A 139,263-nucleotide genomic window follows, 5' to 3' on the forward strand; every position below is an offset into this window, starting at 1 on the left:
CTCCCTTTTCTCCTCCACCAAGCACACCGAATGGGATCTCTTCCCGAGATGCAGATGAGCTGTGGGCTGCAGGCTGCTTCTGTCAGACAAGGAAACCCTGACACAGAGCCCAAAAGGGCCAAACTACCGGCTGAGCATGAAGAGGAAGAAGAGAATTGAGGAAGCTCAAAACCAGATTAATGTTCCAATAAATCATCCTGCCTCACAAATTGCTCCGATGCCGTCCACGCCCCCACTTCCTGCCTGAGCCTGAGCCACTGTCATCTGCAGGAAGTTTCTGATCACTGAGGCTGGAACCTTCCGTGGAAGGGGAAGGGTGGGGGGGGGGGTGGTAAGGATCTGAGGAAAGAGAGGGATTTGAAGAGGGACTGGGAAGGTACTCAAGAGACCGAGAGGCAGGAGGTGGGGGCATCTGGTGGCACATTTCCCAAAGCCCACATTGGGAGAGTGCCCCCCCCAAGACCATCACGACCCCGCCTCTCCCCCTTCCACTGCTTTAAGGCACTCTTCTGAGACCTTTGTGACAGAATTGCTTTCACCTCCGTGCAAGTTTGACTGGGTTTACTCCAGGGAAGGCAAGAACAGGACTCTTTCAAAGGATGAGTGGTGGGTGGTGGGTGGGCCTAGCCCTCCCAGTATTGGATAGCAAGGTGGAACGGACCCCAGGCCAGCTCCTTCACAAGCATTCGACCAGAAGGATCTTCTCACCCCATGGAATAGCACAGAAGGCCCCTGCCCACCTGCAGTGCTCTCAGTGGGGAGAGTCTTCCCAAAAAGCTATGGCCTCTGAGCAATTAGAAGACGAGCCAAGGGGTGGACTGTAAGACCGTGCCCTGAAAATGAAAGGATTAGTCACATGCCCAGAAGCCTGGGCGTCTGCATCCAGAAAGCTCTCACCTAAGCTCAGCTGTTCTCTCTGGCAGCTCCCAGCCCTCCTCGGAAGATCCGCCCAGCTCCCAGTCTGGCACCAGCTCTTGGACAAACCGCAGGAGGCTAGGATGACTTATGTCCTTAGCTGATCTGTGGCAGCCACTCAGTTGGCCCATGCCTCCAAGTCAGAAATTCCTCCCCTAGTTCATTGGCACCGGCGTCTGCCAAGGGGCTGGGAAGGGGCATGCTCTGGCCTCCCTCAGGCCCCTGCCTGGCACAGGAGCCCAGACTCAGGCTGTGGTCCACGGAGCTACTGATTTCACAGGACACCCAGCTCAGTGCCAGATTGCATCTGAAGTAGAGTATCTCCTTACTATTGGCCTTACTATGGGCCGGAAATCTCCACCAGGATCCTGAGCCTGATAAGTGAGGTGTCTGTAAGAGCCTCACCTCACCTAGTCCTAGACAGAGATAAAAACGTAGAAGACTGAACACCAGTGCCTGTGTCAGGCCTCAGTGAATGCCCGGAGAGGGAGTGAATAACTCAGGAGAGCACATGGCTTCATATCAATAAATGGTAACCATCTACCCTGTTCCAGAACTATTTTTTGGTGCTTTGGGGTGTAGGATACAAAAGGAGTTATGGATCCTCTCCTTATATGATTACTGCCTAGGCGAGGAAACCAAACTCAGGCCATGAACGATGTTCATTCAACAAACATCTCCTGGGCACTGACTCTGGTCACTGGGCTGGGACAACAGCTGTCACCAAGAAGATGTGACCCCTGCCTCCACGGGGCTCACACGCTCATGAAAATACACGAGTAATTCACAATAAAGTGTAATGCATTTTTCTGCATTTTCTGTGAAATGCAAAATGGCATTTGCTGTGAAAGGCAAAAAGAAGGGAACTTCACTGGAACAGTTTTCAGGAAAAGTCTGCCTGGGAAAGGCAGGAGGAAGGACAGGAAGCCAATGGCTATGCCACAGAGGCTTGGAGAGCAGGCTGTTGACGTCCAGGCTGGTTCAGAAGCTAGTGCTCAAACCGGTGCGACCAACTCCTCACACCCACATCTCGGCTCCGTTACCTGCTACCATTGGCTCTCGGGTTCTCACTCGGAGCCTGAGTTACATCGTCTGTGATAAGGTGGTGATAATAACAGTACCATCTCATAGGGTGGCTGGGAGAATAAGATGAGTTGTATAACACAAGGAAAGATCTTAGCACAGAAAGTCTCAATGTGCTCAACTAATATTGTCATTATTATCGCAAGAGCTTGGCTGAGGCTGGAACCCAGGAAATCGTACGAAGAGGCTGAATCCCAGTCATCCTGATGGAACAAAGTCAGGGGCCCGGGTGACAGGCTGCGTCTGGGTAATCGAGAAGGAGGAAGAACCATCAACAGTTCTCTCCTCATTGATGAACAGGGTGTTAAGCGCAACGAGCCCCAAAGTACGACATCAGAGCAGCTGGGCTTGGCTCCTGGCTCTGACATTCAGTAGCAGGAGAACTCCGGAAAGTCACCTGAGGCTCTAAGCCTCAGTTTTCACATCTGTAAAATGGAGATAATATTATTAGCTGCTCCGTGTGCCTCACAGGCACTGCAGAGCAAGCAAACAGTGGGTGAAATTTTGTCAGATGGCAAAGGGCTGCCAACACATGCATTATTATTACCCTGAAGGTTCTAGCTTAGGGAACCAAACGTGCACACTTTGGACTGCATCTCCAGCAAACAGAAGAAGATTTTAGGGTTTTTTTTCCTTCTTTTATTTACTTTTAAAGTTGCTAAAACTGTGTTTCTCAAACTTGACTGCATCCACGACTGGCCTGGGGGTCTGGGTAAGTGCAGAGACTGATTCGGTCTAGGTTAAGGCCTGAATTTCTGTATCGTGGGTGATGCTGCTGCTGGTCGACGGACCACACTTTGAGTCACCAGGTTCTCTAGACGACCATGCACACAACGTGGTCCCTTCCCTTGAGCTGACAACTTTACTAAGGAAGAGATGGGACCTGGTAAGTGTCCAGAACCCACAGCTATCAGGGTCCTGCCAGCCACCACCATTCCTCTACTGACAGCCACTCCACGCTGCTGGCTGTGTGTCAAGGACTATTCCAAATGCCTGGCAAATATTTACTCATTTAATCCCCACAACATCTCTATGTGATAGGTACTATATTTGCCCCTATTTTACAAATAAGGAAACTAAGGCCCAGAGAGGTTAAATGCTTGTTCCAAGGTCACACAGTCCATAGACTTTGTACCTCCACAGTTGAGCCCAGAGCAGAGAGTAATAGAACACAGCACATTCTGTAACCAGCTGCTCTTCCGAATCACGGAGCAGAAATAAGCCGCTGTGGTACCGTGCACTCCTGAAGGCTGGCTGGAGTTGAGTCATGCAATGGCAGTGGCCTAAAGAAACAGTCCTCCATCTGCCCTGGTTCCTGTCCTGCCCGACGTTCCTCTCCCTTCCATTCTGTGAGCTGCCCAGCATCTGTCCAATAACCCCCTTCCTTTTGCATATCACAGGGCTTAAAAGCTTTGGCTCTCACGCCAGACTGCCTGGCTTCAAATCCCGGCTTCCCCACCTACTAGTGACTTCACTGCTCCAGGCTCTGTTTTCTCATCTGTAGCATGGGGCTAATAATAGTAGACCCCAGAGAGTTACTGAGAGGGTTAGAGGTGATCCTGCATGTCGAGCTTTAGCTCAATGCCTCATCGGCAGCATGGGTTCCATACCCGTTCCTGGAATGATTATTAAGGCACGAGTAAGAACCAGCCCGCAGCCCCTGTCCTGTGAAATCAGCCCATTACGCCACTGCCACCTGACTGACCCCCTTCCTCAGATGCTGCAACAGCCACCCAGGGTGTGAGGGCTCAGCCAGTGCGAGTGAGCCGGACTTCTGGCAGGAAGTTCCAGGCCATTCCACCTGCCAGCCGCACTCAACATCTCTTAGACGATGGAGAATGTGTCACATTTATGGGGGCCCTTTATCGCACATCAGGGAAGTGCTTTGCACAAATGTTTGAATCAGCTCTTCGTGACTCTGGCCCCGGGCCTGCTATGAGTCAGCCTTGCAGTCCCGACTCAGCGCCACTGTTGCTTCAGAGATGATCCTGAGGAAACGGTCTCTATCCTTGCCTGCCTCCCATGCCCTCCGTCCACTCCCACCCGCTGTCCCCAGCCACTGCCCTGCATCACCCAGGAACCCAGAATGAAAGAGAGAGCTGTTGAGTGATGGGAATGACAATCGCCGGGGAGCCACTCTGGCCCTCCAGGGTTTGTTAACTGCTATTAAAAGATACTCCAAGTCATTATTGCAACATTATGGGGACTTCGCTGATTACAGCTAATCTCAGACTCCCTTTGTGCTCCTAATGGAGGGGGGCTGCCTCTTGTGAAAAATCCCATTTTGTGCCTTTCTTCTAAAATTTAGTTTAAGAAAAATAACTAGAGGCAAAATGTGATATTCCACCATTGAACATGAGCAAGATAAGGGTTCGGGTACAGAGCAAGCAAATCACAGAATGGGACTTTCTCGGTCAGGGAGACAGACGTTCGAAATGACAGGCGTACAGGACGAGTGAAGGAGTAGAAGATACTGAATCGCTTGGTGAGCAAACTGTCCCCTTCTGGTTCTCTTTTACACCCTCCGATCACATCCGTGAGACACTCTCCTTCGGAGCTCCAACACCCTCTGACGCGAGCAGCTCTCCCTCTCCTGATGGAGAGCCGGTCCACACCGGCAGGCAGCACGCACAGCCTGCCTGGGTTACAATCCCCGCTCAGGCACACGCCGACTCCGGAGCCACAGGCCCGGGAACCGGCCTCTCTGTGGCTCAGTGTCTTCATCTGTGCCATGGGGACAATAACAGTGCCTGTTTCACAGAGTCACCGTGAGCACTGACTGCGTATCTTCAGAGGAAGCAGGCTTGGCCCAGAGCGCTCGGCCCGTGAGAGCTCCCAGGATTTGGCAGCTTGCGGTGTGTGACTGAAACCATATAAAATGTGTTTGTAAAAGGGATGTACTGATATTAGCGATAAAACAGACGGTGTCGTGAGAAAATCACAGAAAGCGCTGCCGGAACGATGGCAACCTGGGAAGCCTGATCCAGTCCAATCCATTCATTGTACCAGTGAAGACTGGAAGCCCAGAGGAAAATTGATTCGCCTGAGGTCACACAGCAAACTAGCGGCGGTGGTTCTAGAATCCAGAACCCTAGCTCCTAGCCACGCGTTTCACTCAACACACGACATTCAGGTCACTAAGTTGAGAGTATCTTAGGAAAGAACAAATTAGAAGGCAGCTTGGAAGCCCTACCACTGGGGCTGCTTTTATGGAAAGCCTCCGCTGTGATGAGCCACTTTGCATAAATAAATAAATAAACAAACAAACAAACAAACAAACACATGGAAATAATATAATTTTCAGAGTTTTCAAAGAATTCACGCAGGATGCAAAACAACTCAGAACCCCACATACTGTTGCCACTGGATCACGGGTACAATATGGCTTTGGGTTCCTAATTTTTTTTTCTCGTAAGAGCATATTTAGTCTAAGGTAGAAAATACTGTAATGATTTTTTTTCTATAAAAGCAAAAAGAGCCGGCAAAGGAGTGTTTGTCTCGTTGGAGAACAAAGGCTGACTTTACACTGTCTAGTGTAACCGCAGCATAACAAGATTACATCACAAGAGGAAAGTCAGTCCAGTGGCAATTGGAGAGCAAAAAACAAATTGCTTCCCAGCCCTGGTCTGAGTGGTTACTGGCTCTAAAACTGAACAGTGAACTCCCAACCCTCCTTACCCTTTCCCTTTGGTAGTCAGGATTGGTGGGGGCGGGGGGAGCTTTTAATTTCCAACTTTGTTTGGCATTGATTACTTGCCAACGCTCCGGAGACCAGGGACTAGGCTTCATTCCATCAGTGGGAGGGAGTGACCAGCTCCCCGTGCACCCACGGCAATGAGAACCATACTGAACTTCTCTGCCTCTGAAGAGTCCCTCCTTCACTTTAGGAAGATCGGACTCACATCTTATGAATAGAATCTGGACAAAGATGAGGAGTTTGAGGTAAAACCAGAAAAAGAAATCTCCCTAGGAGTACATTATCCAATGAATGTGAGTGTCCTCCGGGCATACTGCCTACCCATTACCCTGACAGGATCACAAACTCCGCAGTCTTCAGGGGCCAGGCAGGTCACAGAAGGGAGAGAATGTCCCTATTGTCTGGGGACAATGAGACCTGAAAAGGATGTGCCTCTCTAAAGGGGCACAGCAACTCAACTCTCATTGCTTGCTGCTCTCTGATGCCGGCCCAGTACTGGCAGATCTTTTCAACATTAAAGAGAGGCCAGGAATCTAGATTTTTATGAAATGTTTTCTGATTTTTAAGTGTTGGTGACTAATTCGCTTTTTTTCTAAAATTCATTGTAGGCTCAACACAAGCATCTGAGCAGCTGATCCAGCCAGCAGGCCCCTCTGCTCTGTGTCCTCTCCTATCCCGAGCTTCAAGTGCAAAGTGTGAGCAATGACTACATAGGCCACATGCCAGCCTGGCCCTCACCAGAGGGCTAGATCTGCATTTCTCAGCTCAGGCCCTCCTCCTGGGTTTTTGTTGGTTTGTTTTGGACCAACATGTGAGGCATGGATGAAGGAGAAGGAAGCAATGAAGTAAAGAGAAAAAAGAACCTAGCCAGTGGCATTCAATATGGCAGGGGTCAGGATGGTCTCTTGTGCTTCCTTATAGTCCCCCCTGAACACAGTGCCTGGCATACAGTAGGTGCCTTAATAAACGTTCATGGATGGATGACAAAATGAAGGAATGAACTGGAAGACAAATGGAGTCACCGTGTAGTCCTTAAGGAATAATGACCAGGGTCCGAAGCAGAATTTACCAACCCATGTAATGTAATCAGGGATAGAAAGAGTGGGGCTTATGAAGTCAGAGGTCAGACTAGGGAATAAAGAAAGAGAGAGAATTTTAAATCTCATAGCCTGAGTCAAAACTGAGATACATCATTTAGCTACAGAAAGTCTGGATTTGAGTCACTCCTATGCTAATTAGTAACCATGCAATTTGGGGCAAGTTATGGAATGCCACTGGGTCTTGGTTCCACATCTAGACATGGGAGCCAAGATTATCCAGCTCCTAGAGGCGACTTGGGGACCAAATGAAATAATGGATTTTAAAGTGTTTTGTAAACTGACAAACACCCCAGAAGTGGGAGAGGGGGACAGAAGAGTCAAGTCACGTAGAGGATGATGAGTCAGAAGGACAGTGCAGAGCCAACATGTTTCCTGGGCTGTCTGCATCACTTAACGTGTCAAGACGGCTGTTGGCTTAGCTCTTGGCTTGAGTCATCCTGATTAACAGGTGCCTGGCCAGCCAGGAGTTTGACTCCAAGCTGATTGGATGACTGACTGGGGAGGAGCTCCTGAACTTGGCTAAGAACTGGAAAAAGCTAAGGCAGCAGCCAAAAGAGAGAGCAACCTTCCCTGTCCAGCCCAAGGACGACTGGGTCATCTATGAAACTCATCTTGCAGTCTATCTTCCAGGGTACATGTGTAACAATTCTTCCCAGGATCTCATTGTTGATGAAGAGGGCACTCCAACAAGCAAGCTCATTCATGGTGTGAATTATTTATGTTCGTAACATGCAAGTTTACATAGATCCATTACCAAAAATTACATTGGCAACCACTTCCAAGCAATTACAGTAACTGTGGTTTCAAGAAGTGAGCAAGATAATAAAAGAGAGCAGCCATCCTCAAGCCTGCTGAGAATCTCTCCTTGACCCCAATGGCTAGAAGCTGGATAAATGGTTAAGAACGTGGGCTCTGGAGATAGACAGATCTGGTTCAGATCCTAGCTTTGTCACATTGGGCCACTTCCTTATCTCTGACTCTCAGTTTTCCCAGGAGTAAAATGGGAATCACAGCAGTAGCTACTTCGGAGAGAATTTGTTAGGGTGAAAGGAGGCAACCTTTGCAAGGGGCTGAGTACAGTGGTTCTGTCAGAGAGAGCAGCCCAACAATGTCAGGCAGCACGTTTACGTGGACAGCCACTTTGCAATTCCATCTTAGCTCTAATTCCTTTCGCGCTGGGATCTGAGGGATTTGAGGCTGTTAGAGGTGGAAGCACCATTTAACGCAGACTTGAGCACAGAGGGGTTCTTTCCTTGCAGCAGAGGGTATCCTGAAAGTATATAAGAAGCTCTTTTGGGAGACAAAGAGGACCCCCAGTCATTAAAGCTCTAGACCACCCAAGAGCTCTTCAACAGGGATAGCTCCACTTTGCTCTCGTTTTTTATATTAGCCTTGTAGGATTTTGCTGGATGAAAAGTTTTCACTAGGAAAAGTAATTCGACCTCTTCATGATACCAAGGGAAAAGCTGAGACCCAGAGAAAAGTGACTTGCCCAAGGAAACTTTGGGACTGTGTAACAGACACGGGACTGGCTTTTATGTCTCCAAATGTTTGTTAAGCATAAATAAAAATTAGTCTGAATTATTAGTTTTTAGATAATAATATCCGCAAGGCAACTATCCTGTCCTTAATCAGATCAAAGTCACATTCAGTCAAATATGCTCCTTTTCCTTTGAGACATGGGCTAAAAAATGTTATCTCACATCCAGAGAGAAGGGGAATCTCACTTAGGCATATATGCCTTGTGACTGTGATCATCACCCTCTGTTGCTTTGCTTTGGCTTTTATTTTCAAACTGGTGAAAACCAAGCCAAATTAAAAGAGATAGCAAAGAAATAAGGAGGAAGGGAGGAAAGGGAAAGCATGGAATCCCAAATTAGAAGAGTTGTGGACATGCACAGCGTCTAGCCCCCAGGAACACCACTAAATCATCATCATTCCATCGTCATGCGCATCCTCAGAGCCACTGAGCGTCTGAGCCAGACCTTACGCCAAACGTTTTGCACATTTTCTCATTTGAACCTCTCAAGAACCTATGAGGTGTTATTATTCCCATTATATAGCTAAGGGAAGAAGTACAGAGAGAATTAAGTAAATAGCACAAGACCACAAGACAGGGGCAGAGCCAAAATTAGAATTCACATCAGTGCAACTCCAAAGCTCTCGCTCTTAACTACGATATAAAGTGGATTCACCCAAAAGCTGCATGAAACTTACACAAATTCAGCTAGAGATCTTCAAACAAACAAGGAAGCAAAACAACCAGAGAGAGAGAAATAATCTAATAGTATAAGTGGTTGCACCCGTCTTTCTAACCACTGACCGCGGACCCCAGGATGAGTGTCAGATAGAAGACGTGCTCCAGGGGCGCCTGGGTGGCACAGCGGTTAAGCGTCTGCCTTTGGCTCAGGGCGTGATCCCGGCGTTATGGGATCGAGCCCCACATCAGGCTCCTCTGCTATGAGCCTGCTTCTTCCTCTCCCACTCCCCCTGATTGTGTTCCCTCTCTCGCTGGCTGTCTCTGTCTCTGTCAAATAAATAAATAAAATCTTAAAAAAAAAAAAAAAAGAAGAAGAAGACGTGCTCCAACAGTCAGTCCACTGCCTCCTCCTGTAGCATCATCACCACTGCATACAGAGTGACTCTAGACCCGCTCTTTCATTTCATCTCAAAGTAAGCCAGCTATGACATCAGAGGCACCAAGAAGCAGCAGCGGTCCAGTCCAATACTGGGACGAAAATGGTAGTGTTTTGATTCCTTCAAACTCCAACAAGGGCAAGTCCTTCCAAGAGATGGGGAAATTTCCACCACACCCAATTTTTCTCCTTGTGTGTTCACTTTGGAACCCAGTTCCCTTAGAAGTTATGCTTCCTGTCGCTGGACCAACAGAGAGCCTGATGGAAGGCGGGGGCTTCAGGTTCTCACCAACCTGGAGGGAGACGCCTCCTCACCATTTGCCAAGGTTTGGACTAAGCTGATCACGGAAGGAGCCAAACGATGAGGAAAGCTGGACCTGGTATTTGGGGCTGATCTCTGAAGACTGCAGAAATTGGGTGAAACCAAGTGGAGCTGTACAAGGGAATTGTCTGGACCCTCAGGAGATTCCAGGTCTCCATGGTGGATGCCCACCAACCCCACCCCCGAAGAATGCCATACTGCTAGCAGCTGGGCCAGGCCTCTTCTTGGCTCTGTGGGGAAAGGAAAAGGCACAGCTTGTTGGCCTGGGGGCACCGTTGCAGTTGGGCTGGGGCTCAGACTTTGGCCTGGGGAAAGGAATACAGGCTACAGAGCCCCTCTCCATCCATAACAGCCCCCCCCGCCCCCACCGCCCCACAATTGGCCGCTTGGTAATTCATAATCTCGATGACAGAAGATGTGGGAGAGCCAAGAGAAGGAACGAGATCCTTTCCAGCCAACTGGGATCTGAGCTGTTGAATTCAGAAGTTTATTTTATTAAAAATAAAAAGGGAAAGGGAAAAAAATTTGACCAAGGGTGATTACAGAGAGTCTGCGCTGCCTGGTGAAAGATGAGGACTCCCTCTTTCAGACAGTGGTTTTGTCTTCACCATGCCAAACAACTGGCACGTTGGCTTTGTTTTCTTGAAATGAATTGACCCGTTTTATTCAAACAAATAGATTAATTGTTTGAGTGCCAGGCACCATAGCCTTCACAGTCTCCTGCAACTTAGCAAAGTCTCTCACATAACAGTGTCGCACCCCTGCCCAGGCTGATGAGACATACAACTTGATCGTCTAGCACAGTGAGCCAAGGGGATTGCCGGAGGAGAGAGTCAAACATAACAGCCCGTGTATAATGAAGGTCCAAGCCCCCTTGGAGCTCAGGGGGAAACAAGGCCATTTGGAGCTGGCTACATCCTCTCCCCGGGGAGTTTCACTTGCAGATATGGTGAAGACCTAGGCGCAGACAGTTCTAGACCATTCTGCTGCTGACACTGCACTTTGTAACACAACACTCCCTGACTTCTGTGGTCTGCCCACTGGAGAGGGTCCCCTGCCCCTAACCAGATGAACTCTGCACACCAGCCTTCTTAAGGAGCCAAGCCCCTCTCTGCCTCCAAAGGCCACGGCAGGTACGCATTTGCTACCGGTACACTTACTTTTTAGTTTTAGGAAGTAGTGTGTGTATGTGGCTGTGTGTGTGTGTGTACACACATACATATGTGATTAATATTAATAATAATTCTTTATCTAGCTTGTACCTGTGAGATGTCCTACAACCCAACGTTTATCTCCTGTTGCCTGCCTTTCATCCTCAAACTAGTTCATGGGTTAGTCTTTTCTTCCTCTTACCAAGCGAGGAATAGCTCTTGTTTCTCTAAATCTAGAGAATTCCAGTGGATCTTAAAGGAGAGGTCTTAAAGTTTTCTTTTCCCACCCAATGCTTAGCTCCCTGTCCCAAAGCCCAGTATGGGACTGGTTCACAGTTGGCAACTTAATCAGGAGGTTGGTTAAAGGCCGATGGGGGCTTACCCTGATGAAAGGCAGCTTCAGGTCCTTGGCTCTGCTTCCTTGACTAAACTAGACCTACAGGAACTTTCATTATCATCTAACAACACACGCAGACACATCACTGAAAGCCTCACAAGGGCAGGTTGGAATATCCCCCTTTTCCCAGGGCAGACCCTGAGTCAAGGACTCAAGGGCAATGGTTCATTTGGGAAGTGATCCCAGGAAGCACCCACAGGGGATTGGGAAAGTAAGATGGAAGGGAAGGCAGCCAAAACAAGATGTGTTAACAAGCGACTGAGTCATATTCCCAATGGGGACCTCTGGGAAAAGATGGAGAGCGTGCCTCAGAGTTGCCCCCACCAAGCAGTATTTTTCACCAACCCCCAACTGTGAATTGAAGACTAGTCCAGCAGTATCAGTCCCCACGCTGCCCTGCTCACGAGCTGAGCGTGCTGCTGCAGCCCAAGACAGCCCTGAAGCGGTCACAGGTACCTACGGTAGGAAGCTGGGGAGACGGAGAAGGATGAGCCCTGGGGGTAGGAGCAGGGCGCTGACAGCGGCCGGTACGGTTGGACACCCCCTCCCCCCAGTGCCCATAGCAGGGCCCGGCACACAACTGGTCCTCAAAAACAAAGTTGCACAAATGAATGCATTTAGTCTCTTGATTTTATGAAAACTTCTTTTTTTTTTTTCAAAGAGAACGCTTTCTTCAGAGGAAATCTTATGGGCAAAGTTCAGGACGTAAAAGATTAAAGAGAAGTTGCTTGATTTAAGGACCAAATCCCCATCACCTCCCCCCACCACACACAGACAGCTGTGAGGAACACTGGGGGTGCCTCCTGGCCCCAGGGGGAAACCCTGATTTAATTTATCCTCCTCGTTTTACAGATGGGACAACCGACGTGCTGTGTCTCTGGTGACACCACGAGTTAGTGCTGGGAGCCAAAGGCAGCCCAGGAGAGCTGGTCAGTGGAAGTGGGCACTACCGGGAGCACTGGCTCGGTCTCAGCAGGAACCTCCTCCGGAAGTACTGGGAAGCCCTTGCTGAGGCTGGGACACTCTTCCAAGACCGAGGGTGGAAGGAGAGAGAATGGTCTGTCACAAAGTCGTGACACCTCGACCACCTCCAAGAGCACAGCGATTCAGCCCATCATTGTTCACATCCCCTCACTCCAGACCAATGTTGGCAGCCTGGGGGATGTCACCACCTTGCATTGTCGCCATTGTCGAATCCACTTTCCACCACCCCCAGAACCACTGTCACCTTGGACAGGCAGACTCTACACTCCTGTGCAAAATTTGGTCCCCTTTTCCCTGGGAAGGCGTGCCAACTAAACACATCTTAAGGGGGTAGCCAGCAGCAGAAATCCTGAAGAACTGAACAACACAAGTTTTGTGCTAGAAAGCCAAGTCTGGGGCCATTAAACTGGAATGAACCCACAGTTTGGACAGAGAGAAAGAAATTAAGATGTGGAGAGAAAGATTTTAGCTTTGGTCTCCAGGAGCTTTTGGGATTTCCTGCGGCAAAGTTTGGGTCCATGCATGGAGCCCACCCCTCTGAGTCTCGGTCTCTTGTTGTCAATACTGAGAACTCCCAGCTCAGCCACCTGCCTTGCAGTCTTGACAGCAGTCCTAAAACCAGGTGGGCGGCCAAGGCCTCATACTGGATCTATGAATGCAAGTGGGAAATCGTGCTTTCTTAGTCTCTCTGGAACACCCAGGCCTTCCTTCTGCTGACGAGAAAAGAAATAAGAAGGTATGGTTCAATGTGAACCCATATCAGTCTAATCGCCAAAAAGGAAAACTCAGTGGATCATTCCGGCCAGGGCAACTTGCCCAAACTCCTCATTTTCACAGAGGAAAATCTGAGACCCAAAGAAGGAGAAATGACATGCCTAAGATCTCAGAGCTACTTAATAGAACGTCTGCAACTAAAATACCAGTTTTTCCTAACTCCTGGTCTGAAGCTTTTTTTCCTATCCTAATTTGAAAGACAATCTACATTTTTCCTTTAGCCATGCTTTTTCTTTTCTTTTCTATTGATTGAAAGATAGATATAGCTCTGTACCTGGCCCATAAACTCTTATCAAATATCTGTTGAATAAAGGCTCGCATGAATATATGAATGAATCTCCCCTCTGATAGAAAGCTTGAGGTTTTATTTAAATGCCCATTTTTAGACCTTCAGAGATTTTCCAAATGATGCAAACATAGCACACTGGGCAAACCGCATTCCTGATAGAGGTTGAGGCTGCTAGATGGAGGACGATATGGTTCAGTTCCAAATTAGGAGTGATGGAGAGTAGGCAGCAGTTGGCAGCCACAGTGAACACCACTGCAGCTGCCCCTCTGGGAGGTTTTTTTTTTCTAGTGACGTCTTGTTGTTGTTGCTGTTTTATTTAAATGCAGTTAGCCAACATACAGTACATCATTGGTTTTTGTTGTAGTGTTCAATGATTCATTAGTTGCGTATAACACCCAGGGCTCATCACATCACGTGCCCTCCTTAATGCCCATCACCCAGTGACCCCATCCCCCCACCCCATCCCCTCCAGCAACCCTCAGTTTGTTTCCCCGGAATCAAGAGTCTCTCATGGCTTGTCTCTCTCTCTGATCCCTCCCCGTGGCCTGAGGCAGGGAGAGGTCCATCAAGAGCTTGCCTCGTGGCAAGGCTGAAATTACGTCCAGTTCTAAAAGTCTGTAACGCAGTACACCAATTGACTAAAAATTAGGATACCTCTGCTACCAGCTATGATCACGTCGACACCCTAAAAACACTTAGCCTGATAAGGGGATTTAGAAAAAAGAGGTTATTTTGATCTAAAATAGGCATAGCGATTCCCCCTGGGAGAAGTGTCCAGGCATCAGTCTGGCTCCATTGTAGGCTGACTTGGCCTTTCTTTGGCTTCACCTGCTTATCACTAGCACGAGAGCACTGCAAAGCAAGCGGTAGGCTTTATCTTTGTTTATTTAAATTTTGTTATTTACTAGCCATTCTCTCCTTTCAGTAAGCAGGCTCACTGTAAACACACTTTTTCTTTCTCCAAACAACACGGGCGCTGAGCGGGAAGAAAATAAGAATCACCGCCAACATTTTTATAAGCGTCTCTCCCGTTCACGTCTCTGGCTCCATCGTCCAATATTTTCACCTCCTCCTGGTGTTTCCAGTCCCCCAGTGCTGCCTTCCTTTGAGTATTTGGGGCTGAGCCCTTTATAGTACCTCAGTTAATTCCTACAACATCCCCACAGTGTGGCAAGTATTATTCCCATTTTACAGATTGGCCACTGAGGCTCAGAGAGTTTGTGACCTGCCCAAGGGCACACAGCTAATAAGTGACAGAGCTGGGTTTCAAATCCAAGTTTACCTTATTCCAAAAATCAAGAGTAAAACTATATATGTAGTGACCATTTTTTATACTTTTGCTACATACGGGACGCTGTGCTGAGAGCCTTATGTGTCCATTATCTCAGACCTTCCTAACAAATTGAGAAAGTGGGTTTTATTCTGTTTTGGGGCATAGAGGGGTTAAATGACTTGCACAGAATCACACAGCTGGTAAAAGCAAATTCAGGACTTCTGACTCCTAAGTCTGTGCTCTTAACTAGGAAAGTGCCTGGTACTCTCCATTCCACCGGTTGAGACACATTGACGCGTATACAGTCACACTCCACACACTGTTCTGTAACTTGTTTTTCTCCTAGGTAAAGGTAGTGGATTTTCAATCCTTGCCTTTCAACTTGAAATGGCACGGCCCAGTCCTGCTCCCTGAAGCCAACAGCTGGCCCTGCCCCACCCAGTGGCTCTCCTGTTCAACCCCAGCCCTCCCCCTGGCCACTCATCCTTGCCCTCAAGCTCTCCCTGACTCCTCACACTGGTCTTGTCTTCAGGCTGTCATCTTCCACTTACCCCTTAAACCGGGAACTGCATATAGGCCCACTGAGCCAGACCTCCAGTTTCAAACAAACCCTCATCCCGTGATGTGGTTACTTCTGACTACTCCAGGAAACCACCTTGCTCCCTCCGGCCTGCTATCCCGTTCTCAAACCCTGACCACCAGTCCTGGCCTTGCTCACTCTTGCCACCTTTTCTAGATTGGCTCTGGCTCAATAAACACAGTCAGCCACAGACATTCCATCAGATAACCTCCAAATTCCCTGTAGTTAAAAAATAATATCCAATATTAACACATGCATTTAAATAAGGAGATGAGAGTTTCTTGGTACATACACACAAACTACTCTACCCTGAAGTAGATTTCTGTCCCTCTCTCTGCTTGAAGTGATCTCGCCGTGTGGCTTTGGGCATGTCACTTCAGCTCTCTGTCATAAGTTTCTGTATCTGTCAAACAACAGCGGGAAGTAGATGGTCCCAGGCCTCTGTCAATGCTGCAACTCTGTTACCTTACAATTTTAAAAATGACAAGTCTGGTAGATATTACTCCCATCAGTGTTTTTGTCCAATCATTAACCAAACTAATGAGACCATTTGTGCAATCCAACTGCAAAGTTCACTTTGGGGGAGAAAGGAGGAATCCGGGCCATTGGACATTCCAGGACATCACTGGGGCCAAAGGGAGTTGATGGTTGTGTGCGGGCAACGGTGAAATGAGATGAGACGGGTCCTCACATAGATGGGGTGCACTTTGGACCAAGGGAGCACTTTTGGTGAGTAGAAAACTGTTATCTGACTGAAGCCAGGATAAAATCTACTTTTTGCAAATGTTTGATATTTTTTTTCAGTTTGGCTCAATCACTTGTTTTTCTCTGTTTCTTATGTAATCTTGTGGGATGCGACGTCAGAAAGTCATAAATCATTCATGGTGCTCTGGGAAAAAAGAAAATCACTTGTGCAAAGCAGATGCAACTTGAAGTGAGAGAAGTTCTTACATGAAACCCAAAGAAAAACGTAACTCGTACGGTCCCCCATAGCCCATGGTGCTCACTAATTCCCACAACCGCTCTGTGGCTTGGTCGCTTGTTTCTGGCCTCTTGTTTCTCTTCATTTTAAATAGAGACCAACTTAAAGATATAGCTTGCCGCAACTGCACTGCATTTTTCCAGGAGTCTTAGAAAAGATGCTATAGTTGTGGCATTTGTGGGGACGATTGAAGCTGGCAGATTTTATTTCCTGCTTAAAGAAGTCAAGCAAGCCCTTTATCGAAAAATCTCTTTTTCAGTATGCCCGTCACTGCTGTCCATAATGCCTACGGGTTAATGAAATTTCCTTTGTGAAATATAACACTCTTTCTCAAAACCCACATACAAAAAACCAAGTAGTCCCCAGCAGAGGTAACCCATATGGCTAACTCGCAAATGTTAATGCCTTAAATTGGGTGAGCTTTATAATTTCTAATGTGGCAGCTAGATGTGATGAGCTTCCTAATAAGCAGATTTGGGTTTTTTTAAAAAAAAACTTCTTTCATACTCATTAACTCATTCAAGCTTCACAGAAGTAGCAAGGACAGGTATGTGTTCAATCATTAATTCATTCCTGTAACAAATTTTATCAACGGCCAAGCACTCTGCTTGGTGCTAAAGATACAGACAAGGTAAGCTGCTCGTCGTCAAGCAGCTGACAGACGTGTCAAAGCCATTATAGGGAGAAGAGCCAAATGAATATGACCCCTAAAAGTGAAATGCTTTGCCCTAAGTCAAACAGCTGGAAAGTTCCAGAGTGGAAATGTCCTCCTAGATCTCCTAAGGTTAAGTTCAGTTCACTCTCAAAGATATCCTACAGCTTCTTATAAAAAGACAACTTTGATGGGACAAAGTGAGGAAAAGAAAGCTTCCAGACTGAGGTCCTGCCTCTTAGAAGAATAATATGAGTTAATTACCTTAGGAATGAGCAAAACTGAGAAAGAATTCTCAGCAGGACAGAGGAGGGAGGCATTCCCATTGGTCAAGGTCACAATTTCTCTTAGTCAGCCCTGAGATGATGTCTAACCGAACATACTGTCTGGCATTGGGTTAGTCCTCAAAATATGTCTATTTACTCTCTATTCAGTTGATTTCAAACTAGCCATATGACCACTTGTGGTTCCCTCCCAAACTCTTGAGATCTTCGTAATATTGCCTTAAACCCCCAGTTCCACAGCATGGGAAAGTCTTAAACCTTCCTCAAGATCTTTGCATTTTCCTGGTATTGAGAATCTTACTGTTTGGTTCACTGTCGCCATTCTACCACCATGTCTCAAGGTACAGTCTTTTTCCCATTTTCAAAGAGAAATCTATTTGCGCCAACCATTTGCTAAGCTTTTCAAGAATTTACTGAAGATCCGACAATTCTGGAGAGCGCTTATATCATGCACAACCCAGCACAGCTGACTCACCATCTTGCTGGTTCCACCACTCTCTCCCTCTCCATCTCTCGGATTTCCCTCTTCCTTTCCCTCTTCGCTCAGACACAGCTATATATACCAGAGTGTCAGCTTCCACTGTAAGTGGGCCTAATAAGGGTTTTTTTTTCCCCACCAAGATGAATCTCTCCTCAGAAAGAATTCTCAGACCAACTGTTAAGACAACAAAAATGTTCTATCTCTCATTTCACCCAAAACTAAAATCAAAGATGTAGACCATTGCTCACTGTTTTCGATAATTCCTATGACCACATGATGAAAAGTGGCAGAGTTCCTATCATAATATAGCTCCTCAGTGCTCTCCTGGCTCAGCCTGAGGACTGCTTCTACCTCAGTCCAATGCCCAGGATACCCACCTGCCTTTGATGCTCTGGCACCACGTGTTTTTCATATTCTGAGTATGGCATAATATTTTCTGAGTCTGTAGCAATAAGCAACAGAAAAAAAATATGAAACACCTAGTATATACAAAACACTATGCTAGGGACTGGGGAGAATAAAGAATCATGGACTCTGCCCTCAAAGAGCTGAGCTCTGGCACAAACTTGCCGTGTATTCTTAGGAAAATGACAACTCAGATTCAGTTTCCTCATTCATAAAATGGTGATGTTATAACACCTACTTTGCAGGGTCACTGCAAAGAGTAAATACGGCAACACACACACATGCATACACACAGGACAAAACATGTAAAGTGCTTGGTTTGGCACATGGCTAACAATAATAATAAATGGAGGGCAAATCCATAAATCAATACTGATCACTAAATGAAACAAGAAAGCATACATAATATAAGGCAGACTTTGATAAGTTTTATAGGAAAGATACCAAGTGCTAGGGTGGTATGTGGGAGGGGAAGTCTCATTTTAGTTGACAGGATTGAGAAAGACTACTCAGAGTAGACAGAAGTCAAGCTGGGAGTGAAGAATGAGCAGGATTTGGACAAAAGGTCTTGGGGAGTTTCCACAAGGAGTCGATGATCAGTGTTGAAGAGTTGTACGTTTCTGGTGGTGTTTTAGTCTTGAAGGATGATCTTGGCTTCTACCAGTTTCGGTGAGAAGCTCTGTGGCTATACTCAGAAATGATTTGGTTGATAGAACTCTTCAAAGCTTTATGGCTAAAACTCTACCTGACCCCTAGGCAGTCTGTGGGTGGGATAGAACTATGAGACTGAAAGATTATATAAACCCACATTTATTAGATGTCTCAACGATTGCAAGTATAATATCCTTGCCCAAAAGTCATCTAATTATCAGTTTGCACTCCTCCAATGACAGGAAGTTCACTGCCAATACAATTTTGACCACAGTTAACATATTGAAAAGAACCAGAGGTGGGGAAACCCAGCAGGTATATAAGAGATCATGGTAAGGACATAGTTTTCAGGAAGTAGTAATTTTAGAAGGAATCTTAATTTTATGACTAGCTTGACCCTAAGCAAGCCACTCAATCTTTCTGGGCCTCCGAGTACCTCTCACACTGCTTATAGCTCTAATGTCCTAAAACATCTGATCAAAAAGTAATCCAGGTCAAATGTCATACTGTAGAGAAAGCCAGCTGAAATCAAACATGCAGAACTCTTTTGTGACTTCTCAACTATAAAATAGAGGAGTTTTTATTACCACTATGAAATCACTCAATTTCAGTTCAACAAGCAGCACATTGGTCCCCAAGGATACCGAAATGAATAATCCTACCCTACTCCACCCTGCACTATCCATGCCTGAGAAACCTTGTATCCGGATACGGACACCACAGTTTAATTGGGATTCCAATATGCTACGGTTTAGCAAGGAGCTGGAGCTGTCGCTGGGATGGAAGCTGTCATCTAATTGGAAACTCTTCTCAGTGCTATGTGGGGAGGACTAAAATTCTTTTAAACTGCTGAGGGTAGAACAAGTACCCACAGGTAGAAGTACCATGGAAGTGGATTTCAGTGTCATGTAAGGAAGAGCATCCAATGGTTAGTCGTCCCATCAGAAGAGTCAGTGAGTCTCCGTTGCCAGAAGTATTGGAGAAGGATCTGAAGAGCTACCAGAAGAGCTAACGCAGACATTACTGCAGGGGCTAGGAGGTGAGCCCAGAAAACATATACATGTCCTCCCAGTTCTGAGTCCCAGAGTTCCACTACACAGTAATATTTATCATGATTCACTTATTTATCTGACAAATAGTTACTGACTTGTCCTGACTTTGGGACCAGCGTGGCTGGGTCTAAATCTCAACTCCACCACATTCTCACTCACTGTTTCCTCACCTATAATATGGGAATAATGAAAGATCCTGCTTATAGAATTGGTCTGAAGATGGAAGGAAATGATTTATGTAAAGCACTTTTGAACGTGTTTGGCACATGACACACAGTTGATTCATGTTAGACGCTAGTATCAGTGGTAGTATATGTCGGGCACTGAACTAGACATTAGGTCACCAGGGTTAAGAAACATGTGAATCCGGGGCGCCTGGGTGGCACAGCGGTTAAGTGTCTGCCTTCGGCTCAGGGTGTGATCCCGGTGTTCTGGGATCGAGCCCCACATCAGGCTCTTCCACTATGAGCCTGCTTCTTCCTCTCCCACTCCCCCTGCTTGTGCTCCCTCTCTCGCTGGCTGTCTCTATCTCTGTCAAATAAATAAATAAAATCTTTAAAAAAAAAAAGAAAGAAACATGTGAATCCGACCTTTCTGGAGTTTGAAGTTAGCCAGGAGGTGGGAGAATATAAAAGATATTAAACTAAAAGTCACAAAAGTATATAAATATAGCTTTAAACGCCAACATTTGCTGTGAAGGGAAAAAGAGGGTGCCATGACAGCATGTGACAGAGGAAAGAAGGATTCATTTAGATTAGAAGGTGCAGGGAAGAGTTCTTTGAGGAACTGATATTTCAGCTGAGTTGCAATACAGATGTATCCCAACACCAGTGGTTTAAAGGGGGGCCCTGATGCCCGGCTTTATTTTGAGCCAACAGAGAAATGAAACCAGCTATCTGCAAGGGCATGGAGTCACCTGTCAATCTGAGTCTCAATTTGTGCATCAAGCCTCACATTAGGCAGTGTAAGTATAGACAAGTTTGCTTCACTTAGCTACTAGTTTCCATTTGATTTGTCTCTGAACTCCATAAACTCATCCACCCACCCACCCACCCATCCATCTATTTATCTATGGGGCATTCAATGATCTGTAGTCCCCAACCTCAAGGGACTTGTGTCAGGGAGTCTGGTATGTGCACAAGTTCCGATAAGCAAAGATATGCCAACAGGTGGAGGAAATGTTATCAAAGTTGAAGGATCTGGAAATTCAACACAGATGAGGGAATGAAGGAAAATTTTGGAAAAGGTGACATGTTGAAGCATGCTAGGGGATCCTAAGCAAAGCAAATTTGAAGGAATCCAATCCCACTCAGCATTTGGGTTCTAAAATCATGCATAAAGCAAGAAAAAAACAATCATGACTAGATGATGGTCAGCAGGGACCATGTTGGAGAATGGCATACTATGTCAAGAAATCCAGTACAGTCAGTGTTTTCTCTAGTCCTGAAATAAATTTCTATTGCTTCAGCTGAGCATCGAATGAATTTATGAGTTTTCTTTGGGGTACCATGATGTATGAAAAATGGGAATTCTGAAATACTGAACTCACGCATAGTGTGAGGTCCATGGGAGAGAAGAGAAGGAGCAGTCGTTGCCATGCCTCATGCATCTTCCAGGGAGGGCGCTCACCACTTACTATGTGGAAAGGGGGCAGAACTGGCAATAGCTTGACTATTAGCATACTCTTTCTCTGCCTGTGTCAATCTATCAGTTAACCTATCTCTTGTTATTTTTGCCAAATAGTTAAATTTGCATGCATGAAATAGAAATACGATGCATGTCCAATGTAACATAACCTGCAGTCAGCAAAGAGCTGGGCTCCCAAGAAATAGCTCAATGAAACAATACTGCCAAAAGTTAGGTCTGTATTAGTTTCCTAGGGCTCCTGTAACAAACCACCACAAATCAAGTGACTTAAAACATCAGAAATTTATTCTCACAGTTCTGGAAGCCAGAAGTCCAAATCAAGGTGTCAGTAGGACCTCACTCCCCCTGGGGGCTGTAGGGGAGATTTCATTCTTTGCCTTTCCAGCTTCTTGTGGTTCCCACATTGCGGTGAGACAGCTCCAATCTCTGCCTATGTCTTTGGCCATCTTCCCTGTATCTTTGTGTCTCAAACCTCCCTCTCCCTTCTCTTAAAAGGACACGAGTCATTGGATTTAGGGCTCACTCGAAATCCAACATGATCTCATCTTGAGACCCTTAAGTAACATCTTCGAAGAACTCATTTCCCAGTAAGGTCACTTGCCTAGGTACGTGGGGTTAAAACTTGGGCACTACCAAGAGTTGATGATTGTGGGGGGCCACCATTCAACCCACTACAAGGTTCAAGAAAGAGTAATAAAAGTGGGTTGAAGCTCTATTTTGACAGGCTTTAAATGTTAATTTCAAACATCTTTGAGGGTCTAGTTTTTTGCAGGGTGTGATGCTGACACTCTTTACTTCCACAGCAATTTAAACACCTTTTACTGTAGGGTCCCCTTCTCTGCCTCACTACCACTATCTGACACCCCGAAGCCCTCCTCACCCTATTTTAGTTACTCATCATGTCCCTGCAGTACAAGCCTCAACATACTTCCATCATATGCCTTTCCATGTCCTAATCAAAACTTCCGTCCTATATCCCACCCTCTATATGAGTGATCAACTAAAATAATATTTATTAAGGCACTGGCTCATCAACATTATTAAAACCTGTACACATAGCCCTTAAAGTGTGATCATGTCAATACTAGCTCCCCTCAGGTCACATGGGTGGCTCAGTCGGCTGGGTGCCTGCCTTCGGCTCAGGTCATGATCCCAGCATCCTGGGATCGAGTCCCACACTGGGCTCCCTGCTCAGTGGGGAGCCTGCTTCTCCCTCTCCTCCCTGCTCACTATCAATGTTTCTGTCTCTGTCTCTCAAATAAATAAATAAAATCTTAAAAAAAAAAAATACTAGCTCCCCTCTGTGGAGACACAGCTGTTGCTGGAGATACCACTTGAAGCTGACGGGGAAGGGAGAAATGTTCTGGCTTGCACCTTCTTCTTGCCCCGAGTTCTCCCACCATTGGCCAAACCCAAGTAGAAGCCAGCAATACAGGAGCCTGGGAACAGCTGCTTGCAGACATTTCCTCCTTTGACCCAGAACTGAGGAAGTAGGGGAAGGTATGGATCTGAGGACAAGGAGGTCCAGGACCAGTTCATATTATTATCCCCACTTTACAGACTAGGACATGGGGTTCAGTGAAGGTTATTAATTTCCCAGAGTCACACATCCAGTAAGTTTTAATATGGACTTTGAACCTGAGTCTATCTGAATCCAGAGCCTGAGTTCTTGCTATGCTTGTTCTCACGACCATCACAGACATTTCAGTTGCTTTGTCCACCTGCCTTGGTCAGGAGGTAGTGTGGGGATCTAAGGGGCTGTTTCATGGCTATCACATCAGTAAGTGGACCTTCTCTGGGTTCGAGGTTGGGATTTTGTGAAGGACACAGATCTCCGTTCAAGGAAGACCTCACCACGCCCCCTGCTCTAGGCGCCATCAGCTGAGCTGCCAGGAGCCACGGTGCTCAGGACCTTCTCCTTCCCCAGCAGCACATATCCAGCGACAGATAAAGGCTCGGCGCTTTTGGCCCACTACAGGACAACAGGAACAAGTATCACAGTTCACCCTCCCCAGCTGCCCAGGTCTCTCCTCTCCAGGCGCTGATCCCTCACACCGAACCCTGTCTCCGCATCTGCTTCTAGAGAACCCATCCTACGACAGGTTTCGCTGTTATTAGCATTCTCATGTTGGCCCGCACCCCTCAATCTGAGCACACTAGCTGGTGATGCAGCAATGTCTGTCATAGTGGAAGCAGTGGGGGTGGTGTCACCTTCTCTCCTCTTAGACAGTCTACAGGCCCTCACTGAGAAGTTTCCGGCTACTTTAAACTGACAGGCAAGTGGAGCTCCTATCAGATGGTGAGGTATTTGGTCATTTTCTTGGTGACCATCCTTTGCTGGTGCCCCAGGATGAAACACCAGGAAAGCACTGGATCAGAAGGTCTGTGGAAACACAATCATCAACTCTTTAACCTCACTTCCTGTTCCTTGTGCAGAGGACAGGTAATGTCTTCTGAACCACTTACTATCTTGGTGGCAGAGACTGAAATGCATCCTAACATTCCTTAGCACTTCTGGGATGTTGCGGTCTACCTAGAAATAGCCAAGGCTGGGCTCTGCCCTTCTGCAGAATTTCCTTCTGAAGAGCCCGGAATGTTTGGAGAAGGGCTCGAATTCACTGATTTCTGACTGCCAGCCCCCTCGGTTATGAAAAATGCCTGGAGCCTGAAGGGGCTTCCAGAAGCCATCAAGTCCACTTCCCTGACCTTGAAAAAGGACCCCTCTCTCTAACACGTCCACATTTTTTTCCTTTAAAATGAAAGAAACCCCCTATTTTGTTAGGTGTCCAGTCAAAGGGTAATGAGCTACAGGGGCTCTGCGGGACTGGGGCTGGCCTCCCCCGCATACTGCTTTCTTCGCTGCCAACTAATTCTTGCCCTTAACCTTCTTAAGTGTCAGTACAGCACCTATTATTCATGGCTTCATTGACATTTCTTCTCAATCCCTGAAGCCGGTGGTGACTCATCCTCCCTTGTCATCGAGAGGGCGTCGCTGGGCTCTACACAGTTCAGTGCATGAAGTTCATGTTAGCTCTTCTCTGATGCCTTTCAACAAAGGCGCTCCAAAAACTTTTTAATTTGATGACCTAAAAGCAAACATGAAGATTTCCAATTTTACAGCCTGTGGACTTAAATTAAACAGCCTACTTGGGTCACGCAGGGACCAGGACTCAACTTGCCCTTGAGGAGCAGAGTCACCAGGCCCATGGAAAGTGAGTTTAGCAAAGACCTAACACGTCCACAGCCACCCAGGCCTCCCCGAGGGGGCTGTGTTTGTACTTACCCACCGACCAAAATGCTCTTGGCATGGAAGGGGAATGATCTTTCGGTGCAAGCCTCTTTTCTGCAGACAGTATCCTTGGTTTTTCCACGGTTTATTTTTATTTTGCTGAAAAGAACAATGCACTTATTGGACGAAATGGGCCTGAGAAGGCTTGCTCCCAGACAGAACGTGTGTCTCCACAGCACTCACCAGGTCCTATGGGATGGCAGTCTTCTAGGAGGTGGCATCCAACTTCCTGGCCCTCTGGCTGCTTGGTGGCATAGATTCTCCTCAACTCCATTTTTAGAACCTGAACAACAGAGATGCTCAGATAAGAAAAGGGAGCCTCTGGTAATGGGCTTGGTGGATAAAGTGACAGTAACCCTCTCTGTAAAAACCACACCCAGGACCTATGTGAAGAAAAGGTTTGACCCACAGCTTAAAGGTTTGTTGTCTTATAGATGTCCCACCTGACTGGCAGGCCACCGCTGTCGCCTTCGTCCTCCCTCCCCCCACCCTTCATTTCCCACCCTATACCACTCGAGCCCACAGCCACAGCCCCACCCAACACAAAGTCTGAAAGAAGTCATTGACAGTCCACACTCGCAAGCAAGCTAGGAAGAGATGGCACTTTGGGGTTAACTGTCATGGCACAAATGTGTGACTTCTGGACTATACCTAGTATTCAGATGTGTTGGTTTGCTCCATACAGTATCTTTCTTTAAAAGTTAAATGCACATATAAAATTGAGAGATTCCACATAAAAATGCAGTTTTCCAGTTTCTCTTGAACAATAAAAACATCTAGCCACACCATGCTAGCATTCCGGTATGGCCAGCACCAACCCCTTTATAAGAAGCACTCACTCAGGGGCGCCTGGGTGGCACAGCGGTTAAGCGTCTGCCTTCCGCTCAGGGCGTGATCCTGGCGTTATGGGATCGAGCCCCACGTCAGGCTCTTCCGCTATAAGCCTGCTTGTGTTCCCTCTCTCGCTGGCTGTCTCTATCTCTATCGAATGAATAAATAAATAAAATCTTTAAAAAAAAAAAAAAAAAGAAGCACTCACTCACCAATTTGTTTCTCTTCTACCAGGCCAGGTTCACCTCTCCATTCCTGCTCTGGTTCCTTCGGCAGCCTTAGATTAAGGCAGGGAAGGGAGAGGAAAGAGAAAGTCAAATGAAGAAAGGTTCCCCTGATGTACTAGTTTGAATGCTTTCTGATACACGTAACAACATCTGACTAAATTTGCTTAAACAACACGGACTTGTAATACTTTAACAGAAAATCTACCAGTTGGCAGTTAGATACAGGGCTAGATGAGTGGCTCAACAATTTCAATGCTCTGTGCTCTTGGCTTTTTCCTCATGGTGGCAAAATAGTTGCCACAGCTTCAAGTACCACATCTTCACCCAGTGACATGCAAAAGAGAGAGACCACAGTTTCTCCTCACATGTCTCTCTCTTATCAAAAAGCAAAATCTTTTTAGATGATTCCAGGAGACTTTGCCTCAGTCCCATTGGCTAGAGCTAAACCACACAACCACACCTAAACCAATCATTAGCAAATGGGACTAGAAATGTCATGTTTGAGTGAGAGCAAACATGGCTTATGCTTGGATCTAGTAGAGGGGTCCACCTCAGCACACTGTTGCCCACACAGTTATGCTGTGGGGAGATGGGGAGAATGGTCAGTATTTGTAATACCTACCACTGGTGACAGGTGTGGCCACACAGGGTATCCCAAAATTCTACTACAATGGTCCCACATCAACTGGGATGCCAGGGAAGAAGTGAAATGTGGCGGAGCGCCATTAGCCTCTGTGGTGTCTGTAGAGGTTGTAAGATAAGAACGGAACACGAGGTAAAAGACTATTTGTCCCTTCTTCTGGACTCCGTGTATGCCCAGCATACGTTATAAACTCGACCACCCCTATCTCCCACTGCATTTGTCTGGCCAGAAGGAGGGCAGGCTCCCCTACTGACCCAGTCCCAGAATTTGCTCTCCAGGTTTTCTTTTCCCTAAGGGGTACATAAAAAGGAGAAACCCTTGGGAGCAGGTCTGGGACTCGATCTTGCAGCTGGAAAGGCAGTTTATCTGGTTAAACTCTTTACCAAAGGGACTAATGATGTGGCTTCTAGAATGGGAATCTTGGGTCATAAATCAGGGCTTGTTGCCTGGTCCTTTGTCACCTCCTTGGCTCTCTCAGTCCCAGGCAGCCTCAGAGCCACAGGCTTGGAGAAACTGTCGGCAAATAACGCTTTAGCACTTGATCCCCCGCACTTATAACCACTCTGCGAAGCTTGAACGCCCGAGGAACGTTGATGGCCCAGAAGGCCCTGGGACAATAGGAAGATGCTGTTGAACCCCGTCCATCTCACTACCACCAGATCAAACTGTCATACAGGAGCCGGTCTGGGGGGGTCCTTCACACCCTCTGGCTGTGAGGCACCCAATCTATGCCTAGCAGCACATCAATCAGCAAATTTCAAAAACCAAGAAAGAAGATAATTATTTTCATACTCTCTGAGGACATGGAGCCCTCCAGTCTTCTTCTAAACATGCTCAAATTCTTTATCTTATGGGGTCCTCCTGACGACCCTGACAGCCCCTAGAGCAGCGGTCACAAGAACAAATCTGAGTCACCATAACCGCCATTTTATTGCCCGCCTGCTGTGCCCCAGGCCCTGAGCTAAGCACTTTACATCCATCATCTCATGTAATGCTCTCAACAAGCCTATGAAGCAGGGACCGTTTCGGACACCATTTTACAAGTGAGGAACCCAAAGCTCAGAAAGAGGGTGCAACTCCCCCAGGCTAGCAAGCAATAGGGTCAGGTTTCAAGCTCAGATCTGTCTGCTTCAAAAGACTGGGCTTTTAATAATCACTACATTATTCTGTCAGTCTAGGAAATGATGTTTTAATGGTGGTTGCAGTAACCATTCTTTATCTCAAGAGTAAGGATGGACATTATACCATTAAGGTGATTGTCCTCCACTTCCTGACTTTTCCGGCTCTCCCCAGACTCACGTCCTGCTCTCCCTTGCCCTCTGACCTCCCCTGGGATTACTTCAAAGCTCAAGTGCTGGATTTGGTGCTCCCTACCTTTGAAGAGCAGGTTCAGGGTTCTTCAACTTGGTCCCTTCTGGACTCTAGGGCTGAACTAACCTGAAGGATTCAGAAGTAGAAACTGACAGGACCAAATGCCAGGCCAGTCTCCGGCAACCCTGACATGTTAGAAATGTCGGGACCAGTAGTGGAGCTCAGAGAAAAGCAGGGGCTTATACCTAAACCATTCAGGGCCAGGGCCAAGTGAGGGTCAAAGGCCAAGCGGCAAAGCACATGAGGCAGAGCACAGGGTCTGCACTGGGCAGCTGGTGTCCAGGCCAAGGGATCTCCTGCCTCAGCTAGGAGCAAAGGTCCAGGTGCACGTGTGAGCCAACAGAGAGCAGTGGGAGCTGAGGAAAACTCACACTCAGAGCCGGGCTTGAAGTAAGGGGCCAACAGAACAGGCTGTCCCAGGGGCACCTAGGTGACTCAGTTGGTTGAGCATCTGACTCGTGGTTTCCGATCTCAGGGTACTAAGATCAAGCCCTGCTCCTCAGCTCCACATTCAGCGTAGGATCTGCTTGAGAGATTCTCTCCCTTTCTCTCTGCCCCTACCCTGCTGGTGCTCACAGGTGCAATCTCTCAGATAGATAAATAAATAAATAAATAAATAAATAAATAAATAAATAAATAACACAAAATCTTTAAAAAAAAAAAAAAAAGGACAGACCATTCCAGGCAGTCTTGGCCGGTAGGGGGCGCTCTTTCCTACCTGGTACAATCTGACCAATTAATTCAACTCAAGTGTTATTGGCTGATAAGAACTAGATATCCATTCCTTCCTGGTAGCATATACCGTAGTGAAGTCACATACTTGCACTCTCTCTAATACTTAGCACAGCCTCCAAAACATAATAGATATCCACAAGACCCCATTTTACAGATGAGCAAACTGAGGCTTGGAGAGATGAGGTGACTTGCCCAAGGTCTTTTAGAAGAAGAGGCAGGATTAGAGCCCTGGTCTTCCTGGCTTCCCTCTTTCCTCTCAAGCATGCATCTTACCCACTAATTATAACTGGGGCCCTCATACACTGGGAAATTAAAGAGGTCATGCATGTATCCAGTTGTCAACTAAGATCTAGGTCTGTCTCTATGTCAGGCAGTGCGCTGGATGCTGGGACTGCAACAGTAGATGAGACAGGGAGTCTACACTCAAAAAAAACTCACTGCCCCACCCCCAGCCCCCACCAGACTGTCCCTCCAAGTCCAGCAAAGAGCCAGCTACCTCTTTCCACCCCCTCCCTCGGGAAGGCAGGTTGGGTCCAATGTTGCATTTTCCCCATGCCTCTTGCTCTGCTCATTACAGAAACCATACTGTTGACAGAGGCAGGACCGTGGGGCCAGCGGATTAGACTGTATCATCATGAATCTAAACAGCATCCTCCGTGATCAGTGGCCTCTGCAAGCCCAGAGAGGTTTCTGTTTGTTTGGAGCTGGGAGGATTTGTTCGGATTAGCATAGAGATTGCCTGTGCACTGGGGAAAGGGGCCCAGCAGCAGCTGACAGACCAGCAGCTCGAATGCAGTCAGTTCAACTCCTCCCCGTGGACAGCAGCCCTGGAGTGACACAGCGCTTCTCAGCTCAGCCCCAACAGGCTCCTGCCTCTAACAGAGCTCGGTGGTGGGAACGACATCTTTTGGTTATCTTATCACTCTCCATCGCCGAAGCTCCTTAGGAATGATTACGGTCCCCTCTCCAGCAGTTCAGGCTATAAATAAAGATTCCCCCGGGATGCTGAATTCTGCCCTTCATCCCAACCGCCTCTGTGACTCATCCCACAGGCAGATTCCTCTTCTATCTTCTTGATTAGGGGGAGGGGAAGTGGAAGTGGAAGTCGGTGCCCCTGTGTGTAGGTGTGCACGGTCATGTCTGTCTGTAGGCCCCCTGCATTTGCTTAGGTGCAGTCTGTGGGCACGCACGCATGCAACTCTTTGTGGACCAGTGTCTACTTGTGACTCGGTTTGATTTTAAAGGGTAGAGAAGAAACGCCTCCTCGTAGAAGTTTTGGCATGGGGACTGTTAGCTAAGATTCCGTATCGAATCCCATCTACTAGTATGTACGAAGGCCCGCCTTCGTGCACAGCCCTGTGCTAGCAAGAATAAGACATAAGCGATATCGTCATCATGAACTATACCGCTGCTTAAAGCAAATCAAATCCCTGAAGTGGAAGCAGCAGTGGAGAAAGCAGCATTTCATGAAAAGAAAAGCCTCACCTGTCACAGAGAAGAATCAAGAAAACACTCACTTACGGAGTCCCTTCTCTGTGCCAGGCGCTTACTAAGTGCTGTACAATGTATTCCTCACAACCACAGAGCAAGAGTTTCCTATCCTAATTTTCACAGATGAGAAACAGCCCCAGAGAAGTTAAATAGTTTGCTTGAAATCATGCAAACCTAAAGGTCCAAGGTAAAACTATAATCTAGAGCTCTGGGGCAGAATCTTAGATGTTATACGATCTAAACCATCATCCAATGTTTGCATCTATCCTACAAATTCCCCAAACACTGGTCATTTGGCTCCATCGTAGGAGAAACTCAACTCTCAAGACAATTGTTTCATCTTTAAACAGTGCCAAACGGCTGCAAAATTCTGTCCTGTGTTGAGTCCCAATCTGCCCCTTCTCATCTCTGCCCATCAACTCCCTTAGGCCCTCTGGGGCTAACAAAACCAGTCTGATTCCTCTTCGTATCGCTACCCTTCAAATAAAGGATGACAGTCATCACGCTCTTTCTTCACCAAGCTGGACCTTTCAGCCATTTCCGCACTAGAAATCATTTTCAGTCCTTAAATATGTCTTCATCACTGTATCCTTCATGCTGTTACCCTCAGTGCTGGCGCATTGAGGTTAAGTAAATACCAGTTGCGTGAATAAAGAGATGAACAAGCTCTTTCAGGGTAGATGGTGCCATGACTTGTCTCATTAAGTCTTTTGTCTTAATTAAGGGTTGCCTGATTGCCAAGAACAGAGCCTATTCTGGCTAGTTCAAGTGACAATTCAGGTTTGATGGAAGGATCCAAGGGACTCTAAAGAAAAGCTAAATGTAGGGAAGTTAAATGGCCTTGTGGACTGAGAACAGTATCAGAAAGTTCTCTCTCTCTGTCTCTCTCCCTTCCTCCCTCCCTCTCCTCTCTCCTTCTCCCCCCTTGTGTTGTCTGCTGTCTACCTTATCTTTGTGTATCTGCCATGTCTTTTCTTGGCATCCTTGTTTCCTCTGTTGCTCATGGCCCAACATGGCAGCTGTCCCAGAGCCATATTTCCATATGGCTCCATGTCTATTAACATCTAAATGACAAGGACTCTGTGTCCCAGTAGAGGGGGACTTTTTGGTCACACCTGAGTCAAGTGGCCACTTCTAAACCAATCCAGAATGGTTGGCAGGCATCAGGGAGGAATCACCTAGTGCAAACATGGATCCTTCAGCACCTTGTTAGCAAATTTTCCAAGGAGAGAAGGGGAGGGAAGATTCTTTGGGAAAGGAGTATGGGTGAATAGAAATGCCAACATCTTTTGTACACCCTTAAGTACCAGTATTATAAATCGATCTGAGACGTTCTCAGAGGATGAGTGTCTCTGAGGATGCTCTCAGAGGAGCATATTCTCCTTAGCACATCCAAACATGGGCTCTAGGGACTAGGAGCTTTCAGAACTTCTTGTGCTTCTGTAAGTCTATTTCAGGGCCATGGAGCCCTGAAAAGCCTGACAGGTGGCTATAAGTGACCTGGAAGATTCCTTCCGGCAGGAGAAGGTTCTACCAGATTTGTTGGTGCCTCCATGGCATATTTTCAGTAATCCTGGCCATCTTCAAAAATGGAGAAGATCTAATCAGCAACCACGAAACAGATACACAGCCCATTTTTTCCCCTTCCCTGTGCACACAGAGAAAGTATAGTGTATGGAGTGATGAGGACTGTGGTTAGTGAAGGGCTGGAGGAAACAGGAATGTGACCGTTTTCTAATAATAATAATTAAAATAAGCTGAATTGTAGACTGAAATTCCCTTAGAAATCATTCAGATCGTCAATGTGTTCCTCAGACCTCTAGAGTTCCCCACAAGTACCTCAAGAACCAAAGCAGGAGGTAACAGGAAAGCCTGAGTAGGCATATTTCTGCCACCACCACCACCACCGGGCCCACCAGGATCCTTCAGGCAACCGGAGCTATTCTGCTGTTCTTAGTATTGTATGTTGGGTTGCTGTGTGTTATTTCACTCTTTCACAGGTGAGGAAACTGACTGCAGAGAGGTAGAATGACTGGTTCATGGTCACACAGCTAGCTGGAGCCTGAGCTGGGCTAGTCCCTAGTTGTGCTGACTCCCAGAGCCCTCTTTCTGTTGGCACAGGTCATACTGAGACAAGAAAGAGAGCAATGATTTTTGACAAGGATAAGTATCATGACAGCTAACCATCTGTGTCTTCCACCTGCAGTGAAGCGCCAAGCATTCACTACTGACACATTTCCATTGCCCAATAGCCTGAACATACAGCTGTGCTTGGCAGTGTTTGAGCAGCAGGACAGTGATGAGCTGACAGCTTCAGGGCTCAAGCCCCCTAAATGGCCAAACTCACTCCTCTGGTGTCTGTCTATTTTGCAATTAGCTAATTCATAAAGGGACCCTGTAATGGGGAGGGTAATTTAATTGCAATCAATAGAACCCAACTCTAACTAGCTTGCAAGAGAAACTGAGGGAAAACGTTGAAGAGTTCTCCGAACAACGTCAAGACACCGTGGCTGGAGTGAAGGAAGGTCAACCAAGCTTCCCAACATGTAAGGTCCTGGAGGAGGGAGACACATAGATGAGCTCAGTTCACATGACCACCTCTTCAGTGACCGCTAAAGTTCCCATGTGCAGCTGCTCGTGCCAGGCTCTCTGGGCCATTATATTTACTGCTCCGCTTGAGCCAAGTCCTAAATAGCATTGATCAGGCAGTCACAGGCTCTCTAGATCACCAGTGGCTGCACTCTTTCTCTGCTTTCCCAGATCTGGTTCTCATCATGCCTCCGCCACTCCAGGAATTATAAAACCAAACTCTTATCAGATTCCTAAGCGGAGTCTCCTTATGTTCTCAGCATCTTGCAGCCTGGGGTTATGATTCTTTTCTTTGATTCACACATATAATTTCTTACCATGTCTTCTCTTCTGGGAACTTGGAAGAGGTTTTTTGGGATCAGGATAGAGGGGAAGATGTAAAATGTATAGCATCCAAAATTATCCCCCTTCTTTGACAGGCCATTCAAGAACTGGACTCAAGGGGCACCTGGGTGGCTCAATCGGTTAAGCATCTGTCTTTGGCCCAGGTCCCGGGATCAAGTCCCGCATCAGGCTCCCTGCTCAGCTTCCTTCTCCCTCTCCCTCTGCCCCTCCCCTCTGCTCGTGCTCACTCGTGCTCTTGCTCTCGCTCTCTCTCTCTCTCACTCACGCTCTCTATCTCTCAAATAAATAAATAAAATCTTAAAAAAAAAAAAAGAACTAAACTCAAACTTAGAGTTAATTCAAGTGTTAAGGGGCAATCCTTGTTCCCCATCTCATTTCAAGAATTTTAGCATAGAGCAAACAGTCAGCTCCAACATATACCGTCACTGGCTCTCCTAGAAGGCCTACGGGGACTTTATGCAAACAGAGTCTCTGCATCAGAGTCCCTACAGCAGACACGAATGAGCCCCCCCCCCCCAGACTTTGCAGCAAAAACACTTAAACACATGATCTCCAAAGTCATTTCTAGCTCTGAGGATTCATGATTCTCTGATGAAGCAAGAGGAATTTATTTCTAAAAAGAGGGTGAAGAACATCTTATTCAATGAACCATAATTCACTCTGCCAGATTCTGGAGACTTCCTGGCTGACCATTGAAAGCACTCCCACGGTACTGAATTTCTGCCATTTGCCTGGGTGTATGACATCAGAGAGCAGGGTCTGAGCTGACCCTTGGAGGAAAAATGTTATCTAAACGCTGAGGCAATAGACCCATGTCCCCTCTCATAATCAAACACATCATTTTCTGGTTGACTCAGGCCAATTGACCAGCAGATGAGGGGTTGACGATGGTCGATTGAACTGACCACTCACAACACACAGAAACGGTCTATGCCATCTGCTCAACAAGCAGCCTTCTTTGTGACCAAAAGCCAAGAATAAATTAAATTAAAAATAAAAAATCAATTCAATTATGCATGTGGAACTAAACTGTGCTTTGGGGTGCAGGAGCTAAAAAAAAATTGGTTGTCCCATGGAACTGAGGAATATTTCTTATGTCATTATGTTTCGGGTTGTTTCTCCAAACGCAGTAATTTTTCACCAAGCCATCCACATGGGTCCGTCTTTAAAAAAGAAAAAAAAATCTTTTAGCCACACAATCTATGACCACAAAACACCGAGGAGCTACCTCAATGAGCTAGAAACGTTCAAATCTACCCCCTTTCAATCCAGAACACTATTTGAGGTGGGCTTGCCATCTTAAGAAGAGGAAGGATTCCCAGGCATGTTCCTAAAGTAGAAAAAGGGCTCTGGCACATAATCAACTATGTCATCGGCTCAGTCACACAACTCACTATTGTGAGTGACAGATGCTGGGATCTTGAAATCGATTTCCTTTGGCTCATTCTTAGTAGTTCTGTATACCTGGAGTGTTTGGTTTGAGGTATTTCTGGTTGGGGACTGAATGTTGGAAGCAGAAATGCTACATTTCAGTTGCCTTCTCATCAGAAGAGGCAGAGACCAAACTTAGCCCAGCACATACTGACAGTGGTGAGTAAGATCAGAGTCACGACTCTCAGAAGACAAAAGAGACTGGGATAGCTAGCAAGCAGTCGAAAGCAGAAACTGATGATAGAGACAGTAATAATAAAAATAACAGTGAAATTTATCGATTGTGGAGATTTCAGTCAGATGCCTAGCCAGTATCCACATCTCCCTTCTTCTTTCCTAACAGAACCTCAGTGTTGTTCAGCCATGCAGCCTCCCACCAGGCAGCCTCAGGGGAAGCTGACTATACCCCTTAACTGCCAGGTGATTCCATTGGTTAAATGCTTCTTACAGTGATTGGTCAGAACAGACATGTGACCCAATTCTGGCCAATGAGACATAAACAGAAGTTTGCTGATGGGATTGAAAAAAAAATTCTTGTTTCACATAGAGTCACAGGAAAGACAGACATTCTTCTTCCCTAGGACACTGACACATCTACATAGTAGCCATTCTATTACCAGCTTGATTGTGGAGCCAAAACTCAGGATAGCAAAACAGAAACATGGAAGGAACCAGGTTCTTGAGGACATCACCGAAGAACTAATTTAACCAACTTTGAAGACATCCTCTCCCTGAACTGTGGTTACATGAGCTATCACGCTTCCTTTTAGAGCCTCTTTGAGCTGGAAGTTCAGTTACTTGCAGCCAAAAACATCCCAAGCTAGAGAATGCTTACAATGTGCCAGCCACTGTGCTTAGTACTCTGCAAGAATTATTTCCCTTTATGCTTGTGGCAGCCCTGTGAGATGAATATTATCATTATCCCATTCTACAGTTGAGAAATCAAAGTCTTGGAGAGATTAAATAAAGTTGTTCAAAATCAGTTGGTAAGTGGTGGAGACTAGATTCAAAATTTAAGCAGTTCAACCCCAGGGCCTGCACTTTTAATCTCCATGCCATACAACTCAGAAAAGGGAAAAACTTGCTCTGAAAGTACCATATGTCACTATCACTCAGGGATTGAACCTGAGGTCTAGTGCTCTTTCAGTGCTCACGTGGCAGCGATGATTTCAGAGATCAGGAGCCCCTGTGGTCTCTTCCATCACCATTAAACAAAGGCATCCCTTCTCATGGGACCAACAGTCTGGCTTAAATGACTGGCCTTCTCTATAATCATTGGCCACAGTCTCTGGCTCTCTCTGCCACCTTTTTCTTCTCCTTGCCACCTTTTTCTTCATTTCTGCCTTTTTAGCTCATTAATTGACTTTTTGCAGCCATTGAAGAGAGACATGTGATTCTCCTGGAAAATCCCCCATGGCAGGGACAAGATCATTGCCAGTGAGAAGTTCTCATCAGCAAGGAAATTGGGCTGTCTGCTGGGGGTGTGGAGGATGATTTGGCAGGTTTCCTATGTTAATTGGTTTCAGTCTTGATTCAGCGGGTCCCCCAAGCCAGGTGACAGCTCCACAGTACCCAGAAGTTGCAGGCACGGAAGGAAGGCAAACACTTAAAGCCGCTTCAAGCTGAGGGTAAGTCACCAGGAGCTTTACCATAGGGGCTCCGCAGGCCTTGTTGTGTGAGGGGACAGACTAATGATGGCAATGTCATCATGCTAATAAGACAAACAGGCATGGGGAGCCCACCCTTGCATTGTGGGGTTCTGGAAGTGGGAAGGCAGTAGCATGTCATTTATGAACATGGTCTTGTAATTAAGCAGATGTGGGTTTGACTCCAAGTTCAGTTACTTGTTAGCTGATGAATGCAAAAAGAGTGAGTAAAAGAACTTTCTAAACCTCAGTTTTCTCATCTATAAATAACAAGGGTAAGATGCTTGTAGGAATTAGATATGCTGAGCATTATTCCTGACACATAGTAAATGCTCAATGCCTTTGAAGATAATGATGTTGGCTGCAAAGATAATGATGATAATGATGAAAAATGGAATAGAGAATATGTGTTAATTCTCATGGTCAAAGTTTCTCCTTCTTAAGGACTACTCCAGATAGATCCCAGCTTATTCAACATTTCTGCTTCTATTCTGCCCCATGCCCCTATGATTCTTCCCCCCATAAGGAAAGCACAAGTCAGTGCGCTTGAACTTTATCCAAACACTCAACTATCTCTGTTGTAGCTGGTTACAAAGATGATTCCCTAATGTATCAAGCTATGTTAATGGTGAATACCCACCATTGGCTCAGTAGAACCAATTCATTATGCTACATACAGGGTTGGAAAAGGCGAACCAACATGGATATGGTTAGTTTCAAGAGGCAATGTTGGTTATAGGGTAACTGAGCCTCAGCATTCAAAGCTATTGCAATGATCTTTTTTTTTTTTAAAGATTTTATTTATTCATTCGACAGAGATAGAGACAGCCAGTGAGAGAGGGAACACAAGCAGGGGAAGTGGGAGAGGAAGAAGCAGGCTCATAGCGGAAGAGCCTGATGTGGGGCTCGATCCCAGAACGCCGGGATCACGCCCTGAGCCGAAGGCAGACGCTTAACCGCTGTGCTACCCAGACGCCCCTATTGCAATGATCTTATCAGGTTCATGGTGAAAAGATTTGTACCATCCATATTCAAATATTTAGCCAGGATTCCATTTACATCTTCCATTGCACGTAATGTGGTTTTCCAGTGACCAAGATATACATCTCTTATTTGACATGGTTTCAGGAAAGATTTGTACTCAGCTTCCCTAAACCTGCTGGTTAAGTAAGGCCATCTGCAGGCTATCTTATGAACAAAGCATGGGCGTCACCTTTAACGGGCTTAAGTTCATCTACTTGCTGTGCCTGTGTGTGCAAAGCTAAAATATATAAACGAAGTGAGCCAGTGCAGAGTTATAATTTTGCTCTATGGAGCCCTGGAGGTGTGACAGAAGTACTACCAAAGGTCTGGGGATAGAGGAGCACTTGGGAATGCCTACCCCTAACTTCAGTCAGAGCATTTATTTCTGTTTTGCATATTGGGTTTCCACAACCAATGTTTTTAAGTTCTACTTAAAACTTACACACAAAAAACATTTGGAAATCAGCCTCCTAATTGAACCCACTTATATTTCAAGAAGGGAAACTGCAGCCCAGAGAAGTCAATTGACTTGCCTGAGGTTGCACAGTTAGCTACTAATGGAATCCAGATCAGAATTCCAGACTTAAAGATCAGCACTCTTGCCCAAGAAAAGCTACTGAAGCATTATCCTGCAAACGTGTACTTCTGATCTTCATGCCGGTGACTGTCAACATCAACGAACACTGCTGCCACATACCAACTTAAGAGTGAGCGCTATTGTATTTGGCCCCTTGGGGCTTAGGGAGCAGAGGGTGGGGATAATATCAGGAAAGGCTTCCTGGAGAGCTGAAGTCTGAAGAAAGTTTTGAATGGTGCACATGAGTTTACCAGATGGAAAAAGCAAGAAATGGCAGCATTCCAAACATTGAAGCTCTTTGATATTGAGAATATTATAAATGTCAGGCATATTGTTCTTACCAAATTACCATGTGCATTAGTCAGAGTCCAGTGAGGAAACAGGAAGCCTATTAGTATTCCAAATACAGGGGATTCAACCCAGGGAGCTAGTTACAAAGTCTGGGAAGTGCTAAAAGAACAAAAAGAGAAAGGGAGGTAAGGCGGAAGCTAGGAGCCTAGAGAAAGCAGCTGTCCGAGGGCTGGGACAGAGATGAGAACATGCTATTATCTGAGCCTGGGAATGCACTAGGACTGCACCACTGGGGGTGCCAGAAAGGGTGGTGGAACCCCCAAGGAGGGGCCACCAGGGCTGTACTGGGACCAACAAGGAGGGCTCTCTCAGACCAGTGCTGAGCTGTTGTGGTTGAACTATAAAGGATACAGTCACTCCCAAAGATCCCACTGGAAGTGCTGAGAGAGAGAATGTGCTTTCCCACCTCCTTCCACCTTCCAACTTCCTATTAGTGCTTCACGTTGGCTGACCCCACCTAGGATCCATGGTTTGCAGGGGTGCAGGCCCTGTGCAGAGTAGAACACTGAAGGGCTAGAATGGAGCTGAGAATAAGCAGGCAGATAACCAGCACACAACATTTTCCAAATATAATGATCTTGCCAGCAACTTCCCCATAATTCTCAAATTCAAGGTCTGCTCTCCTTCTCCCCCACAAACACACAGTGACACATTAATATATCCTCAACAGCAACAAGCCTAGAACTCGGTAGTGGACTTTTGTAATTTTTTGCCTGCCCAGTACCTGAAGCCTCTTTCTATGTGGGAGGAATTCTCCATTGTACAAAGACAAATTGATTTCCCAGCTTCCCCTGCAGCTAGGATGTGGCACATGACCCAGGATCCACCAATCAGGTACATTTGCTCTTGGACTTGGAATTGGGTGCTAGTAACCCAAAGTAGAGACAGGGGGGTTCCATCCTGATGGAGAAGTAGCTATATCTGGGTTCCAAGGGCCATAATAGTAGCTACATCTGGGGTTCAGTGACATCCAGGTTCCAATGACAGTGGCAACTGTGTCCTTACTGAACTCATTCTATCATGTGATCTAGCCCCTATTCCCTACCCTTCCCGGGGATTTTGAGAACTACCCAAACCTTTTCAATAATTTCATTTTCTGCTTAAATCATCTAGAATTATTGTCCATTGTTTGCTATCAAGAACCTCAGCTAGCAGAAACTCCTTCATTGTTTTGTGACCAGGGAATTTGTATCTTGAGTCTAAGACTTATGCTTGCCCAGGGGTTTTAGGGAATTTTATCTCCTGAACTATCCAAGAGACATTGGTAAGGCTCTCGCATAAAACCCTCTAGAAGTCCTAAGGAGCTGGGATAAGCTTCCAGCCTCCGGCATCCAGAGGTGAAAAAGCATGCTATCTCCAGCCATGACGACCTTGCAGAAGAGAACTTTGTCTCGAGGGTCAACTCAAAACTCAATGGCAGAGTTAGGGTCATCTGCCTGCCTCTCCCACAGAAACATTCCATCCGGGAAGCTCTTGTCTCTGTTGCATCTCCTGCCCTCTCCCAGGCCAGCCACGGTCAGAAATGATTGACCTCTGCTCCCTTGCAGTTTCAGAACCTCCAGTCTCCTTGCAATAGTAGCCAAGGATCTCCCAAGGGTCGGATACTTGCCCTGTTTCTCCTGTTCCAAGTCATCCTCTGTTTAATTTGTCATCTACTGCGACATCATAAATCACCTCAAAACTGCATGACTTAACACAACAACAGCCATGCATTGCCTCTTATGGTTTCTGGGACCAGGAATAAAGTCAGGGCACAGGTGGAATGGTTTATTTCTGCTTCACAATGTTTCGGGGCATCAGCTAGAAAACTCAAAGCCTGGAGGCCTCACTCACCTGAGGGCTCATTCGTTCAAATGTTTGCTGATAGAAGCTGGCTGTAGGCGGAGGGGCAGCTGGGGCCGTTGACTGCAGCTCTCCCATGCATGACCTCTCCATGGCTCAGGCTTTCCTCAATATGGTGGCTGGGTTCCAAGAGCCAGGTTGTATGGCCTTCTACGATTTAACTTGGAAGTCATGTGGCATCACTTGCACCACATTCTGTTGGGCAAGGCAGTCACAAAGATCCATCCTGTTTCGTGGAGAGAAGACAGAGACCCCACCTCTCAGGAATGTCCGTCTTGCGTTGTAAGATAAGCTTGTGGAATAGGAGGTATATTGATGTGGCCATCTTGGGAACATAGTTTCTGCCCCAGCTACCTGCAGTAATTCCCAGGTTAAGAAGGTCTCTTGGGACCCATCTTCCTGGATCATGCAACAACTCACTCTGCTCCTGCCCTTCTAAGCACACCCACCCTCAGTGAGTACAAAATGCCCTATACCCACCCACCTCCTAAGAGGGGGACTGCGTTCAGTGAGTCCCAGATAGTCTTCTGAATTCTTCTTCTGAAGAAAAACAAATAAATGCAAATGTCATTTTAACAAGGCTCCCTGTCATACACGTGAACCCAAAGATACTAATTTCAATAACCCCTCAGAGCTCCACACTGCTTTAGAGTTCACGTTGTGCTTTGCTTGCATAGACTCATTTAATTAATAAACTCCAAGATGATTTTTCTGATGAAAAAAAAGGAAGTAACCAAAACTACACAGTGTTAAGTACAAGCATGGCTCAAAAATCACTCAGGCAACACTTCTCCAGCTCAGCTTCTGCTGCCTTGAATTCTATTCATGAAGGCCCAACCCCCCCGGAGCTGACACCTTGGCATGAAATATGTCCCACATGAGCAAGCTTGTGGAGGTGGGAGAGGAAACCAGGTAAGATGGCGGCTTACACGACAGGAAGAGGGGGCCCTTGAAGACCTGAGTTAATGTTCCCAAGCTGGCAGGAGCTGGACCATTGGGAGGTGGAAATGCACCAAATAAATTGACTGTGCTTTTAGCCCCCAGGCAGAGCATCAGTGATTCATTGCTGAGAATGTTCCTCACACCCTTCTGTGGCCCTGCTTCTTCCGTTCTGCTGCTGCAGGCCAGGACTCACTCCGAGTGCGACAAGGGCGAAGTGGTGTCAGAATTGGGTACAAACGCCGGGCTGCTCAAAACATAGAGCTTCTAGGCCCCGATTTTGGTCACAGTAGGTTTCTACCCTGGGGGTAAAATAAGTCACCTGCACTCATCAAAAAGCTCGAGTTATCAATAGCGAAACTCAAAACAGGCTCCTAGTGGTAAATAAAAATAGTAGCTATCCTTTGAAGATGCTTAGTTTGTGCCAGTCACTGAACTCTGACCTTTATAGATATTATTTAATTTAATTATTTAACCAAACTGGTTAATCAAACCCACGTTCTTGAGTATGTACCATGGTGTCCTGGAGCTTTTGTTCTTTGAGGCATGTGCTGTCAGAGCTACGACTGAAGCTAGCTCCATGGAATTCTAGACCCTGACAGGTTAACCACGAAGCCGTAGAACCCCGTGCTGGCCATGTGTGTCCTCCATGAGCCAAGAGGCTACTGCCACATGTCCAGTGGTTCATCTCAGGCCGCAGGGCTCAGCAGACGGAGCGGAGAGTTTCCACCTTGGTGACCTGCAGAGACAACTCAAAGGAGGGAAGCGGAGCAGCTCTCAGAGGCCCAGGCTACGTGGAAAAGATGTCGGTCAGGCCTGGATTTCAATCCCAGCTCTGCCACTTGCTGTGTGACCTTGGATGAATTATTTCACAAATTAAGGATAAATTAAGGAGAAAGCTAGTTTTACATCAGTTCAGGTCAGATTTTGCTACAAAAACTGCAAGTTCGTATCAAAAACAAATAGAAGAGTTCCAAACCTATTCTTTTTAATGTCCCATTTTCAGGGCATTTGGATTTTCGGAATTACAGAGGAGGATTGTAAACAAGATGATTTTAAATGGTGATACAGGCAATGAAGACAATCAAAGAGGGAAAGGCAGTCTGGGGTGAGGTAGGAACAGAGCAGCTCGGGTAAGGCGGGTGCTCAGCCGAAGCCCCCTGCAGGGCCTCCCCACCCCCGCCCCCGCAGACCCTCATGTCACCTTCTGTTCCCAGAGAGGCAATGTTGTTACTTCCCTTTTACAGACCAGGAATGGGAGAACTGGTACCATCGAGAGCCTCATTCTAGGCCAGCATTCCCCAAACCCCCACAAGCAGTTACCATGCATGGTTTTACCACATTCCCATACACTCCTCTGGTCCTTAAGCTTCTCCTTTTAATCGTATCAGTTGTTCTAAACTACATACATTTATTTTTAAAGGAAACATTATAGAACCACCAAAAATGAAAAAGTACTATGTTTGTAGTGCACGTAACATACACAGCTCTTAACATTGTTCAGTATTTGCCTCGGCACCACCCACACATTATCTATGTTCATCAGGCTTTGAGAAATGCTGACCTAGGCCAACAAGTGGGCCCAGCTTAAGCCCGATTCCCTTCCTCTTGCCCAGCACAGCCCTTCTAGACCAGAATGGCAGCAAAGACCAACTGGACCCATTTCACCAGCTCACCGCATCTCAGAACTAATGGGCACCTTCACCTTCCAGGAACACGTCCAGAACGGGCTCTGGAGAAGAAAGCTTGCCACCAGGGGCTGGACTAAGTGTTTTACCCACAGAGCCTTGTTGCAGCTTCACAACCCTGGGGAAGATGCCACTGCTACCCTCATTTCACACAAGAGGACAGCAAGACAAGGGGAGGCCAAGGTCACATGGTTGCCAGAGGCAAAGCTGAAATTCGAATTCAGGTCTCAGACCTCCAAAGCTTGCACTCAGCATTGACAGTCCCAGCCTTCCCTAATGTCATCCCCATCCTCCATTCAGCATTCCAGAGCATTCTGCTACACAGCTGCAGTAAAATCCTGACCCAGCAGTTTGCAGGTGTCCTGCATGTGTCCTTCTCAGCCACCACCTATGAGCTCCTAGAAGGCACAGCACATGTTTTAATGCTCCCAGAAGACTGTGAGATCCATGAGCCAGGGATCATTGCTGCCTTGTTCAGTGCTGTGTCCCCTTCACATAGTACGGTGCCTGATACTCACAAGAGGTGCTTGGTAAACCTTTGTTTAATCAATCAGTGGAGAATGGACAAAAGGATGGCTGGGTGCCCACCTGTGATTCTGGTATCCCGCTACCCAGCACATTGCTTGGCACACACACGGATCTCCATAAAGGTTTGTGGAATCAATAAATGACACTCCTGTGACTTGAAGATTAAGCAGAACTAAGATTTTATCATTCCATTTTCTAGAATTGAATGCATTTTAAACGGGGCGTTCTTCTGCTTAAGTAAATAAATTAGTGAACAAGCACCAACAGGCAAAGGAAGAAGAGAGAACACTTTCCAATTCAGTTACTCAAGATCAACGTAGACAAACATAAAACCTTAAAAGCCTTGGATCTGAAACTAAACCTGAGCCTGAAAGGAGTCATCTTTTCAGTGACATGTTTCCGCAAGAACGCTCGCTATAATTCCCAGATCGCGCATCAGTTCCCCAGGGACTGATGGCACCGACCAATTTTAAGTGATTAAATGTGTTCCTGAAATTCTCAAGTGTTCCTTCTGACTCAGATGGAAGGTGTGTGCTCAGGGAAGAGAGGACACATCTGACGATTTATTGTTCAGTGAATGTGGGTGTGGAAGGGCAGGGAGGAAAGGAAGGGGCACCGCAAGTCCCTTATTTTGCAGGGTTTGGAAACATAATACGATGTGGAACCGAGTGCATACTGAGAGCACATTAAGTCCTCTGTCAAATCCATTCTTGTTTTATGATGTGATCATCTCAGGGTAACACACTCATCAGCCTCGCTCCACTGGGATCTTAAATGTAACCACCCCCTCGACAAAATTCTCAAGGGCAGAGAGCACTGCCCAGCCCAGGGCAGGAAAAGCACCTTATTTCTCCCAGTCACCACGACAGAAAGATACAGGACTCTTGTACATATTCAATGAAATTGTGGGTAAAACCCCTATCTCAGCGCCCGGCCCATCAGAATCCAAGAATTTCCTCCTATGATAATGACAGAGTTCCACAGAAGAATCTGTCCCGGTCTCAAATAATTATTTACACAATATGGGGCAATTTGGAAATCGCTTGCATTTCCTTCCTTCCCTTTTTTTTTTTTTCTTTTTTACTCCCCAGCAACCTTCTAAGGCCAATTGTCCATGGCGTGATTGTCCCCACACAACTGAAGTAGAAATCAAGGCTCAGCCAGTCAAGCCACTGACAGCAGGGAGTCACACGGCAGGGAGTAGGCAGAGCTGAGCTGGGCTGGGCATGCAGCTTCTGGACCTCTCGGGGCTATTTCCCTGGACTCCTCTGCCTCTCCCCCTGGCTTATTTGGCTATGTCTCGGACCAGCCCCATGCATGGATAAAGCAGGTTGTCACTGAGGCAGATTTAAAAAAATTTTTCTACCCCAAAGCATGTTTCCTGCAATGTCCTTCAAAGGCACCTATCCACCTCTCTTCAAGGTCAAGTGCCAACACATAGTCCTCCACGGAATTGTCCCATCTGAGTCTTCAAAAGAGCCCAGGACTATCTCCATCAGTGAACATTCGAGTCAAGATTTTGCTTCCAGACTCCCAGGGCCTTCAGCTTTAAAATGACGAGTCTGGACCACATGATCTTCAAAGTCCCCTCCAGCAGGGACATTCTCTGTCACTCTGATCTAAGCAGGTATCCTAGGAGTTTGGCTATCTCTTCCTGGTCCACTTATAAAAGGCCCAATATCAGGATAAGGACAAGGGACACTGGAGCCTGAAAAGAAATGTTCCTGCCAGAGCCTGGTATGCTTGAGAACTCTGGGGCTGGCACGGCTCCTGACTCCAATGCCATCAAGCTAGTAACATCCACTGACCCTTCCTGTTCCCTCCCCCTCTCCTTGCTCAGCCTGGCAAGGCTGGCAAACCACTGGCAGAGAAGCCCTGGGCAGGACTGGTCTGTGCTCTCTCTGCTGGCTGTGCCTATGATTCCCCTCAAACCAGTGGTCCTGGTCTCTGAGATCCTGCCAAAGGTGTGTGGCTGCCTCTGGATTGCCAGGGAGAACCACTGAAGGACGGCCCCTCCTGGCCTCGGCCATAACCACAACCCTGCAGGTTCACTCACTGCTTTCCTCTGAGAACAGGCAGGAGACGACAGAAACAGAGACAGAGAGAGGTAGAAGGTTTGGGGAGAGAGAGAGAAAAGAGAGACTGACCCATGAGATAGTTATAAGACCTTAAGACAGAGAATTATCCGTTGGATTTTAAAAGCCACTGGATCATGGAACCTAATTCCCAGAAAGGGTGTGCGTGTGTGTGTGTCTGTGTCTGTGTGTCTGTGTGTAACAACTAAAACTCTGATAAACATCTAATTGTCAAAAATACTCAGTAATATCTAGGGGTTAGATTAAGAATATAAACATTAGGGGCTGTTAGTACATCAGACATATGTTTATAGATTCCAACGGGGTGATTTTTAAATATTTTATTATTATTTTAAATTACTAATTATTGACTATTTGCAAGATACCCATCAGTATCTAAGAACTGTGCTTGTATTATCTCATTTAATCCTTAAAACACTCTTTGACATCGTGGCAGTATTGACTGCTAATTTTGGGAGGAAGTTTCCTCACTATCTGATGCTAATATCAATGAATAGAAACTAAGGTAGAGGCCTGGGAGGGTGATCAGTCTGAGGACAGATTTGAGCTACTCATTTTAGAACAGAAAGACAAATAGATAAGTTCAAGTGCCAGCTACAATTGAAAACTGGTGGGAACCTCAAGGGTTGGGTGGGAAAAGATTCTGTGATTAAGTCTGAGCTTAGTGGGAAAGAGTGACAGGCAATGCCTGTCATGGATACTGGAGGGAGAAGTGTCACTATATGTAACAAGTATTTGCCATCCCTGCTAAAGCACAAATTCCAGATCTATTCTTCTGTGTAAGACCCCTATGTATGCCTATCAGGTTGTGCTCTGTACAACTCTAGAAGACACCATTTATAGATTTTTATGTAAGTGGCACCCCTGGAATTGTGCAGTCCATAACCTGCACAACTGTACCTGGCAGCTCTGCCCCTATTATCCCTCACGGAAGTGAAAATTGAGGTAGGAGATGATGACCTGAGCTGTCAAGATGGGTCCTTAAAGGGTAGGTGCTTTAGTGCAAAGAGGTCCAAATAGGAAATTTAAGAACCATTTGCTCTGCTCTTAATTTATTGTGTGTCCTGGGGTAAGATCTTTTCCTTTTCTGGACTTCAGTTTTATAGCTAATGAAATGAGCTGTTTAGAGCACAGGGTCTCTGAAATCCTTGCCAAATACGTATGTTGTGAAATTTGCTGCTGATTTTCCCACCCAACATCTTCCCCTCATGTGACATCATAGCCCCATTTTGTTTGGGGGAGCTGACTTCCCCACTCTCAACTTTTAAGTTTTACTGCAGTTGTGAGCACATTACTAAACTAAACCAAGCAGTGCATTTCATCCAGCCCATAAACCCCAGCCACAGTGACTGGTTCAGAGTTGGACCCACAACCCAAATAGGGCCATGAGACTCAAGTTCAGAGAACTTTTAAAACTAGCATAGAAGTGGGCTTCATCTTTTCCACTGGATGTAAACCTGGAAGGATGTAGCCCCAAGAAGTGTTGGCAGTAATTTGTGGGAACATGAAGGGAAACTTTGTTTAAAAATAGACCTTGGAGCCCCCGGGTGGCTCAGTCGGTTGAACGTCTGATTTTTTATTTCGGTTCAGGTCATGATCTCAGGGTCGTGAAATCGATTCCTGAGTTGGGCTGCACGCTCAGCAGGGAATCTTTCCCTCTCCCCCTGCCCCTCCCCCCACTCTCTCTCTCTAAAATAAGTAAATAAATCTTTTTTAAAAAATAGACCCCTATGAAAGTGCAAATTAAAAAAAAAAAATAGAGAACTTGTATTCTGGTACTGTTTGAGCCCTGTATCAAGCTTCACCTGAAGCCAGACATTCTCTGACATGAACCAATAAATTCTTTGTGCTTAAGTAGTCTGGTACGGACTTTCCACTAAAAGAATCCTAGCTGAAAATGTCTGAATTCATGAATCCAAAGAGCGAATTTTGCACCCTCTAACTCTGGCCAAACTGGCCTTGGTATCACTGACAAGAGCCCCACAGAAACAGGACGTCTGCATGAGACCATGAGATGCTCAGTGTGCATTCCGAATTCCATCTCCGTGCTTCCCCCACGCACGTCACACACACATAGTGGGACTGGGGAAAGGAAACAAGTTATTACCATGCTTACCAAGACTTCCCCTTCCAAGTGAGTGGTCTCATCAAAGCAGTTAACCGGCGAGGGAGGCTGTGGATTTATTTCTTAATGTCAAAAACGCTTCCAGTACTCTTTTTTGAAGTTGTGCAGATATAGTTTGCAAAACCCCCGATGAGAACACTGCAGATGGAAATGGCAACAAACCTTCGTTGACCACCCAGTAGGTGTAAGGGGTTATGACAAGCGCTGGGAGATGAGAAACAACCACGAAAACTTCCAGGGCTTCAGAGCATTTATCATTTAGAGGGAAAAAATAAGACAGATGCCCAATCCATCCAAACTTTGCACTCCTGCTGGCTCCTAAGAACAGTTTTCAAGCATTAAGTGGTTTTCTATGCAAACCCTCCCGGCTTTTCTCTCCTCCATCCCATTTTGGATCCTATGTGCTCTGATGAATACCAGTGAGGCACCTCTTTTCTAAGAATAGTCCCTTCCCATGTCTATATGGTCACCATGGAAGTCATCCCAGAAGAATGTGACACCCCCCATTCCCCTGGCAAAGGTTGATGGCCTAGGGCTAGACACCTAGCCAACCTGAGCTGATCACAGAACCCATTGCCCAGCAACAGCCAGCTGGCGCAGAGGCGAGCCCCTGACCCAAGCAGACTTGTCCGAGCCCTTCAGTGGGAGTTTGAGGACAAGGAGGAAAGGAGCCAGGCTTTTTGTGGCTGCCTACATTCTAAGATGTAAAAATAAGAGGGTTTTTGTTTTTTGTTTTTTGGGTTTTTGGTAGTTGTGTTTCTCTTCCTGTGGATCAGAGGAAAAGAAGTTTCATCCTGTGAAAAGAAACGAAGATGAGATATGGTATTTGAGGATTTATCCAAAGGGTCTGGAACCCCTGCTTCCACTAGCTACTGGAGCCCACGTAGCATACCAGGTTTTGAACTGTTTACTATACTCAACTAGCTTGCAATAAATTCCTGTTTTTGTTGAAGCCAGCTGCAGCTGGTTTTCTATCAGCTAGAACAAAGGGTCCTTACAAACCATGTGGCCTGATGGGCCTGATACCTGGTTTCAGTTTAAGTCTGTCCAGCCGGCCAGATTTGGTCCCCTCTCTAATTCCTGCATGTGGACTTTCGTGGTTGTAAGTATTTGTGTCCCCTTCCAACTCGAGCCCTCCAGTCTGTCAACTAGGGCTTCCCCACCCTCATCCCAGCCCGTAAAACACCACAACTTTGATCCTCCTACGAAGGACAGGTGGAGGAGAAGGGGAATAAGACAAGGAATTCCCAAGAAACTACCACACCCAGCCGCAGGTGTGGGCGGCGCTCGAGCCGCGTCTGAGGTGTGCTGGGAGCGCCGAGCAAGGAAAAGGCAAGTCTGGCTGCAAGGCCAGGGGCAGGGCGGGCTATGGCAGAGTTCCTACAGGGACTTAGCCAACCCCCAAAGGCTGAGTGGGATTTTAATAGGTGGAGAAGATTGGGATTATTAGGGGGAAGGCAGTTTGGAAAGAGTATTTCTAGCGAATGGAACAAAATGGGCCAAAAAGTTTGTGGAAAAATGGGTGCGTACAACTTTAATGGAGCTCCAAATAAAAAACCTCCCATCTTGACTCCAGATTTGGGTCCAATTGACTCTGTCCTTCCAAAAAAAAAAAAAAAATTTTTTTTAGGAGAGGAGGACAGTTAATTACACATCTATTGTTTTAAAAAGGGGGGGAAGTTTTTAGGAAATAGAGGAAATGATGAAACCACCTGTAATCCCTCCACCTCCTCAGATATCACCCCAGCTAATATATTTGTATATATGTTTAGCACGTCTTTTTAAATCACCTACACATTTGTATATGTATTGTAAAAGCAGACTTTAATTATTTGTACAGTCTGGCATCCTGGTTTTTTTCACTTTCAATATTTTCTGGAAAGATTATTCATTAAATATATACTACATCACGACTTTCCATCACTGTCCTTTCAATGGCTGCATTGCCTTCTCTGAATGCTTTCAGCACTTCCCTATTAGCAGACACTCAGGATGCTTCCAACTAGGTGTGAGTGTGTGTATGTCAACTTGATTTTATATCAAAACTGTGATGAACAGCTCTTTGTGCATTTGTCTCTTGTTACCTTAAGGTAAATTCCAAGAAGTGGAATTCCTATATTAAAGAATACACGTTTTCAAGTCTTTTGACACCTGCTGTCAGACACACTTGAGAAATGTGCCAATTTACATTCCTACCAACCTGTATGAGATGATCAGTTTTCCCTCAGCCTTTCCAGGCTTTTCAGACCTAGTTTTACTCCTTTCTATCTGCCCAAAAGGGAAAAACTAGATATCATTGTTGTGTAATTTACAGTTACTGCTACACAAATTTGTATATGATTATTGATCACCTGTGTATTTTATTTAAGATTTCACCATTCATGTTCTTTTCACATTTTTTATTTGGATGTCATTCCTCTTTTCCTAGTTGATCCATAAGGATTTTTTAAAATATCTAGAGTATTCATTATCTATGATTCATATAAGTTGAAAATGTTTGTAATATGTCCTTTGTGTTTTAACTTGATAATGTAGGAAGTTTTGTTATAAGTTCCACAATTTTGTTTGTATTCACACTTGTTTCTTTTATGATTTTCGGTGTTGGTTGGTAAAAAGAATTTCCCTAACCCTAAAGAGCTGAAAACATGTACCTATATTTTCTTCTAGTATTTTTATGATTTAGATATTTACATTTAAGCTTCTAATTTATCTGGAGTGTATAATTTATGTAAGGTGAGAAGTAAGGCTCTAACTTAATTTTTTTCCAAATATTCCAAATTGACACCATTTGTGAAAAATGGAAATGTCACCTTTATTACATATTAATTTTCATGCATAGTTGGATCTGGTTTTAGATAATCTGTTCTATTCTGATGATCTGCCAGCCTAACCCTCTGCCAGTCACAATGTCAAGCATTTTAATCGAGTAGGGCAATTCTCTGCACATAACCTTCCTTTTTCCAAATTTTCTTGGCTATTCTTAAGCATTTATTCTTCCAAAAGCTCTTTGGAATCATTTGTTAATTTCCCTCCAAATCTCATTGATATCTTTTTTATGTAATTGCCTTAAATTAATAGATTAAACTGTGGGATACTGACATCATTATAATACTTTCAGAAGCATAATATATCTTTCCATTTATTCAAGTCCTCTTTCATGCTGCTCACTGAAGTTTTGTCATTTTCTCCATAGAGGTTCTGTACATTTCTTGTTAAAGTTATTTCTGATATTACATACTCAGTTACTATTGTGATCGAGATCTTTTTTCTATTATATTTTATAGCAAGTTCATGCTGGCATATAGCAAGCCATTGATATGTGTGTGTATAATATATATACATACATATTTATATATTTATGCTATTGGATCTGTCTGGTAGGGCAGGAGCCATGGAAGTAACAAACCTCAACCAGGAATAGCCCCCAAGAAAGACAGAGAATAAGATGTCCTAACTTCTATTTCTCTCCCTGCTGCCATGCCCCCTACTGACCAAACCCAGCTGGAAGCAAAGGAGATGGCAAGGGAGCCTGGGAACTATAGCCTGGAGGATGGGGCATCAGCCCCCAGCCTTATAAAACAGCACAGGGGAAGCCATGGAAGGATCTGAGACAGACCAGGAGTAGATACCTTCTTAGGACTATCAATTCTAAAAATCACATCTGCTCTCAGATAATGAGTGTTTGACTCCGCCATGTTGGAGGCAAGAATGTGCATTGGTTTGAGAACAATATTGAAAGAGGAGGAAAAAGTAGTTTTAATTGGATTACTGAAACAAGTTTATTGCCTGCTGAGGATACTACTCTGAAGGAGAAAAACTACATGTGGATGTACTGCTATTTTTTTGAAGTAAGCACATTAATGTAGATTTATTTACTATGTAAACTGTGTGTGCTATTCCAACAAGCTCCCAAGGAGTGGAGACGGAAGATGGCTCACTCTCTACAACAACCCAGTCAAATCTTATTTTTCTCCCCTCTGCCTTAGAGCACTGTGCTCGCCTTCCTCAGAGAGAAAAGTGAGGACACGTCTCAGCAGGTGCACCCCTCCTGCCTCCAGGACCAGCCAAATAGGCTAAATAGAATCCCGATAGGAGCAATACTCTAAAAATAAACAAAGACTTGCTAAACACCCACGTGAACTGGTGAACCTGCCATAAGATGTAATTTCAGCTCTGTAACATTAGACTGTCTTAAAATCATCCAGATGTTACCTTGTAAAAAATTCCAAAACTTTTCGAGAAGCTTCTTTAGGGATTTCATGTTCATTTCAGCTTTCCTTAGCATCTAGCAGATGCTAAAAGAATGAAATGAAATTGAACCTACTTTTTTTTTTCTTTTTTGGACTGGCAGTGTGATTTTTGTATTGACACTTAGTTCTTATAATAACATCCAAAACGTGTTCTGTTCTTTTTTTTTTTTTAAGATTTTATTTATTTATCAGAGAGAGAGTGCACAAGCAGGGGGAGCAGAGGGAGAGGAAGAGGGAGAAACAGGCTTCCCGCTGAGCAAGGAGCCCAATGTGGGACTTGATCCCAGGACCGTGAGATCGTGACCTGAGCTGAAGGCAGACACTTAACCAACGGAGCCACCCAGGTGTCCCACGTGTTCTGTTCTTATTGCACTGCCACTGGGACTGCATCAGGTCAGGGTCGATGATGTCGGAGTCTCCCTTGAGAAGTGTGGGGAAGCTGGTGGTGAGAGAGACACAGTGGTTTCTCTTTGGGACCTCTGTGCAGCCAGGTGGAGAGCTGCAGCAGGTGCCCTGGCTCTGACAGGGGGTGGGGAGGCAATCCCAGACCGCCTGCAAACACATGGGCACAGTCCCTTGTCCCCAGCCCCAAGGAACACATGAACCTATTTAAATACAAACAACTGGCAGGCTAACTCTTGAAGCCCTTCCACACTTTACCAACCCACCCTGGTGACAAGTCCCCGTCCCACAGCTTATTTCCTTTGCTTAGTCAATAGCATCGTGGAGGGCAGAGTCTGTGCTCTTTCCATGTTTGTGTTCCCCACACGATCGAACATAGCCTGGCACCAAGCTCAGCCAACATTCATGAAATCAACAAAGAAGCAGATGGATTGGACCTCAACATCCCCATCTATAAAATGGGAGCCTTGAACATCTGCCTTTTAAACAGTCTGTGTGATGGAGCAGTTCCTCTCGGGCTCTCTGCTCGTGGGAGGTGAGAGTGGGGGTTTTCCTTCCTTTTGTGCCGCCCACACGTGTCTGTTCCCCTCCCGATGAGTCATCTGGGAGCCAGACACCATCGCTTTTGGACAGAACATGTCAGGTACTTGCTCAGGAACAGCAGGGCCATAAATCTGTGCTGCGTCCCCTGTGGTTACCTAGGGAACACTGGGGCACAGCCAGGAAGAGGGATGCTGCAGACAGAGAGGGCTCTGGCCACTGTCCCAGCCCTCTCGGCGACAGCCCAGCGGGCACTTCCCAGTCTCTAGTCTGGAACCAATGTCCTGTCCCCTGCAGAGAGTAGAGCTGGCCCCAGCCAAGAGGCCCGGAACAGCACCGAGATCCCCCTACCCAATGGTCAAAGAAGCAGAAGGGATCAGTCAGCAAAACGACTGTGACAGGAATCAGAGCAGCTGGAATCCGGTCCCACATCTCAGTCCTTCACTGTTACCCAAGCAATCACACACAGCAGATCCCCCCTTCCATTCTCTGTGGGTGTGAAGATTAAATGAAACAATATATTAAACTGCTTGGCATAAGTCCTGACCACAGCAAACAATTAACAGAGGCAGCTGTAAATTTAATCATCATTATTGCTACTGGTAGTATTAGTGGTAGTATTTTATCCTCACTGTAGTCTCCCAAGTATTATCCCATTTTACAGAGGCAGAAAATGGGTGCAGAAAGATCAAGTGACTCATTCAAAAGTCCTACTAAGAATTGGATCCACTGATAATAGCCAACTAGCTGCTCGAATGCATGGGAATTATTCTTGCGACTCCCGTGGGAATGTGTGAGGACAGATGACATCACTGAGTTCCATTCATGTCCACACCCAGACGGGCACCCTCCCTGTGGTCACATGATGGATGGAGCACCCCCACACCTTACTTCAAAACCGTATCCCCTCATCTCCAAATCCCTTGCCAGAAGGGTCCTTGAGCACTCTCTGGCTCTGATGGGGTCAGGATCTCCACCCCTACAGCCACAGGGGATGAGCAGCCTGGATCTGGGAGGTGGGGAACTTGGGGGACAACTGTAGGTATAAGGGGAAGTTGAACAGAGGCCAGGGGCCCAAACAAGATACACTAATATATGTGTGCGGGCGTGCATGGGGGGGGAGCGTGTGCATGTGTGCATACTTGCACGTATGTGTGAGTATGAATGTAAAGTCTAGAAAACATTTGCCAAAACATTTACATTGATGTTCTCTCTGGATAATGGAATAAAGGGTTATTTCCTTTTTGTTCTCTGTACCTTTCCATAGCTTTACCAGAGGAACAATTTACTTTGATAATTTTTTTAAAAGCTATTTCCTTCTGTTTAGTGATTAATGCAAATAATATATAGGTATATTAAGTATGTTTCTTTTTAAGAGTCTTGGGCTAGACCTGAGAGGACTCAGGCCTGGTTCTGGCTCTGAGTGAGACCATGGTCACATCATTTGTTTGGCCTTGGTTTCCCCATCTGTGAAATGAGGGAAGGGCCACACGACCTCTCCAAGCCCTCAGCTTTGATTCTGAATGCCTCGCTTCTTCTGAATAAGCCCAGCGAGGGAATCAGCTGGGTTCAAGGGGACCAGCTTGAACACAAAGAGAATAATTGTTTCTAAATAGATACCCATTCTGAAAGCAAATGGGTACATTTAGGGAGTTGAAAAAATGTCTTCACAAGTTGAATACACTCCCTAGAGCCCCAAAGAGTGCACCCCTCTTCAGCAGAAACCAGCTAACCTACTCAGCCATGGAAAAGGCTTCCTTCCCCTAGAAGGAAGAATTGACATTACTGAGTGGACCTACTATGTGTCAGACTCAATACAAAGTACAATGCACACACAGTCTAATTTGAACTCGTAACACTCACTGTTGGTGGGAGTGCAAGTTGGTGCAGCCACTTTGGAGAGCAGTGTGGCAGTTCCTCAGAAAGTTAAAAATAGAGCTACCCTATGACCCAGCAATTGAGCTATTGGGTATTTACTCCAAAATACAGACGTAGGGAAGAAAAGGGCCATATGCATCCCAATGTTCATAGCAGCATTGTCCACAATAGCCAAACTGTGGAAGGAGCCAAGATACCCATCAGCAGACGAATGGATAAAGAAGATGTGGTCCATATATACAATGGAATATTACTCAGCCATCGGAAAGGATAAATACCCAACATTTGCATCAACATGGACGGGACTGGAGGGGATTATGCTAAGTGAAATAAGTCAAGCAAAGAAAGACAATTATCATATGGTCTCACTTATTTGTGAAACAAAAACAATAGCAGGGAGATCTTTAGGAGAAGGAAGGGAAAAATGAAGGGGGGGGCGGGGTGGGGGGAACAGAGGGCGAGATGAACCACAAAAGACTATGAACTCCGGGAAACAAACTGAGGGTTTTAGAAATAAAAAATAAAATAAAATAAAAATAACTCATAACACTTGTGGTTACCATCGTTTGCATGACAAATAACTACATACTGAAGATTCTTAAAGTGTTATTTATTGCCACACTGTTCTTAAAGGCTAGTTTATGACCCACCTCCCTATAAAGATCCTTGAGCGGAAGAAATGCTCTTTATTCATCCTGGACCTCACTTCAGACCTACTGGATCAAAATCTCTGTGGCTGGGACCCAGGAATCTGCCTTGTCTAAGCAAAACTTTGCCTGCTCAGTGGCTCCATACTTCTTCCTTCCTAAATCCCTAGGCTTCCCACAGAGCAGCACCAGGAAGGGGTAAAGTGGGCAGTCCCCTAGACCTAGCAAAAGAACATTCTAAAGTTTTCAGGTGACAATAAACGACTGAACTTTTATACCTGGAGCTGGTCCGGCTGTTTTAAGGATAAGTTCTCCAGCTTAACTTGAGAGAAAACAGCTCTAGACGGAATACCGTTTTTTTTTTTCTTTTCACTGCTTCATTCAATTGCTGGAATTTGATTGAGAATACGTATTCACTGGAGTTTCTTCCCTGCCCTTTTCCCCACCTTCTCTTCTTCCCCTTCTCATGGATCTGGTCCTTTCCGCAGCATCGGGAGCAGGGGCAGATTCAGATGGGTCCCCCTTCCTGCCCAGCCTTTCTAGGGCACAAATGGTCAGCCCCCGATGTGAGATGTGATGGTTTATAGTCTGTGAGCCTCCTCAGCCCGATACACGAGCAAAATTCCTGTTGAAACTAATTGTACCAGTGGCCAAGAATTACAGGCCAAGAGCCTGTCTCCCTGCCTACTGGACCAAGCTGGTTCCCTTTCCTTCTGCACAGCAAGCTCATGGTGCCAATGGCCTTCCACACCCCATGCCCTGAGCTTACCAGTACCCACTCCGTCTCCGGCTCCAACATTGCTAAGGGTTCTCTAAGGGTTCTCTGCATGAAGAAATACTTCCAGCAAGCCGTGGGCTCATCACTTTCAGAAGTTGCATGTCAAAGACCAGATAGATATCTCCTCCTACCTGATAGGATTCTTGTGTTAAAATGAGATGGGGCATGTAAAGCCCATAACACAAGCCTAGCACACAGCAATTTCTCAACAAGTGATAGCGACTGTGGTTTATATGATTGTTATTTTTCCAGCCACTGTTTTTTCAGGGCTATTTGTATCAGAAAAAAACCAAAAAGGAATCAGTTACATCAACTGGCAAGTGAAGAGTTGAAAGTATCACTGAGAGATCAGGTAGGAAAATCTGTGCCGAAATACTCCAGATACTGAGGAATCTGGTGTGTGTTTTTAAGACAATACAAAATATTGACAATAACTAATATTTACTGGGAGCTTTCTAGGTGCCAAAGCCTCACTGAATCCTTATAACGACTTATTGGGATAAATACTAAATAAAATCCCCATTGTACAGATAAACAGTTGGGAGCTTAAATAAATGAAATAACTTTGCCCAAGGCCACAAAGCTAGGAAGTGGCAGGAACTGGAATTTGATCTGATGTTTAATAAGCTACTTCCTGAGGTCCAGCTGGCATCTCTCATGCTTTTTGGAGGCTATATATATGATTGTGCTCTCTCTCTCTCTCTCTCTCTCTCTTTCACACACAGTTGGTTGTCATCATGGGATCAGTAACATAACCTCTGCAGTCCTTAAAGACAATTATTGGATCAGGTCTCCCACCCTTCCACTTGGGAGAATTGAGACTCAAGCCTGAGCTCACTTGAGGCTCCAAGGACGAGATAGCATTAGAGATGTAGTGCTTGGATCCAATTCCAGAGAGGGACTCATGTTCGTATTCTGTGTAACACACAGCCCAAAATGACTTCTGCCTCTCTACATCTCTGTCCCCAGCCCACTGAGGTTTGCCCAGAAATTCGTGTAGCTTTGTTGAGTGGTGAGGTCAGCTTGCAGCCAAAGTTGGGTCATCTGGGGGATGAAAAGCATCAACTTTGAGTCAAACTGCTTCTGTTCTAATCCCATCTCTGGGCAAACCTAAGCAAGTTTATTGACGTCTCTTATCCTCAGTTTTCTCATCGGTAAATTGGAGCCAACAATGTCTGCCCCAAAAGTTCTGTTTGGAGAATTAAATAAGGTGATGCCTGTGACTTAGCTTGGCACATCTTGGTGCAGAATTGTACTCATAGTTAATTAAAATAGGGCCATGGGAAGAAGCCAATGCTTACCTTTAAACGGAGAGCACTCCAAAGGGCTGGGAGATATTTGGAAACCCCTCTAGAAACTTGCAATTCATACCATGTGGTTAATAGCCATTATAACAGGTGCTCCTGTCTAGAAGTCTCCACAAAATCTTCCCTGTATCCCCTACCCACATGCACTTACCAGAGAAGTCCCACAAAAGTCAAGGAAAAAAACAAAAACAAAAACAAACAAGACTCCTCCTCCTTCTCCCTTCATCTTTTCAGGACTCCTGAGGGAACCTTCCAAATTTGTCGGGTTGGCGTCCAATAAATAGCTGAGAAACCCTGGGCATTTCCTGTCCCGGCATCCTTCAGGGCATGGCAGAGATAGGCAAAGAAAACTGCCTCTTTCTCACACTCCTCCCTCCTTTGCCATGCCCACCGGACCCACAGGGATGCCACATTCTTTCCCAAGCATGCCCACCCTCACCCCAGGGCCCTACGCTGTCATCTCTGTCAGAGAATGGAAATGAAAAGGCAGAAATCGTCCTCTGACATCACTTCCTCGCCTTGCTCCCCAGGGGCCCAGTCTGTCCTCTCCAAAGCTGGGCTCTGATACCAGATACAATTTTTAGATGCCCCCAAGGAAAAAGGTTCCCACCACTTCCTTTAGACCTTTCTGAACTTGGTGGCCATCGCAAGTGAAAAGCCCCCAAAAAAGGTTGGATGGTTTGGTTCAGAGAGCACAGAAAAGGAAGAGGAAGGATGGAGAAATTTGAGACCTATGTCATGTATTTATTTGTTTCCTTATTTAAGTCACATTCATGTTCAATGTCAGACACATTTCTCTATGCATCCTCAGATACACATTCCCGTTATTCATCCCAGACCACGAGCTCCGGGAAGACAGGATAAGGCCAGCATCCACTCACTTTACTCCGTTCAAGTGTTGCCCCATGATGAAAGGGAAAACACTGGATTCCATCTGCTGTCCAAGAGTGAAAGAGGTTACACCGAGACAGGGTTAGTGGGAGAGAGGCTCAGCAAACAAAAATAAGAAGTAACAGGCTGGAGATCAATTGGTTGAGGGGCCCTGCCAGGAACTTGGCACTGAGGAAACTCCTGTAAGGAATTCGGAAAAAGCATGGAGTATAGCAATGTGTCCACAGCGTTCAGTAGATCCTCAGCAAGGTCCAGGACCCAAAAAGTTAAAGAACCAGTGGTAAGGGGCAGCCCTTTTCTTTATGAAATGGGGGGGGGGTAAGATTAATACATGTAGAATCACAGAGGACGTCAATAATAATAACACATGGTTTTGATTGTGTTTTTTATGAGCCAGGTCCCATCCTAAAGGTTACAAACTGTAGGTCCTTTAATTCTCACAACCACCTAGTATGGGCCTTATCTCAAGAAATAGGATGCATGGGGCGCCTGGGTGGCACAGCGGTTAAGCGTCTGCCTTCAGCTCAGGGCGTGATCCCGGCGTTTTGGGATCGAGCCCCACATCAGGCTCCTCCGCTATGAGCCTGCTTCTTCCTCTCCCACTCCCCCTGCTTGTGTTCTCTCTTTCGCTGCCTGTCTCTATCCCTGTCAAATAAATTAATAAAATCTTTAAAAAAAAAAAAAGAAAGAAAGAAAGAAATAGGATGCATGATCCACAGGTCTCAGCTGAAAAAAATGGAGGCTGAAAGAGGTTATGGAGCTCGCCCAAGGTTGCACATCTCATCGGCTATCTCTGGGATTCAAACTCAGAGCTTGCCCAGGCTGCACAAACAGAGGCAAAAAACAAAACAAAAAACAGTGGCAAAAAATAGTCATGGGGATGGGGTCAAATCTCTGGGCCTCTAACCCTGGCTCTGTCTTAAGCAAACTCCTTCTCCATTCTGGGCCTTTGTGTTCCCACATGTAAAATAAGAGGGTTGAACTACATCAAGGGTCAACAGACATTTTCTATAAAGTGTCGGAGAGTAAATATTTTAGGTTTTGCAGGGCAGACCGTCCTATTGCCACTCCTCTGTCATTGTAGTGTGACAGTACCCACAGACCAAACATAAGCGAATGAGCGTGGCTGTGTTCCAATAAAACTTTATTTACAAAAATAGGCACGGGCCGGGTTTGTGTCACCGGCTATAGTTTGCTGACCCCTGAACTAGATGATCTCTAGGGTCCTTCTGACTCTGACATCTCAGAAGCGGGTGATCCTGACTATAACAGAAGAGCCCAGAGGGGCCAGTGACTTGAAAGGCAGCTGTAAGGAGCCAACGGCCATAAATTTTGTTTTGTGATGTTGGGCGTGAACCTTTGATGGTGTCAACGAATGTGGCTGGAAAGTGGCAATACACAGGCACCTTGGGAGAGCTTCAGCCCCAGTAAAACCTGCAACAGCTCCCTGCCCTAGGTCTTTGTTATGGACAATGACATCGGTCTTGGGGAGAGCACGGGGCAAACACAGCCACCCACCTCCAAACCAGTTCACGACTTAAAGGCTCTTTCTAGAGAAATCTTGGGACCACCATGGATTCCTGGGCAAAATGATGGGCAAACCCCACAGCCACAAAGGGACAGGCAGAATCATTTGAGAAAACAGCACACACTCCCCATGGCCCTCGGGTCTGCAACACTGCGAGTTGGTGTTGGCAACCTGTTTACCTTGTCCCACCAGAGCTGCTGCTTGGGGCATAGGAAGAAGAGACCAGTTCCTGGGTTCCAGAGTCAGCAGGTTTTCTCACAGTCCATGCTCTGACACCCTGTGCCCTCCCACCCCAGCCCCCAATTCAGGGTTCCCAGGCTCTCCCTGAGCACGCGCTATGAATTCAGCCCCTGGATGACTTGGCAGTTCGTCTTTACCAGTCTGCTGCAAAAAGGAGTGCTACGGAGCTCTCTCTACCTTACCGGGAAATGCTGTGTTACTAGAAGTTCCGGGCCGGGGAACCCGCACCAAAGATTGACAAATTGTAAGTACCAGAGAGGACAAGTGTGCCCAGAGGGAGCTGAACTCTCTCAGTCCTGGGATCCTCTGACCTGCTGCCTTTGGAGGCAGGGGAAATGCCTCTGCTGTAGCCAGCGTCCCCTGCCCGGGAGAAAGGGTGCTTCTCATCTCTCCCATCTGGGCTGCCTCAAGGGCAAAAATTCTCCTTCAAGTCCCCAAGACCTCAGTCTACCTCATGAAGCAGGTGCCTCGCACGTCCAATTCTTTTTTATTTTTAACCCCATTCCCTACGTGCGTTGTATTTCAGCTCCGCCACCCTGCCGCCTTGGGCAACCACTCTGAGACTCAGTATCCTCATCTGTAAAATGTCAATCATAGTGGCATCCACCTCACAATATTAATACCAGGATTAAATCAGATAATGTATATAAGGCCTTTTGGGCACGATGCCTAGCACCTAGTAAGCCCTTGATAACTCTTGGCTAATACTATTACTATTACTCTGCACTAGGCACTTGACACACATTATCACATTTAATCATCACTTCAGCCCGATCTGAGTTAAGGACTATCATGAACTTCATTTCACAGATGAGGAAACTGGGGCTGAGAGTGGTTAAGTGACTTGCCCAAGGACACACAGCCAATAAATTAGTTCAGCTGGCACATAACCCGGGTCTGTTTGATGCTTGAGTTCACTTTATTATCTTGCCCAAGGTCACATTAATAGCTATTAAGTGAAGGAAGCAGGGGTGTCTGGGGGGCTCAGTCGGGTAAGCATCTGCCTTTGGCTCAGGTCATGATCCTGGGGTCCTGGGATCGAGCCCCTGCATCACTGGGAGCAGGAAGCCTGCTTCTCCCTCTCCCCATGTTGCTCCCCCTTGCTTGTGCTCTCTCGCACTCTCTCTGTCAAATAAATAAATAAAATCTTTTTTTAAAAAATGAGGGAAGCAGAATTAGAATCCAAGTCGGCTCTCAAACCCCCAGCAGACCGAGTGCTGGCCTGGAAGGCAAGGAAGCCTGGCCTAAGGAGTCCCTCTGCAGAACTCTCTCTCCGGGACAGCTTTGCCTTGCCGTCCCCTCCCTGACCTCTGCTTTGCTCAGGACCCTGATCACATTCTGTTTTCTGCTGTAATTTCCTTCAGGACTAACACTGAACCTTCTGCCACCTTTTTTTTTTTTTTTTTTTAATCTCAGTCTGGTACAGAGAGAAGGATGCGAGCTTTGGAGCCAGACAACAATGTTTCGAATACCAATGCTGCTTACTCAGTGAATGAACCTCTCTGGACTTCAGTTTCCTCATTTGTAAAATGAGGAACCTTGCACCGTTGTGAAGATTTGAGTAAGTGCATGGAGTACACAGCACAGGGCGTGGCCCATAGCAGGGACGCTCTGAAGGGCGCTTTACCATCGTCACCCTCTCCCACAGTACCTCGCTCAGCACTAGCTCAGCGCTTGCCTAATTTAACTCATCTTTGACTCACCCACAGCACCTAGCATGGTGCCTTACACGGGGCAGATGTTCCTGTACGTGGCTGGTTGAGAGAGCTAGAGAGGGAATACCGTGCAAAACTGCCTGGTCACAGGTGAGAGCCCTCCTCCCATCAAGTCTCTAAACTGATCTCGGAACCTCTCAGAGCCTTGGTCTCCCCACAGGTCAAACTCAGTGACAGCTTCTCCTAGATGGCTCATGGAAATGGGAGTTTGCAACATCAGAGGTTTCTAATGTAATCAGATGGATAATGAAAAGGTTCTTCTTCCCCAAGCCTGGAGTGAGTCAGAGCTCTATGCTTGGCTTTGCCCCAGGGAGTGCCGAGAAAATGAAATATCTTCTGTATCCTCATGACACCTAAACAAATGGTCAATTCCATGGGTCAAATATCAGCCAGAGGGGTTAAGAGGCATCTCCAGCGAAGGGAGGGGAGGAGCAGGAAGGAAAGGACCATTAGCAAAGGTTGCTTAGTGGGTCCTGGTACCTGACTGCTATTAAGGCTAATACCTGTTTGCCTTATGGTGGGATGTTTGTTTTGCCTTTATGAAAGACACCAGTAAATGACAATGTGTCTGAAATCTACATGGGTTTTGAACCTTTTGATCCAGCTCAATAATCTCTTCCACATTCTGATACCTGAACCAAGCTATGAGTGGCTATCATGGTGGCTTCCTTCTGGGGCAGAGGAAGAAGCACCGCTCTGTGGTCTGGAGAAACGGAGTTTGATAACCAAATCCACACATGACTATCTATGGGAGTTTACCACTTCCCTCTGCCTCCTAGACCACCTCCAAAATGGGAAGATGGGCAAGTGAAGGTTCTGAAAGCTCTGGAAGAGCTAAATCACTATAAACCAGTGAATCTCTTATTTTTGAATTTTCAGATACAACTTAAGCAAATTTAATTGAAATAGGAAAAAAATCTGTTTTCAGGGCTGTCTCTACCACATGTTTCTTAATCTCAGGGAACCCCTTGAAATTATATATATTTTGGGAATCTCTGCATTTTGGTGGAAGAAGATTAAAGCCTTAGATTAAAACCTTAGATAGGTGTGTGATAACCACCTGCCCCCCAAATACATACATAAATGTATTTATATTTTGTATTGTATGTTTATATAATAAAAAAGAGGTCAAGAACCTACCTCTAGGTTGAGGAGTTTAAATGTCAATCATCCTGAATGACTTCCTGGTTCCCCACCCCTGCATATCAGGTTATAGTGATTATCAAGGGCAGACAGTGGGAAGCCTTAGACACAGGCTTCTGGACGAGAGAAAAAAAGGCGTCAAGCTTTACCTGTCAATCTACAGCTGTCACTAGGTTGCTCTGCCACATATCTACTAGCCACATGACCTCAGGAATGTACTAACTCTCTTGGAACTATGGCTTTCTCATCTGTCAATGGACAATGGCTATGCCCCTCTCAAAGCATTGTTGTGAAGAATAAAAGAAAATCAGTAAAAGCTTGCCTCTCAGTAGGAGCTCAGTAAATGTGAGTTCCCTCCTAGCACTAGTCACTCAGGTCCCAAAATTTACTACTTGGAAGACAGCTCCCTCTTCAACAATCAATCCACTCACTTCCTCAAATGTAAATTGGTAGAGTCACTTTGGAAAACAGTGTGGAGCCTCCCCCAAAAATTAAAAATAGAATTACCATATGATCCAACAATTCCACTTTTGGTTATACAGCCAGAGCCAATGAAAATACGATCTCAAAAAGATACCCGCACATCCATGTTCACTGCAGCATTATTCACAAGAGCCAAGATATGGAAACACGTAAGTGTCCATCAGCTGGTGGACGGATAAAAAAGATATAGTATACATATACAATGGAATATTATTCAGTCAAGAGAAAGAAGGAAATCCGGCCACTTGCTACAACATGGATGAAACTTGAGGGCATTATGCTAAGTGAAGTAAGATAGACAGAGAGAAAGAAATACTATATATTATCGCTTATATGTGGAATCTAAAAGCCAAACTCATAGAAACAGAGTTCAGTGGTGGTTGCCAGGGACTGGGAGCAGTGGAATGGGAAGATGTTTGATCAAAGGGTACAAACTTCCAGTTATAAGATGAGTAAGTTCTGGGGGTCTAATGTACAGCATGGTAATTATAGTTAATAATACTGTGTTATATACTTGAAAGTTGCTAAGAGGATAGATCTTAAATGTTCTCACCACAGAAAAGAAATGATATTTATGTGCCATGACGAAGATGTTTGCTAACACTACGATGGTAATCATTTTGCAATATATATCAGATCAGCACTTCGTATACCTTCAACTCACACACTATTATATGTCAGTTAAATCTCAATAAATCTGGGGGAAAAAATCTACCCCCTCCAGTGCTTCCAGGGGAAAAGTGTGACACAGCTGCTCCATGCTCAACTCTGGATAGACCTGCAGTTGGAGTAAGTTCCTAGCTTCTCTCCATGATGGCTGTGTGGACTTGGGTAAAGAGTTAAATTTCACTGTACCTTGTCCCATTCACAAAATGGAAATAATGATGAGAATAGTCCTTCTTTCTTAGGATTATGAGAAAATGCAAAATGTACTTAGTGCGCCGTTTGGGACATAACAAGTGTTGAATAAATGTCAACTAACATAAGGCTCTCTCTCTGCAGCCCTTATCTTCTCTCCTAAGTACCATATGCCCACCTTTGGGAGTGCGTCCCTGTAACTCAATGTCTGACATGAGTATCAGACAGAAAAGGAAAAAAAACAATAAATAATCCAGACTTCACTAGTCCCTTCCCCAGATGCCTGGAGGTCTCTTCCACGGCCACCACCACTGCCGCCCTCAACCCCAGAGAGTCCAGTAGCTTCTTCCTCATTTCTTTCAGGTCTTGACTCAAACATCACTTCGGTGACCTCGCGAGAACCCATTTAAAATTTCAAATACCCCTCCCCACAACACACACACACACACACACACCATTCCATTTCCCCCCTTGCTTTATCTTCTGTTACACCTGCCAGCATAGGACACACTTCATAATTTGCCTGCTTATTTGTTTGTTGTCTGTCTCCTCCCAGTAGAATGTAAGCCCCTGGAAGGCAGGGGTCTTTGTCTCCTTGGTTCAGTTGCTATGCCCCCAGCGCAGGCAGTGGGGACGTTAACAATTTGGTGAATGAATGAGTGAGTGAGTAAACGAATGAATGAAGAGAAGCCTCTGGACTTTGTTAGAGACCAGAGAGGTTTCATAAAGGCGGGAGGCCGGGGGGAATGTCTCAGATCTGACTCCAATCCCTCTCACCTGCCTGACCTTGAGATCCTACTTTTAGGCGCCACACAAGTTGCATATCCCCCTAAATCTGGGTGCTGACTCAGACGCCCCCCATTAGCGGCAAGCAGCCCACGCCACTTTTGAGACCGAAGGGAGACTAGAAGGGGCAAGAATCCCAGCGAGCCACCTCAGGGTGGGGGACCGGGGTCCCCACGCTCAGGTCGCTCCTCCCCCACCCCAGCCCGAGGCTCGAGTTGGTGGGGGGGGGTGGGGGGAGGACGGAGTTGGGGGGGGGGCGCGTCCGGCCCCGGGGCTGCCCAGGGTGGCGACGTCGGGGCTGCGGGAGCCTTCGCTGGACCCGCATTGCCCCCTAGTGCCGCGCGGAGTCAGGGCGCCGGGCTCCCCGCCTGATGTCACCGCCGTGCAGTCAGCCCAGAGGCGGCTGGTTGCAAGCAGACCCTCTTCGGCGCTGGCTGGGCTGGGCGCCGCTGCGCGCACCCCAGCCGCGGACCGGCCCGAGCCCGGCGCCCCCCGCCCGCCGCCCCTCCCCCGCCGCTCCCCGCCCGCCCGGCCCGGCGCGCCTGACGTGGACCATTAAACTTGGAGCCGCCGCCTCGGCCCCTCGCTCCGCCGCCTCCCTCTGACAGCCGGCGAGCGGGCGGCTCGGTGCAGGCAGGCAGGAGACGCGCGGCCGGGCCGGGCTGCCCGGGGGAGATGAGTCCGCGCCGGGAGGGCGCCTCCGGGAAGAAGACCGCGGGCGAGGCAAAGTTGCAGGGCAGCTGAGGCGCTCGGCCGCAGCCCTTCCAGCCCGCTCAGCCCAGGCTATGGAGGGCCGACTCTAAAATGAATCCCGACCTGGACGCCGGCCACAACACATCAGCACCTGCCCACTGGGGAGAGTTGAAAAATGCCAACTTCACCGGCCCCAACCAGACCTCGAGCAACTCCACACTGCCCCAGCTGGACATCACCAGGGCCATCTCCGTGGGCCTGGTGCTGGGCGCCTTCATCCTCTTTGCCATCGTGGGCAACATCGTCGTCATCTTGTCGGTGGCCTGCAACCGTCACCTGCGGACGCCCACCAACTACTTCATCGTCAACCTGGCCATTGCCGACCTGCTGCTGAGCTTCACCGTGCTGCCCTTCTCGGCCGCCCTGGAGGTGCTCGGCTACTGGGTGCTGGGACGCATCTTCTGTGACATCTGGGCCGCCGTGGACGTCCTGTGCTGCACGGCCTCCATTCTGAGCCTGTGCGCCATCTCCATCGATCGCTACATTGGGGTGCGCTACTCTCTGCAGTACCCCACGCTGGTCACCCGGAGGAAGGCCATCTTGGCGCTCCTCAGTGTCTGGGTCTTGTCCACGGTCATCTCCATCGGGCCTCTCCTCGGGTGGAAGGAGCCGGCGCCCAACGATGACAAGGAATGTGGGGTCACTGAAGAACCCTTCTATGCCCTCTTCTCTTCGCTGGGCTCCTTCTACATCCCTCTGGCGGTCATTCTGGTCATGTACTGTCGTGTCTACATCGTTGCCAAGAGGACCACCAAGAACCTGGAGGCCGGAGTCATGAAAGAGATGTCCAACTCCAAGGAGCTGACTCTGAGGATCCACTCCAAGAACTTTCATGAGGACACCCTCAGCAGTACCAAGGCCAAGGGCCACAACCCCAGGAGTTCCATAGCTGTCAAACTTTTTAAGTTCTCCAGGGAAAAGAAAGCAGCCAAGACCTTGGGCATTGTGGTCGGTATGTTCATCCTGTGCTGGCTACCGTTCTTCATCGCTCTGCCGCTTGGTAAGTTGGGGACTGGCGGAGGGGAACTGCGTGTTTTCAGATCTCGGGTTTGCTGATGACCCTACTGTAAAGTTTGCTGTGGGTTTTGTGTTTTATGCGGTCTGTGTGTGTTTGGAGACTGGAGAATGTTCTGCAAAGGCTTTGCAGACCGGCTAGCTGGCTAAGAACCCACTCAGGTGTTAGTGGAACACACGAAGTAAGGTGCTAGGCACTTGAAATAGAACCACAGGAGGAAAACCTGGTATGTGGAATGACTCATTCAGCAGCGTCAGTTTAATAATTAAAAAGGACCCTGGACGGGACCATCCCAGCAGCGCTATCTCGGTAGTAACGGTGTGCCGGCTGAGGCAGCGTCACTAATGCAGCATACAAAGTGGTTTGTAGTTACCGCAGACGCGGCATTTGGGAGCAGGCAGGCAGCTCGTACGCAGAAAGGCGGTTTTCATTCAGCATTTCCAGGGCTCTTGCAGAGACCCACGCTCCCCATGAGCTTTGCAGAGGCTGCGTTCTCCCCTCCTCCCTTCACCGCTTGCTCTCACCTGAATGCACTCCCTTCGTTAGGAGTTAATAAGAACATTTTAACAGCCGCACCGCCCCGATCAGCCTTTGAGTTATCTAAAGCTTGAGATTTGAAAGAGAACGAAGACAGAGGGTCACATGTTTTCAATTCTTACCCGAAAATGTTCCTAACTCTGGTGATTCATGGAATACCCAGATTTAAATGACAGTGGTCCCTCACCTGAAGGCTGCCAGACACCAAAGCCTGCGGGATGAAATTGAGTTCTTCCTCTCCTACAAATATGTCCATCTTCTTTTGTTTCGTGGTCTTACTAAGTTGTTCAAAAAGCTTCCTGATTTTTCCTAAGAAGACGAGGTCTGGTTAGGAGGTAAAGCTAGAGGAGGGTACCGTGACATGCTGTCCACATGGCTTGGGAAACACTGGTCCCTTCTCTAAGGCACTGATCTGCTGTGGTTTCCTCTCCCATCCCAGGGGACACTCCAGAAAATGAATGGAGGGAGGTGATCATTGCAAAGTCATGTGCCATGATATCAGAAGAGGTAGCAGCTGCTACATGCCCTGGACCATATAAGCCTGCAATCACACCCGGGGCTCTGGTGGAACCGAACACAACCAGATCCCTCAAATAACTAAAATTCTGTAGACACACTGCTTTCACCAGAAAAGGGTAAATGGAAAGAAAGCAAATTGACATCAGGAATGTCCATTTTAAAAAGATAAAGAAAAAAGGTGTTTAACCTACTGTCCATGTTGTCATTTCGGAGGCAGGCTTGCAAGTTAATGCCTTTTGGAAATATTTTTAGTGTGTTATGTGGGAAGCGTTTGAAGCTATACCACCACCCCCCACCCCCCACCCCCCCCCCCGCCAAGAGTGGTCACATCTCACTGCAGAGAAGCTTTCTTTTTTTCCCAAGGTCTTAGAGTCCTTTTGCAGGCTTGTTGGGTTAAAGTGGGTAACAGTTCACACTGCTTTGGGCTATATAAAGATCATGGTTGTATGTCAAAGTGATTTGGTCTTGGTCATGCATTAGCTGTGGACCTTGGGCAAATGACCACTGTCTATGAACCTCAGTTTCTCCATCTGCAAAATAAGGCCAATTACTGTTTGCTCCATTGGGTTTGCACAAATGCGTGGAAAGGACTTAATGCCGTGTCTGGTGCAGAGCAAAAGCTCAATGAAAGTTAGCTTCGTACTACAAACCAAATCCCAACCTCCCCTCAGCCATAACTGGGTTTCTCCTTCTCTACTCACTGGCCAATCCCACAACTGTTATTAAAAGCTCAGAACTGAGTCTTTCTCCTTTCTTCCTTCTGCCTCTGCCCCTCAGCCTGCAGAGGCTATGACCAGAGCATCCTCAGGAAGCAGGTTGCAGGGAATGGATCAAAGGTGCAAGCTTTCATTTCAGGGGGCAATGGAAACAGGTCCATATAGGTGAAGAGGCACCTACATGCTGAAATGGAAAGAGCACTGCCCTGGGGGGTCAAATACAATAGAGTTCTCATGTGAGCTTTGCCATCAATGAGCTCTGTTACCCCAGGTGCGTTGCTTTACCTCTCTGGACTTCAGAGCTCACTCCAGGGAACAAGGGGGTTGGACTAAATCAAGGGCTCTCAAACTTTAATAAAGATCAGAATCATCTGTGAAACTTGGTAAACATTCAGCTTCTTAGACATAATCCACAGATTCGGTAAATCGGATGGGTCCCAGGAATCCTCATGTTTAACCAGCCCACCAGGTATTCTGAAGAGGTGGTCCACAGACCAGGCTTCGAGAATCACTGGCCAGAGGATCTCTCGGCTCCCTTCGGGCTCCAGCCTTCTGGACACCAACGTTTTAAATGCCGCAGAGCTTAGCCCTTCCCTAGGCACGTGGGGGTGCAGGATGATGTGGCTCCTCTGTGGGTCCCGCTCTTCAGACTCACCCTCGGTTTCTCCTCCCTCACCCTAGCTCCGCTTTTCCTCCCTTTCTGTTCATGACTTTCTGAGACCGTAACCCCCTAACATCTCAGGTCCTTGGTTTCCATGGCCTGCTCTCAGAGCTTGTTTCTCCTCTGCTTGCCATGAAACCTTTCTCAACACCCCTGCCACTGTCTCCTGGAGATCTCCTGAGGTGCTGTCCCTAAGCTACTCTGCCTGCATCCTCTCCCTTGGCTGCCCAAGCCTTGGCAGGTAAGAAATATGGACTCCAGGCCTTGGGTTTGGGATGGACTTTGAAAGGTACTCAAGAGTTTCAGACAGAGAAGGTGCTCAGTTAGCATGTTCTTGATAACTTAGGAAGACCATCCCAGCAAAATGGGGATGTGGGTTTCTACTTCCCCTGAGTTCGAATAACACCCAAACAGCAGGAGTATGATGTAGAACAGTAAGTCTTTTGGAATCTGAACAAGGTTCCAAATTCGAAATTTTCCATGAAATGCTTTTCGCTCGCAAGGAGAGAAAGCAGATCTAGGGGGAGACAGTCATTGGCAAACAGGGAAGTGCAGGTAGGAGGAACTTGCAATTAGCCACAGACTTGCAGTGCCTAGATGGCATGAGATTTCTGTAGCTGTGTTTGTCTTCTCTGTGGGAGAGGAGGGTTGGGATCCCTCCTGGGAAGGAGGGAAAATAGCCAGGCCCTCTGCAGGGTCCTGGTCAGAGGCCCCATTTGTTTTCCTTCCTCCCTTATTTTTATTTTTGGGGAGCAGGGTTGGGCTGCCTGTGGGGCAGGGCCCCTCATCTCCTGTGGAGCTCTCCCCACCTGTAACACCCTCCCTACCTCCTCCCCACCCTTCCCCTGTGGCCTCAGACCAAGTTGGGCCAGGGACCAGCTCTCACTTACTCAGGAGCAGGGATGGACTCCACCAAACAAGGACCTCTTTATTCAGCCCCTGGAATTGGGCCATGGAGGGACAGGAAATAATTGGAATATAATACAGCAGCATTTCTACTCAACGGGCCATATGCAGGATGTCCAAGGAATCCTCAGCTGCCAGGCATTAGAGTGAAGGCTAGCTCCCACCCACCTGGGGAAGACCTGGTCAGGGTCTCGAGGAGTGGCTGGGCTGCTGAGGGATGTGCATTGTATTGCAGGGATAGATTGGGGGGTGGGGGGTAGCAGGAAGTGATGGGCAGCCAACTGGTAGCTGGGTTTAGTGCGTTGTTTAGAAAACACTGGAACCTTGCCTCGCTCCAGATCTTTCTTCCGTCTTTTAAAATGCTGAAAGGCACCAGGAAGCCATTATTGAACTAACTGCTTTCCCCTCCAAATAAATGAAGGTCAATTTCAAAGAAACAGTTGTGTTCTCATAGTACTGGGACAAAACAGGAATCCCTTTCTCCGTTGATTTGTTTCTCTAGTCCTCTCATTGGGGCTGATGAATTCCTGCACAGGGGAGGGCGAGGGTCTCAGAAATGACTCAGGACAGAGCCACCCCCACAAATATACACACTAACCCTTCAGCTCTGAGGTTTTGAAACATGGGGATTTGAGGTGCTCACAAAGAAAACAATTGGTTTGAGTGAAGGAGAAATTTTTATACACAGGAAGTCCTTCCTGGAAAAGGAAAGTCCTTCTGAAGGAAAGAAAAGAACCTTTTATGAAATCATTAATAAAGACTTCCTGACACACCTACTACGTGCTACATGGCCTCTGCCTGCAGGATATTTACAGCCTCGTGAGATCGTATTTTTATGAAGCAGGTACTATGTGCCAGACATTCTTCTAGGCTCTTCAGACATTATCTCATTAATCCTCACAGCTACCCTGACAGGGGAGAGTAATTGCTCCCCCTCTAAAGATGGATACTCAGGAGCTCAGAGAGGTTAGTCTTCTTGCCCCAGGTCACACAGCAAGTCAATGATAGAGCCAAGGGCTGAATCCCAGTCTGTCAGGACAGGCACATACCTGTTCCACTGACTGCGGCTAGATGTCTGGCCTTCTTGCTCCCCGGTCCCAGTCTGCTCTCATAGCAAATGGGTATTGTGCTTCTGTTACAAAGCCCTGTCTTTCTTCCACTTCCCGCTTCCCCCTGCAAAAAGACTCACCCAGAAAACATCAGGGAAGGTCATCCACATTCTGGCTCAGGGCTAGATTTGCTCCACGCCTCCGGCACTGTGTAGGATGTGGGTCTCCCGACGCTGGGCCTTCTATCGCCCCAGCCAGAGGAAAAAGTGGAACCTTGTCCTCCATCTGAGAATCTAGCTCTACGTCTCGAATCATGCATTCACTCATTCATTCATTGAATAAGTACGTATTTACTGGATGCCTACTCTGTCCAGGTACTGTGCTGGCGATACAGTGGTGAGCAAAACAGCTGTGTTCCATGTCTTCGTAAGATTTAGTTCTAGTGGGAAACAGATCATTTGAAAGACACATGCACACGAATAAACACAACCACAAACTGTAAATGTGACCTGAAAGTAAAGGGGTGAGATGCTATTAGAAGTAAATATAACAAGAGGCAGCATGTCACAGGGGTCCCTGAGTGACATGCCGTGGAGGAGTTAACCCAGGGAAGGTGGTCGGTAGAAGGAGACGGTCCGGGCAGAAGGAAGGGCCTGCCCGAGAGTCCTGAGGCAGGAGCTGGTGGGGAAGGAGCAAGGCTGGAGGGTAGGGGAGGCCAGGTGCAGGTCAGGGCTGCAGGTGTGGGCAGAGGCCAGGCCATGCAAGGATTTTAGGCCACGTCAAGGACTTAAGATTTTATCTTAAGCTACACTGGCCCCTACTGAGGCATCTGAAGCAGACAAGAGATACCATCTGAGTTATGTCTTGAAACGATGAATTAGGCCTCCGTGTGGAGCACGAGTCCGAGACATGGCAGTTAGGAGGCCACATGCCCAGGGAGAGCTGATGGTAATTTAGACTCGGCTGGGGCGCTGAAGGCAGAGAGAAACGGACAGATTCAAGGATTTGCGGATGGGTTGGTTATATGATTTAGGAGCGTTGGTGAGAACAAGAAATGTGTCTGGAATAACTCTGAAGTTTCTGGGCAATGCAGGTATCATTCGTTGAGATACCAGCAAAACACAGCCAAGAGGATTCCTCCCAGGACCTTCCTCAGACCGCATTCATCAGGGTTCATAGGAAAGCATGCTAGCAGTGGTCTGCCAGACACTCTGATGAGTAGACAGGATGTCCCAACCCAAATGCTGGGCACCGTGACCAACAACTGCCCAGCTATTCATCAGAACTTTCTGGCAGAGGGCTCTTCCCAAAAGCATAGATGCTTGGGCTCCACCACAGACCTGTTGTATCAGAATTTCTCATGAGGGGGTGGAGAACCCTGATTTTTAACAAGTTCCCAGGTGATTCTTATGCTGCCAGCCTAGCCCCAGCCCTCCCCATGCCTGGGAACCCCTGGAATGAACACCCCGTGGAGAGCCAAGAAAACTTGCTTATGCTTCCCCCAGTGTGGCCAGAAGCATCTCCAATCTTTCCCAGTCCCTTGGGCTGGTCCACGTGGAGGAAGGCAGAAAACCCTGGCAGGAAGGAAGGTGAATTCTTTCAACTAGAGCTTCCCCGGAGAAGAGGAAGAGAATGAGCGCTGTAGAAGCCGCTCTTCAATGTACGGGGTCCACTGCTCACCACTGAATGCCACGTATTGCACATAATCCTCACAAACCCCTCTGCAGAGCAAGTGTCATCATCCCTGTGTTTATAGGTGCGGGAGCAAGAGTTCAGAGAGGTTTGGTAACTGGCCCAAGGTCACACAGCTAGTAAATGGTAGAGTCCATCAGACTCCACATTCTGCATTCAGTAAGCATTTGTTATGTCATTCCTGTTGTTACTGCAGGGCTTTCTGAACATTTGTCTGGGGTCTGGTGCCCATGGGCCTAACATTTTTACTGGCTCGTGACCAAATGAGGAAAAAATGAGAAAAAGTCTGTTTTTCCAAATGTATTTTATATAAATGACTGTCCTTTTAATCTAAAGACTATGTCCTTTCTATTTTGGGACACTGAAATAGCATTTCTTTGATGGAATGATGGTAATACGTAGTGATAATAGTCCTGTGTGTATGTGTGTGTTTAATGTCCTACTTGGCAGAATAACAAGTTGTAACCCTATGTGTATCCCCACCAAAAATGTTCTTGAAATTTTGCCGTGAGTCCTGGCATCATAGAAGATCCCACGGTGGTGAGACGCAATAAATATTTGGGAGAGAAAGCAAGAAGTAAAGGAGGGCACAAGGGAGGGAGGGGATAAATAATGAGTTAGCCTCCGCTTTGCAGTGACGTTCAAAGGACTGGGGCAGAAGGGCAGGAGGGGGAGGGATGATGTGTGAAGGGTACGACAGGGTGGGGGGGGCATTTGTGGAGGCACTGAATCCTGCTGGGGCAAAACAGGCCACAGAAATGCCGACGGGTGTGGGTGTAGCTGCAGTGCCGTCACAGATGGGCCCGTTCCGATGTGTAATGCAGGAAATGCCTTTACCTGAGTGTGTGTGTGCGGCTCATAAAAATAACTGATGGCCGCTGGGCCACACTGGGAAATTGCTTTCTCCGGTATCTGCAGGATGTTTCCGCAATCACTGTGCTCCCAGACCATGTCTGATAGTAATAATACTAATAGATCCCATTTATGAGGTCTTGCCGTGAGCCAGGCTCACTGTGCTACCCAGGGCTGGGAGATGCGTCTGTACGTTCTCTCATTGACTCCTCTCCAAAGGCTTACGAAGTACGCACTGTTATTGTCCCCATTTTACAGAAAAGGAGACCAGAAGCTCAGAGAGGTTGAGTGATTTGCCTCAGGCTACCCAGCTGATGAGGGATAAAACCTGGATTCGCATCTGGGCAATCAAATCGTGCTAAAGGGTTATCACTGGCAGTACCCTAAGTGTGGAGCTCTGAGCTGCGATTTATGGAACCCTGAGAAGGAGTTGGGGGAACCCAGAGTCTAGTCAGAGAAGGAGGACAGGAAGGGCAAGTGGCAGCCTATCATTCAGTGACCGAGAGGCATCATGTCCTGGCGAGAACATAAAGAAATACAAAAATAATCGGGTCTTTCCCCTAGCAAGGTAACTCAAAATTTCTCTTTTATTATGGATACTTCCGACGTTCTGCAGCCTCTCAACTTATGATTGATGATTTTGCATACTTTTTTAAGACTTTTATAGAATTTGGGGGCACCTGGGTGGCTCCGTGGTTAAGCCTCCGACTCTTGATTTCAGCTCAGGTCATGATCTTGGGGTCAGGAGATTGAGGCCTACGTCAGGCTCCACGCTCAACACGGAGTCTGCTTATCCCTCTCCCTGTGCTCCCCCTAGTGTTCTCCCTCTCTCAAATAAGTAAATTTTTTTTAAAAAAGATTTTTTTTAATCAAATTTGGGAAAAACATAAAACTTGGAAGACTTTTTCGCAGTTTAGTTGGGTTCCTGGCTGGATCTATTTCAGACCGTGATTCACCTGTGCCACCCAGATACATGTGGTCCCCGCACCACAGGACTTATCATATCACGACTCAGCCTCTGGCCCTACCTCTCGATGTCACAAGTCCAGGTGAGTCAGCATCAGGAACAAGAGAGTATTTCTAGAAGTTATTTTCCCACCTTGCAGTAACTGGCTAGTGATGACCAAGCTATACGGGAAGAAAAGTCTGCAAACTGCGCATATATATTGAATAGAACCCAAATGAACTATATCTCAACTCTTAGTAGCTTCCAAAAATGCTCGCGGCCCCTTTACTAACACCCATGTGAGGGGAAGTGTGATAGAGGGAAGTTGACAGTGACCTAATCAATTGCATTTAATAGATCCTGCTTTTGAAAACGTTACAAAATCATACAACTATGAGGAAAATTCCTGGGGTCCCTCCCAGGGCCTTAGAGTTCCCATAACGAGAGGATCTGTGGGACGCCTAGGTGGCTCCGTTGGCTAAGCAACCAACATTTGATTTCAGCTCAGGTCATGATCTTGGGGTCCTGGGATGGAGCCCCATATGGGGCTCTGTTCTCAGTAGGGAGTCTGCTTCTCTTTCTCTCTCTTTCTCTCTCTCTGTCCCCCCAAAATAAATAAGTAAATTTTAAAAAGAGAGAGAGAGAGAAGAAACGCTGAGACTAGGCAGGTGCCCTTCATCTATGCCCAAGCACGGCAGGGATGGCTCTCCCTAGCAGCCTGGTGACTGATCGACTTACCTCTCTCCTCCACAAACTGTGAATGTCTTATAAGGAGTGACCACATCTTTCCTCTCTGCCTAACACGGGTGTTCACAGAAGCTAACTGAACGAGTACATCAGCAACACTGCGAGTTTAGCAGGAAAATTAGGAGCATACTATCAGTCGGATAGAATTAGTTGTCGTTTCCCAAATACACTTTGCATCTCCCTTCCCCTGTGCATTTGCTCAGACTGTTTCTCTACTGGATATGCTCCTTCTGTACCCTCTGAATATCCCAATCCTGCCTACCTGTAAAACCCCGGTTCTGTGGACGCCTCTCTCACAGAAGCTTTCTTGGTTCCCATGCCTTTCCTGGCAGCGATCCCTCCCTCTACCCTGTGTCTATGAGGCCCACGCCGTCTGTCCACAGGCATCAGGATGATGTGCAGCTCGTGGGCAGCACTGTCAGGCTGTGGACCTCTGGAGGACAGGGTCCAGGTTTGACTCATCTCATCCTCCACGCCTAAAGACGTGTACCTAATAGACTCTCAGTGAAAATACCAATTGCAGCTATGATTCAGACAGTGCATTCCAGGCCTTACCTACCATTTTCCCATCACACAGGTATTAGGGTCTTGCCCATTTTATAAATAAGGAAATGGGCTTAGAGCCGTTAAATGACTTCGTTCATTTCCAGAAACGATCACAGGCACATTGAGAGGAGACTGTCATGACTGCTTCTTGTAAAACCAAATACCAAGAGGGGCGGGTCATGGGGCCAATGAAGAAAGATGGGATAAGTGAAGACCAGAGTGGACACAGGCAGAAGCTTGAAAATTGGACAGCATCTTCATTCTTTATTAAAAGTTACCATTCCACCCACTCCAGGGGGAGACCTTGTTCAATCAACCCCATTTTCCCTCACCTTAGCGGCCCTTGTCAAGTTCCTCTCACCTCTTGGGAGGATATGGCCGGACTCGGTCCCCGTGGAAGAAGTGGAGGAGGAGACAATTCTGGGGACTTTATAGCAGGGCCAGATTAAGACCTTTAGAGAGGCCCAAGGTAATGAGTAGTGAACGCTTCTCCCACCTCTAACTGAAATTCTAAATTAAAATACATACATGTACACACACGCACACACATATGAAGCCTTAAAATAAATGTTAGACCCACAACATTCTAGTTTATTCCATGAAGACTACTTTGATTTCTTTAATATCAAAGTACTTCCCAAAAAAGTGGAGATGTCGCAGGTTTGCTGAAGCTCTAAAGACTCACTGGGTCTGCTTCTCTGGTAATACCACATTGCTTTACGATGAAGTGACCAGACATCCTCGCCTCCATTATGTCTGTTACCAAAACATGATTATAGTTATTATTATTATTATTATCACAACCTCTGGGGGGCCTGGGTGGCTCAGTCGTTAAGCGTCTGCCTTCGGCTCAGGTCATGATCTCAGGGTCCTGGGATCGAGCCCCACATCGGGCTCCCTGCTTGGTGAGCCTGCTTCTCCCTCTGCCTCTGCCTGCTCCCCCTGCTTGTGCTCTCTCTCTGTCAAATAAATAAAAATAAAATCTTAAAAAATTAATAACCCCTCTTACTCTCAAAATAAATGTATCACTCAAACTTTGCGTGCTACAAGTAGCTCCCCGTTCGAAACCCCAGAGTAAGAGTGTTTGCAGAGAAGTGTGCAACTGTGCCTCCGGATCCCTGGGGAGCCCGCGGTGCGGGAGAAGAGAGAACCTGGCGCCCATAGCCTCGCCCATCTGGAGAGAGATGAAGAATGAGAATGAAGTGAACAATGAGTTCAGGAGGAAAGATGCAACTTCACGTGTCTATTCTTTGTGGGCAAGAGGAGTCACTGTAAATGTTGATTGGAAATGTGTAGATCTTCATTCAGCTAACTTACCCTGGTTACACAAGTGTTGGAGGCAGGGTCTGAAACCGTGGCTGCCTGACCTTAAATACTTAGTAAATGAAGGAATGGATCCATCTCACCCAAGAGAAGTGGTGTGATCTGAAGGGCGTGTGTTCTGGAATGCAGAGACAAGACAAAGGGTAGGCTGAAATAATAAGATTCGGGGAACAGAGGACAGAGTAAGCTGTGTCCGAAGGACTCCTAAGGCTGGAATATCTGTAGGGGGAGCGGCATCTTCACTCCATCCATCACCCCCACTCCTGGCATGACAGAGCGTGAGTCAACCCGGGTAGAGTGCTCATTGGCAGGCCTGTGTTCCCAGGACTCTTGTCAAGAATACATCTGACCACACCCACCAGCAGCACATCTGAGCCCCCCGGGAGCCCTCAAGCACCCCTCTGGTAGGAGCACACAAATTGTGCTATAAGTTTGCATCAAGGAACAGTTCCGGCCAAAAGGTTCAGAAACAGAATATTCTAGCACACACACGGGAAGCATTCCTCGCAGAGCCCCATTTAACTTTTTTCAGGGGTATCTGCTCACAGCGTCTTGCTCCCCTGAAGCCGGGATGCATTTGGGGCTTGGCTTTACATGAGTTTTGAAATTCTTCTTTAAGATAGTTTCTTGCCAGGCTGACGTGCATTGCTCAGAGGCTGAGCTCAGCACCCTGGCTATGCCCCAAAAGGAGGTTAAAATGGGACCAAGGGCAAGCCGGGCTTACTGTCATTCGCAGGCATGGGCCCCAGGGCTCACACCACCAGCACAGCCGGGCAGAGATCCAGGGAGGCAGCTGGTGGGGGGAAGGAAGTTCCACCAACTGGAACAACAACAACAAAATTACATCTCCAATTTATATATTCAGGCCATAAATCGCCCCCTGGCATCAAAAGAAAGTGGTAGGGCCCCTCTCCCTGCTTCCAAGTACACCCTCCTCGCCTCCATTTGTTACTTCTTGTCCCCAGCCCTTCAGAAATTACCTGAACACAAGGGTTCTTGGGCTTTCTTGCTGCCTGGGCCCCTTTGACAACCTGGGGAAGCCCCTTCTACTATGGACACATAAAATAAGAGACAAGATTGCGAAGAAAACCAGTTGTGTTGAAATGGTCATTCCAATGTTGAAAAAAACAAATTTATGATAGAATAAAAAATGTTCTTTGTTAACGTATTAAATAAACAAGATCTAGCAGCAAGTCAAATAACCACTATAATTTTGAAGTAGTGACAAGTGCAAATATTTCAAGATATCTGCAACAAATGTAATGTGATATCATAAATCTGATTTCTATTGGTGACAAATCCTGCTAATTCTACTATGGTTTGCTGCCCACATTCCTACTAAAGGAAATGCTAACTTTCAGCCAAAGGTTAGTTTAAAAATAAAAGAAGTGATTTTTCCCATCCAAGTTCACAGACCCCAGCCCGCAGCCCCAGAATAAGAACCCTGACACATGACATTATAAAGATGTTCTTCAGGATGTGAAGTTCTCTGTACATTTTTCTTCCAAACAATGTGGTCTTAAGACCACAGGGAACTTGGAACGTGCCATCATGCTTTGTAACTATTTTACATAACTACTCGTAGCCACTCTTTATCAGCTAACTTCTTTATTAAAAAATAACACAGAGACCCCAGGGTGCCTCAGTCAGTTAAACGTCTGCCTTCGGCTCAGGTCATGATCCCAGGATCCTGGGATCGAGTCCTGCATTGGGCTCCTTGCTCAGCAGGGAGCCTGCTTCTCCCTCTGCCTGCCACTCCCCCTGCTTGTGCTCTCTCTCTCTCTCTGACAAACGAAAAATTAAACCTTTTAAAAAATAAGGCATAAACTTTTAAATCAGAAAGAAGAAAAAAAAAAGCAGTGAACAAAATTCCTCTGCCCTCACCAGACCCAGGTCTGCCCATATCCTGGACCCTCAGTCTTTTTCCCAGGAGCAAACACTATTACCCCAGGATGTGTATGCTTCCAGAAATATTCTACTTATTTGTAAGCATACATAGGTATATGTGTATATGTCCATATATTTGAATGTATATGTGTATATGTGCATTTCTACCCTGCTTACCTTTTTTTTTTTTAAGATTTTATTTATTTATTTGTCAGAGGGAGAGCACACAAGCAAGGGGAGTGGCAAGCAGAGGGGGGAGCAGACTCCTTGCTGAACAAAGAGCCCAATGCGGGGCTCCATCCCAGAACCTGGAATCATGACCTGAGCCAAAAGCAGACGCTTCACCGACTGAGCCACCCAGGCATGCCCTGTTTACCTTTACAAATGGTATCATTTTGTAAAAATTATCAGATAGTGAAGGTTCTGTTTTACACTCAACAGGGCGTCTCGGACATAGTTCTATGTCAATGTATAGAGTTACTGCTTTCCTTTTCATGGCTGTATCATAATCCATTTTATGGAGTATCCCATTGTACTTACCAGTTTCCCCATTGACATTTAGGTTATGTTTGGCCTTTTACTACTACAAACACTGTTGCAATGAATATTTTCTTATATATGTCTATACCCACGTGTTCAGGATAAATTCCTAGAAATGGAATTGCCGGGGCAAGGAATGTTTGGTGTTTTAGGTTTAGCCTGATTATGTTCAATTTTACATAAATAAGAAATTTAAAATACAGTAAAACGTGAAGTGTCATTAAAACAAATAGTTTACGGGCGCCAGAGTGTCTCAGTTGGTCAAGTGTTTCGGGCTCCGCCCTCAGCAGGGACTCTGCTTCTCTCCTTTTCCCTCTCCCTGTTCCCCTCCCCCCCACTCGTGTGTGTGTGTGTGTGTGTGTGTGTGTGTGTGTATACACATACTATTATGTGATCATCAGCTCTAGAACACTTAAAAATTACTTTGTCCCCTTTCTCTGTGGAATACAGCCCTGCCCACTGCCCCAGTTCAAAAATATGTTGTCAAGTTGTTTGTTGATTTTTGGTTTTACATGTTTTTTCAAAATGAGAAGAATTTTGTCACTCTTGGTAGTGAAAAATAATTTAGACACAACAGCAAGATATAAAAAAGAAAGCAAACGTCATCCATAATCCTTCTCTATATAATCATGTTTTAATATTTTTTGTATGGAACTTTCCAGAATTTTCCATATGAGTGTGTGTGTGTGTGTGTGTGTGTGTGTGTGTGTGTATACACAAATTGGATCACCTAGTGCTTTTTTCACTAAGCTTCAAGGGTTGACTTCTTGCCATTTCAATAAATCTGAATCTTTTCATTTTTTCATTTATTTTTCATGTGTTTTAATGCTGCATTGCATTCCATAATGGAAAGTACCATAATGTATTTAACCAATCCACTTATGACAATCCATTTATGTAAGGAGGTGAGACACATGCAAAGTATCACATTCACAAAGTATAGAGTGAGAAGTATGTATGTCCCTCTCACTTCACTGGCCCACAGCCATCTGCTTCCCCTTGCTGGAGGCAGCTGTTGTCAATTTCCTGCATAGCCATTCAGAGATAGTCTATGAAATATATTTGTATGTTCTTTTTAATGGAAATCACATACTAAAAACACTATTTGGCACTTTGGGTTTTTTCACTAAATAACATATCTTGGAGATCTTCTGACTTCAATATAAGTACAGCAACCTCATCCTTTTTTAAAGCTGCGTAGTACTCCATTGTGCTTTTTTTTTTTTGCCCTAGTAGGCCTCTATGGAAGGACATTTAGGTTGTTTCATAATTTTTGTTATCACAAACAACACTATAGTAAATATTCTTGTACACTCTTCATTATTTTCTATATCATCTATGAGACAAAATCCTGGAAGTGGATTATTCTGAGGAAATTTTTACATTTTTATAGATATTGCCAAATCATCCTCCGTAGAGATTGTACCAATTTGCATTTCCATAACTGATATTGGAGAGTGCCCACACATTCGCCAACAGTGTGTCATCAAGCTTTCTGATCTCTGCCACCTTGATAGGGGAAATTTGGGGGAAATGAGGCTACGCATTTTTTGTGTGTTTACAATAATCCATCTTCTCTTAATGTACCTTTATTTTGAGATTGCAGCCGTGACAAATATTCTTCTATATCCGTTTTTCCTTTAGGATCTTTTTGCACCTGCCCTAAGGGTTTTCTTAGGATAAAGTCCACTTCGAATGGCTAGAACAAAAAGGTACATTCAGGTAAAGGCATCAAACATACATCACCAAATTACCCCCTGGGAAGGGCATAGCAATTTCCACTCCCACTAAGTGTGTTTCAGCACAGCTAAAGAGACCACTTTTTACACTGATAGCTTCTCACTGCCAGTGAAGAAGTTTCAGGCATCCGCGTGACAAGTCAGCTTCCCCTCAGAGGTGATAAGATAGCTTGAAAGCTTCAAATCCTTCCAGCTAATTTGGTGTCAGCTTCCCAAGTTCAGGGCTAGCAAGCTGCCCTCTTGGAATGCAACACCCCATCCATCCGGGGAGCCAGAGCAGGCAGCAGCCTTGGAATGTGTGTTATTTTACCCAGGATGTGAGAACAAAAAGCAGTCACCCACGGTGTGTAAACGGATTTGATCTTTCGCAAGACTGCCAGGCCCACCACTGTCCACATCAGTGGTTCGAGGCTCCAGGGCTCCTGATTTAAAGCTATAACAATATAAAAGAAAACTCTGCCCTCCACCCTCCAGGAAAACAGTTGAGTTTGAGGCATTTGGAGGATGAGTTCATAAGGACGGATTCCTCTGGGCACCCGAACTTGCCCCACCCCACCATGGGGGCCCGTGCAGAGCCAGGGAATGCAGTGGACAGTCTATATTTAGACCAGAGCGTGGCAAATGCACCACATTTTAGTAGCAAAATTCAAGTTGGCTCTGGAAGATGCCAGCCTCATGAACTGAAAATTGAATTGAGCACTGTTCAAGAAGCGAGGAGATGGCCTGTTGAGCAGATTCGGCTGGGATAGGAGGCTTTTCGAGAGGCAGTCAACGGGCCCTGGTCAGCCAGGGGTGAAATTTAATACTGACCTTGAACTGCTGATCTGGAAGGAGACACAGGGTTATTTTCAGACTGTACTAAATCTAGAGGTGTTGGAACCAGCATCTAGGACAGGGCAGGGACGGGACGAACTTTGACCCACTGCCACAGGGCCAGAGATCAAGGAGAAGCTAAGCCAGGTGCCTGGGACCAGCCAGGGAACCTCAGAAGCTGACCAGGAAAACCTTTCCTGCCACCTGTCTTCTGCTGCTGCCATCTCACCCCCTCATCCAGTGGAGAGGGCTGGCACCTTCCCTTCTCTGGGACAGCCTCCTGGTCCTTTGTGACTTCCTGTTTGAGTGGCAGCTTATCTACTAGAAAGAACAGGGACGTTGAAATCAGACAAATCCAGGTCTGGAGTCCCAGCTCTGTGGCTCATCTCTCTAAGCCTGAATTAATTCATCTGTAAAAAGTGACCAAAGTCAACCGCCCATAGGATTGTAAGTGAGGAATTAATAAGGAAAGATAAAAAGGACTCAGCTGGGTGCCAAACACTAGTAAATATTGCATAAACATCAGCTTTTAACGTATGTGAGGGCTCTAACACTATCCACTTTGAAGGAGATATTTAATAAGGTCCTGTCAATATTGCCATGATTATGACGAATTCTACAAAGGAGCTAGGCCTTTTGGGGAAACAAAATTACAGTTGATTCCTTCACATTAGAAGGCTGGGGGATCCCTCTGTTAAGAAAGAGGAAAAGAACAAAAAACTGAGTAAATAGAGTGCCAAGTGTGATGGTCACATGCTCAGAAAATATCAGAAGATATTTACATTTCTACTCGTGTTTCGCTCTTTTTAAAATTATTTTGATATTTAATTATGAGATACCTCAGTCATTCCAGAAAGTACAAAAAATAATTTAAGAGAGACACCCATGACTCCTCCACCCAGATTTAACAAATGTTAACATGTTGCTGAATTGGCTATGTATCTTTTTTCTTCTTTTAAGAAATAAAATGTTACAAATACATCTAAAAGCCCCAACTCATCTCCTGGTTCACCTCTCTCCTCAGAAGCAACCACCGGAATGCGTATATGATTAAGTAGACTCCCCTCCCTACACTTCCTTAAGTGTGCGCTCTAAGAAACAGGAAGAGTCTTCAAGACTGAGGCTTTGGATTATGTCAGTCCTGAGTTCAAATTCTGTTCCTGCCCCTTTACTAGCTGTGTGGGCTTTGGCAAATTGCTTGACCTCTCTGTTCCTCCTTTCCACTCTAAAATGGGACAAATGACACATCCTCCACTGGGTCCTTGTGAGGACGAAATAAGATTACTCATGTAAAGCAATGGTTCTTTACCAACGACGATTCCCCGCTCCCTCCCGCCCCCCCACGGGGCATTTGGCGATGCCAGGAGACATTTTTGATGGTCACAACTAGAGTGTGTTACTGGCATCTAGTGGGAGAGGCCAGGGGTACAGCTAAGCATCCTACACTGCCCAGGACAGCAAACTGGCCCCGGATATCAGTAGTGCTGAAGTAGAGAAACCGTCATGTAAAAGCATGCTGTCATTTTATAAGGGCTCAAAAAACATTCGTTTAATGAACATAATGAACATAGCAAATCAGATTTTTTTATTTATAAGACATTATGCTGGATGCTTTCACATATATTATCTCACTGGTATCCAGTGAGATGACCCTTGTTGGTAAAAGAATGATGGAAGGCAAGCACCTTTGCTTCTGCATGTCTGAGAATATCTGTCCTGTTAAACCAGTGATAAGCTTTTTTTTAAATGTAAATTTTGAGGCTAATAGATGAATTCAAAGTTGTTACTTAGAGCCTAACCCCTCCTTGCTCTCTGTGAAGAACAAAGTGTATCAGCACATTCCGCCACAAAATCGGTTCATTTAAACCACAAATATCCCTTCAACCTAAGCAGGCTCAGAGACTGGCATGGCAAAAAATAAATAAGGCATCGTCATTAAGTGAACATTCCTGGCCCTTGTTTGCAAGGACTGGCTCTCAATGGCAAACACACACACACACACACACACACACACACACACACACACACACACACACAGAGAGAGAAGCAGGGTAAAAACAAGGGGAAGAGCTCTGCTTCTCTGCTTCATCCCAGACTCTGGAGGACTCAGAATATTATGCTTGTGGCCATCCCAGGGATTGGAGCGACCATCTGTATTGGTCAGAGAGCACCCACTATGATCGACCTTATCCAGTGAGTTTCCAAGTGTGGTCCCCAGTCCAGCAGCACCAGCAGTGCCCAGGAATTTGTTAAAGATGACAGTTCTTGGCCCCCACCCCAGACCTACTGAATCAGAGACTGGGGTTGCAGGTGACAGGATGGGGGGGGGGGTTTCTGAGCCAGCAGGTGTTTCTGGTGTGCACTCAAGTTTAAGAACCACGAACCTAATAACGCTGGATCCCCCCCCCCTTCCCTGGAGGTCCGTTTCCTGTTCCCCATGGCCCTCCCACCATAGCCACACAGCTCATCAGTTTAGAAGTGGAGGAGCGGCTACTTACTGGCACTTTCCTTGGGCTGGACGCCTGACATGCAGCCTGTAACTTTCACAACGGGAATATGAGGAAGACACCAGTATCCCTTTTTCTAGATGAGAAAATCGTGGCTGAGAGAGCTTAAACAGCTTGCCCAGGTTCCTACCTACAGAAGCTGGCAGTGGTCTCTGTGTCTGTGTCAGCCTGAGGCCAGTCCCATGCTCTTAATGATGCCAGCACACTGCCAATGATGACAAAGGCAGACGGAACCCAGGCACGTCAGCCCCACCAGGGTCCAATGGTGAGCCCCGCCAGGTTTGTTTTCAGTGCCGCTCTGTCACTTGTCCTGGGGTTTACCTGCACACAGATAATACTCCTCCACCCCCCAAGTGCTTAATGTAACCCCCACTGTGCTGATACTGCCCCCTAGAGGCTAAGGCTCCCCACACTGCCACCCTCTCCAAGCCTTTGCCTGCTGTCCTGGGATTTCAAATCCCCATTCTCCCCCTTACTAGCTGTGCAACGTTGACACTGACTCAACCTCTCTGTGCTCCTCTTTCTTGTCTATAGATCAGTTATAATAATGCATTCATATCAAGGTCTTAAGAGGATTAAATAGGGGATAGTAAATGTGGAAGTACCTAGCCCAGTGCCTGGTGCATAGTAGAAACTAACTCTTGGTTTCCCCATCCTGTTCTACACAGCAACTATCAAAACTACTCACTCCCAGGACTGATTTTCTTGAGTCTCATTTATTGGTCAATTAGCTAATATTATAAGCTAATCTTCGGTAAGATGTTAATTAATCCATAATAATGGCTTTCTGTGTTTCCACAATACCATTGGCAATTTCAAGGAGGGGCCCTTAGTCCTCAAAATTATCCCATCTGGGAGTGATTAACAGTGGAAATATTAGGAAATATGGAAGGTCAATGGGGACCTCCTTCATATCACTCCAATGTAACTCCAGTGTGCAGGGAATCCCAGAGAAATGGGAAATTGGGTAAAAAAGGGAAATATGCCTTCAAGGTTGCATCTGGCTTTGAAGAAAACACAAATCAACCACAAGCATCTGAATATCAGGATAGGTGGGAACCATGCAAAAAAGAACCGAAATCAAAGACTAATGGGTCATTTGCCAACATTTAATACAATTGCTCGGGATCTGCGTAGTTGAATGTAATAAAGCTTCATTAAAAAGTAGTTATAACAACTAATAAGACCTTAATTAAATTAGCTTTAACTGGGCAAGCTGCTTGTGAGGTCCTAATTAGGTTATTTGCTTCCATTGGCCTAGTCTGCAAACAAAAGAAGATTCTGTTATATCTTCAGTGATGCCTAGAAAGCCAGATCTCTGGCCTCATGCAGGAAACACTAAGAGGCTCTAAAATCCAGGGGTAGCCAGTCTCTAAGTCTCTCAGTTCTCCCAAAATCATGGTGTGTAGCCACAGCGAAATCCCTTAATAGGGCCCACTACTTTTAGGAGCCAGTTTTTAAAGATGGAAAGGGCATTGAAACACAGAAATTCCAACAATTTCATTTATCAGAAGAGGAAACTGGGAAGCGATTTGTTCCAGGTGCCCTGGCAAGGAGCTAGGTCCCGTGCCCCCCACCATGGTCTAGAAGAGACACCGATCTCAAGCTGCTGCTACAGACTTTTATTGGGGGAGGGAGACAGAGACAAAATGTGCTGGATTCTCAGAGGCTCCTATCACAGGAGCCGCGTGTGTGTGTGTGTGTGTGTGTGTGTGTGTGTGTGTGTGTGTGTGTTGAGAGGAATTCAGTCCCAGGTAAATTGCAGACCTGCTTACAGCGTGGGTGGAGCTCTCTCCAAAGGAGCCACAATGACCTCCCTTAAACACAGATCCAGTCACGCCAGGACCCTGCTGAGCTTTTGCCCCGGAGGTAACTTCTCAGTTCCTGCATGTGGCAGCAAGGTCTCTCCCCCGCCGGGCTCCAGCCTCCCCCCGTGTCAAGACTGAGCTTTGTGCTCCACAAACACAATCCCAGCTCTGCCCCTCCCAAGCTGTGCAACCTTGGGCAAATTACTTAGTCTCCCTCAGCTTTCACTCTCTGCCTATAAAAAACAGGAATGACATTTTACTTCTCTCGTCAGGTGAATAGGAGAATTCGATGACACTAAAGCCGATAAGCCACACATGACCCATGCGATTACCCTTCCACCCAAACAGGAGCAGTCCCCCCTCCCTGAACACGCCCAGCTTACCCCTATTTTATGCCTTTGCATATGCTGTTCCCTCTGCCTGCAACACCCCTCCCCTTCTCCTATGTGTCATACCTTCTTTCAATTCCAATGTCCGGCTCAAATGTCACTTCCCCTTCGCAGACTTCCACAACTCCCCAGGCAGAGGCTCCCCCTCTCCAGGGCTTTCTCTGCTCTTGATACCGCCTCCCCCCACCCCGCCCCCGTCAGCACCTGGTCCCCCTGGGCTGGAATGGGTTTTTTATCCAGCTTCCCCAGGAGACCGACCCCAAAGAGCACGGGCCTAGCGCGCAGTGAGAACGCAGTAAGAGAAGGAAGTCTTCTCACAGGAACTGTGAGGAGGAAGACTGGTTCCAATGGCACTTCTATTCCCTGTCCCCAAAGCTGAAATAAAAACAAATTCTGTGTCGAGACAAACACACACACACACACACACACACACACACACACACACACCCAAGATATTAACAGTAGTTGCCTGTGGTCATTTTTATTTTCTTCTCATGCTTCTCTACAGTGAGTATGTATTCCTCTTGTACTAAGAAACAAAACAATAAAGCCAGTGCTTTAAACTGAGTGAGCTGAAAGCATAAAGGAGCTACACAAAGTGTCAATTTCCCAAACACGTCCCTGAAAAAGTTGGGAGTTACCTGAATTTCAATGTGGTGCAGTTCTAATTGAAGGCATCATAGCCTCCGAATTTATCCTCTGTAATGTCTGTGGCAGGAGCTAGTTTGGGGCCATGAGATGCAGACCAGCAGGCACGTCACTTTCCCGGTAAATCAAGGCAACTATTTTGGGAACTGTGAGTTTTTAGGGACAGGAGAGATTAAGTTCTCTGCTGACCAACACAGCAGCCACTGGCCACGTGGGGCAAATCAAATTTAAATTTATTAAAATTAATAAAATTACAAATTCAGGTCCCCCGTCGGAGTAGTCACATCTCAAGGGTTCAGTAGCCGCCCGGGTCTGGTGGCTCCCACGTGGGACAGCTCAGATTCGGAACATCTTCATCCCTACGGCAAGTCCTGAGTTAGTATGGTTCTCGGCTTGCTCCACACATGGTCGATGATTTCTCAAGTTAATCAGCACATCCATTTGCCCCAGGAATATGTTCCTTCTTGTTTAAAAAATATATATTCGTGGCAATGTAAAATGATGCAGCGACTTTGGGAAACAGTTTGCAGTTCCTCAACAAGTTAAACTCAGAGCTGCCCTATGACCTGGCAATCCCACTCCTGATATAGCCCCAAGAGAACTGAAAACATATGCTCACCCAAAAACTTGTACCCAACTGTTGACAGAAGCATCGTTCGTAATAGCCCCAAGGTGGAAATAAACCAAATGTCCATTAGCTGAGAAATGGGTAAACAAATTCCACGTATACATACAATGGAATATTATTTGGCGCCCCCCAAAAAAGTGCTGACTCATGCTACCACATGGAGGAAGCTTGAAAAGAATATGAGAAGGAAAGAAGCCAAACCAAAGGGTCCTATATTGAATGATTCCACCAAATGAAATGTCCAGAACAGGCAAATCCACAGAAAGAAAAAAGTAAATTAGTGGTTGCTAGAAGCTGAGGCGAGGAGGGATGGTAGTGATTGCTAATGGGTACTGGGTTTCTTTCGAGAGTGATGAAAATGTTCTGGAATTAGATAGTGGTGATGCTTGTACAACTCCCCGAACACACTAAAAACCACTAATTGTACACTATAAGACAGTGAATTTTATGATATGTGATATGTCTCAGTTAAACTGTTATTTAAAAATGGGTTGCCTGGGTGGTGCAGTCGGTTAAGCCTCTGACTCTTGATTTTGGCTCAGGTCATGATCTCAGGGTCGTGAGATTGAGCCCCGGGTCGGTCTCCGCACTGTGTAAGGAGCCTGCTCAAGATTCCCTCTCCCCTTCTCCCTGTGCCCCTCCCCTGCTCACACTCACTCTCTCTCTCTAAAAAAAAAGAGAGAGGAAAAAAAGAGTTATTTAGAAAAATATATCCTTATTGGGAAACAACCTAAACGGCTATGTAAAGGCAAGTGAAAAAATTAACCCTGACATATCTGTGCAGTAGACTTCGATGCAAGAGTTAGAAAGAATAAATTAAATGTGTATACTAATTAAGAAATATCTTCCAAACAAATTGTTCAGGGAAGAGGGAAGAAAGTTTCATAATGTTGCATATAGTATGAAATGTTGCATATAATATAAAATGTAAAAATACAAAAATTCCAAACATTCTATTTTCTATGAGTATATATGTATGAAAATGCATAGAAAAAAAAAACTGGAAGGTTATGCACCAAAGAGATAAGAAGAACTTCCTCTGAAGGAGGAGCTCAGAATTAGAGGTAATGGTCAAAAGGTATATTCTTAATTTTTACAAAGAAAAAGCATTCAGTATTATGTGTGTAACTAATAATTTTAAAGCCCTCTTTATTGAAATAAAAGCATAAATTATTTCTGTGGGGGAGAACGAGACATAAAATAAAGAGCAAATTTCAAAGAAAAACACTATCGAAGTATAATCAAATACTTTGTTAATTGAGCTCTTCTTTTCCCCCTGCCGGGGAGAACAAACAGCTTTTAAACTTTGCCTCGCCCTGAAAATACCCACACAGGGCTACTCCCTCTGGTTTCCCTGACCAAAGAGTCCCAGACCTAAAGGTCCCTGACTCCCTAGCTCCAACTTGATTAAAAGTTGTTAGTTGGATGCCTTCCTCTCTGGGTCACCTCTCATCATCTCTCAGGAACCAGATCTAGCTAGGTAATGCCTTGAAATTCTTTCCTGCTTCCTGTAGCCTGGGCCCCCACAGAGATGATTGAGGATGCTGCAGGTGACCTAGTTAGGGGATTTTTTTTTCCCAGGGGTTGGGGAAAAGAAGAGATTTGCTTTTCATTTGATTTTTCCCCCATTCTTTTCAATCCTTTCTTCCCTAGATCATAAGAAGAAAAAAAAAGATAAAATGAAAACACAATGGAACACTTTCTCATTCTGCAGTCAAAATTCTGTGATGATTTTCTTCTAATCACTATATTATTACCTGGGTGGCTGACTTCCTACCACAATTGCCTCTCATTTTCATTCTTTCTCTCTCTCTCTGACTCTTGCTCCCCGATTTTATTTTTCTGGGTTCTCTCTTCCTTGCAGATCGGTAGCTTTTATCATTCAGCGCGGTTCTTCACCCAAGATCTGCCCATTTATTCACATCAGCATCTTAAGGAGACCACTTTTACCTTTGTGAACTTCTTAAAGCACAGAGGTCCTGTTCCCTCTGAACCTTTTGAACAGGTTTTGGGTGGTTTTTTGTTTGTTTGTTTGTTTTTACAAAACACTTCTAAAGATGCCAGTTTCCTTGGGATGCCCCATTTGTCCCCGTGGAGAGGTCTGGCGATCTGCTTTCTCACCAGCCACCGTCTCCTGGCCTGAGTGTTGTGCTCCTGTGTTTTCATTTCTCACGTAACTGACCATAGGCAGGGTCCTGCATGCTGCTCATTCTTCTAGATACAAATTCCACCTGCCCTGTCTTTTGAAGGATGATCAAAGTAACACAAGGTCTCTATTACTCAGCCAATGATCGCACAGCACACAGAGAATCACTAACAGCCAAAGAAACATCAGAACAATGTTGGGAGAGCTGGTCTATCAACATGCCTTATTACAATTTCACCCAAGTGCCCCTCACAAAGGATGATTTTTTTGCTCAGGATAACTAATTCAGACGCCTCCAGGGGCTGTAAGATTGACAAAGCCTTGCAATTAGCACCCAGGGGGCACAACCACCATTTGTACAACGTGCCAGGCACTGAGCTAAATGCTTCACATACTTTCTCTCCTATCACCTTTACAACAACCCGAGGAGTGGGAGGAGAGGCTTATTAGTAGCCTAATTTTACAGATGTGAAATCGAAGGTCAGAGATCGAGAGGCTTATCACAATCACACAGCCAGATTCTATTAAGTAACTACTCGGTGTCAGGCACTTGTAAGCAGTGTAGATACAAAAGTGAACAAGACAACAAAGTCCCCACCTTCCTGAGCCTCCCAGCTTTGGGGGTACACACGGACACATAGCACATATACAAAGGAACCATAGGGTATCAAGTCATTGCAAGGACCATGGAGGGAATAAAATGAGGTGGTGTGTGCTAGAGAGGGACAGGCGGTGAAGATCAGGAGAAAGTCCAAGAACACTGGGAGGGAGGGCGGGCTGGTGAAGGCCCTGGATGGAAAGCTGAGTGAGACCGGAAGGAGCCAGGCCTGCAGGGATCTGGGGGGAAGCACTGCAGGGAGCAGGGATAGGAAATGCAGAGGCCCTGATGTAAAAATGTGTTTGGTGTGTTGAGCAGGAACAATGGCAGCCAGAATGCTGGGGTGAAGAGAGAGAGCAGGAGAAAGGTGATAGGGGATGCCTGATAGAAGGATAGCATGGACATTTGGTAAGGTCTTGTAGGTCATGATAAAGAGCTCAGAGGGGTGCCTGGGTGGCTCAGTCATTTAAGCGTCTGCCTTCGAATCAGGTCATGACCCTAGGATCCTGGGATAGAGCCCTGCATCGGGCTTCTTGCTCAGTGGGGAGCCTGCATCTCCCTCTCCCTCTGCCCCTCCCCCCTACTGGTGCTCTCTCACTCCCTTGCTCTCAAATAAATAAAATCTAAAAAAAAAAAAAAAAAAAAAAAAGAAGAGCTCAGAATTTTCAATAGATGCAATAGAAAGCCACTGAAGGGTTTTGGAAAGGGAAGTAACATAATTAGGTTTGTGTTTTTTGAAGACTTGGGTGGATAAACAGAGTGGATTGTAGAGGCTCAGGAGTGGAGGCACGGATGCCATTGGGAAGGCTGTAGCAGTGGTCCAGGAGAGAGGTGAAGGCAGCTTGAGAGTGTGCTCTGTTCTTACACATGAAAATCTAGACCAGGAGCATGGGGGTGGCTCAGTCAGCTAAGCAGCTGACTCTTGATTCTGGCTCAGGTTGTGATATCAGGGTCCTGGGATCAAGCCCCACATCAGGCTCCACACTCAGCAGGGAGTCTGCTTTAGGATTCTCTGTCTCTCTCTCCTTCTGCCTCTCCCCTGGAGTGCTCTCTCTCTCTCTCAAATAAATAAATCTAGAAAGAAAGAAAGAAAGAAAGAAAGAAAGAAAGAAAGAAAGAAAGAAAGAAAGAGAGAGAGAGAGAGAGAGAGAGAAGAAAGAAAGAAAGAAAGAAAGAAAGAAAGAAAGAAAGAAAGAAAGAAAGAAAGAAAGAAAGAAGCCTAGACCATCTAAGAACACGTGTCATCTAGGATTTACAGTGGGTTTCCCACCTTCCTCAATAGGTTGACTTGAGACATCTTGAGGCCTTGTCCCATCTCATACTGAACGTGTGCCAAGGGTGCATCACTTACTTTTCTTTACACGTTGTAGCGACGTGTGATACTCACACAGAAAACTCACCGGTCATAAGGGTAATATCCTCTCTGCTGTTACAAGATGACCACATCCGTGTAAGCAGCACCCAGAACAAGAAAGAAAAGATTACCCACACCCTCACCCAGGGGCTCCCCACGTGCTCCCTTCCAGTCACGGGCTGGCATTCCACGTGTGTTTTGCCAGAATGACAATTTTCACAGTCTGGCTTAACCCGTGACCCCCTTTATCTAAACCGAAAGTCGCATGCCCTCTGCAATTAGAGATTCATATACCACCAGCCAAGATTCCCACTTCATATTTTGTGTTGTGTATTATGAACACAACCCTGTGAACAGGGTTTCACATAAAATATTAGAGTATAATATTGAATATGCTTTTTTCAAACTTAACATAAATTCCCAGTCCCACATTCTGTTAAGCCCCCTCTTAAGAATCACATAGTTCAAATTCTGGAAAGACCGCCAGTTGCCTTGTCAAAAAGAACAGTCTGGAAGTCCAGGAGCACAGCAGGCCTAGCATACAGGAGTTTGTCCTACAGAACGAAGACGTGATTTCAGGGCTTCGTTCAGGCGACAGGACACTGACCAAGAACTAGTATCTACTGAGCACTCATTACGTCCCGGCCACCGAGCCCAGGCTTCAATATGTTATCTTATTTAACCTGCCCAACCCTATGAAGATGGCAGCATTGTCTCCACTGTATAACAAAGAGAACCAAAGCTTGGGAAAGTGAAATGATTGCCCCACGTTCTCAGGGCTGAAAAGTGACAAGAGCTGAGCTTTTCTGTCTGCTCCTGTATTCCACACTCATTTCATTCCGCCACAGCAGCCTCTTTCTTGTTTTCCTTCCTTTGATCTGTACTAAATAAATTGAAAATGCTGGTCTCAACACTAGGTTGCTGCAATAAGCCTCATTTCTTCTAATGGTTTCCTTTTTACATTCCTTCTTAATACATTGACTTTCAAATTAACAGTGAAGCTATTCGTAAGTGAAATGGGAACCCTGGCTATTACTTTGCTTCTTTCCAGAAAGCAAGGGCTCTTTAAGCCTGATCAAGTTTAATGCTTGCTGTAAATCCAGGAAAGAAATGAATGAGCGCAATTTACATCTCCCAACCCAGAGCCTGGCCACGCGTGGGACATGGGAGCCACATTGCGTCACCATATCATCCATTATTGAAAGGGAGCCGACAATTAACAAAGCAATCTAGATTAACCATGTTAACATCTCTGGGAAGCGATTCACGTTCTCTGGCTTTCTGGAAGCTCTTCCAAGATCAAGCTGTCCCTGGGTTCTTCGGCTTTGCGTCATGAAGGGAATTGATTTGATCAATTTACATTGCGGTTGCCTAATTAGTAAGCATGGCCACACCTGCCCGTCGGTTTCACAGAGATTGAACTTGGGATCCTCACTGCAGACTAATTTTCGTAGCTGAAAGTCTCTGTACCTTTCATCCTCAATCCATACCAAGTTCTCCAGAGTTAATCATAACAGGACTTTAGCCCAGAGCCAGACGCAGGTTTTCCAAGTCCAGAGAGCTGGGCCTAGGGGTCCTGCATGACAAGGCAGACTGTTCTGGGAGAACGACTCTGGTTCAGTGGGCCAAGTGTCACCCTTCACAAAGCACGCTCACGCTCGCCCTGTCCTTTGAGTTGCCCCTCTCTCAAGAAAGAAAGAAGGTACAACTTTCATTTCAGACCTGAAGAAAGGAACCCTCACAGGAATGACTACTCAAGGTCACAGTTTCTCAACTCAGTTTAGTCATCCTTTTTTTTAAAAAAGTTACTTTCAGGGGCGCCTGGGTGGCTCAGTCAGTTAAGCGTCTGCCTTGGCTCAGGTCATGATCCCAGGGCCCTGGGATTGAACCCATGTTGGACTTCCTGCCCAGCAGGGAGTCTGCTTCTCTCTCTCCATCTGCCCCAACCCACCGCTCATTCTCTCTCTCAAATAAAATCTTTTTTTTGAAAGTTATTTTTATTGAGGTTAGTTTTGTCTTTATCACAAGAAGTCATAATGCTAGTCGTAGAAAATTTAGAAGACATAAAAAACTAAAAAGGAGACAATAAAAAGCCACCCTTCCAACATAATCATTGAAATATTTAATGCGTACTTTTTCAGCCACTTTTCTATGGGTATAATACATACTATTTTGCAAACTGCTTTGTCTTCTGATATATTATGAACATTTTTCCGATGACACCCACTAATTTAATCTTTACTAGTTGAGTTGTATGGATCATGAAACCAGTCACTTATGTTGGATATTTGGGGTTGTTTCTGATTTCCATTTACGGTATATAATGTGACAATAAAATCCTTGTCTCTAAATAATAATCACTGATATTTATTGTGTCTTGGGCATTGTACTAGTATTTTACGTGTATTACTATCTAGATGGATAAATAACATTACCTTCATTTTACAGATGAGTAAACTGAGGTCCAGAGAGCTTAAGTCACTTGCCCACAGTGGCATACACAATGACTCCAGAGCCAGTGCCGTTAACCATTAAGATCAATTTCTAGAACTGTAATTTCAAGGTAACTAAAGACATAAAATTGTAAGATCTCTGCATCCTATCACCCAAGTGCCCTCCGGCAGGCATACCGCAGTTAATCCTCCCACCATCAGAGTCTAAATGCCCATCTGCTTGCCTGGTCGCCAACACAGGGCACTATTAACTTTTACTGTTCATTAGAGAAATGGAGCCCACACTCCTTACAGTTGATCTGTGCTCTTTAGAGCATGCATGCAACCCAGCTCCTGACGGAAACATCGATTTGCTTTAAATCAATGGTTCTTATCCTTTTCTTGATACATGGAACCCTTTGAGAATCTGACCGAATTTATGAAGCAGCTACACAGAAAATGCACATGTGCCCGTCAAATAACCACTTATTTTACAGGGCTGCATGGACACCATTAAGAACTGCTGTGCTTCCTAGAGGACTGATACAACTGCAACATTGAAACTACAACTAACCACGGGACGAGCAGACCCAGTCAAATGCTGGTTGACCAGGCTGTTCTTTTTAACCATCCAGCAGCCTACAGAGCCGGATCAGAAGAGGCGGCAGCAAGATGCCCAGGCACGACACTTTGCCACGCTGGGGGTGGAGGCAGGGACCCCGGTCAAGACTCTTTCCCGAGGTCACGCTGTCCTCCAGCAAAGCAGGGAGAGCACAGAGCAGATGCGTGGGCCAGCCCCAGCCAGCCTCCACCATGCACTTCACAGCCTCCAAGGATCGAGCACGGGCGCCTGCTGCAAAACGGGCTTCTTCACAGGCTGCCATGTTTCCTGATCTCCCCCCCTGCACCTTTATGGTTTGGAAAGCTTCGTCCCAGATCAGTCAAACCACCAACCCTACCCGACGGCTCCTGTCACAAGCAGCAGATGAGGACAAGAGGGGAGGAGACCTGAAGGCCAGGGCCTTGCCCATGCATCTGCTGGGAATGCCGCTTTGCCAGGCAGGCTTTTCCGGGAGCCCTCCTTGGCCTGAGCACATGCTTCTAGAAGTAACGGGACCATTTTTCATAATGATCCATTGAGTTCAGTGACATCTTCCTAATTGGTCCCAGCCTAGAAGGAAGGAGGTGGGCAGAGGAATTAGCGCCCTTAAGTGAATTGCCCCATTGGGGTGACCCCGTGGAAAATTTAGCTCCATCTGAATGGACAGGTCGGGGTGTCAAACCATGTGAGATACACACGGAGAACGCAGGCTGCTTCTCAACCTAGCACCTGAGCTGGCCTGGCCTTGCCGCCAGCCGTGGCCAGCTTTGGGGTCTCACTTTGCACAAGACCACCACATCTTTGTCAGAAATATTGGTCGGAGTCCTGATGGAAAAAGGGGCTGTTCTGCCTTTTACAGCTTCCTTCCATCTTTTGAATTCTGTTTATTTTTCTCCAACCTATGAAAACTTTGCCCTAGTCTCTCACTTTTGCTCCTGGCATTGCCCCCCTGCAGATGACGGAAGAATCTGTTTAAACATCCCTTCTTCCCCACCTTCTTGGGCCCCTGGGACTGACTGACTTCTTATAAGGCCAGGAGATGGCAGAAGGATGACTTTTCAATTCTAAATAATTACAGTTCCTCCTGGATTTGGCAGAGAAGATGAGTCATCTGAAAACTAGTCTATTCACACCCAAACATGGCTCTTCTGTTTCCCCCTGCACCCCACACGCCCCTGCGGAATCTGCTCCACTTTTTAAAATGTTCTTCTCGTCCTTGGTTTCTTGGTGGCCTGCCTCACAAAGTCAAAACAGCAGATGAGCGGAGAGCAAGTGCTTGTGGGTTGCAATAAAACTCTACTATCTCGTGGTTCTGAGACTCTGAGCAAATTACTTCAGCCTCAGTTTCAACACCTGGAAGATAGGGACAGTAGCTGTACCTCCCACATTGAGTTGTTTTGGCTACTGAATGAACTAACGCACATCAGGGGTTAGACGCAGCGCTTGCCTTGGTAGGTGGAAACTGCTGTGGTCATTGTTGTCGTTAAATTCGGATCACCACCATCTTCTGTCTTTTCTTTGGAACCATCATAAAGATTGAGTCCATTTCTAACTATCGTGAGAGTCAGCAGGCATTCTCCACCTTCCCTGTGACCAGGACACTGGGTAGGAAGTCGGGCCTCTTCTCAAGGACTAAACACCCTTAAGTTACAAGCTCTCTAAAACACACGTGTTACTAACATAACATAATAAAAAATTATTATTAAAAATAAAAAAATAAAATAAAATAAAACACACGTGCTTCACGGCCATTGCAACCTCACTGCACTTCTCCTTGCCTTTCCAGTTCCTGGCTCCTCCAAACGTGTGAGGAAGGAATTGTTTTTTGCAGGAAAGTTCTCTGAAAGTAGCAAAGTCAAATAACACCTCCTTCCCGAACCATCACCCACACACATCTCTCCGTGCCTCCACATACCCAGCGCCTCCCAGTTTTCTTCCAGGCACCCTCACACCGAATGTTCCAGGGAAATAACGAGTCTCCGGTCTGTGGGAATCATCACTGATGTAGCAGAAAGATCAGTCGCTCTGGTGTCAGGCCTACAAGTGAATCCCGTCTCCTCCAGTCTGTAATCTTGAGCAATTTCCTAAGTCACTCTAAGCCATAGTTTTTCATCCATAAAATGGGCACCTCGTGGCTTGGGGGGACTGAATAAAATCATCGTTGAAATCTCCTTGCTTCTCCAGTCAATGTTAATCTCCTGGATTAAGTTCTCAGCCAGCTCCAGGTACCTGGGAAGTGCTCAGTAGACTTGCTATGAAATGGAGCAAAGCAGGGGCCGTAATCTACAGACCTACATCAGATGGAACGGAGTGCTGATTCACATGGGAAGAGATGGAGAAAATTGTATTTTCTGAAAATCTAGATTTTCTGGGAGGAAAGGAACTGTCTTTGGGAAATATCTTAATTAGAGCTGAGGGTGGAAAGTGAAACCCATCTCCCTCTATCACCGTCCCTAAATGTCCCCTCCCCGCTGCCCTCCACAAAGCTCATATCAAACCAACTGCAAGACAGAAGAGAAAAGCTCACTTTAAGAACGAAAGAAAAGAAAAAGCAAAGAATTTGGAACTCTTGGAGCAATCTGGGAGGAGAGGAGCTGTCATGGGAGGGGCGAGGAGGGGAGCAGGGAGCCAGCATGAAGTATTGCTTCAAAGGGTTGATGCAAGTGATTTTCCTCTTGTGGGATGATTGCCTCGAGGTAGGATAAGCAGAGCAGGCTCTCAAGGGCTCTGGAGCCCAAGAAGCAGGAGAGGCTGGAATGAAGTTAGTCCTCCTGCCCTGTGCTAGGAATCCAGAGACTTTGAGTGAGGATTCTGGACTTGACTAGGTTAAGGAAAAGCAACACTCAAGATAATCCCACCTCGCTTTCAAGGAGCAGGAAGTCTCCCAGCTGACATCTGGGCTACACATATATAAACAGCACAAGCTGTAAATTTTTTTTAATGATTTTTTATTATATAGTGTTAGTCACCATACAGTACATCCCTGGATTCTGATGTAAAGTTCAATGCTTCATTAGATGTGTATAACACCCAGTGCACCATACAAGTCGTAAATATTGAACCCATCCAGTCCTGTCTTCATGGAAATTCCCAGAAAACCTTCTCATGTGGCCTCAGCAAACCCAGCCAGCTCTCTGTCCTTTAGGCACTTCTACCTGGAAATTTTCCTAGCAGCGAGGGGCCTTTCAGCTCTGAGAAAGGGCTGGAATTTCAGGGTCATTTTGCGGCATGCCTGTGAACCTAGATTCAGAAGCAAGATAAAATCCCCTTTCGCAAAAATCTGGAGAGTGGCATGCATTCGGCAGCAAAGACTAATAATTTTATTATACAATATTCACGAGGCTAGCAATGTGCCTAGCTCTCGAGATGCGCAAAGGCAGGAGAGGGGCTCTGGCTCTGGAGAAAAGACAGGACAGCCTAGAGACAGCGGAGAAGCATCACCACTCACTCTGTGGTTGAGAAGCTCTGAAGGCGGCAGGCCCCTGCAGGGAAGACCATGCAAGTGGAAAAGAGACACAGTGCTGTCCATGGGTCCCAGGCCCAACGTGAGTTTGGAAATAGGGAACAGTTTTGATTACCACCAGTCAAAGGACAGAACAGAGGGATGAGTCACAGAGAGGAAGGCAGGGAAGTTGGCAGACAGCTGCTGAGGGAAGGGATGAAAGGCCTCATAAGGAGACTAATGGCCTAAGTGGCCCAATCTCGCCATTTCACCGTCTGATTCCCCAAGGCCAGTAATTGTCCCTGTTCTCTCATGGAGCCTTTCATCCAAACACACCAAGCCTCTCCGCCAAGCGGCAGGCTCACATGTGCCTCGGAAGGAAGGAGCAAGTGTGCACGGGCTGTTTGTTCTGGGCTCAGAGACCCTCTGTCTGCAGGCTTCTGTCCCTACCTTCTCCCCTCATTTTCATTCCAACTCTAAAACCAAGTGAACCCAAAGCTTGGAATCTGAGAAGGAGGGGGCCTGGTAGCCCCCTCACTGCATGTGTGAAGAACTGGGAGCCCAGAAAGGTGATGATCTGACAGCTACTCCCCATACTTTGGCCCTTTCCTTCCCCTATATGCTCAACCTTTCTCTCTCCCTCCCGCTCCCTCCGCCTCCTCCTCCCCCCCATCTCTCCGGCTCTGTCTCTTTCATGACAAAAGCAATGTTTGTTCATTGCAAAAATAATTCTGAATACAAAGCGAAAGTCTTCCTGTAAACCTATCCTTTAGAAATAACCGCTAAGAACAATTGTTTTTTCTGTGAACACGCTAATGCACACTCACCATACACACACACACATACACTCACACTCACACACACTGTTTCTTTATAAAAATCAGATCACAGAAGGCATTGTTTTCCGAAACTTGCTTCTTTCTAGTTAATTCTGTCATGGATATCATCCCTTGTAGACTTAGCTCACCATTTTAATAATGTGTCATTTTCCATCGTGTGATGATACATGGCTCATTTCACAGTCCACTGTTGTTAAAAAGTTAGGTAATTTCCTATTTGGGGGTGACATTACTGCAGTTCCTTGTACTCTTATCTCTCCTCTCTTTTAAGAGTTCTTCTGTAAGATAAATTCCTGGACATAGAATACTTAGATCAAAAGCTATTCTCATTTTAGCTTTTTTAGACAATGCCAATTTTCCACCCAAAATCTACACTCCCACCCAGAATGTACGATGATGTCTGTTTCCCCACACTTTTGCCAAATTGAGCATAAGCAATATTTTAATATATTCCAAACTAATAGTCCTGAAATATTTTGCAGCTGTTTAATTTACATTATTTATTTTGTAAAGGAATTTTACTATGTTTTCACTAATTCGCTGGCTGTCTGTAGTACTAATTTTTTGTTATTTGCTTATCCATAATGATTTGCTTTGTTTTCCACTGAGTTATTTTTTCTGAGATTGATTTGAAAGAGAGTTTGTGTCTTGGAAATATTACTCCTTTTACTACTGTTTGAATTACAAATATTTCTCTCAATTCTTCCTTTAACTTTGTTTTCAAAGTTTGTAACCTTATCAAAATGTCTAGGCGAACTCATCAATGCTTTTCTTTACAGATCCTGAACTTCTGTCATCCTTAAAAAGTCCTTTCTTATTTCAGAATTTCAAAAATATTCACTTACATCTTCTAATATTTTAATAATTCTTATACTTAAAATCTTGGGTGCATCTGGGTTTATTTTGATTAAGGAATAAAGTAGGAATCCGGTTTTATTTGTTTCTAACTAGCCAGCCTGGTGTCCCAACACTGCCTACATAAAAATTGAAATGGCATATAAAATTCTCATGGATATTTGGCTCTCTTTCTAAACTATATAATTTCATTGATTTATCTGCCTTTTCTTGCACTTTCTGGTCTGGTAACCTTTCTAAAGATTTTATTTGAGATAGAGAGAGAGCATGAGCAGGGGGAGGGGCAGAGGGTGAGAGAGAAGCAGACTCCCTGCTGAGCAGGGAGCCTGATGTGGGGCTCAGTCCCAGGACCCTGGGAGCATGACCTTAGCCAAAGGCAGACGCTTAACCGACTGAGCCACCCAGGCACCCCTGGTATTTTTTTACTTACTGTGATTTTATGATAGGTTTTAATATCTGTAGGAATACGTTTACCAATACCATCTTCCCAATACCACCATTCTTTATTTATTTCAATCGACCTGGTGATTTTTTTCATGGTTATTCTTCCACATTCCATATTCTTCTATATATTTGGATCATTTAGTGCCCCCCCAAAAAAACAAACAAAAGCCCTCCTGTTGGCATTTTAATGAGGTTGTCTCGAATTTACAGATTAACCTGGGGAGAGCTGAAGTTCTCTTGAATAGAGACTTTTGGCACTAAAGCAAGCTATGTCTCTCCATTTATACCTGTCTCCTTTTTATGCCCCTTTATAAAGCTTTATAACTTCCTTCACATAGGTCCCACTAATACTCAGTTTCTAAAAGCATTCTTCAGGGAACTTGCTATTTCCAGTGAGGTCAAAGCATGGAACACACTCAGTTCGGCATCAAAGATGGGCTCTTAAGTGCTGTGGAAACCATCGCATCCCATCTGCTCTCAACTCTGGGCCTACACCAGGAGGTAGCTTCCCTCCTGGAGGATGTAATGTGCCAATCAGTTGATCAGTGGGTAATCGATGGCACTGACCGCATGCCCAGTGCTGTGCTAGAGGTATAGGACCGAGACCCCATCTTCAAGCAGCTTTGACGCTGCCTAAGCAGACGAGGGGCACATCCCTTAAGAATGGCATCCCATATTAATCTATGTGCTGCAGACTCAGTTCTGATGGGAAATAAAGAAGAGGCCAGGAGCAGTCGGAGAAGGTTCCAGGAAGAAGATGGGAACTGAATTGGGTGTTGGCATGTGGTTACCACTTAAAGAAAGAAAGAAAAGGAAGGAAGCAAGGTATAAGCAAGGGGATCGCTCCTAAACCATTTATTCAGCACCTCCTGTGAACCTGAAACTGGCCTAGGCACATGAAGAGGAGGTTATATGCTCAACAAATGTTTTACACATTCGCTGTAAGGCAAGTGCAGTGTTAGGTGATAGAGAAACCAAGACGAGTAATAGACTTGAGGATCTTGTAAATAAGGGAGACAGACTCTCAGCTAAGTCCAGCAATTGTTATGATAGAAATCTGTGCAGCGAACAGCAAAGACTCTTAATCTGGTGATGGTATACCTCCTGGGTACCCATGGATGGGATTCAGTGGGCCTGTGAGCCTTTCAAATGACGGTACTAAGTTATCTGCATAACCAGCATTGGCAGGTTAAGAACCACTAGTGTAAAGTGACATAAAACTCTTGGTTTCTAGATCCTGGCATCTTAATGGCCAGATAAAACAGATGTAAAGACACCATGACAAATAACAAGTAAACAGTTCTAGACTTCCCCCACCCAAGAGGTGTTCTAAGAGTTCAGAGGCAATACCCAGCTTAGGACCAGACAGATTTGGGTCTGAACCCCAGCTCTGCCATTTACTGGCTGTGTGACCTTGGGTGAGTTCCATTCCCTTGGAGACTCGGTTTCCACATCTGTCTTTGAGAATTGAGAATTAGAGAACTCCCCTCTCCTCCTGCCTGTTGCGAGGGTGAAATTAGGCAAGGTGTGCGGGTCACCTGGGTCTTAGCAGGTCTTCGTGGACTGTTCATTCCCTCCTCTTGCTTTTACACTTCCGAGGAGGCCACGCAGCGTGGAGCTATGCGTAGGAAGATTCTCAGCCTGGCCTGGAAAGGATGGAGAGGAGGAGGGGAGCGTGAAAGGCATCTCAGACCAGCGGACAGTGTGAATAAAGGGAAAGGAGCCGGAAAAGCCAACTCATGTTGTGAAGATTCGGTCCATTGCAGCCAAGTTGAGAAGGTCTTAAATTCCAGCCTCAGCAGTTTGAACTTTATCCTATAAACTATAGGAGCCGCTGGTGAGGTGGCTCTCAGCCCAGCTGCTGCTCATCCATAAATCCCAAGATACCCAGGAAAACAATTTTAAAATAAAATTGTAACATGAGCTAAGACAATGCTTTTCACCTCGGGACCTGGTTAAAAAAGCAGATCCTGATTCACTGGATCACTGCGGGTCTGCATTTGTAACATGTGCCCGTGAACCTGACTTTGAATAGCCAGGGGCTAACTGGATCACTGCGGGTCTGCATTTGTAACATGCGCCCGTGAACCTGACTTTGAGTAGCCAGGGGCTAACATATTTCAGTTTTATGATTTGTATTACTGTTATCATTCCTGTAACACATGCTGGCTGAGTGCCTGTCATGTGTCAGGCACTGTGCTAGGCCCTAGGGAAAGAGAAAAATCAGACATGAGCTCTCTTTTTTAGAAGCTCACAGTCTAATCAGAGGAGATGAGGCATAGCCCTCAGCCACTGTAATTCAAGGTAGAAAGGGATAAATGCCGTATTTTGGGTTCAGATAAAGTGCTTTGACAACTCAGCAAAGAGAGAGATTGTTCCCAGTTGAGGGAGAAATTGCCTGGTGCTTAAGGAAATGAATAGAAGCTTCTTTTTCTTATTATTAAACAATGAGTAAGAACCCAGACTTCAAAGTTGGATTTTAATCCTCACTAGACATGTGACTTTGTTAATCTCTTAAACCTCAGCTGCTTCACCTGTAAATGAGATACAGTAACAGCAAGGCTGCCGGAAGGATTGCATGAGCAAATGTGTGTAAACCTAGTACCTGATACCTGGTTCCTAGGTCATTGTAAATGGTGGCTCTGGTGACTATTATTAGTCTCATCGTTTGCTTTAAAACTTAGCATGGGTCTGTTGGCCCCAAAGATATTGTATTTGTTGGACAACTTTATGATCTTTTTCCAGGGTTAAGTGGCAAATGAAAATGGAAAACCTCAAAGGGAATTTCCAAATCCAAGGAAACCTCCTTTGTAAAACTGGTGCTGAAAGAATTAGCAACTATTTCAAATTTTTTGAGTTTTTGTTGCGCCAAACTGTTTCAGCTGGGGAGGCTTGGCTTGGCTGTAGGTATAGCTAAATGCTCCTAACAAGAGCCATGTTGAAAAGGAGTTCCACTCGATTTACAAGCTGATCAAAATGGTTTTACCACCCACTGGCTTCCCTGAGGTCATCAGCATGTCTGAAGCTGTGAAATAAGTCAAATCAAATCTGTAATCATAGAGTCCTGGAATCTCAGTGCCCAGGGGACATTACAAGCCACCCAGCCCCTGGTGGACCTGATACATGCTGCATTAGGTCCCCATGCCTTGGGGCACCTCCAAGGCCACCTGTTGGTCATTCCTCCAACCAATGTTTAATGAAGGCCTGTGGATGTAGGAATACGTAAAAATAAAAAGGGCTCCCCTTTTCTACCCTGCAGGAAGGAGATAAGGGCAGGGTGCCCTTGGGCACCCCAGGAACTAACAAAGGAGGCTACTGGGCTTAACAACAAAAGTTCTCGTTTCACACCTCTTTCTTCCTATTACCTGTGGGGGACCTTGGGCAAGTGTCACCTCCACCTGGACCTCCAGTTCTTTTTTTTTTTTTTTTTTTAAGATTTTATTTATTTATTCATTCGAGAGAGATAGAGACAGCCAGCAAGAGAGGGAACACAAGCAGGGGGAATGGGAGAGGAAGAAGCAGGCTCATAGCGGAAGAGCCTGATGTGGGGCTCGATCCCATAACGCCGGGATCACACCCTGAGCCGAAGGCAGACGCTTAACCGCAGTGCCACCCAGGTGCTCCGGGACCTCCAGTTCTTTATCTAAAAGTAGGGTAATCTCACTTTGCTCATAGCCTATTGTGGGAATTAAATGAAATAGAGTCTAGGAAAGTTGGCTGACACATAACAAGGACCCAATAAGCACAGTATTTTTTGGTTTACTTATTTTTTAAATAATATTCACTGGATTTTTCCCAATTACAAAAGTAATTCATGTTTATGGAGAAAATTTTGGAAAACACTGAAAAGCACACAGAGGGGAAATTCACCCATGATTCTACCACCCATGGATAAACACTATTGACGTCTCCTTCCATGTGTATCCTACAGTCCTTTATCCACATCCACATGCATATTTTGTCTCCCCATGTACTATATTGGTGGTGATTGACAGCTTCTGTCAAAGGCGGCCTGGATTCAAATTCTAACTCTGTCACCCACTGGCTCTGTGACATCCAGCAACTCACCTTCCATTCCCAAGTGTAACGGTCATGGTCTCCAGGGGGCGCGTGCAGGTTGGCCACAGTCACCTAGAAGTGCTGTAGACTACCGTGTGGAATGGCGCCCCCTAGCGCTGCGCCCGGCACAGCCATGCTGGGCTGCTGCAGAACACTGGCAGTTGAAAGAAAACAAAGCTTAAGCATTTATTTACCCGGTGATTGGCACAGAGTAAGAGCTTGTCAAATGGTAGCTACTATTCCACAAAGACACCCTGTGGTTTTGAAGACGAGGCTCACAGAGGGTTGAGACCTTGTGTTCACTGCTCTGATTTGTTGAATGGCATTTTAAGGATGACCCACTGGGACCACATCCAGCCAAGAAATACTTCTCCCTGAGCTGATCCTGCTCAGCCTTGGTTTTTGAGCCTTACACTTCCCAATCCCTCTAAATCGCCCTTGCGCTCAGGCAGGCAAAACCCAAATGGCGTGGGCGGGCTCACTGCCCATCTGCTACCCTGTCTGTCCCCTCCTCCAGCTCTACTTCCTACACTCCCCACCCAGGTAGAAGTGTCCTGACGACGTGTTGTCCCATTGGATCAGCTTAAAAGCCTTCAGCAGGAGGCCACCAGGAGGCATCAGAGTAGAGCCACCGAGTTTCCCGGGGCTGCTCCTAGACAGCTCCTCAAACTCACTATGGATTTGAGTTGGTGTGCAGGATAGCTTGAAATGACAGCGAGAGATGGCACAAGAAACTGGATCACACACTCAGTCGATCAGTTGGTCGTTGAGCAAATATTTATTCAGCAGCTACCACATGCCTCGGGCTGGGTTCTCCCGTGAGAAAATTTTTCCCTGTTCACTTTTCTTCCAGTCCCTTGAGTTCCTCAAAGTGGAATTCCTCTTAGTTTAGCAAGGAGTTAATACCCTGCAATCCCAGCTAATCTCCCTTTGGAAAAAATCAGGCCCACCACTATCTAGAGCAATCCAGAGATACTAATATCATTTTTCATCATATTTTTCTCTACTATGACACTCTATTTATAACAAGTGGTGCCGATTTAAAAATAATGACAGAAAGCTTCCGAAAAATTTTTCAGTTTAGACATCAAAAGTGAGTTGATCTACAGAAAAACATTAGGCAACCAGCGCTGAGGGAGCCCCAGACTTGAGACAGATTCTTCCCCAGAGAAGCGAGTGAGCATTGCATGCAATTTCGGCATGTTGGAGAACCATTTGTGCCCATCCTTGGGCCTGTGTTGGGCGGAGCAGTAGGGTGGGAGTCCCCACACTCGGTCAGCACAGGGGACCTTTGCAGCAGTTAATACAGCGTTATATTATATTTATATATAATATATATAAATAATATATAATTATATATATTATATAAATTATATATATAATATATAATATATTCCTCGCCTAATATATATATATATATATAATCCTCGCCTATATAATATATATAACACATCCATGTTATATAAATAATTATATATATAATATATATATAACACATCCATGTTATATATATAATTATATATATAATATATATAATATATATATAACACATCCATGTTATATATATAATTATATATATAATATATATATAATATATAATATATTCCTCGCCTTTGCAGCAGTTAATGCAGCGTTAACAGCAGCACCGGTAGTAATAGCAGTGGCCGAGTTTGAAGCCATCAGAATAGCTGGACTTATTGGGTGCTTTCCACATGCCTGGCACTTACGAAGCCCAAGTTCATCTCCTCTACACAGAAAAGAACTATCACTGTCCCCATTCTCCAGGAACCTGAGCCTCACCGAGCTCAAGCAGCTTCTCCAAGGCCACACAGCTGGGAAGCCAGAGTTTGCACGTGAACCCAGATCTACCTACTTCCGACATCCGAGCAGGTCCTTAACCACTGACCTGTACTGCCTCAATAAAAGTCTGTTATCGAATGAATGATGCTTGAACATGTTCTGCCAGTGGTTCTGCTAGTCACCAGCTGAGTGACCTTGAGCAAGACCCTCACCCTCACTGAGCTTCCATTAAGGAAAGTTTCCCAGCCCTGTCAAGTCAGGATTCTAAGATGCAGGGCAAGGAGCATCGCTGCATTTCATGAGCAGGAGAAGTGGAGCTAGACTCCAGGACGTGCCCCACGACCTGGTGGCCGTGTCAAAAACGCTGACACAGCCCTGACCTAAAGCAGAGACAGCAGGCTTCCAGGAACCCGCACTTCCTTTTGATATTTGCTTCCCTCTCCGCAGGGCTTTTTGGGCCCCCAAAGGTCTGTTTGGGTGCCCAGGAGAAAAGATCCCTGTCACTGACCCTCTTTCACACCAGAGAGGCTCAGCAGCTTCCCTAATGACAGCTTCTTGGCTGCATCCGGACCAGCCGGTATAGCCAACAGGACCCCTCAGCTCCGGTATCTTCTGTGCGGCCTGGGGGTGGGTGGGTGGAGAGAAGGGGCAGAAATATGCTTTGAATCCCAGAGGCCGCTGGTCCAGCCCTTGACACATACTGCCCCTCTGTGGTGGGTCTAGAGAATAGGGCACGTCTCAGCAAGGACGGGCAGGCCTTTCATCTCTGGCTTCATGGAGACTGAATATTAAGGCTGGAGAGAACCCAGATCAAACCCATCAACTAAAGGAGGGCAAGTGAGGCCCAGAAAGGCAAAGCAACTTGCTCAGAATGATGCATCGAGTTACCAAACATAGGTCCCACATACAGATTTCCTGTGATTAGATTTCCAGCCCAATCGGTGATGGACAAGAATAAGAATTATTTGGTTGGCGCGCTTGGGTGGCGCAGTCGGTTAAGCATCTGACCCTTGATTTGGGCTCAGGTCGTAGTCTCCGGCTCATGAGATCGAGCCCCGAGTCTGGCTCCGCTCTCAGTGCGGAGACTCCGTCAGATTCTCTCTCCCTTTCCCTCTGCCCCTCCCACTCGTGCTCTGTCTCTCCCTCTCTAAAATAAAAAAAAAATAAATCTTAAAAAAAAAGAATTTGGTTAATTAGTATTAATGCAACGTCGTTGTGTGGCAGGCTCCTGGTACCCTGAGTGCTAATAAGGACTTTATGTGTTTTATCTTCTTAATTCTCAAAATAACCCAGAGGCAAGGTACCATTATTAGCCCCATTTTACTGATGAGAAAACTGAGACTCAGAGACACTGTGAAACTGGACCAATGTCACTTCGCTGCTGGTAAGAGAGCCTGGATTCTATCCTAAGGAGTCCAATTCTAATGAGGAAAGACACTCCCTATCAGAAGTCACTGAGGGCTTGCTCAGGGCGGGCATGCAATACCAGGGTCTGCAGGAGGACAAAGTAAAACAGAAGGCAAAGCGAACGAGAGGGCAAAGTCACTATTCAGCTTTCAGACAAGCGAGGATGAAAAACTGACCAAAGCCAGAGTTGCAGAGTTGTAGGGAAAATATCACAATCATACACAGTCAATGGGAAGGAAAATTGGTACAACTGGTTCAGAGGGCAATCTGGCCAGCTGTCAGTCCTTAAATGTGCCACAGACTCAGTGATTCCTCATGTAGGAGTTTATCCTACAGAAACATTCAAACATGCAAAAAGCAAAATGCATAAGGTTTTTCATCACTACAGTTTGTAACAGCCAATATCAGAAATCACTACTTGACTATCATTAGAAAAAAGTTAAGTTTGGAGAAAGTCAAACTAGTATATATCCAGACAGATGAATGTCCTGACTTGGGGAAATGTCTTATATAAATATGTGTGTGTGTGTGTGTGTGTGTGTGTGTGTGTGTGTGTATATACACATATATATAAACATATATATATGTGAAGATTTATTTATTTACTTTAGAGAGAGAGAATATGCGAGCACATGGGAGGGAGGGGCAGAGGGAGAGGGAGAGAAAATCCCAAGCAGACTCTACTCTGAACGCAGAGCCTGATGTGAGGCTTGATCTCATAACCCTGAGATCACTACCTGAGCTGAAACCAAGAGTCAGACACTTAACCGACTGCACCACCCAGGCACCCCTGTCTTATACATATTCTAAGTGAAGAAAGAAATTTGGGGAAAGGTACATGTATGACCCCATTTAAACAAATCTAAAAGAATAAAAATAAAACTGTGAATGGAGAAGAATTTTTACTTTATATTATATAGAATTTTTTGTAATGTGATTTTTTTAAGTCAGTATATCTCGCTTTTTTATTTTAAGTAAGTGAGGTGGTTGCTGTTTTTTTTTTAAGATTTTATTTTTTTATTTTTTTTTTAAGATTTTGTTTGTTTATTTGACAGAGAGAGACAGCAAGAGAGGGAACACAAGCAGGGGGAGTGGGAGAGGAAGAAGCAGGCTTCCCACCCAGCAGGGAGCCCAATGCGGGGCTCAATCCCAGGACCCTGGGATCATGACCTGAGCCAAAGGCAGATGCTTAATGGCTAAGCCACCCAGGCGCCCCAAGACTGTATTTTTTAAAATAATCTCTCCACCCAATGTGGGGCTCAAACTGACAACTCTAAGATCAAGCATCGCATGCTCTACCGACTGAGCCAGCCAGGTGCCCCAAGTAAGGTTTTTTAGTAGACTATTTTTAGAGCAGTTTTGTATTCACACCCAAATTGACAGGAAGGTACTGAGATTTCCCATACACCCGCTGCCCCCACACAGGCGCAGCCTCCACCATCATCACCAGCCCCTACCAGAGTAGCACATTTGTTACAATGGATGAACCTCATTGACACGTTATTGTCCCCCGAAGTCTGGTTTACATTAGGGTTCACTCTTGGTGTTATACGTGCTATGGATTTGGACAAATGTACAATGACATGTATCCACCATTATAACATCATACAGAGTAGTTTCACTGCCCTAAAAATCCTCTGTGATCCCTCTACTCATCACTCCATCTGTTATTTTTAAATAAAAATATGCAAATCTGGAGAGGGAAAGAAAAGAAATGAAGAGGTAGTTCTTGCCCAGAAGGAATTTAAAGTCTGAGCGATGCGCAAGGACTCAGACAGCCCTGGGACGGCTTTACAGCTTGAACAGGCACACAGTAAAGTAACAGAATAACAGGCGATTGTATACCTCCTGTGGAATACAGAATAAAGAAGTCGGTGTGAGTTGGGAGGGGTTCATCAGAGCAGAGTTCCTGGAGAAGGCTCCTGACTGGGCCAGGATATAAAGTATTTTTTGGAAAAATGGCCACTATTTATTATTTATTATCCCCCTGTCAAGTATTTTACATGGATATTTTCATGTGTTCAAAATAACCCAATGGAACAGATACTATCGCAATTTATGGATGAGAAAATGGAGTCTGAGAAGGCCAATTAACTTTTCTTAAGTCATACATCCAGTGCACAAAAAAAGGGATTCAAAACTAGGTCTGAGTGATCCCACACCCTGTGTTCAAGCCACAGGATCACGCTGCCTAAATTGGCAGAAGGGTGACAAAGGCAGGCAAAGAATGGAGAGCAGAGAATGACCTTCTTCTCAGAGGAACAAGTAGCTCAGGGAGCCCAAACTCACAATGTGGCTATAAATAAATGCTATGAAAAAAGTCAGCAGCATCCCCTTACTTTTGGCTGAATACTTCTCAGGGCCATAGTCCTTGAAGAATACTTTGTAAGAAAATAAAGGCAAAGATCCGGCCCATCTTTATCCTTGATAAGGGGCTTCCAGTATGACGGAGGTGAAGAAGAACCAGAAAGAAGTGCCTCGTGGGCCTAGGGGGACAGAGTAACATTTATGCCGCTATCATGATGGCATCTGTGTTCTGTTGCAATGACCTATTAACGCATCTGCCTCCCTGCTTGTGTGTGTGCTGCCCTGTGGCAGAGGCCACACCCCAAGTCATCTCTGTGTCCCCACTGCCTGGCCTCATGCCTGGCACTTAGCAGGAACTCAGTATTTGTGGAATGAATGAATGAGCAAAAGAATGAGTGTATAAAAATGTAAACGGCTATTGCTATCATATGTTGGTGTCCCAATCCCTAAAATGCGATTGTCAATAGTACCTTCATCAAAGGACAGTTAAATGGGCTGATGGTATAAAGGGTTTAGCACAAGACCTGTACAGAGCACACACACAATATAAACAGTGGTTCTGAAGAATATTAGCCATTAGCATTATTGTCGTTTGTGTATCCTTTAAAAGCCAGTCCCTAAGGATGTGTTCCCAGGAAGCCATTTATATTTTACTATCATATTCAATGGGATTGGCAAGCAAAGCTACAAGTTTGTTTTCAGCAAGCTCTCCTACTCTTGATCTCCTCACTTTTGCATGGCTGTCTATGCATCCCCAGCCCCGGACCCTAAGTGTCCTCATTAGGGCGGTGTGCCTGCCCGTCCACACACTCCTCAGCATTTACCCTCCAGGGTAATGCACAAGGTTTCCTAGCTTTTCCGCCTTCTCTCCACTTCTCCCAAAATTATTCTCCAGTTTTGCATTTGTCAAGGCCAGTGCCTCTGCCCTTCAGACTCAATGACAGAAACAAGAACATCGCCATGGACAGAGACAACTCATCCGGTCATGGGTACTAGGTGCTCATATGCCAAATGTGCACGTCGGCTGGGGCCTCCCATACAGCGTCTTAATCCAAAAGAGTTATCTGGGTGGGTGGGATGAAAACCTAATGGTGCCAGCCTTGTCACAAATCAGACCACGAAGTGGCACCCTCATCTGCCTCCCCTAAAGCAAACCAGGAACCTAGCCCACTCCCACGTTTCCCCCTGAGTTGGGCAAAGAATCCATGTAGCTGGATGCCTGGCTGGCTCAGGCCCTACAGCATGCACTTCTTGATCTCAGGGTCGTGAGTTTGAGCCCCACATTGGGTTTAGAGATTACTCAAATAAACTGAAAGAAAGAAAGAAAGAAAGAAAGAAAGAAAGAAAGAAAGAAAGAAAGAAAGAAAGAAAGAAAGAAGAAAGAAAGAAAGAAGAAAGAAAGAGAGAACGAAAGAGAGAACGAAAGAAAGAAGAAAGAAAGAAAGAAAGAAAGAAAGAAAGAAAGAAAGAAAAGAAAGAGTACCTGTATAATTAGCACTTACATACAGGTATGAGTAGTCCTCTTTTTTTTTTTTTAAGAGTTTATTTAAAAGGGGCAGGGGTAGAGGGAGAAGGAAAGAGAGACTCTCAAGCAGACTCCATGCTGAGCATGAAGCCCAACATGGGGCTTGATCTCAAGATCCTGAGATCATGACCAGAGCCGAAATCAAGAGTCAGACGCTTAACTGACTGAGCCACCCAGGCGCCCCTGGATAACACTCTTTCTAAGTTTAAACCCTTGCCTGGCTTAGCCCTGCACCAGGAGCCCAGGAACGTGGTTTGAAATAACAAAAAAAGAGGGAAGGAAGGAAGGAAGGGAAGGAAGGAGGGAGGGGAGGGAGGTCCTGTAAAGTATAATTGCATTTATCAAAACATTTAAAGATGTATATACAACAGAAAAAAAAAATCTGAAGGTATATGCACCAAATGTGATTTCTTTGCATTGGGGAGTTATGTGTGCTTTCAAAATATCTTTTTATTTTTGCTTTTTTATATTTTCTTATTTTTCCACAAAGGGTATTATAAATAGCACTGAAAAAACATATTTTGTATTCAAACAGAATTTAGTTTAAATCCTAGCTATACTACCAACATGCTGTGTATCCTGGGGCAAGTCATTTAGCCTCTCCAAGTCTTAGTTGCCTTGCATTTAAAATGGAAATTGTTTTTAATTTAATATTGCCATAAAATATTTTTGGCTCTGAAATTAGAGGGGTGAGTTAATCATGTTTCTCCATCATAACACCTCATTGTAAAGCCTCTCTCTTATTTTATTGATTTATTTCCTTTCATTCCCATTTCCCTCTGCCTACACCCTTAGGCAGCAATTTTGTGTTTGACATTATTTGAAGTGTTTTTGCAAAATGTGTGTGGTTGTTTGGTGTGTTACTTAAATAATATTATGTCATAAATCTCCATTCTGTTTCCTATTTGTTCATAAAGAATGTTTTTAAAATCTTTCCATATTGCTATATGGACATGCCATCCAGGGCTCTAAGTGTGACACAATGGCTGTGCTAGGCATCTACCCCACTCTACTTTTCCATAATTCCCAGTGAGGGACATCTAGGTTCTCTCCAGTTCTCTGTCACCATAAGCAACACTGCTCTGAGTATATTCATTCATATCCCTTATGGACCTGTGTGAAAATTCTTTGAGATCTATGCCCTGGAGCAGAAGTGCTGGGTCAAGAGGTCTGCATACATACTTAATGAGACCAGGTGGTGCCAGTCTTCAGTAGCCCTTCACAGCCTGTGTCCCCACCACCAGCCGTGCAGAAAGCTCCCCCTGTTCCCATAACCCTGCCTACACTTAGCACTCTCCAGCTTCCTGTTTTTGCCCGCTGAGCAGATATGTTGTATCTCTTTGCGGCTTTCATTGTAGTTTACTTGACCCCCTAATATTTTGAGCATCTTGGCTTATGTTCATTAGCCCTGAGGTTTCCTGCTCTGTAAATTGCCTGTTCATTTTCTTTGCCCACATTTCTACTGGGAATGCTCTTTTTCTTGTTGATTTGCAGGAGTTCCTTATACATTCTAAATATCGATCCCTTGACTGCCTTAAACATTGAAATATCTTCTCCCATCCTTGCCCCAGAGTTCATCTTTCTGAAGTGTTAAGTCGTTTTTCTTTCACCCTTGGATCAAAAAGATTGTCCTTTACATTGTCTTCTTTTACCTTTAAAGTTTTACCCTTCCCATTTAGGTCCTTAATACTTTTCATATTTATTATGGAAATAAATTGGCGTCAGGTTCAAGACCTTTCTGTAGGACAAAATAATAGAGCTAAGCGCCTAGCCCAATGCTTCCGACCTAAGAGCTGTGCCAACGCAGGTGACGATTATTATCTCTGGGTTAGAAAGCGGGAAGCGCTGCCCTGGGAAATCGAGAGAAATGGGAGCTTAGGGGCTAGTTAGCTAGACCAGGAAAGGTTTTAGGGGTGAAGCGGAAGTTATCAAGATTGGCCCTAAGAAGCAATGCCGGATTCGCTCACTTTGAGCTGGAAAGGCGAGCCCTCCAGGCAGAGAAGGCGGCCGGGGCAAAGACGTGGCGGCGGCGTTTAGGCGGAGCGCGCGGAGGAGAGGGCCTGATACTCACGAACCGCTGTCTGTCTTTCCGCCCCTGTGCCCTCCCCACCCCTCCCCCTGCAGGCTCCCTGTTCTCCACCCTGAAGCCCCCCGACGCCGTGTTCAAGGTGGTGTTCTGGCTGGGCTACTTCAACAGCTGCCTCAACCCCATCATCTACCCGTGCTCCAGCAAGGAGTTCAAGCGCGCCTTCGTGCGCATCCTCGGGTGCCAGTGCCGCGGCCGCCGCCGCCGCCGCCGTCGCCGTCGCCTGGGCGGCTGCGCCTACACCTACCGGCCGTGGACGCGCGGCGGCTCGCTGGAGCGCTCGCAGTCGCGCAAGGACTCGCTGGACGACAGCGGCAGCTGCCTCAGCGGCAGCCAGCGGACCCTGCCCTCGGCGTCGCCGAGCCCGGGCTACCTGGGCCGCGGCGCGCCGCCGCCCGTCGAGCTGTGCGCCTTCCCCGAGTGGAAGGCGCCCGGCGCGCTCCTGAGCCTGCCCGCGCCCGAGCACCCCGGTCGCCGCGGCCGCCACGACTCGGGCCCGCTCTTCACCTTCAAGCTCCTGACCGAGCCCGAGAGCCCCGGGGACGACGGCGGCGCCAGCAACGGCGGCTGCGAGGCCGCGACCGACGTGGCCAACGGGCAGCCGGGCTTCAAAACCAACATGCCCCTGGCGCCCGGGCAGTTTTAGGGCCCCCGGGGGAGGAAACCATCGTGGGGGGAGGGCGGGCGGCGGGGGGGGAGGGGGCGTCGGCGCCCGGAGACGCGGGCCCGGGTTGGGGAACCGGGGGGGAGGGGGGCGGGGAGAGGGGCAGCTGCTTTTCTGGCAGGGGCATGGGTGCCAGGTACAGCGCGGAGAGCTGGGCCGAGCATGCTGAGAGCCTGGGGGACCCGACGCCGGCCGGGATTTCCGTCTCTCTCTCTGTACATATCCAAAAGTGTCCCTCTGTACATGTATTTAACCGTGGGTACACGTGCGTGTGTCTGTGCGGTGTCCGTGTGGTCTGCATGTGTGCGTGTGTGGCGCCGCCCGCGCGGGGGCAGAGCGAGTGTGCGCCCGGGAGGCAGCGGGGGCGCTGTTTGTCTCGTGACTTCGTACCTCTCAAGCCCCTCCTTGTACTTCACTGAATGAGGGCACTGGGGTGGGTTGGAAACCAATCGAACATTAAAGGTCATTTCTCCTGTGCGCCTTTGAGCAGTTTGTGAACGGGGCGGTGGGCAGGATCTGGAGTCTCCTCTTCCTTCCCCTTCAGGTTTGTCCCCGTCAGTCCCATCGGTCCCTTGGGCAATAGTTGTGATGGAGCCCATTGGCCCCATTTCAACCCTTGCCTAACTGCCCTCCAAGGCTAAACATATCTGACCCTGTGGCTCAAAGTGAGCTCTGGTGCCTGCTTTGGACCCTTAGCCCTATCTGATCCTCCTGCTGTGGTCAACACTGGGCAACTCTGGCCTGGTCCTAGCTGGTCCCAATCCTAGCTGTCACTCTGTGGCCAGGGCGGTAGGTGGGCCTGTCACTTGAGAGGGAATGGGACTCAGGCAGAGAGACGGCTTGGTTCCTCCTTTCACTTCCTCCCTGCATCCCTAGGCCAAACACTCCATTGTTTACCTATGTCCACCAGCCAGATAAAGAAATCCAGACTAAAGAATTTTTTGGGTAAGATATGGATCCATGTGACCAAGCAACATACATGAGCACAAAAAGCCTCATAAGCTCTGCTAACTGAGGAACCTACCTGGGAAAGAATCACTGAGGAAAGTCACACAGAGAGGTGGCGCATACGTGGGAGAAGGTAACTTCATTGATTCACTGTGTGACCTCAGGAAAGTTGCATTCCCTTTATGGATCTTGGTTTCCCATCTGTGTAATGATGGCATTGATTCTAAGTTCTTTTCTGTCTCTAAAAGCCTCCAGTTTGCTAAAATAATAGTAATAATAATAATAAATAATATAGGATGGGGAACAAAATGGAGCATTTTTCTTCCCTGAAATGCAAAAAAAGCAAGACAGGAACACACCCACCTACTCCCTTTCTCTTCCCACTTTGCTTTTTCTTTGCTGAGATTCATACTTTTTCAAACGGCAGGAGACTTTTCTAATAATGTTAGTGCATCAATCATTTATTCTATAGGTGATTGAATAGAAAATGTTTAGTGAAAAGGAGCAATAGTTCATGTAGGGGTATCAGGCATGGTTGCATCCAGGAGCTTAAACAAGATTGTCAGCTTGCTCAGAAGGCTCTGACTCTTTCATTTAGCTTTCATCTTTTAGCTCTGCTTATCTTTCCTCATTTCCTTTCTGCAAATAAGCTTTTTCACACCATTCTTACAACTTGAAACCCCCCAAAAGGAGAAATATCTCCCACCAGTTCTGACAAAAAAAGAAAGGAAGGGAAGTCCTGAGAAGCTAGATGTCCTATATCAGAGACCCCTTTGAGACTCTGATGAAAGCTGTACATTCTCCTTCCAGAAAAAAAAAATGCAGTATATAAATAATATTTTTATACAGTTTCAAATGACTCATCCCTGTTTAAGATCCCATGAACCAAGCATGATACCCCAGGTGCACAGGCTATTTGAGCTAAACTGGATTTTCAGAATTATCTAGGCCAATCCCCTCATCGTTACAGATAGGGAGACTGAGGTAAATAACTTGACTAAGTGACTCTAAACTAGGACTAGGACCCCAGTCTGTTGCCTCCCTGTCCAGTACCTTTTACACTCCCTTGTGCTTCCATGTTGAGGTTGAGTACATCCTCCAACAGAGAGCGGGTGTCTTCCTACCTTGATACAGATAACAGTTCTGGGAAAAGAAGAGCCCTAACCCAATTTCCAGGGAAGAAGGAACAGTTTGGAGCAGCTCTCTGAAAACATTTTGTTAGCAACACAGATCTTTCAAAGAGGCCTTACACAGACTCCTGACATAATCGTGGCTCAGAGTGAAGAAGGAAAAGGACAACTGAGCCTCAATCCCTTGATTGCCCTCCTCCTCAGGCCCTCCCTCTGGCCTGCCCCAAGCACCCAAGGGTTCCACAGAATGAGGTTTGAAAATCACAGATTTAGTGCAAGCACGTGGGACTTGGAGTCAGTAGGACCTGGGTTCAACCCTTGGTGCTGTTCACCTTGAGCAATTCACCCCCTGCCTCTTCCGGTCTGTTTTCCCATCTATTAAACGGACATGATCATCATAGCCTATCAGGAAGCCCAAAGGATTCAATGAGATCGTTGTGGTATAAACACCGAAGTGTGGCTCTCGGCACAGGTGCAAGTTGTAATTTGGACCATAGATCTCTGAAGCCACAGGCACCAAAGGCATTTCCTGAGCCGCTCGGTTCTGATGACCTCACACATCATTGGTGTTTGGAGGCCACTCAGGAGACACAGGAAGGCTGCGGCAGCCTCCTGCCTTTTTCCAGAAGGAAGGTGGACAAGCAGTGGCGCACATCCACATGGGGTGCTGGGTTCCAGATCCGACCCCAGTCAGAGTCTGCATTATGCTGCCTCTTCAGGTTACCTCACTGTGGTCAGGCCGAGAGAGGGCCCGAAATTCAAGAGCCCTTGGGCAAAACAAGTCCTCTCTACTCTTACCTCCCCACTGGCAGCAAAGCAGTCCTACTGAATCCTCTCCAGCCACCCAAACTCTCCTGGGCCATTGTCACCACTGAGACACGCACAGGAATACATCTGCCAACCAAAGTAAAGAGGCAAGTGGCTTGGCAAGATGGGGTAATAGGTAATCCTCCAGATCTGGGTTCAAAGCCCACCTCTGCCATTTAGTCGCTCTGTGACCTTGAAGAGCTCATGTTACCAGCCTAAACCTCAGTTTCCTTAACTATAAACTAGAGATAATAACAATACCTACCTCAGGCAGATCAAATGAGTTCATGTATAAATCAGCACCACGTCAGTCACTTGGAAACATCTGATGAGCGATAGCTATTAGCAGAGGTATTAACTATTCGACCTTTAATTTGAAGTATGAAGTTTAGAAAACCTGAATACGTGGACAAAGAAAACAAATTCGGTGTCATTCACCAGAGTCCAGGGTTTTAGGACTCAGTGTCCACCGTGAAGAAGAAAGACAAGTTTATAACAGAGGAAAAGAATTTTGTGTCCTACAGCATGAAGAAACACGTTACTCAAAGAGGAGATCGCCCAAATTTGAAAGGAAAAATGAAATTTAATAGAAGCTGTAGAACATTCCAGGGTGACAAAGGCGGAATGGGTGCGCGAAGGAAGGCTGGATGTCTTAGGGCTTGTGCATCCTGTCATGGGGAGAAGGGGGCGGGGAGGGGCTTGTGGAGGACACAGAGCTGCTCTGAGCACGCACCTGGGTTCAAGGCTCAGCTCTACGACCTGATCCAGGTGCCTTGGCCTCCCTGCGGCCAATTCCCTTGCATGTAAATTGAGAATATGGTGAGCACGCACCCCACAAATTGGGGATGAAACAGAACATGAAAGAGCTTGGCCCAGAGTAGGCATTATTTTTAGTACTCGTGGGTGATGTTATATATCCCCCATTCCAGCTGTTCTCACCTTTTCCCTCATCGGCAGCTCCTTGAAGAATCTGATGAAAACTAGAAAGAAGTGAGTGTAACAGCCCAACTTTCACCTACAATTCATGCCCTCCAAATCTTCCAACAGATACATGAAACCCAGGTTATAAACTTCTCAACAGATTTGACTCCCTCAAAAGACAGAAGTAGTCAAACCCAGAGAGAGGTACACACAGAGAGAAGAAGGTCTTCTACCCAGCCTTTCCGGAGCTCAGCCTGGATGAGAGGTGGGCAGGCACCGGGCAATGCCATTGGAGTGTATAACTGGAGTCAGGGACCCAGCACCTTCCTCACGTGGTGAGACCCCATCTTCCGTCTGGAGCTTGGCGGTGACGGTTAAGAGCCCTGGGTTCTTGGAAAGGGGTTGGATAGCACTTGGGCAAAGCACTGAGCATCACTCCTCCCGATGAAGAATAGGCCTTGTCCTGGCTGCCGTCAGTCAGCCTCTTGGTGACAAGGAGTAGAACAGCAACCACTCCTCACCACAGATTCGGGGTTAACCTCCGCCTGCTCCTGGAAGCAGGCATGGCGGCTTCTAGCTACCCCACCTCCTCTCAGCAGGTCCCTTCAGGACCATCTCCCCTCCACCTCACCAGCCCACGGATCTTTATGAAGCCTGGCTGAGGGTGGGGGAAGGATATGGAGGGAGGCCTGGGTCAGTGTGGAAGAACTCGCATCCTTCTACAGTTCTCCCATCTTATACATGGCCCTGCCCTCTGAAACTTAAAAGCCAACAACTTGACACTGTTTTCATTGGCTTTCCCTAGAAAATCTTCCCCTAGGCAATGGGTGACTTACTCCTGGCTGGCTTGGCTCAAGTCAGAGCCTCGTTTGCATGTTTATTTGCTAAAGTATGGGTGTTGGGAGGTGGGACAGGGCACAGAGGTGTAATCTACCCCCCATCCATCCGCTTCTCCACTGCATCTCTCCCCTACCCTCCCTCACCTGCAGCCAGGCTGCCTCTGCTGTTCCTCAGGTTGGGGGAGCCCGACTCCCCACTCAGGGCCTTTGCACTTCTGGTCTCTCTGCCTAGAGCCCCTTCCTCCCTCATTTCCTTCAAATCTGTGCTCCAGTGTCACTTCTCAGTGGTCACCTGATTTCTCTGACCTTCCCACTGCCATTGCCTCCCAGGATGCCCTGTGGTCCTTCCACACTTTATTTTTCTCCATAGCACTTGTCACTACCTAGCATGTTATATATTCCACTCGTTGATATGTTTATTTGTCTCCCGGCACATACACTAGAAATGCACACTCTCTGGGGGTGGAGATTTTTGTCTGTTTCGTTCACTATTATAGTCTCAGCCTCGAAAGTGGTGCCTGACATGTGGTAGTTGCTCAATTTTTTTTTCAAATATCTTTGAATGAATGAGTATCTCTGTCCCTAGCATGAGTATGGAGGTGCTATAATAGCAGAACGGGGGGCTATGGGAGCTCACGGCAGGGGCTCCTGCCTCTAACCTGATGATGGAGGAAGGGACAGTTCCGATCAGGGAAGGCCTCGTGTAGGAAGTGACATCTGAAGAATGTCAGCTGGGCCCCCACTGCCTGACACCCCCTGTGTTTCTGTTGTTAGTGCTCTCACATGCCCCCCAGCGGCGATGGCCCTAGGTCCCCACCCCTTTCTAGGCCTCTGTCTACTGACGGACCATCAGACACTGAACCAGAGACAACCACGATGCCCTGCCAATCTGTGACTCCAGCTGTGCTTCTCCTCCTACAAGACACTATCCTCAGGGACAAGCTGTTTGGGGCGACAACTTTATTGGGATAAATAGGACAAACAGCTGTGGTTCCTGCTAATGGCCTCATTCAGAGAAGTGGCGTCTTTATAAAAGGCCTGCTCAGGAGAAGAGGACAGCACTAGAATCTGGTGACCGTCCTCACGTGTGGTGCAGCCCCTGCGGGAAGCACAGTCCGTCTGGGTCAAATGCCCCCGGAGCCAGCAAGCGCTTACACGGCACGCTCCCCAGACTCCCATACACTACACTCGCCCGTGCGTTCTCTCACTTACTCCACAAATGATCGCGAAGCACCTGCAACAAGCTGGGACCCAAGGACACAAAGAAGAAAACCCAGCTTTGCTCTCTTGAAAATTTCAGTCTGGAAGAGGAGATTGGACTCCAAAAACCTTATATACGAAGTAGAAAGAGGTTCCTGTGGCACAAAGGTCAAGCACGAGAACCACAGAGTCGGACGGAACCGGGTGAGAATTCTGATTCAGCCATTTATTAGTTTTGTCTACTTGGACAAATCACCTACTGCCTCAGAGGGGCAGTTTTCACAATCTGTGAAACAGGAATGACCGTACCTGTCTTCGAGGTGTTACAGGACTTCTTCTCCTTTAGTGCCCACGGTTCTTGGTCACGCCGCTTCAGAGAATGAAGAGGTAGACCAGATGAAGAGTGGTGGGCAGCAAAGCAAAGTTTATTGAATGACAGTAAAATAACGGTAGAAAGCTCCCGAAGAGGGAGGGGACCCGAGACGGTTGCCACCAGAATTTCTAAGTGTAAGGGTTTTTAATGGGCTTGTTGGTGGGCTGTTTTAATCTGATTAACCCTCCCTGTGCCTGTCACCCAATGAGGTTTTTGTCATCTATCTATCACATGGGAAAGGGTGAAGGACTCCTTCCAGGGTGGTGTAAAATCCTTTTAAGGGTGGTTTTCTTTTAGGGCGGGAGCCTCTTGTCCCTGCTGCCTTTCTTCCAACTATCCTTCGTCAGAGGTTTGTTGCGAAGATGAGTTTAAGCTGGGCACGTGGTGTGTTTAGTACAGTGCCTGGCACCTGGTAATTGCTCAATAAAAGGCCATTGTGATTACTCAGTGCCATTGGAGCCATATCAATAAAGGGAGAAAGGGCTCACCGTCCATCTGCACGGAATCAGAAAGGCTTCATGGAGGAAGTGGCTGAACTGGATCTGAAGACGAGCTAAGTAGAGATGAGCAAGAAGCAGGAGCAGAGGAACCCATCTGCTGTTCTGTGAGGAAGCTGAGACCACGTGTAGCTGTCTCTGTCAACTGAGGGCCCAGCCAGCCTCCACCATCAGACCTGTAAGTGACTCTTGAGCAAGAACTGCTCGGCTGAGCCCCGTCAACCCCCAGGATCATGACAGATAACAAGAAATCACTGCTGCTATTTCCCACCATGAGCTTCTTACACAGCAACGGATGACTAGAAAGAAGAGAAGGTTTCTACTTAGGCAGTGTGACACTGGAACCCCTGCTCATAACCATTACCCTTAGTACCTAACTGGTGCCCAAAATATGTTCATTCTCTCTTGACAGAGCTAATGAAATGCTGGGCAAGATTTGAGGTCTGGCACCTTCTGATCTTGACTTGCCAAGGAGACAGAGGATTAGGAAAAAAAAGGAAATTGGGCCAGGAAGGGATGTGTTTTGTGGTTTGATTATTTTTCCCCAGCTTTATTGAGCTATAATTAACAAATAAAAATTATATATATTTAAAGTGTACAAATTGATGTTTCGATACATGTATATACTGAGAAATGGGATTACCACACTCCAGCTTAATTAACATATCCATCACCTCACACAGCTACCTTTAGGTGTATGTGTCAAGAACACTTAAGGTCGACTTTCAGCAAATTCCAAGTATACAAAGCAGTCTTTTTAACTATAGTTACCATGCTGTAGATTGGATCTCCAGAACTTTGTATATCTGGAACTTTCTATCCTTTCACCATCTCCCTTTCCTCTCCCCCCCTCAGGCAACCACCATTCTGCTCTTCGTTTTAATAACTTCAACTTGTTAGATTCCGCATATAAGTGAGATCATACAGTATTTGTCTTCCTGCGTCTGGCTTAATCCACTTAGCACACTGTCCTCCAGGTTCACCCATGTTGTCTCAGATGGCAGGATTTCTCTCTTTTTTAAGGCTGAATAAGATTGTTTTGTATACATTTACATGGCTTTATTTTTCCCCCATCCAAATTAGGGGAGGCAAATTTGCGCTCCCCAATCTCCAGGACCTCCACAGTTTATTTAGAATTGTATTAGTCTGCTAGGCCTGCCGTAACAAAGTCCCACAGGCACAGGACGTCCCTCTACCAGCCAAGGAGAGGGGCCTCAGAGAAAATCAACCCTGCTGACACCTTGATCTTGGACTTCCAGCCTCCAGAATTGTGAGAAATACATTTATGGCCTCCTGTGTCCTCACACAGTCCTTCCTCCATGCATATCTGTGTCCAAATGCCCTCTTCTTATGAGGACACCAGTCATACTGGGTTAGGGACCATCCTAGGAACCTCATTTTACATCATTTAACCTCTTTAAAGACCCTGTGTCCAAATACAGTCACATTCTGAAGTACTGGAGGTTAGCCTTCAACATATGAATTGGGGTGGGGGGATACAAGTCAGCCCATAACAAGCACAAACAATCCAGAACCTTGGGACTAAAGCCATAATGTTACAAGAACATGTGTCAGGCATCATAATTGTCTCATTTTTAGGTTTAGAGAAGTTTAACTAATCTGAAAGGATGTGGCTTCCAGGAGGCCAAGCCAGGCTTTGAATCCAGCACCCCACCAATCTGGCTCTGCACATGCCCAGCTTCCAGAAACCTCCTTTGTATGTGGGAAGAAGTGCCTCTCACCCCCCTGCCTCTCTAAGCTCCCTTCTCCTTCTCCCCACCTCAGCCCTCTCTCTGGTCTTGGGCTTTTTTTAAAGAAAGCCGGGAAACCTCGTATGCTTCTCCTGCTTCCCCCGTCCACACTCCACAAAACCTGCTGCCTGCTTGAATGTAAGGAAAGGGGCGTGGGCGGCAGAAATGTGGACGAACATGACAAATTGTCATCCAGTCATTCACTACCCACATGTCCAGTCAATCCCCATCCAAAGGGCAAATCCAGCCGCGAAGACGTTCTGCATGGGTACGTGCACATGGATGAAGGATGGAGCGCACTGACTCAGCCAGGTGCGGAGGGGCCCAGCCCCCACAACTCATCCAGCTCAAGGCCACTGCTCCCGAGCTTCTGCAGAGCCGGGTTTCATAAGGAAGCATCAACTGCAGCAGTCGGGGCTGAAGCAGTCTCCCTCCTTCCCTCCTTCCCTGATCCCAGGACAAGCTCAGCATATTTCTCAGGAAGCGGCTCCAAAGGCAGAAGCTGGTGGCTTCTCTGACACAGCGACTCAGCAGGGCTTCCCCAGCCGGACCACTCTGCTGCCCCCAGAGAGCCCCAGGAGTGGGCCAGCCCCCTCTGGGATCCATCCAAGGGAACACCTTGGGCCGGTCTTCTCTCTGCCCCCACCACTGGGAATCGCCAGCAGGGAGATTCTTTCAGGATCTTCCCCACTGCAAGGTTCAAGCTCCAGATATTCCACGCAGTTGTGCTGGAACTTCATGGTCATTCCGAAGGTCCCTGAGGGACAGGTGTTTTTTCAGCACCATTCCCCATATATTGCTGAGGGTCTCCTCCAAGCCAGGCATGCTTAGGGTATGGTGATGAACTAGACAGAACCACCTAGCTTCTCAGCCTTGGTGATGGGAATGTGGCTGGAATGCCAGGCAAACCGAATCTGGGATTCCTGGTCTGACTGGGCCTGCTGCACTGGGGGTCCAGTGGCCCTCCCAAGCATCTAGTTGCATAAATTGACATGCACAAAATCAAAGAAGTGTGCAAGAAGGGCAATTTTGTAGGTGGGCATCTGGGGGCAGAGGGACAATAATCCCTTTTTCTCCAGGCTCTACCTTTCTTTCTCTGTTGACCCCCATCCCATGACCTCCAGCCACCAACCTACCTCTTTATGACCCTTGACAAATCCCCTCTTTTGTTTCCATCCATGTCTCCACTCTGCCCCCCATTCCCTCTCTCATCCATTGCAACAGATGTCATCCCCATCACCCCCTGTGAACCAAGCTGGTCAAGGGCATGAAGGACCCTGAAGCTGCTAAAACCAAGTCTCTTCTTGGTCTCATCTTCCCATCTCTTGGCAGCATTCGGCACAACTGATCCTGCTTTTCTCTGTTTTTAAGCGTTTCCTTCACACAACTTCCAACCCGGCTGACGACGCTCCTTCTCGGCAGAGAACCTTCTCCTCCCATCCCTTCAGTGCTGAAGCCCCCCACATCCCAGTCCTTGGGTCCTTCTCTTTACTCCCCGGTGCCTGCCTCCACTCCTGTGGCATGAAACTATCCACACGGTGACCACTCCCAAATTGTGTCACCAGCCCAGGCCTTTCACAGGCATCCCAAATTTAACAAGTCCCCAGCTGACCTCTTGTCTCTCTCCCACAACGGCCTCTCCCCCAATTCCGTTTGGTGATCGGATGTCATCACCTCAGTGAGGGCTTCCCCGATCACTTGTTCTAAGATAGATCGCTTGGCACCGCGGCTCCTTACCTGGCTTGCCCTGTTCTATAGCTCTTGTCTTGAACTGAGTATTTATTTATTTATCGGCTTGTTTATTGGGTGTTTCCTCCATTAGAATGTGAACTCCACCCAGGCAAGAACTTGACCCATTGTCTTTACTTCTGGATTCCCCAGATCAGAGAGTAGTAATTAGCACACAGCAGGCACTCATTAAAAATGTGTTCAGTGAGTGACTGATGTCTTGGTATCCGGTCCCTGGCTTGGCCTCAGGCAGTGGTGTGCTGACGTTGCTCTTACCAGCGATGAGGCCGATTATCAGCATGTCTTCCTAGCGTCGCCCTCAGTGACATCACACTGGTGGCTTAAAGCCTGCAGCCCTGGGAATATTTACGCCACAGAAATCGGCAAACACTACAAACCAGGGCTTTGGTTTTCTTTTGGGGAAGGTAGTTTCCCAGCACCCCACTTCTAATTTCTGAAGAAGCTCTTTCCTCAAAGGGCTTTGGGTCACCTGGGAGCCCACTGGGCCCTGGTGACAAAAAATCTGACCCTGAGCTAGAAATGGAGGGGGCATTCTGCCTGGAACAAAGCAGGGCTGAGGCCCTGTGAGACCTGAAGGGAAGACACTCCCAGCTGGCCCTTGAGGGTTTGCATTTTTGAGAGGGCTGGGCCATAGTCCCAGGGGCGAGAACCAAGGAGACCGAGCTGGGTAGTTCACTTCCGGTTAGTCCTCCACACGGCTTACAGGAAGCCATTATTAAGGAGGTGGTAGGAGAAAAGGGATTCACAAGAGTCCCCCAGAAATACTTGGGAAGACTTAAGAGGATCTGAAGTGTGATAGGTGGGGATGACTAGACAGAAACATTGCTTATTCATACCCACATGACCTAGTTTGTACCCTGCCACAAGCAGGACTAGAGCTAGTCATTTTGGAAGGGGACGGGCGCCCAAAGGCTGGCTCTTATAAGCAAACTTCCTGTGTTGGGTATCAGGAGCTGGGGCTGTGGTTCTCAAACTCAGAGTAGAAGCGCTCACTAGGTGAGGGTAAAGCCCAGCACTCTGCATTTTTAGCAAATGTTTCAGGTGGTCATTTTGAGAAGCACTGTACTTCAATACCACCCCGACAGGAAGAGGACTAGGTTTTACTCCCTCAAGATCGCCTATATGGTCTACTGTCTTCTGGGACCCACTTTGGTAAACACCAAGTTGAACAAGCTGATTCCTCTCTCCCCAAGCCCTGATGGGGTGGTTTCCAGATGTGACATGCCTGCCATCTGCCTTAAACCCAGGATGGCTTCAGAGAAAGTAAGTCTCTCACCTGACCCAGAAGCCCAAGATTGTTGACCTCCCCACCCCTGCCTCCAGGGAGGAAGGAGCCAGGCCTGGAGGCAAAAGGGCAGTGTTGTAAGAAGCTCCAGGAGCCCATTTCCAGAAATCAAACAGCAGTTGTTTTCATGCTTTAGTTTAAATCACGCCAAGAGATTTCAATTTCCTCTTTTGCAGGCTCACAATAGTATTTAGCATTAGGTTTCGGCGTTTTCTGCCACGCCTGGAGCTCGGATCGCCGGCCGGGCGAGGGCGCACCAGGGCGCGGGTCTCTCCTGCGGGCGCAGCGCGAGGCCGTCCTGGCGTCTCCAGCAGCGCACAGCAGAGGACGAAGCCTCCTGGGGCCGCTCCTCGCCGCCCGGAGTCAGGCGTCCTTCGTCCCTACGTGCAGAGACTGGGAAACAGTTCTTTAGACACTGCAGTGACCGAGACCGCTCCACGCTCCCTTCCCTGAGCAGGTGCTCCGAATGGGACAAGTCGGGCGTTGAAGCGGACCCCGGCGCCACCTGCTGTCCCCCGCGCCTAAGCGATGGAGTGTAAAAGAACAAAGTTGCTTTGCAATTCAGCTTGCACTGTTCTGCCCGCTTCCTCTGAATCCTGCCACTGGTGTTTCAGCTAGCCAGACATTCTGGAACTCTGAGTGAGGACAGAAAGACATTGGAAGATGAGAGAAGGGGAGCCGGAAGACATTGGCGGCCTCTGGAAGCTGGAAAGGACAAGGAAACAGTCTCCTCTAGAGCTTCCGAAGGAACTGCTGACCCTTGACTTTAACCCAGTGAAACTGATTTCAGACTCCCAGCCTCCAGAAATGTAAATCACGTTTTTACTGTTTTATGCCGCTAAGTGTGTAGTGATTTGTTACAGCAGGGATAGGAAACTAATTCACATCTTAGCAGGCATCACACCCTAAACGTGATTAGAGACTATACGCACTGCCCTTGACAACGCTGGGGTCTCCGTGTGACTGGTCCTTCCCCTCTCCCAGGTATACATTCACCCTGCCGTTAGGGAATTTTGGAGGGAAAATTCTAAGAGCTCCAGACTCAGTGGCGCTGAACAAAGGGTGGAAGGTGCAGTTGGATAAACCTTGAGCGCACAGAGGCCTCCAGGCAGAGGCTGAGGCAGGAGCGTCTGAGGAGGGGAACTGCGGCCCCCCTCGAAGGATTTGAAAAGGCAAACGCAGGGGAAGGGAAGGAGTTCTTGGAGAGTTTCCCAGGACACCACCGCGCTGGCTGGCTGCTGTGTCATTAGAAAAGAACATGTGCACAGTAGCCTGGGTTCTCGAGGCCTCTGAAAGCACCGCAGGAAGTATTTTTCTCCATTGATCATCTCTTGAGCATGTGGAGACAGAGGCAACTGCATACGGTGTCGGGGGCAGGGGGGGGCGTGAGGTGGTGCAGATATTTTGGAGGGACACTTGGCAACGGCAAAAACATTTTAGGTGAACACCCTTTCAGCAGAGCACGTGTAGGCCTGTGACCCACAGAGATAGTCCTACTGGCGCACAAAGATGTACCGGGGTGTGTACTGCAACATTGTGCGCAGTAGAGAAAAACGCAAGAGATAAACTGTCTATCCTCATCTCCCCTCAGCTAGGCAAGAAGGAATTATTATGCCCTTCTGGTCCCAACCTGTTAAGATGCCGTGACCGCTGAGGTGGTGTACTTTGCACGGGGCCTACTTCGTGACGATTTAAGCAAAACCCTGAATGGGCCATAATACTAAACCATAGCATGAGATAATACTCTTTTTAGCCTCTTTTACTTCTGATTACATCAAACTGAAAGGCTCTCTTCGGTGCTCATAAATCCTTAACACCCTCTCACACTTGCCAATCTCTCCCCACAACCCTTATTTTTTTTTTTTAAAGTGAAGAGATAGCAGAGCTTTCGGCAAACAACCTCAGAACTCCAATTTAATAATACTGTTTTGTTTTCACTGTATTCAGTTTTACTGAAAACGTCTCTTTAGAGCAAGTGGCACTAGTGTTTCAACTATGCAGATGACATAAAGTTTTCCTTTTAAAACAAATTTTAATAAGTGATGAAATCATTTTTCAATTTACGTAGATAATAGAGGACCTCAGAAATAGCAAAAATCATGATGTGGGTATGCTAATGACTGCAGTTTGGGAGATGGTTAGTGCACTGTTCAATTACTGCTGTTAATTCTCAGGAACTGTAGCCCATCAGACCTTGAGAAATTATAGGCTGTGGACAAAGCTCTGGTTTAGACTCAGATTGTACCAGCCCCTATTCACCCCCACCCTGTCACTGTGTCACTGGAATGGAACAAGGAGAGTGAGCCAGGGAGGCCTGTGGTTTGGAAATTAAAGCTGAGTAGACAGGAGCTGGCTTCTGGTCCAAGCCTTTTTGAGCTGACCCTGAAGGTAATGGGGAACTCTGGGGTGACTGCATCACAGAAGTTCTCAGCAGGAGAAGGAATGGTAGTCAGCAAAATGAATGCCTGGTCAATCTCACTGCCTCCAAAACCTACCTCATCCTCCAGATGTGAAAGAATCTTCTAGAAAGAGGTCTTCATGAGTTGCACTCACACTACTAGTCCTGGTTATCTTCCCAAGAGGATGCCACTGGCAGAATTGGTCCCCATGAGAAGGGAGGTCAAGATAACTCTCCAAGCTCTCAATTTTTTTCTCGACATCCATCCTATTCCAAGAACCCTCAGGGCAGTGATTACTGAGAAGCCCCCAAATGAACACCATCTCTAAATCTAAGATCTAAAGGGCTATTTTTTTTTAAGTTATAACAAAAACAACTGTCTGTGCTTTAGCTCTTTAGAGAAATCTTCATAATAAAATATTATGAGGGGTTCCCGATGTCCTTCAGACTGATGCCTTGAAATCCCTGGGATTTTAGAGTTCAGTAGGCAACCAGCTGTGTAGCTTCCTGGGGAAAGGGGGACTCTAGAAGAAATGCTAAAACATCACTGGGATGAATTACTAGAAAAGCTAATTGGTCTCATTCCTGTTCCAGAAGATAGTTCTTGGAGATTAAAAAAAAAAAAAAATCCCCTCTTTCCTAACACAGACCCAACTCTGTACCTGTTTGGTCAGAGTCAACAAAATGTTGGTAATCGCAGCATAGAGCGTATTTCTTAAAGTTCTAGTTCTGCCTGTGTTTGGGAACATCCCCACACAAATGCTTCTGCTCCTTTTAAAAATAAAGTTAAAAAATAGGGGTTCAAATAGTGATTGTATTTTGGCTCAAAACATGTCACAAATCAATATATAACTTTGTGCAACCCCCTAGCGGACCCCAGCTGAAAGAAAGCCCTTGCTAATTGAACTCAGCTCCTAGGATAGAATAGTCCTGTTTGCAACTGTGGAAGAGATGGGCAGTTAGAAGCTGGCTCCAGTCTGAGGGACAAGACGAGGAGTTCAGGCATGGGGGGGGGGGGTCCTCCTCTGTGTCATCATGGTCATCCGCACCATTCCTCACAATCAACCCTGTCCTTGGCTCTCCCAGACATGGGAGAGGGGAGATCCAAGTTCTGAACACTGATCCAGCAGAAGCCACTAATTCTGGGTAAGAAAACTCCATCCAAAAAATAGCCCCTCCCCCCCATAAATAGGACCCAATCCATGGGTATCTTCTGCTTTGAAGTCAGGAGACAGGAGAATGATAGACAGTTGATGCCATTTTTTGCTGTTCCTTTTTGTCCACACCAGAAAATAATGAATTTCTTTTCTTCCTAAGTGCCTGCTGGTAAAGAGTAATTGATTTGCTTGAACCATGTGGGTGGGTGGGCTGCAGGAGTATGCTGCAAATAATGGATGTTAGGCTCACAGAGTCAATGGGTACCTCACCGTAGCTGAAATTCTGAAACCAAACAATGCATAGTGTGGGCCTGTTTCTGAGGAGTGGGTGATTTGTTTCATTATCTTAATTTTGCACCCTTTAACCTGCGTCCCCAAAAGTTATCCAGTTCAGAACAACCACAAAAGAGTTTGAAAAAGAAAATAAGTACATGGATCAATGAGAGATGCTCTCCTGAATTTTTTTTCTTGGTGCATTAATTTTGCTTTACCAGTGCAAGGGGGCACTACTGGGTGATTTATCTGATTCTATGAATTTTTACTTACAGAAAATCAGTTTTTCCTCATCCTCACTGAATAAAATCTCCAGGGCAAAGTTTGACAATTTGCTTTTGGGGCAAATGTGGGCAAACAAATATTTTCATGCACTACTCATGGGAATGGAAACAAAACTTAAGAGAAGGTACACGTTAGCCACCCCTGAGCCAAGGAATTGCAAAAGCTGATTGCCTACTTGGTAAGAGGAGGAAGGGGAAAATATAGAGATGAAGCACGTATTTCATATTTTGATGAAATGTCCTGCTCATGTATTTATATAATTAAGTCAGTGTATTAGTCAGCTCATGCTTCCATACAAAATATCACAGAGAAATTTATTTCCTCACAGTTCTGGAGGCTCAAAGTTCAAGATCAAGACATCTGCATGGTTTCTACAAAGCCTCTCTCTTTGTCTTGCAGATGCCTGCCTTTTTGCTGTGTCCTCGCATGGCCTTTTCTCAGCGAGTATGCATCCCTGGCGTCCCTTCCTCTTCTTATTAAGGCCATCAGTCCTATTGGAGTGAGGCCACACCCTTGCAGTCTCATTTAAGTTTTATTACCTCCTTATAGGTCCTGTCTCCAAATACAGTCACACTGGGTGGTAGTTTTGGCATATGAATTTGGGGAGGATGCATTTCGGTCCGTAACAGTGTATTGAAATCTTCTGGAAGGATACACAGCACACTGTTGTTAATTGTCACTTCTGGGGAATGGCACTGGGATTTCAAGTGAGGCCTGTTCTTCTACTGAATTTTTTAAATGGTGCTATTTTTTTAATTTTTTAATTTTAATTTCTTTTTCAAGAGAGGGAGAGAGAAGGGGGGAGCGTAGAGAGGGAGGGAGAGAGAATATTTTTTTTTTTAAGATTTTATTTATTTATTTGACAGAGACAGCGAGAGAGGGAACACAAGCAGGGGGAGTGGGAGAGGAAGAAGCAGGCTCCCAGCGGAGGAGCCTGATGTGGGGCTCTTATAGAGAGAACTCTGGGATCATGACCTGAGCCGAAGGCAGACTCTTAACGGCTGAGCCGCCCGGGTGTCCGGGGAGAGAGACTCTTAAGCAAGCTCCATGCCCAGCATGAAACCCGACATGGGGCTCGATCTCACAACCCTGAGATCACGACCTGAGCCTAAATCCAGATGCTTAACTGACTGAGCCACCCAGGCACTGCTAAATGGTGTTATGTTAAAAGACAATGATGATAAAAGGATATTAATTGGAAGGGGTGCCAAGTTTTAGCCTGCCCAGGACATCTACAGAGGCCCTACCAGCCCAGAGTGTGGAGAGCCACGTGCCTCACTTCTAGCCCCACGGAGAGGGAAGCCTGCTTTGGCAGACATTAGCATCCCACTCGGTCCCCAGTCCATCCATGCAAAGGGAAGGGAGAGGACCCAGTGGGGAAACAGCAGCGTCCTGTGACAAGTCTCTAGGCCAAGCGCATCTCTGGGAGCCCCAACTGCACCTTTACCCATGGGCCCCTCCTAAAGCCCATGGGCTTCCATGTGCCCTGACCGCCCCCAGTCCCCCAGCTTTGGGAGCAGAAGGCACAGCAGAGTGGCCCCTGGAGCAGGGCGGGTGAGGCGTTTGGTGTTGAAGGGTCCATCTCAACCTTCCCACAACCTCTCCAATCACTTCTCATGCCACATTCTTCCTGGAAAGTCAGCACTGCTGGCAGAAATCACTCTCAGGGGCTGATGCAAGAAACCTGACGAATAGAAGTTGCCTTAGTCCCTGAATTTATACAAACCACCTAATTGCCTCCATGTCTGTGTTTGTCAGCCACTAATTATTAGGTGTTTTGTCTCTATCAGCATTTTTCATCAAGCGTCCCTTTCTGTGAGACATGATAAGCATTAAATCAAGGCTGACTTGGAGGCCTGTGTAGCGGAGCCGAGGCAGGAGGGTGGGGTGGGCTGGTGAGGCTGTGTGTGGTTTGGAAGCTCGGAGCCAATCTGGTAGAAAGCACACTGAATCTGGTGGGGCCCTGGAACCATAATGGAAATAACAGCTGCCTCTTTCTGTGCACTTGAAATCAGGCCAGGCCAAGGTGGCCATAATTAATGTTTTAAATAGCAAATTAAAGATCTACAAATATATTATTTGTTAAATTATATTTTAGAAAGGACCTCAAATTATGTTTGGGGTAGTACTGAGTGCTTTCACAGTCTTGAATTCAAAAACACAGGGTACTGTGAGGTGGGTAGCTTAGCCAAGAAAGATGCTTCCTAAACAAGCTGGTATTTTGATCAATTTCCCCTAGGATGTATGGAATACATACTCTGGGATGTTTTTGTTTGGGAGAATATTTGGTTTGCACAAGGGAAGCTGTCTTTTCTTCTGGCTTTGAGAGAATTTTACTCTGATGCGGGGGTCTGAGCCATGTAGAGAACCTAGCTAAAAGTTAGACTTGGGGAAAATTTTTATGCTACTAAAGAAGAAAAAGAAAAACCTACTTCCTATTTAAAAAAATCAACAGAGAGTAAACGCTGCTTTTTTTCTTGAGGCTAGTAGGAGATCACTCATTCATTCACTTCTTTTTTTTTTTTTTTTTTTTTAGATTTTATTCATTTATTTGACAATGAGAGACAGCACAGGCAGGGCAAGTGGCAGGCAGAGGCAGAGGGAGAAGCAGACTCCCCGCTAAGCAGGGAGCCCGATGCGAGACTCGATCCCAGGACCCTGAGATCATGGCCTGAGCCGAAGGCAGATGCTTAACGAACTGAGCCACCCGGGCACCCCATTCATTCACTTCTTAACAAGTGTTGGCTGCCTACTTTTTGGCCCTTGTCCTTGTGAATTGTGGAGGCTAATGTTGATAACTTTAAACATTCTTAAAGGCCAGCTCCGTTCTAAGTACTTTACATATGTTAATTTATGTATGCTTTCCAATCACCCTAGGAGGAAAATACTATTATTATTCCCATGTTACAGATAGGGAATCAGAACCTTATTGAGGTTAAGGAGCTTGTCCAAGTTTACAGGACTAGTCAGGGGCTGAGGTGCTATTCAGTCTTGCCCAGTGTGATGCTACGGTCTGTGTTCTAAAACACAGGTTGGCAAACTAGAGCCCTCCAGCCAAGTCCAGCCCAAGGTCTGCTTTTGTAAATAAAGTTTTATTGGAACACAGACATTCTCATTCATTTACTTGGTGTCTATGGCTGCTTTCATGTGACAACAGCAGACTAGCAGTTACAACAGAGACTGTATGGCCCAGAGAGTCTAAAATATTTACTACCTGGCCATTTACAGAAAAAGCTTGTGAACTCCTGCTCTAAAACTCTACTGTACTTTCTCCCTAGAAAAACGAAAAAAAAAAAAAAACCAAAACATAAGAGGTATGTAAAATAATTGACAATAATTTTTTTAACGTGCCATGATTTGTGAAATGGAGTGCCATCAGAGAGTAACTGGAGTGGTAGGGTAAGGTTAGAGGCAGCCTCCTTAAAATGCAAGCCCCCAGAACCTGGCCTCCAAGCTGAGATCTGAATCCTGGGATTGAGATTTGCTGAAGAATTTATACTTGACTTAGCTGTCCAAATATGCATGTCTCTGCCTTGACCTGAACAGAGGATGACAAAGGGACCAGTCTCCTTTCTGGAGTGAAAAGGTTTCTTTCCCCTTCAAAGGGAGCCTGGGAGGATTCAGTGAGGGGAATGACAGGTGGGAATGTTCAGCACAGGGCTGACACTCAGATGGCACTCAACAAACGTCCCCTTCTTCCTTCAGGCTCCTGTCCTCGCCACCTCCTGGACCAAAACTGGCCCTCTGAACTTGGAAAGTTTTGTACATCATAAATACAGTGGTTTATGCTTTAAAGTGGACATTGACATTTAATATAGCACAATGGGGTTGGGAAGTATGGTTCCTAACTCAGAAAAAACTACTTGATCCAGCGAATGAGTCCGAAGAGAAAAAATGTGTGAGGTCATTCATTCCATTTGTGGTTGGGGCACAGATTCCCTCTCTTGGTCCAAATGACCAAGGTTGAGGGCAAAGGGGGGGTGGGCAGTGAGGCAAGTGGGTGCAGGATGCTTGCCTTGGCAGTTTTCTGGATGACTCACTCCAAGACAATCAGTCTCCATTTTATACGGGAACTTCATCCATCCATCACCCGTATTAAAGGCCTCGTCTTGAACCAAGCGCTGAGACATTTGCTTGGCACTAAAAAACTACTGAATTTTCCTGCCAAGTATATAGCCACGTATATTTTTATAGATATAAATCACCTTCAAAATCACTCCTTTTTGCAGTTACGTTTATTCTCTCTGCCCACCCCTTTTGTTCTTTAGAAAAACACAGATTTTGTGATCAGACCCAGCTTTATGTTCTTGTTCAGTTCTATTAGCTGGGTGACCTTGAGGAAAACTTTTAACCTCTCTGAGCCTCAGTCTTATTTGTGTAATAATAATACCTACCAAATGTCATCCAAAATTCGATTGCCGCTGTGCTAAGCTCTAGGAATTTCACAGCAAAAAAGGCAGCAAATCTCTCGTAGTTCTGACAGTCTAGTCAAGGGAGTTATACTACTGGAGTAAGTAAATACTCAAGATTGTTACAGACATGATACATGATATAAAGGAGATGTACAGGGTGATGTGATAGAGTGAGCTACTGAAGTGTTATGAAGGCAAGACCTGAAGAATGAAGATGAGCAAACCACGGGAAGGGCTCTTACTGTCTTCAGGCGGAGGGGATATTGAGTACAAAGGTTTGGAGATGGGGCAAATACTGTTGTGTTTTAGGAACAGAAAGTAGTATAGTATCCAAAAGGGAAAGTGGCACAAGATGAGGTCAGAGAGGTGGGTGGAGACCAGATTTCACGGGCCTTATGAATCATGATAAGGAATTTTGGATTTTATTCTAATCCAGAGTGGGAAGTCAATGCAAAGAGTTAAGACTTGTACGGGATTCATGTTTGTTTGTTTGTTTGTTTGTTTAAAGAGAGAGAGAGTGCGTGAGCAGGTGGGGAGGGGCATAGGGAGAGAGAGACTCTCAAGCAGGCTCCAGGCCCGGCACAGAGCCTGATGCCAGGCTGGATCTCACGACTCTGAGATCATGACCTCAGCCAAAATCAAGAGTTTGACTCTTAATTGACCGAGCCGCACAAACACCCCAGGATTCATGTTTTTGAAGATCAGTCTGGTTACTACGTGGTGAAGGGATTATAAGAAACAACGGCAAAGGATGCCAGGGTCATTGTAAGGATTACCTATAATTACAAATGTAAAATAATGAATGCAACCTCTGACACATATAAGTTCTCTATGAATGTTAGTTAGCTGATGTTCTGGAAAGTCTAAGCCTAATACGGTAGACACAGCTTTGCGTGGCTATTGAACATTTGAAATGTGACTAGTGCAACCACGGACTTAAATTTCTAATTTTATTTAATTTTAATAAAATTTAAAAATTAATATGTGATTCAGTCTTTGGGAAGTATTTTGAAAAACCTTGGATTTGTGAATCTACATAACTGTAAATTTTATGAAATCTGAGTACAGATTCAAGTATGTTCAATGGAAGCCTAATGTCCAAATTGAGATGTGCTGTGACAGTAAAATATTGACATGATCCCAAAGGCTTAGTATGAAAATGGAATGTATTCTCTTAATTTTTATATTGATTACATGTTGAAATAAGAATATTTTAGACACATTGGGTTAAAGAAAATATTGTTTAAATTAATTTCCCCTCTTTTATTGTTTTTAATGCTGCTACCAGAAAATTAAAAGTTACATATGTGGCTCACATTGTATTGCTATCAGACATGCTCGTCTAAGGGAAAACAGAAACCTAGGAACTTAAATGCATAGAATGTTAGCTCTTGATCATGTCTCCTATCAGAAATCTCAATCTGATGATTGGAACTGGGACAAAATAAAAAGCACTAACATCTTTTGGAAACACTATAAGAATACAGGATCTGCATCTTAATTATGTATTTCATGTCATACCTCTCATCCTCGAGGAATTCTTTTGGCATCCCTGGCCATTCCTGGATGCTGGACCTTGCTTTGGCAAGTTCATGCACTCCAACTCTGGGAGAATGTGGAGAATAGAGTTCAGGGCTTAGAGGATCCCAGAGTATAAAGCTTTATCTTTAAAGCTAGACTCGGTAAGCCCCATGGTATGAATATACCCACTTTGGGCACAGAAACGACTGAGTCAGTCTAGCATAGATTTAAATCTCTAGCTCCAGGGAGGGTAGATGCACAGAGCCTTCCAAAAGTTTAGCACAATGTGTGCATAAGTCACCAGGGGAGGCAGGAGTGATTTCCATCTCCGCCTGCAGATTCTCCACAAAGCAATTTATTTTATGTTAAAGTTTGTGCACGTGTCTGTAGGAAGTGCTTTAGGTTCGTTATTTCATTTAAGCTACATGAAACCGGGGCGCCTGGGTGGCTCAGGTGGTTAAGCGTATGTCTTCAGCTTGGGTGATGATCTCGAGATCCCCGAATCGAGCCCTGCGTTGGGTTTCCTGATCAACAAGGAGTCTGCTTCTCCCTCTCCTTTTGCCCCTCCGATCGCTCGCTCTCTCTCAAATAAGTAAATAAACTCTTTAAAATAAAAAAAAAGCTTCATGGAATGTTATGAGGTGGATATCAAGGTTCAGTGACTTGACCAAGTTCAGATCACACAGCTGCTAAGAGGCAGAACAGGGATTCAGACCAAGAGGTCTAACTCCAGAGCCTATTCCCTTAACCGCCATACCGGGCAGTAATCCTATCGTCATGCCAGTCACCCAAAGGGCCATCTTGAGTATAAGACTCCTTCTCTTGTATCATCCCATGCCACTAAGAAATCACCCAGTTGCTCCAGAAAGAAAACCAAAGAGAAAATGCTTCCTTTGCTATTTTCCTGATTCATTGATGTACCCACCACAGGGTCTTGCATGATGCCTAGCATTCACTCATTATTCATTCATTCATGTGCAGCTTCCATTCTTTCAACATAGTTAGGGGCTCAGTCCTCTGGGGGGTATATTTATACCTCTGGGGGGGATAAATGAAAACTTCACAAATATTACCACTATTAATATTGATTATCATAAGTAATGCTATTAATCAAATTACCAGTACTATCAGTAATTGATCATAACATTGGTAATACTGTGAGAACTTCATTAATAATAGTAATACCATAACTGCAAATGTTTATGGAGAACTTACCATCCATACTAAGGGCTGTTAATATTAAAGTATTTTTTTTCTATCTTGAGCACTTCACTTGTGTTTTAGATAAGACATGACAGCATTTAATTCTTACAACAATCCTATAAGATGATTCCAGAAGTCTTGAAATCTTTTTATACAACTTATCAGAGCCCCGAGTTACCCAGTGTTTTGGCCATAAATTCCTGAAAGAGAATCATTCACCCCTGTGATAACAGGATGTTCACTGACCTCTTACAACCGTAAACAAGACAGACATGGTCTCTGCCCTGGGAAAATAACAACAGAGCAGCCCTCTAGATGAAAAATGTTTCTTTCCCTTTTACATAGTGGCTATGAGCACTAAGACAAAATTTCCATGTTTCCAGGATCTGATGGGTGGACTCCCATCTGTACAAATCTGTTCCTTGCTTTGTGCTCCTATACTTCAGCAAGATCCAACTACGTATCGTTCCCAGAAATCTTCCTGAGATTTTTACCATGTCCCTCAGCCTTCCCTGGTTTTTTTTCCCTCTTAATGAACTATTACTCTTTCCACAGCATAACTCAAATATCTTATTAGTGAAGACTTACCAAACTGGGCCAATTGGATGTTGGCTCTTCATGTTTTAAAAAAAGAGAGAGAGAGAAAAGAGAGAGAGTGGATTGCTTCTTCCTTCAGTTTCAGTAGTGTTTTTATCTTATCCCCAATCTCCCCTTCCCCCAATAGGCAGTGAGCTCCCCGGAATGGGGAGAAAGGGGCAGTGTCTTATTAGGTTTCCTGTAACCAGCTACTGTCACAAGACCTATCACATATTATTATTGTCTCTAACATTCATTAAATACTATGTGTCAAGCCCTGTGCACCTTGACTTCTAGATTGTATCATTTCTTTCTCCCAAACTTACGGGGGAGATACCGTTGTTACCAAACCAATTTTTACATGTGGAGCGAATTTATATATCTAAGTTTCGAAGCATTAAGTAATTTACATCAAAGTCACACAGCTAGTCAAGTTGCAGAGCCAGGATTAGAATTCAAATAATCAAATAATCCACTAAAGCATTTTTCACAGCATGTGACACCTCATAAACACATAATCAATAAATGTTACTAGAATTATCATTCAAAGTTGGACAGCTAGTAAAGTAAAAAAGCTGACATTGTAACTAAAATTTATTTTATTTATTTACTTATTGATTTTGTTCCAAAATTCATAGCCTTTCTATTGCACCAGAATTTAATTAACAGGACTTATTTTTTATTATTATTGAAGTATAGTGGACATACAATGTTCTAGTAGTTTCAGGTGTACAACATAGTGATTTGACAATTCTGTACATTACCCGGTGCTCACCACATGACTGTAGTCACTATCCGTCACTATACAAAATTATTACAATATTATCAGCTATATTCCCTATGCTGTACTTTTCATCTCTGTGACTTATTTTATAGCTGGAAGTTTGTATCCCTTAGCACGTAACCAGACTTCTTAAAGGTCATAAGAAGCCTAACTATTGAACAGTATTTAAGTTCCTGCTGTATTTAAAAATTTTTAAATATTAAAAGTTTCCAAAATTCTGATAAATTTTTAATGTTTTTTTGTATATAAAGCTTTTGACTTATACAAAAATGCAAGGGAGTGCATAACCTCATTTAGACATAAATTCAAAAAACAAGTTTGATATCCTTCCTGAAAAAAGCCTCTCCCAGCTATCTCTACAATAGGTTCTGTGAATTACATAAAACTGTTCTGCTGTTATTGCTGATTTCCTGTCTGGCTACCTTAAGGGATATTTCAGTTCTGTATTCCCAGCATGGGACTGATGAAGTTGTGGGATATAGGTGAGGTTCAGTGGGGTGGAATCCGGAGCCGATGACCAAGAAAGAATTCTTGAGATGTCTTTGGTGCAAAATGGTGGTTTATTATAGCACGGGGACAGGACCCATGGGCAGAAAGAGCCGCTGCCCCGGGTTGTGAGGAGTGGCTGATTATATACTATGGGGTTGGGGGAGGTAAGGAAAAAGGGAGGTTTCAAGAGAGTACTTTCGTATGTTAAAGAAGACTCACAGGATACCAGAGGCCTTGCCATTGTCAAGTTAAGGTTGTTTACTCCTCTAGCAAGGCTTTAACATGAAGATAGTTGGGAACTTCCTGGAAGAATGTCA

At 46.1% G+C, this 139,263-nt stretch overlaps 1 protein-coding gene and 1 long non-coding RNA gene across 2 annotated transcripts; both read left to right on the forward strand.

Annotated features, from left to right (window-relative positions):
- The first annotated feature begins 15,817 nt into the window (after positions 1 to 15,817).
- Positions 15,818 to 64,088, forward strand: LOC125283379 (uncharacterized). The gene is made up of 3 exons (XR_007191187.2): positions 15,818 to 15,930; positions 59,640 to 59,827; positions 61,000 to 64,088. It is a non-coding gene; the product is annotated as an uncharacterized LOC125283379 (long non-coding RNA).
- Positions 64,089 to 65,108: 1,020 nt separating this feature from the next.
- On the forward strand, positions 65,109 to 114,344 carry ADRA1B (adrenoceptor alpha 1B). Its single transcript, XM_026510888.4, has 2 exons — positions 65,109 to 66,321; positions 113,723 to 114,344. The coding sequence occupies exons 1-2, from the start codon at positions 65,373 to 65,375 to the stop codon at positions 114,328 to 114,330; spliced, it is 1,557 nt and encodes a 518-aa protein (XP_026366673.1). The 5' UTR covers positions 65,109 to 65,372; the 3' UTR covers positions 114,331 to 114,344.
- Positions 114,345 to 139,263: the final 24,919 nt, after the last annotated feature.

Source organism: Ursus arctos, unplaced genomic scaffold (assembly GCF_023065955.2).
Source record: "Ursus arctos isolate Adak ecotype North America unplaced genomic scaffold, UrsArc2.0 scaffold_15, whole genome shotgun sequence".
NCBI lineage: Eukaryota > Metazoa > Chordata > Mammalia > Carnivora > Ursidae > Ursus > Ursus arctos.

Coding starts and splice junctions, on each gene's coding strand:
- ADRA1B (XM_026510888.4), top strand. CDS start 65,373: ATGAATCCCGACCTGGACGCCGGCCACAACACATCAGCACCTGCCCAC. Junction 66,322..113,722: donor CTTCATCGCTCTGCCGCTTG/GTAAGTTGGGGA, acceptor CTCCCCCTGCAG/GCTCCCTGTTCTCCACCCTG.